The sequence below is a fragment of the Argentina anserina genome, chromosome 3 (assembly GCF_933775445.1).
Source record: "Argentina anserina chromosome 3, drPotAnse1.1, whole genome shotgun sequence".
In the NCBI taxonomy this organism is placed as follows: Eukaryota; Viridiplantae; Streptophyta; class Magnoliopsida; order Rosales; family Rosaceae; genus Argentina; species Argentina anserina.
In genome coordinates this window covers 24086967-24231145 of record NC_065874.1, presented here as the reverse complement: position 1 = coordinate 24231145, position 144179 = coordinate 24086967, and the positions used below count along the sequence as shown (strand labels likewise).

The following is a 144179-nucleotide window of genomic DNA, read 5'->3' as shown; positions in this document are numbered from 1 at the left end:
GCCAAAGGTGGGTCGTGACAACAAAGCCTTCACTCCAATGTGCCAGTTCTCATGTAGTGTCAGTTCACACTATTGATGTTGAAGATTGGAGGCATCCCTTTATCAACTATCTTGAGCACAACCAGCTACCTGAAGATTCGAAGCAAAGGTGGAGCATCAAGCGGCAAGCACCGCGCTTCCTATACTATAAAGAAACTTTATATCGGAGGTCATTTGACGGAGTACTTTTTCGATGCTTGGGAAAAGATGAAGCGGTCAAAGCCATGGAAGAGGTTCATTCCGGAGTGTGTGGAGCACATTAGTCAGGACCGAAGTTACATTTTCAAGTAAGATGACTAGGGTATTATTGGCCCGCCATAGTCAAGGATTGTATGGAGTATGCACAAAAATGTCAAGCTTGTGAGTTTCATACCAACTTCACTCCAATGTCTAGGGAATGGATGTAATCGGACCCATCACTCCGAAATCATCGGCTGTTCATATGTACATTCTCGCATCCACGGATTCCTTCTCAAAGTGGGCAGAGGCGATACCACTGAAAGAAATAAAGAAAGAAAATGTTGTGGATTTCATTACGGGAAGCATTATACAACGCTATGGTATACCACGGTGCATCATCACAGACAACGCCAAATATTTCTCGAATACCGCAACAGAAAAGTTGAGCAAGAAATTCCACTTCAAGCTTCACTTTTCTTCGATGTACAACGCCCCGGCAAATGGTTTAGCAGAAGCATTCAATAAAACGATTTGTAACATTCTGAAGAAAACTGTCAGCAAGAAGCAGAGGGATTGGCATGAGAAATTGGGCGAAGCTCTCTGGGCTTATAGAACGACGTATCGGACAACCACAAATGCTACACCTTATTCTCTCGTCTATGGTGTCGAAGCCGTGTTACCATTAGAGAAAGAAATCCCGTCATTGAGAATCGCTTTGCAAGAAGGTCTCACAAATGAAGAAAATGTCAAGTTGCGCCTGCAAGAGTTAGAAGCTTTGGACGAGAAGAGGCTTGATGCACAACAACACCTGGAATGTTATCAAGCTCGGATGTTACACGCCTTCAACAAAGGTGTTCGACCACAGTCATTTCAAGTTGATGATTTAGTTCTTGTTGTTCGAAGACCCATCATTATGACGCACAAGTCTGGCTCCAAATTCAAGTCAAAGTGAGATGGTCCTTACGTCATCAGAGAAGTATACACCAATGGAGCTTACAAAATTGTGGCGGAAGACGGTCTGAGGATCGGTCCCATTAACGGCAAGTTCTTGAAGAAGTACCATGCTTGAAAACCTCAAAAAATGCTCCAAGTCTCCACGAGCCTAAACTACATAAGACAAGAAAAAAAAAGAGAACAAAAGAAAACAAAAATGCTCCACGCCTGCATGAGCTTAAACTGCACAAGGTACAAAAAAACCCCTTGAACTACGTGATGACTTAATTCCTTCTGTAGAAGGATACGTAAGCAGCTTGAGAATAACAATCTTAAGTTCAGTCACATCAAAATAAAAATAAGGGTTTGTCTCCCAATCATAGAGCAAATACTTATTTCACTGCGTAAATCCACTACAAGACGGGAGTTGAGCTGCCATAGAATGAAGCTTTAAAAGCGAATTGCTCGGTAAGAGAGGGATATACGGTTAACGTGGTGCCATCATGTTGCTCATCTTCAACATCGTCGAGGATAGTGATTGTCCCATCCGTGAAACTCCTAAAAGCCACCATGGTGAATGTGATGCGTAAAGCCTAAAACACTTTTATCAAGTGTTGTCAAGTCTATGAATTGACATCAGTCAAGCGATTAGGTCGTTTACGTTCTTCAAACTCTTGAAAGCCGTCATGGTGAACGTGATGCGTAAAGCCTAAAACGCTTTTATTAAGTGCTGTCAAGTCTATGAAATGAGAGCAGTCAAGCGATTAGGTCTTTTAAGTTCTTGAAACTCTTGAAAGCCACTGTCGTGAATGTGATGCGTAAAGCCTAAAACGCTTTTATTAAGTGCTGTCAAGTCTATGAAATGAGAGCAGTCAAGCGATTAGGTCTTTTACGTTCTTGAAACTCTTGAAAGCCATTGTCGTGAATGTGATGCGTAAAGCCTAAAATGCTTTTATTGAGTGCTATCAAGTATCAAGTCTGTGAAATGAGAGCAGTCAAGCGATTAAGTCGTTTACGTTCTTCAAATCCGCCGGAAATCAACGCGTCTCGAAAGCAGTCAAATTTCTAGATCGACCGTGGCGCTTAAATTGTTGTCAAAATCCTAAAAAGGAAAAAAAAGGGTCAAAGCCAAAAAAAAAACATTAAAGCATACCCGAAAAAAAAAAAAGAAAAAAAAAGCTTTAGTGGTGATACCCCATACAACATGAAAATAAACTTAACTGTGGTGGGGGCTACATCAACTTGCTCCGTGGTGATGTAGATTAGAAGAGCTTTGGTGTTGATACCCCATACAACATCATGTTTGGACCAGATATCTCTGGATACAGCACCAAGAAAGTTCATGCAATTCTCCACTACAACGGAACAAATAACTTGATCAAGAAGGACGTATCTTTTGAGACTGACCAGCTCACTCATGTTTACACCTTTATCATCCGACCAGATGCTACCTATAGCATCCTTATCGACAATATCGAGAAGCAAACTGGTAGCCTACACAGTGATTGGGATCTTCTTCCGCCAAAGGAAATCTTAGATCCCAAAGCTAAGAAGCCTGAAGATTGGGATGATGAGGAAGATGGTGAATGGACAGCCCCAACCATTCCCAACCCTGAATACAAGGGTGAATGGAAGCCAAAGAAAATTAAGAACCCCACCTACAAGGGAAAGTAGAAGGCACCAATGATTGACAACCCGAAATTCACCGATGACCCTGACCTATATGTTTTCCCCAACTTGAAATACGTTGGAATTCAATTATGGTAGGTGAAATCGGGAACTCTGTTTGACAATATTGTGATCACTGATGAGCCAGTGCATGCCAAGCAGCTCGCTGAAAGCACATGGAAAAAAAAAAGATGCTGAGAAAACAGCATTTGAAGAGGTAGAGAAGAAAGAGGCAGAGGAATCAAAGGATGATCCAGCTGATTCTGATGTTGAGAATGAGGAAGATGAAACATAAGATTACAAGAGATTAAATAGATGTTTACGGGACTATGATCTAATGAACTAAACTAATATATATGAGACATTAGTCAAACATCTCAGAAGTATAAAGTAAGAAGGACATGCGTGCAGAATGCAAAAGCATGCTCAAGTAGACAAACATGCAACTGCATTAATGCAGGCAGAGAAAAAAAACCAACACTGCTAAGCAATCAATGCTAGAGATGAATTATTAATGATCATCAATAAATGCTCAAACCATGCCAAATCAACACCAAATCAAATAAATCGACGGGAAAGTCAGTAATTTCCCTTTCTGTTGAACTAAATCTCGGAAATCATAAGGAAAGATTACTATAAAATTTGCGGAGCCCCGGAAGCTAGCTCCACAAATTCTCCAAATCAAAGTGCATACTTCAAGCTACGCTTTCAGCACGTGACGACGACATGTCTGCAGCACGACTTGAAGTGGGGGCATTTGTAGACACAAGAAATTTAATGCAGTAAATCATCTTCATTAAATGATTAAATCGACCAAGAACCCGACAAAATTACACACATGGCCCAAAAGTCAACAAAGTCAGTATGGACCCGAATAAAATTCGCGTCAGCACATAAACGGATGATCGTAATCAAAGCTATGTGATTCCGACTTTAATTGGAAATTGAATGTCATTGACGATCGAAATGGTAATCGGATATTTGATTAAAGTAATAAATTTCTTTACGGTTATAATTAAATCAATTATTGGAATCTGTTTAATTTAGTTATTCTCATAACTAATTTTAAATTAATCAGAAAATACATATTGATTTAATTATACAACTAAAGAAATATTATTATTTTAGTGTCATTAAAATATTCTATAAAATAGAATATTCTTGACACTATAAATACCATTTTCAACATAAAGAGAGAGGGGGATTTTTTTTACATTTGAGAAGAAGAGAGAAAATCATTTGAGCAAGATCACTCTCGAGAAATCCCGAAATCTCTCAAGTCCACGAAGAATCGTCAAGCTACCAAATCGCTCGTTCTTCATCAAATCCAAATCCAAACTCAAATCCACGAAGAATCGTCAAGCCACTAAATCGATCGTTCTTCATGAAATCCAAATTCAAATCAAACTCAAATTCTCAAGATCAAGTGCACGTCACCCTTGAGCCAAGTTACATATATACGGAGATAGAATCAGAGGAGTTCACAAAGAATGTAACCCCGCGTTTGATTATAAATTACATTTTATTTGTACACGTGTCTGCACTGCTTGTTTGTTTTCAGATTCTCGTTTTACAATGCACATTGTTGGTGTAAGACTTTGCAAATTCAGCATTTGAAATCTTAAGTTTATGTATGAGAATTTAATTCTAGTTTGTTTAGAAAGTACTTGTTTTGCATTTTGGGTTTTCATTGATAAAGCTATAATTTGTTATTACATGTGAAGATGCACAAATTTGATTATTAACTAAATGCTTTGATATATAGCATATCAAAGCATTAGGTTCTGCTGAAGGAAATTGTCAGTGCACTAGATACTCACTGGGAAATATGTCGCTATTTGTTATAGGTAATACAAATTACGAGGGGTGTAGTTGATACTAGATAGTATATGCATATGTTTATTATGGTCAATCTTTATCAATGAAAATTCTTATCGAGTTCACTATTAGTACTGATGCAAATTTTCAGAATTTTCTTTTCTACTATTGATTTATGTTTTGTACCTAGGGAGGGCTATCTCCTTGGTCATTCTTTTTGAAATCATTGGCATATTGATTTTGCAAAAATGGTACGTGTATTTTGCCAAAAAAGACAGTGACTGGGGATTTACCACGTTAATTCCCCTGACTGTGCTCAATGATCGCACATATGGGTTTCTTGTGAACGATACATGTGTCATTGAAGCACGTGTTGCAATGCCCAAGGCTTTTACAACCTTAGCCAACGAAAATGGCAGTTTTGCATCTGTGCAGATCTTGGATGCAGAACTACAAGTGATTGCTTTGATAGCATAACATGGTTATTGCTTGCTATCTTTGCATGTCGTCTTGAATACTGATATGTTTTTGGTCTCGGTTTTATTAATAAATTGAGGGAACTAAGCATGTCTTTTTTAGATGGGAAAAAAGAAATCCACATCTCAAATAGATGGAAATGGAAAACTAAAGGCCACATGGTGAGGATTACCTAAGTGAAGAAATTTGTGAGGATATGGAGGATAATGAGCATGAGGAAGATGGTATGAGAAGACAAGAAATGGTGGTGCTAAGAAAGTGCTAAGAAATATGATTGCACAAAGTCTAATGGATGCATTGTAGTTGCAATTAACTCTCATATATTTTGTGTAATGGTTATGATGGATAAATTTATTGTGCAATATTCTGGATGAATTTTGTTTAATATGCAGAGTTTTAACATAAATCTTTTATTTGATCCAAACAATATAATCAAAATATTTGCAAACAATTATCCCAAAAACGGGAAAATCTCGTAGTCTATAATTTAGAGAAGGTGAATGATTAATTATGTTATTAACATTTTAAATATTTATTGACAATTTTGTAAGTATGCCTACTAAAAAAGCCATTTTTCTCACAACTTACCAAACGTAAAAAATTATTTTTCACTCCACAGTACTTTTAAAAACAGTTTACCAAACGTTGTAACTGTTTTTTCTCAGAGCAAATTCAAAAGTCATTTTACTTACGGCACAGCTATACCAAATTATGTCAGTAGTATAGTTGGCTTTAGTTTGTGCCGTTTGTCTAATGTGGCCTTAATTGTTATCCAGAAAACAATTATTCTCTTAACTGGGTTACCATGTAACGCGGAGATCAACTTGGGTTATCATTTTTATAACGAGTGAATTTGCTCCTGGTAGAATCATAAAGTTTCAAAACTAATTAAACAAAAATGTTTGAGCCTTGTCATTCCAAACTCAAAGATTTTTCTCCTTACAACCCATCCATAGAACTACCAACAAGAGAGAAAATTTGATCCCCAGAACAAGATAACCAATCCATTAAAGACATCTAAAGTGTTTTTTTTTTTGGACAAGTACATCTAAAGTGTTGAACCACATAGTTAAGTACATGATGTAACTCTGGAAAGAGTTTTGTCGATTAACTCTCTCATAATTCCTGCTAATATGCATAACCGTTTCATTTCATTCTCTTCATTGCATAAATAGCATCCATTAAGATTATACCTCAACGTAGCAAGAGTAACAAGTACAATAGAGGTACATCCATCATATACGAAGTTATGAACTCTCACTCTACCTGGCACATATGGGAACAATTTCTTGCGTTGGGTAACATCGGATTTGAAGATAAAATTGAAATGCATGACTAAAAATGTAGCCGCGCCGTGACGTGAATCCCCGAAATAGCCAGCGCCAGGGACAAGCCCAAAACTCCGCGTAAGCTGCCAAAAACCCCTACATCCACACACATTGACGCACACACTCACTGATTCCGAATTTGAGAGTGTTTCCAGTGTGGGCGTGTGTTTCTTTCAAACTGAGTATCTTTCTATCGTTTGACTTCTTTCTGTACACGCGCTACCACCGCCAAACAAATTCAGCTTCCCCACGCGCTCCAGGCCCGCGCGTCACCCACTTCTGAGCTTGTCGGTGCTTATGCTACTCTCTATATCGAGAAATTTAGAAAAATAACCACCTGTTGAGATCGAAATTGATAATAAACCACGGTTTAGCTCTTTGATTGGTGTAAAGACATAACTACCTAAAACACAAAATTCACATTTGACTAACGTTTTCGTTTGCAAACGTTTAATCCCTCAACTAAGAGTTTTGAACTTCTGATATGATGAATTTTCCACGAGGATGAATTTCACGAGGTGAAACATCATGAGGTTTGTTCTATGACATACATGTGTGGAAGTTTCATGTTATTTTTGCATCCCTTACGGGCATTACAACTTGATGATCATAAGTACTACATGCTCTCATCATTGATTATCTAGTGCTTATTACAACACCTCATATGCATGTTTTCTCCATATTCAAGCAAGAGACCAACCACGCCAAGAACACGTCATTCCAAATGACAATATCCTTTGAACCTATCCATTTTTATTAGCATAATCCTACCAAAGATGGCGAATTCTCTCCCCGAAGAGATGCAGGGTTTATACAAAGATGAAAGGTCCACGTGCTATGTGGCAATAATCAGGGCCGGCCCTGTGTCAAAAATACCTCATGGCGAAAAAAAATTGGAGGCCTCTAAGCTGCAATCATCTTATTTGTCTTTTTTAGCCCCAGATTTGAAACTATGGAATCGCGAGGTGCAAGTGCTGAATGTGCAGTAGAGACGGTATAGCCGTAATGAGGCCACTTATGCGGGAGGCATATCCGCACCTCTTCTGATACTCAGTTAATTTCGAGGACGAAATTTCTTTAAGGGGGTAGAGTGAGCCCTGCAAATTTCTCTTTTCTTTTCGGCATTGTTGTCATATTAATCGACATTTTTTAGAGATGTCAAATTTTTTATTTATCATTTTTGTGTTAAACTACTTGTCGTCACGAGCATGGAGGTATACTCGGAATATTTTTCCAATGCTCAGGTTAATTTTATATGTATTTACGAAGTTTATGATTACCTAAGTCGCATTTTCAGAAATTACACTTTTTATATTTTTAAATCTCAGCCCTTGATCTCTATCATTTGATCTCCGTCGTTGAATTTAAAGTAAAATGAGAGCCTAGGGTGGGCTCTCCCACACACAAACCTCTTTCTCATTTTCTTTTTCTTTTCCTTCTTTATTTTCTTTCTTCTTCTCTCTCCCTCACGCATCCCTCTCTATGTTCTCTCTGTTTGAAACAGAGAAACCTAGAGACTGTGACCTTTGACCGACCGCGCCGCCGCAATCCGGCCACGTCAGGGATTGCCACCACCACCATTATCTCTCATTCGACGAGCTATACATAACTCGGTCATTGCATGTGAGATTTGAGCCGATCTCTGTCCCTTCGAAATGGGAAGCCCTTATTTTTGGAGGCCCCAGACGCAGGTCTGTTTCGCCTTGCCCCAAGGCCGGCCCTGGCAATAATAGACCAAAAAACCTTTAATCGTGCTGAAGTCGACAATTTTGTTGTCTCCAGTTAGTGTCTAGCTATGAATTTATGGATTTTGACAGAGTGTACTAAAATTGAAATTTTTTATGGAGGGGATACATGTCAGGTTTGAGGTCGCGTTCGTCATTGGTTTTTAGTGACATTTCTATTCTTTCAGTTAATTAAGATTGTGCTTTGGGGAATCATGTCTTTACACTAGGCAAAGAGGTTAGATTTCAACAAAAATCTAAAGTGTAATTAATTATCAATTTCCATCTCAAAAAGTGATTATTTTTCTAAATTTCTCCTCCATATCTATCCTTCCTCATGTCTTTAATCATGTCCATTTATCTCTTTTCATGATTTTGACCATTTTCTTTTCCTTTTTTTTCTAGTTTGAATATTACTTGCTTCTGGAATCTGGACAAAGAACATGTTTTTTCTCTGACTTGTTCTAGACATCTATTATCATGATCAATAAGTTTTTTCATCTTTCGGAATAATCACTTCATGCATGCATCAAATAGAAGTTGTTAGTTTTGTTTTAAAGAGTAACAAAAAGAAAAAACAATTAAACATAATAGTCTACTTAAAGAAATTTTGATGTGTTGAGTTCATTACATAGCATGTAATTTAAAAAGAAATATTTTATTGTCATGAGAGAGAGATAGAGATTTGTAGCATCTTGAATCAGTTGCATGTTTCATGTTTGGACGAATTGAAATTTTCCTTGCAAATTTATTCTGGAAACAAAGACTCTACCCATAGCTTAAGAACCTAGTGACTCTCTTGTAATTAAAAAGAAATGATCCATGTTGTTGAGTACAAAACTTTACAATAATATGATGAAGTTGCATGCTAATGACTACATGCTCAGTGGCGGATCCAGGATGAAATGGCTACCAGGACTTCAAAAAAAGTCTATTAGATAAAGAAGAATGTAGTGTATTTTTGAGTCTATATGGTCTTACGGTATGATTTTTTGAGTTGATGAAATCTTATTAGCAGGTGACGATGTTTTTTAGTCAAGTGAAACTTCATTTTATTATCAAAGTACTGCAGCACCACAAGAACAATAATGTAACCTAAAACTAACAACCAAAACCAGATGCAAAACAACAAACAAGATAAACTTCCTTACATGCTCAAGTTCTAATAGATAAGACTAAGAAGGAGGACTGAACAAGAACAAGATAAAATGCTTTTAGGGGGAGTTGAACCTAGCACCCTGAATTAACATAATAAAGCCTAACCAATAAATACAAGTAGGTATGGTAGGTTAATTATGTTTTACAAATATCCCACCAAGGCTTAAGCCCTTGCAAGACTAGCCTAAATCCGCCGCTGATCGGGGCTCGATTTTATGCTAAATTTGAGACGAGATTTTGAATCAAATGAAGAAAATTTCCGGCTTTAAGCCTTCAATGGTGGCTGTATGAAATCATTAGGGAAAAAAAGAACATGAGGTCATTGGTATTACAATCCCCAAACTTTTTCTTTCTTCATTTTGAAAAGGAAGAGTCTATGATTCCACCTATCACCAAAAAATGTATGATTCCATCTGCTTTTCCTAAATCTAGGATCATATATGAGAGAGAAAATCTGGGTTTTTTTTTTCAACAAGTGAAAAATCTGGTTTTAAAACCCAGATATTAATCCGGGAGTTAAATATGCCTACCACTTTCTCTCTCCCAGAATTATAGATATTCTTTATTTCCATTGGATGATGGTTTCAAACTTTCAATTGGAGGAGATTCACAGAGATGATTATCAAAATAGAAAGAGAAGAAGGAGAAATCTGAAAACAAAAAATTAAAGGAATAAGAAAGAGAAAAGGAAGAAGAATGGGCAGATTTTTTTTAATGTTAACAGTTACATATCGAAGTAATGGACACGTAATCATAGCATTGGAGGAGATGATTGAGGCAGGGAAATTATGGCAAAAGTGATTTTGTCTACGTCGGTGCTCTGAATAAACTCCCATAAATTATAACTTTTTAGCTTTAAGATCACTTCACAACAGTTTGGCATAATTATGGGTGGGCATAAAAAACAGAAATCTCGATCCCGATCCTGTTCCGATCCCGTCCCGAAATTCATATGGATGGGACGGAGGTCTAAAAACGTTTGTCCTATCCCGATCCCGTCCCACGTTCCATCCCACTTCATAATAGTGGGATGGAACGTGAGACGAATAATTTATATCCCGCTTCGTCCCGTCCCATCCCATCTTTAATGAAAACTCAAAAATTCTATATATATTTGTATCAAAATGAAACTAATTTATGTTATTAATAATTCCAAAATTATATCAACTCAAATAATAATGGTAAATTATAATATTTTGAACATAATATGCATTTTTTGTGTTAAAATATCATTATTGAATGTTACTTTGTCATGAAAAAATAAAAATATAGGTTTTTATTTAACTTCATATGAAGGTGGGATTTGTCCCGTCCCGTCCCAACCGGGATTAATCTCGAGTGAGATGCATTTTTAAAAACCCTCGTCCCGTCCCGATCTTGTCCCGTCCCGTGCCCACCCCTAGACATAATCGTGGCCCCCATTATGTTGCAAAACATTGTACTATACATGCATTCTATTCATTCTCGGAAAAAACTTGCGTACAATCTCATATACGCGTGCGTCTAAATTCTATCTCATTTGTGTATTTGGAGAATATAAATAAATAATTTAAACTGTTCAAAAGTTTATTTTATCAATAAATATTATTCATGTAAAAAATCTATACAGATAAAAATTGTTTGTTTGGTCGATTGCATCAAACAAATGAACAATCATGATGAAAGATAATAGTCTCATAATTAGCCGTTAATCTGTTTGATGCAATTAATTGAGAAAACCATTTTTATTTGTATTAATTTTTTGCATAAATAATCTTTATTAATTTATTCAACTTTAAATTAGTTTAAATTATTTATTTATATTATGAAAAATACGTAAACGCGAGAGTGATGCAAGTTTTTTCGTTCATTCTCTTTATTATGGTTTTTAACGTCATGAATTAAAGGGAAAAAAACGTTACACAAATAGCGTTTGGCCGGTGGGAGCATGGCAAGCGCGTTAAAAACAAGGCGTGAGCAAGTGGGTTTATGGGAATTGAATACAAAATATGACCCACGTGAGTATGAAAGATAGACAGCTCATTGGAAAGCCACTCGTATGGGATTGTCACTCACTAATCAGTAATCACTACTATTGCTCTCTATGCTTACTTCATATGCTTGGTTCAAAAAATTATTTATTAGGGGTAGGCATAAAAAACAGAAATCATGATCCCGTCCCGAAATTATAGGGACGGGATGGGACGGGACGGAGGTCTAAAAACGTTCGTCCCGTCCCGTTTCATAATAGTGGGACGGGACGTGAGATGAATAATTTATATCCCGCTTCGTCCCGTCCCGTCCCACCTTTAATGAAAACTTAAAAATTCTTATATATTTGTACTAAAATGAAACTAATTTATGTTCTTAATAACTCCAAAATTATTTCAACTCAAATAATAATGCTAAATTATAGTATTTTGAACATAACATGCATTTTTTTTGTTAAAATTTCATTATTAAATGTTACTTTGTTAATGAAAAAGTAAAAATATAGGTTTTTATTTAACTTCATAGGGAGTTGGGATTTGTCCCGTCCCGTCCCGATCCTGTCCCGTCCCAATCGGGATTAATCACGAGTGAGATGCATTCTTAAAAACCCTCATCCCGTCCCGATTCAAAAGAGTGGGACGGGACGTGGGATGAGCCCCGTCCCGTCCCATCCCGTCCCGTGCCCACCCCTATTATTTATGAAAGCAACTCAGTGTCTACCAATCTACCATTATCAATCTGTATCTGAGTATTGACACTGATTAGTGATTAGGGAGCTTTAACAACTCCAAATTAATTTATTTTGATAGCGATTTATTAAAAAAAATAGTAATCTCTAATCTCTAAGTTAATTCCAATGAGTTGTGACTTAATTTAACACTGTACTAGAACATGCTATTATTTATAAAAATCCATTAAAAGTGGCAATCATTCATACATTAAACTTAGGCTTTAAATGTGTAAGTAGATTTATCGCGCACTCTTAGTATGCACACCTTTGTGCCCACTTTTTATTTTAATGTCACATGTTCTTATCTACTAATTATAGTTAATTATTTTATATTTTAACTTAGCAAATTTTTTCTTTTTTTTTTCTAATTAAATAATTAACTCAAAGGATTGAGGTGAAGTGTTGATGCCAAACCAAAATCTGCATATAGACGTGATCAATATGACCATGGCTTAAACAATAGATTACAATGATCATTAACATGTAAAAATTAATTATATATGGATAAACTAACCACTGTATATTAAACCCAATATACACAATTAAAATTCAGACCATGTAATTCGAAACACAAAAATTACACAAAAAAATCTGGTGCTTTGAGTTACATTGTGAATTTGATATTATTATTATTTTTTTATGAGTTAATTATTTAGTTAGAAAAAAAAATTAACAAAGGTAAGATATAAAACAATTAACTATGGTTAGTAGATAATAACATGTGGCTATAGGTGATGGGCATAAGGTAGACATATTAAAGGTGAGTGATAAATTTAATTTCTTAAAATGTCGACAATGACCTCATAGTGTTGTTGTATTCATTTTTGAAAATAACAAAATGCACGTCGCTCAAATTTAATAGAGAGAATAATAGCACTTTAAGACTTAATTTGATGTGCCTCACCGTAATTCGTGTACCGGTGGTACGACATCTAGTTTATAACAATAAGATTTTCATTTTCCCTACTACAATTTCATAAAACAACTATGTACATTCATAAGATTTTTGTAATCACTCTTCATGCAAAAGAAGATATCGATCAGGGTTCATAGCAAAATGGATTTTTTTTTTGTAGTTTTCTCCATTAAATACTATGAACACATAAGGAGTTGGTAACGTTGCATTAGTGGTAGTCAAGTTTACAGAAAATATAATCAAGAAAACATGAAAAAGTATGGAACGAGATTTAAAAGCTTCTCAATCTATTCCAAATTCCCCTAATGTATCATTAGCCAATTCATATCCCTACTGAGTATACTAGTATACTTTGAACGAATCTTACATTATTTATGGGACTGGTATGATGAATTCATATAAGCTATTGAATGAAAAAAGCGATAAACATGATATTTACGACGTGTGTTTAGACTTTAGAGCTTGAGAATAAAAAATGAAAAATAATATGTATTAAAAAAAAGATTAAAAACATTGCATGATTCCAGTTTGCCCATATGCAAATCCAGCTCTAGTCCTCTGTCAATCCAAGCTTCTAATTCCCTTATTGATCCAACACCATTTTAATTTTTTTTAAACTAATCCCAGATCCAAATCTTCTAAAAAAATTCACACAAAACCCCAATCCACTGTCCTCAAGCCTAACATACCACCCCAGCACCCTCCTCCTTGACCCAATCCAGCCGCTCGTAGCCCAAACGCGAGCTCAGCGTGTGGGCATGTGCACCCAGTCTCTCCCTCCCAATCCCATTTGCTACCCCTCCCTTTAAATACATTCTGACCCCTCTTTTTTCTCTTCCCATATTTTCTCTTCCCTCTCTCACTTCGAACCCCAAAACTCTCACCACCTCAAATCCGCCACTGCATTTCTCCACAGAATCGTAAACGGTGTCGTTTTGAGGAGAGAGAAGAGAAGAGAATGGTGTCCACGGCGGCGAGAGTAGATCTGGACGGGAAGCCGATAAAGCCGATGACGATATGCATGATCGGCGCCGGTGGCTTCATCGGGTCCCACCTCTGCGAGAAGCTGATGGCGGAGACGCCGCACAAGGTCCTAGCCTTGGACGTTTACAATGACAAGATCAAGCACCTGCTGGAGCCATCCGACGGTCATCCTTGGTCCGATCGCATCCAGTTCCACCGCCTCAACATCAAGCACGACTCCCGCCTTGAAGGCCTCATCAAGACCTCAGATCTGGTACCTCATTCTTCATCTTCTTCTATGTTTTACTTTGTGTTTTTTACTGCTTTGGAATTTTTACGGGCTAGGATTTGCTGCAGACTATCAATCTGGCCGCGATCTGTACTCCGGCGGACTACAACACGCGCCCGCTGGACACTATTTACAGCAACTTCATCGATGCCTTGCCTGTGGTGCGTTCGCTGCTCTACATTATTTCCGTTTGGAAAATTGAGATTTGATTGTGAAATTTGATTGAAGTTGATGTGAGATGTTGATTTGATTTTGGTGTGGATGATTTGGTTATAGGTGAAGTACTGTTCTGAAAACAACAAGAGGCTGATTCACTTTTCGACTTGTGAAGTGTATGGGAAGACCATTGGAAGCTTTCTTCCTAAAGATAGCCCCCTTCGTCAGGTAGCCTCTCCCTTTCTTTCTCTCACTTCGTTATGTAATTGCTTCATTTTTGGCATTGTGTAGGTTTGTTTAATGCAAACTGTTTGATTGCGAAATTCGGTTTCTTGAGATCCATTTATTGTGTCGTTGTGTAATGCTTAAGCAAATGCTGAAATCAGTAGATCTACAGTATTGGACGAACAAAACTACTTGCATATGCTGATATTTTTTATAGTAGTAGGAAAGCAGTTGAGAATATATTGATTTATTGAATGAACTGGTTCAACCTTTAAAAAGTTAGGAATAATAAATGACAGTAAACATCCCACTTTTGATGTCCCACATCAGAACTTCTTTAGGTTCATGTTTTGTTTTGTAAGATTAGGAAATTGTGAATTAATTTGATTCGGAAGTGAACCTTTTCATACTTGCTTTACGTCACACCCTGGAAACATAATAGCTTTAGGTGTCCTGTAGACTATTTATCCTTTTCTTTCTTTTGGCTTTCTTGTTTTCCGGTTTGAGGATGGCCATGTTATTGACATGCATGTGTATTGATATATTATCAGAGTGATATATCTTAAGCTTGCGATGGTCCATGCAATTGCATTACGAATGGATCACATAGACATGATTGAAAAAAGATAAAAGGTCAATTGAGGGATATAGGCTGTATACCAAAATGCATTGGTTCCACTTTTCTTGAGTTTTTATTTATTTATTGTCTTTCTTTTCATTTCCATAAATATATTGGATGGAATGCAATTTTTAACAATGAAAAATACAAGTGAGTATGTCTGTTACCAGAAGACTAACTTCCTCGTCATTTTTCACAGGATCCTGCATATTATGTGCTTAATGAAAATGATTCTCCTTGCATCTTTGGGTCTATCGAAAAGCAAAGATGGTCTTATGCCTGCGCAAAGCAATTGATTGAGAGGCTAATATATGGTCAGTTATCTTTTTGTTTGTCTGTTACCTTGCTGTTATGTAAGGTCTGATGCACTTTCTTCTTGTATACAGCTGAGGGAGCAGAAAATGGTCTTGAGTTTACCATTGTGAGACCCTTTAACTGGATTGGACCTAGGATGGATTTCATTCCCGGCATTGATGGCCCAAGTGAGGGTGTTCCAAGAGTTCTAGCATGCTTTAGTAATGTGTGTACCTATAACTTGGTACCTTAGTACTGCTCCTTTTCTATTTGGTATATTTATTGTGATCATTTCCTACTTTCTTCTGTTGCAGAATCTTCTTCGTCGCGAGCCACTCAAGCTGGTAGATGGTGGCGAATCCCAAAGAACATTCGTGTATATAAAGGATGCTATTGATGCTGTTATGTTGATGATTGTAAGTTTTGGAAACTTATCTTTTCTATCAATATTTGGCATGCAAAAGGCGTTGCTCATTAGTGTGTAACTTTTCTCCAGGAAAATCCTGCTAGGGCCAACAGTCACATATTCAATGTGGGCAACCCCAACAATGAAGTCACAGTTAGGCAGCTCGGTGAAATGATGACTGAGGTGATTATTTTACTTGTCAGATAATCAAGTTTAATTAGAAGTCCTGCATTTATCTTACTTGGTTTGATGATTGATGTCTTGCACATTGCAGGTTTATGCCAAGGTGAGTGGTGAGCCAAAACTTGAGCAACCAACTGTTGATGTCAGCTCAAGGGAATTTTATGGAGTGGGATATGATGATAGTGATAAGAGAATTCCAGACATGACCATCATCAACAGGCAGCTTGGTAATTATCTAGCATATTTCCTCCACCTTATTTTACTTTTAACTGATCTGACCAACAGCATTCTGACTTTCTGATTGCCCCGTCTACGACAGGCTGGAATCCAAAGACTTCATTATGGGACTTGCTTGAATCAACCCTCACGTATCAGCACAGGACGTATGCCGAGGCTATTAAGAAGGCCATTTCCCAACCAGCTTCCACAAACTAAATAAACTTGGGTTTTGACGCCAATCACGTATTCGTCCTTAGGTGTGCTGTTGTTTGGCAGGTGTTCAAATTCTTTTCTATGAAATCTTAATATGTAACCTTATGTTTGATTCGAATATATAGTACATTTTTTTTCGTCTCACGGATGTCGTTAGTTAATAGTTCGTGGTAGAGCTCAGCATTTTGTGCTTGGAATGTTTGCAGTATATCTAGATGTCCTTAGAAAACTATATCAAGTTACAGTAATTTGTCACCTGAGCTTTTGCAACGACATGCTGAGGATTATAGGCCACTATACAATTGAAGCTGGTTTTGTTCTTTTGGGGATGTGTTCGTCCTTCCTCCATTTGGGGCATATATTGTATTATTTTCGATAACCTTTCAGCTTATGATTTTCTTGGTTAATCATTATTATATTTATTATTTCAAGCATATATAGTTTTCTTTCGCCCTTATTCCCTGTATTTGTTCCACAAGGAAGAAGAGCACGGTGATATAGTTTTCATGTTGATTTTTGAGAATTCTTATACACGGCTGTGTAAATACATGGCAATCGTAGCCATTCGTATGTAATGTCAACCAGTATTCGCCGTTCACATACTAACTCGTATGGATTTTACTTATATATATACTATGGAATAGTAGTAGCTTAAACGAATGTGCAAGATGACAAGTACATTACAAAAACATACAAGTAGTTGGGTAAAATTAGGGTTGTTCTTCATCTGGCATGATGCTCGTATCTGAATCAGCGAGTAGGCAATTAATTTCGTATCTTACAATATAATCTGGCACTCCCCTGACACTATTGCAGTCTAATCTCTAAAGCAAAGAGAAGCCTGCAGCTGCTCTTCCAGATCTATTAGTTTAGCATTTTAGTTACATTTGACAAATATTAAAAAGACCACTGCTTATGCACACCCGGTGGGACTCGAACCCACAATCGCCTGATTAGAAGTCAGACGCCTTATCCATTAGGCCACGGGTGCTGGATGCCCTATTGCTTCCTGCAGTTGTTAATGACCATGATAAGCTTGTTTCCACTGCAACAATCTCTGAAGTCAGGTAAGGAGAAAATCGTCGTGGAAGAGAAATAGAGAATACATCATCCACTCTCCATGGAAAAGAATGAGGAGTAGGTAACAGATATCGAAAGATCCCAATGCTTTGTGCTCAACATTCACACAACATATTAGATGCATCTACCAAAGTTTACAAACTGGAGGGTAGAAGGCGCATTTGATCGTATTAGAAACTTGGAGCACACAATTTTAAGGTGTAACATTCGATATTTGTATCTAACAAAACATGCATATCAGTTCCTCTGTAGTTTTTTGTAACTAGCTAGCAAAGTTTGGGCTTAACCCTTGCCTTTATATCAAACCTAGAGGATTCTGCAATCAGGAACACCAATAACCATTCAACCCACATAGATAGGGCCAGAAAACCACAATATTGCCACCTCGATCCAAAGTTTATTACATATATCTTGTTTATGTTACGTTGTAGGTGAGAAATAAATAAATAAAACCATATGAAACAGATCTATCATTTTGGCATGGTTATGTTTGTTGTATTCATTATGACTTATCTCATCCTCATGAACTAAACATTATATCACCACCACTGTATTACTGATAAAGTAAAATATAAAATATTTCAGTCAATTACTTATTATGCGTGTTTTACCCTATTAGTATAGATTACGCCTTAATGTAATAGATATAAATTATTAATTCATCGGGATACTATGTATGTAATGTCTATATATAGACCTCATTATCAATCAATAAAGAGTTACATTATGTTACATTACATTGTTATTATTTTCATATTCACATTATCAATTAATAAAGAATTACATTATGTTACATTACATTGTTATTATTTTCATATTCATCATACTCGATCACGCTGATTAAGACTTATGACTGTGATAACCTAGCTGTAGATACCATGAGAATCATGATACTATACTTATACAGCTGATCAAGGGACGCGTATATATATGAAACATACCATTATTTTAGCTCTGGTAGGTTGTAATCTTCAGAGCCAATTTGCACCAACCGGTGATTTTCATGCCAAATTTTTTAGGTAATTATGTTCACATATATATGGCCACACGGGTCAAAATGGTAATTATGTTCTAAATTTTTGTTACTATCGGACACATGATTCACATATATATCTTTCCAATGGTTTTGTGATACTGTAATTATGATCTATCTTGTGCAATATACAATCTATAACCAATTTACCTCAACTGGTGCGGTTTATAGGATTGCACATTCCAAATCAGTACTTATAATATTTGACCTACACGGTAAAGAATGGTAGTTAGATTTGAATATATCATTAATTGAGACACTTTTTTTTTTGAAAAAAAAAACACTTGGTTTATAAAAAGAGCTTTACTCATTACATATATCTTCGAGATGCTAGTCAAGAGTTTATGAGCACACTCATAATGATACATATCATATGTCTATTCATTCTATATACTGAAGAAGCGAGTCTATGAGATATGTCATTTGACAAGTTTATATTGATAAAGGCACAAACATAAAGAATAAAGATAAAGATCATATTGGTAGAAATTGAGCTATTCACAGTCATACAATTTATAATAGATAGAAAATGATCGGCTAAAAGTTAAAAATAACAAATTGCACAAAACCTAGCACCACTAAGACCCACTAAGAGATGAATCCTAGGGTAATAATTCAGATCCAAATAGCCCAAAAAGACCAGCTCACTCAAGCCGAGAGACGTCCAGGTATGGCCCAAGCCAAGTCGCCATCTCTAACCACCATGGCTCCGCCATACTCTCGTCCTTGACCTACTCTGATTGCCGCATCCCGACCACACCACCACCCCGCTCGTGCCTATCACCAACCCAAGGGCTCCACTCTCCACTTCTTAGAGGTTTTCGGCCAAAATCGAAGCCATACCTGTACCATCCAAAAGCTTGAGCGATAGATCTCCTGGAATTCTTGATCACAATCATCAATCCCCGTCCGACAGCAAGCAGCATGACACCAACAAGGCCAAGTCCATGCGGGACGTCAAGGCCGCCACCGCCAGACGAAGCTTTCTCTATGTTTGCGGCCGCTTGGAGTATTCTAGGGTTTCTTTACCATTTAAAATTGAGACACATGATTCACAGTTGCTTTTTTCTGTGATGCTAGATATTTTTTTGAAAGATGTGTGAATCATGCACTTTGGAGATTTTTACTCTAATCTTAAAGTGAGTAATCTTCTATTTATGTCTGTTTGCCAAGACATTGTGCTATAGTAATGTTAGGTATTAAAGTGTTCAATTCGCTTCAGGTAGCGTAGAAGAAATTCACAACTTGGACGATTTACACTTTTATAGTGTCCAGAAAGTCAAAAACCAGAGAGAATATAAATCAAAATAAATCCAACCATAAAGAATGATGTCAGACACACCCCTTCCAAAATTAAACATAACCATAAGAATGATGCGCCTTCCCGGAGGGGTGTTGTTGTTTTTGTCCTTTGATAGCTGTAAAGGCCCACTCTTTGTTTATTTGACTCTGTTTGGACTTGGGATTCCTACTCTCTTCCAATTCATTCCTTCCCTTTTAACCCAACTCTTTACTTTTGGCTAAAGAAATCTCTCTTCTCCCCCCAAAATGGACCTGCTTTGGTAGACAACCACTCAACCCTGTTTGTATTCTACCCCCTCTTCTGCCATGCCTCCTGCTGGGAAGGTTTCTGAGTTCTTCAGAAAGGGCAATGACTGGTAATTTCTCATTCTCTAATTCCACTTTGTTTGATTGTAAGAGTGGTTCTTGTTTTGTATATGTTGCTGGTCTAGTTTACGTGGGGTTGTTGAAATTAGACTTTGGTTATAATTGGATTGATGATCTTTTACAGTTCAGTTCATTAATCCTGTTGGAATTAGGACTGATTGTTTGATGGGGTCATAAGAGATCATGTTGTTGATGTAGTCAGTGTTTTGTGTTTGTGTGAAGGTTTTGCAAAGCTGGATTGCCGAGTGATATTACCGTTGTGGTGGATGGTGTAAGCTTTCATCTTCATAAGGTATGCTCTTACAATTGAGATGATGGTTATTGAATTGTGGGATTGAATATGGATAGAAGTTGTTGACAATCTTAAAATTATTCACAGACCTCAAGGATGTGAGTTTGACTGGTTTATTGCTTCATGACAGTTTTTTTGCGGTCAACTCCTAGATTTTTCTTTCTTATGCTGGGAAGCAATTTCTTTAGACCTGGATTTTAGCTTTTCACCTTTGAATCTTGTCTTGTTAATATGTAGTAGTATGCAAAGTTGAAAATCTATTTGTCTTTATCTTTCTGGAAATCGAAGAATTGAATGTCATATGCGCTTGCTGATAGCATCATTTTGCTGGAAAAACTCCTATACTATGTTTTCAGCTACTTTGTTTTATCTTACTAGGGGACTTTTTTTTTTATTCTGAATTGCTGTTGTTGTCTTCTTCCATCCTTACGTATAGTTTCACTTATCACAATTTGTCGCTCTCCAGTTTCCACTCATATCAAAATGTGGGAAGATAGCACGTGTATATGAAGAGTCAGAAAGGAAACATGAGAAGATTTTCAGTACAGTTCTTGAGGATTTCCCTGGCGGCCCTGACGTGTTCCTGATCGCAGCTAAATTCTGCTATGGTATGCGGGTGGAATTGACTTCTAGAAACATAGTAATGGTGTACTGTGCAGCGGATTACCTTGAAATGATAGACGAGTTTGGAGACGAAAACTTACTCTCGAGGTCAGAGAGTTTTTTCTATAAGCATATACTTCACAACTGGAAAGATTGTATCTTGGCTCTTCAAAGTTCTGAGCCTGTGTTCCAAAGGGCAGAAAAGCTTCGCATAATAAACAGATGTGTAAATGCTTTATCAGTGATGGTTTGCACAGATCCTAGTTTATTTGGATGGCCGATGATGATGTATGGTAGCTTACAGAGTCCTGGTGGAAGCATCCTTTGGAATGGAATTAATACTGGAGCAAGGATCCGAAGCTCTGAGTCTGATTGGTGGTTTGAAGACATCTCATACCTCAGTGTGAGTTTGTTTGAGAGACTTATCAAGGCAATGGAAATGAAGGGTATAAGACCTGAAAACATCGTAGGCGCTGTAATGCACTATACCAGAAAATACCTACCTGGCCTAGGTAGATGGCTGGGTGGACAACATGGTATACCCAGGACAGTTACAAGTTTTAGTTTTGCACCTATTGCCCTTGATCAAAGGGTAGTTTTAGAAAGCATTGAAAAACTTCTTCCCCAGAAGAAGGGTAAATCATTTTGCCGGTTTTTGCTAGGACTTCTTCGTGTTGCATTAATATTGGGGGTCAGTCAAACCTGCAAGGACTCTCTGGAGAAGAGAATAGGGAGGCAACTGGAATTTGCAACTTTAGATGGTCTTCTGATCCCCACATATTCAGATGCTGAGACATTGTATGATACTGACACTGTTCAGCGGATAATCCAACATTTCATGTCATCAGAATTGAAAGTTACACCATTTTCTCCAGCATCAGTTGAACTGGAAATATCTCCATCATCCGAACCATTAAGGTTAGTTGCAAAGCAGATTGATAGCTACATTGCGGAGGTCGCATCAGATGTAACTCTAAAGCCTGGAAAGATACGCTCTCTTGCAGAGGCTCTTCCAGAATCTTCAAGAACTTTGCATGATGGGCTGTATAGGTCACTTGATATATACTTCAAGGTTTGATTTTACTTGACCTCATCTTTAGATAAAAACAGCTCTTTCCTTATTGAAATCTCTTTATTGCAACATAAATTGTATTAATCTTTTTTTCAGGCACATCCTTGGCTCTCAGATAAGGAGAAGGAAGAACTTTGCAACATCATTGACTTCCAGAAACTCTCTATTGATGCATATGCCCATGCATCCCAAAATGATAGGTTGCCGCTTAGAGTTGTTCTTCAAGTCCTGTTCTTCGAGCAGATGCATTTGAGAACTGCTCTAGCTGGTCATTTGAATGTCTTAGAAACTGAAAGTGCCCCTGCAGGTCCTGCTATTGCCCAAGGTGACATGGCTGGCCAGATTATACAGAGGGATGGGTGGGTGAATATGGTGCGTGAGAACCGGGTTTTAAAGGTGGATATGGACAAAATGAGATCTAGAGTTGGTGAGCTTGAACAAGAATTTAGTAAAATAAAGCAAGAGATGAAAAAGGTGACCAAATCACATAGTTCAATCAGTTCGCCTCATGTGGTTGCCAGGAGAATTGGTTGCAATCTTCTTTCGCGACCTTCAGATGCGAAACTAGATACCATTGGAAGTACTGGGCCCTCCCCAAGAGCATCAGTTGAGCAGGGGCGTTTTTCCTGCCATTCTAGACACAATAAAAGTTTCTCATTGTTCTGAGAGATAGTACAAAGAAATCGGAAGGCTGCCATTTGTGCTTGGTGTTCCGGTTGGTCCTGAGGAGATATTGGAGAAAGGAAGAAATTCCACAGTTAACATCACTGTCAAAACCTTTGGAACGTGTTGCGCGTCCTTCACATTTCTGTGAACCAACCGGAATGGTTTCAGCAGTGTCTGGAGGAGGACGGTACAACTTTTTTCATACTACAGAAGACTGTCTTTTTTATGGTTGGTTTTTGTTCAAGCATGGAGAGATCTTCTTTCCGGGTGGTGATTGGCAGTAAAAGGTTAAACTCACAAAAATGAGGTAAGAAGAGTACAGGTATACATGTATATATGTAACATAGAATGCTGCTAATCCGAACTCAGAATGTGATCTCCAGATCCCAGGGTTGATATTTGGTACATATCTATAAGTTATACACATAGTTTCCCATAGATTAAAGGAATTGTTGTTCTTGAGTTTTTGATCTTTAGTTTAACAGTGAGTTTATACATGTACATCTGCAAGAGTCGAGTTGTAACTTGTTAGTCTGGAATTAACAATGGAAAATATTAGTGGTATTGTTATGTTTGAAAATTGATTGGCTTGCATTTTAGTCATTTGAAATTTTTTGATTCTGTATCTGTAATCACGTTTTGCATTATAGTCCCAGATTCATGATATGATATCCAGCAACGCAGGCTTGGCTGTAAGGAATCAGACAAAGACGGATCTCTTTGGAAGAGAGAAATTTTTTATAAGGAATATTATGTCATTTGCAATAGATAATAAGCATGTATTAACAGTACCACTTTACAAGAACTCTCAAAATATGTTAATGGTGACAAAATATCATGGAGCCATTTTTACTATATTAAGATGCATGTCATTGCAATGCTGTGACCATTCTATGGAAACCCACAGTGCCAAACTCGAGTATGCCTCCTCTATTCAATGATGGATGTCTGAGTTTGATATATGATTTTGAAACTTTGAGTGGTGTTTGAGGCTAATATTTAGGACTTTAGGTTCTAGGCACAGACAGTAGAAGTTGGTCAATGTTTACCTACAGGCAATAAAGATTGCACCTTTTGTTTCGCTTTTGTTTATGGTTTCAAACTTTCAATGATTTGCCAGATTAAAGTGAAAGGCTTTGAGAAGCTCTTGTGCTTTCAAGATTAGTTCTGGCGGTAAAGAGTGCTCTTGGGTTGGAGATTCCGAGATTGTACGTGCTGTTACTGCTGTAGAAAATTAGACGATGAGTAGTATTACTAGTATATGGGGTTCAAAGCCAGAACTAATGAAAAATAGTGTACTGGTGGTTCCATTTACTAGACCTAAACACGAGTCTACATAGTTTTCAGACTTTCCTGGAGCTAGTTTTGACTTTTGAGTTCCTAGTTGGAGGATATGCTTATAATCTTGGAAGGAAACATGTCAATGAAGTTCACACTGTATTGGACTGCTTAATAGGTGGGTGAAGCTAAGTTTGAGTTTCCTTGGGGACGTAACTTTCTTTTAGTTCATTTGAGTACTTTGAAGGAAAACAAATAGGGAGTTTCTATTCGATCATACCTCCTCAAACAGTACTTAAACATATCTCTTTTTCTAATTTCGTTTTGATTTTTCAACGCATGTAAAATTACAAAAAAAAACATATAAAAGTGATAAAAAAACAAAACAAAAAACAAGAGAATTCTTAACCTGCATATTTTATAATTTTTCTTTTTTCATTAATCCTTTATTTATTTATTTCAAGTTAACCCTAATTCAGAATAATAAATTGAATAAGATGATTTAATTACTTTCATTTTTTATTGTTAAAAAATATAATAAATAACATTATTAATCTTCATGTATCAATTGAAAAGCTACATAGAATTTTTAATAAACAAATAATTTGAAGAAAATTTGTAAACATAAAATAAAAAAGTATGCGCATAATGCTTGTGATAGATCATCAATTTAGTCAATAATAGAATGGTTATAGACTTATAGTGATCCTTGAAACAGCATTATGTAATAAATCACTAATAAGTTGATTATTCTATAAATCTTAAGAAAAATAAAAACCTCTTGGGTGATAAATAAAATCTTAATCAAGGGAGAAAAAGAGCACAACACACTATCTACATTTGATAGCATCATGTGAGGTAGACTCCCTCTGATGTCTACGAAACCAATTTTCTTGATTAGTATCATAATCACGGAGTATATACAAATAACAAAATATACAACGTTTATAACATGCTTTTCAAAAGTAATTTATGGCTAATGATTAATCATCAATCTCGTCATACATCCTCAAGTCATACATATTATACATCGCCAAACTTAGATCTTAGGGAAGAAGATTTCATAACAACTCAAAATAAGAGTTTGCAATAAAAATCAGATTCTCGCGTGAAAATGACATTCATGCACTTAGACAGACATAACTTCTTATTCATAACAGGTATGAGTGAATCGTAAAATTTTTATGGAAAGTAAACATATGTGGCGTTCCAGTGACATAAAGCTCACAACCTAGGTCAATCAGGGCAGTTCACAAAGCCATGTCGAATTTGACTAACTTGCAAATTCCTGGACAAAACTGTCATACTTTGTTAAAGCGGTCATAACTCACTGAATGCAATAGATAAAAACAAATGGTTGGTGTCTTTGGAAGGAAGACACATAGAAATTTCCAATGGTACCAACTTCACCATTTTTCATGAAGTGAGCTATCGTGTAGGTTTCAAATTGACCTACGAAATCGAATAGATTCTGATTTTCCACATTCAATGTGTCTTTCACAATGGAATGAGGGATGAACCAATGACAGACTGATTTTGGTCCAAAACAAAGCCACATGCATTCTTTACGCTACTAGTGTCATTTGCAATACCAATGCGTATACCAGTGTGAGTGAGCTACTAGCGACGTTGGTGTGGAGAGGATTCGTGTTAGCAGTTTAGGTTGAAAATTTATACTGATAGACTTTGGAAACTCATATTGATAGATTTATGAAGCCAACTTGACCTCGACTTCAAATAAATTAACACCTGAGCAACTGACAACGCTTCTTTTGCAAGACAGTGAGTAACATTGTTGTCGTCCCATCTCACAAAAATTAAAACTACGAAAAAGAAAAGATTGAATAGAGACACTAACTTAAACGATCATATGTTCTTCAACACTTAAATCATCCACACTAGCTCTCATGTAAAGAATTGATGATGGAGAGGAGCATCTCCGTCAACTTCCAAGGAGGCCTTAGTTTTAGTTCATGATATGCCTTTTTAAACAAATATATAAAAATGAATCACTGATCCATTAACAACCGACGCTTTGGCCGAGTGGTTAAGGCGTGTGCCTGCTAAGTACATGGGGTTTCCCCGCGAGAGTTCGAATCTCTCAGGCGTCGACAATTCTTTTTTCCTTTTTCTCACTTGCCTTTCCCTCCACCAATCATTCCTCGCCACGTCAGCCCCATCTGTCTGCTAATAAAACCCTCCCTCCAACTCCTTCCCTCACCCTCAGTCAAACACTCCTCTGTTGCCCTCCTCCAATTCACCAACAATGTCACTTTCTTCCCCTCCACCTCATTTTCACCTCCCAAACGCCGTCGTTTCGCACCACTCCCCCGACGTCATCAAACTCCCCCTCCTCTCCCCCCAAAACCCTAAACCCTCCTCCGACCCCCCACCGACTCTCAAGCTCGTCTCCTCCCGCCGCCTCTCCCGCCTCCCTTGCCTGAGATCCGACTCCACCTCCCCCGTTCCTCCGCCGCATGTCGACCTCACCGAGCACAAAATCGGCGGCGGCGGCAGTGACGGGGGAGATTCCTCCGGCGGTGGAGGAGACGGCGGGAATGAGGAGGACGAGGAGGGGAAGGAGTTCGGGCCGTTGTTGAGGTTGGAGGAGGTGATGAAGGAGACTGAAGCTAAAGGAGTGGAGCTTCCTTTGGATATGATCGAGGCTGCCAAGACTACTGGCCTTCGTAAAGAGTTTCTGCTTCGCTATTTGGCTCTACAGGTCCAAAAGTTGTGCCTTGAATCTCATCAACTGTGTTAAGTTTTCGCTGCGATTATTATTGATTTGGTTGTTTTACAATTGCAGGGCTCAGCTTGGCCGCTGGGATGGTTGATGAAGTACTGCTCTATGCTACGGAATCGAATGCTGGCTGATCCTTCGTTTTTGTTCAAAGTTGGGACTGAGGTTTGTTTTCCTTATCCATTTGGCATTGTCGGTTGCATGTATGTTTCGCAATGTTGGTTGTGTGTGAGGTACATTAGGTGCTGATGAGATTTTTCAATGCTTGTAATAATGCAGATAGTTATAGATTCTTGTTGCGCCACGTTTGCGGAAGTTCAGAAGAGGGGGAAGGACTTCTGGAATGAGTTTGAGTTGTATGCAGCGGATCTTTTGGTTGGGATTGTTGTTGACATTGCGTTAGTTGGTATGTTGGCGCCCTATGCTCGAATTGGTAAACCGTCGATATCACATGGTTTATTTGGGCAGTTACAACAGGCTTGTGCGGCTCTTCCTAGTAGGTAAGTAGTGCAAGGAAGCATTTTTTTTAAGGACCAATATTTTGCATTGTTATAAAGGACTTTTGGCGGACCTCTTGGGAAACATGAACAATTGTTCATTGTGCCATCTTTTTTTATAATTGGATAGGTTTTCTTGTTGAATGGATCATGATCATCACTAGATGCATTAGGTCTATTTTTGGCTCTACGATTGTTATTTTAATTTTGTTTTTGAGGTCTTTGTGTGTTGTATATCGCAACCAAAACTAGAGTCTAACTGCTGCTGGTGCACCCTCATAGACTACAATGATAGTACAGATGCATTTCAACATGAAAAGGTGTACACTGACTCTTAGAATATAGGAGTATGTGCCCTTATTTCTCTAAAATGAAGGAATGGTTTGATATTGTTGTGTGATGAGGGCATCATAGTCAAACCTTTCAAGGTTTATGAGCGGAGACATGGAAAAAGTTAGCACTTAAATGTTCTCTTTCTTTATGGTTTGATTGATTGCTCTCAGTATATTTATTGGCAGCTTCAAGGAGTCTGATCCTTGAAGTCTCTAGGCTAAGTGTCCTTTCAAGTTTCTTCCCCTGTCTCTCAGTTTAGGAGCTTGAAGTTTTCCTTTATTTGAAATTTAGTAGTCTTAATGAGTCTATGCTAGTTAATGTCAGTTATATGCTCTCGTATAGATTAGTGTAAGTGCCGAATGGCTGAGATATGTTTTGGTGAATAAGTAATTAAGCATTTTCAGATATTGCTGACTTTTCCTGTGACCGGATTGTTGTGAAGCCTAGATAAAGGTGAGAATCCTATTATCTAAAATCAAGTGTGTGTTTAACAGCTAAATCTTAGAGTTTGTTGATCCTGGTTACTTAACAGTGAGTTTGCTGCATCCGGGTGTAGTCAACTAGTTATTGAAGAAGCTTAATTTCATTCCTCATATGCAGTGTCTTTGAAGCTGAAAGGCCAGGATGTAGATTCTCAATGAAGCAGAGGGTAGCCTCATTCTTCTACAAGGTACAACATCTTATTATTTATATACTTTGAGCATGATGAAATTTTTCACTCTTCCTATGATGCAGCACAGTAGCTGCTTAGGAACCTGGATCACAAGCTCTAAGAACTGTAGGTTAAGCACACACTGATTTTAGGATTCACTCCCAGGCTACACACCCTAGTCTAGGCTTCACACTCAAAAACACTATAATTTGGGAATCTCTCCCAGGTTTCTCACCTTAATCCTATCACAGGAAAATTCAGTAAACACTGATATTCTTATTCAACATAGCATATATCTCAGCCCATTGGCTTTTACAGTTATTTATACTAGGTTTTATAACTGACACTAACTAGCTTTTAAGACTCTTTAGGACTCTTGAAATTCAGAAACTGAAACATAAAAGACCTAATAAATAAAAACTTAATACTCCTAAACTGAACAGAAACAAAAAGACACAAGTAAACTCTTGAATTAACACTAAGCCTAAAAACTCTTTGGATCAGACTTCTTCTCAGCTTCTAATTGAAATCCTGAGATCAATTAATCAACCATAAAGAAAGGTAGTGATCAGCTGCTCTATTTTTTCATCTCTTCCATTCATAAACCTTGAAAGGGTTGGCATGATGTCCTCATCAGCCTAGCTTTATAAGTGTTCTTGCCTTAGGTTTCCAATTTCCAAGTTTGTGTGCCAGTTTCCTAAAACAATCCGTAGTTCTCTAGATCCCTAATCTTTCTTATATATTGTAATGTTTCCCTTTCTAATTGTTGTAACATGTGTATCCAGGGTGTGTTATATGGTTCAGTTGGCTTTGTATGTGGTATTATTGGACAAGGGATTGCTAATCTGATCATGAATGCCAAACGGTACGTACTTATAGTTTCTTACTTTTGTATTTATTTCCTAAGCTTCAGTCATTCTTGGTTGCTAGTTTGGTACCTACAGTTGAATGTGTTATTAAGTTTTCACACTTCAATGTGGAATATTTCTGTTCTATTCAATCGAGTAAGCTACATCTGTTCCAGGTTCATCAAAATTTTGTTTAGTTACTGCATTCGTATTTTTATTAGAAAAGATTAAACTGGAGGACCATATGTGAATGTGGGGGATGAAATTGACATGTGCATGAGTGCATCTTTTACCATAAACTTATTGTCGAATGCACATGATGTCTGCCAATATAAGGGCCTATGACCCTAATATTGACAATCTATAGTTCAAAGTATCCGAAAGTGTTGTTTTTATTTATTTTCCTTTTAACTGATTTTACTGAAGCCCGAGCTAAGGCATTATTATACCTTATGTCCCGTCCCCCTCCCCCCGGCCTCACTTTTATTATTCTTTTGTTAACAGGAGCATAAAGAAGTCAGAAGAGGACGTAGCTGTGCCTCCTCTTGTGAAAAGTGCTGTTCTTTGGGGTAGGTCCTTGTCTCGATTAGATTTTAACTTCTATAATCATCAACTCTTTCTGTAACTTCTGTATTCATTCAAGTTTTACTATCATTCTTGTGTAATGCAAGTGTCTGTCTGCTAGCTTTAATAACCACGGGATAGTCTAAACTCTAAAATAAATCATATGCATAGATAACTAAAATTGATTCCTTGTTCATACTGTAGTAATTCTGTGGTGAACTTATTGTTACCTCCATTTAACTCGATAGAAAAGGAGGAAACAGATTTCTTCATGAGTAATCATTGATTTATTGTTTACATGGTTCTTTAATTTCATAGTTGACAGAGGTTTTCATGGTAACGAATAATAGGAGCTTGGAAGAATTGATAGATGTGCTTTGTCTGAAATTCAAGTATAGGCTATATCTTATACTATGGAAAACGCCATATCATGCTTGTGGATTCAACTTTCTGTTTTTGCTCTTGAACAGAAGCATACAGTATATTGCTTCAAACACTTTCTGTTTCTATAAATTATATTAAAAAGATGTATATTGTTTGTAGTAAGAGTCTAAGACCAAGAAGTAACATTTACTTTGCGGTTTGAATTGTTTTTGTTTTGTGCCTGTGCACAAAAATTTATCATTTTCCGCTATACTTTATGTTGTAATATGTAATCATGTAAAAACTCCATTCATCTAGTTATAAAAGGTACTGTGATTGTATGATGGCAGTTAAATATGGGTTCATCCTGGTTCCTTTGTTTTCCCCTTTAATTATCCTCCATCATATTTGAACACCACTTGTGTTGCTCTCTTAATCAGGTGTATTTCTTGCTATCTCGTCCAACACTCGTTATCAGATTGTAAATGGGCTGGAAGGACTGGTTGAAGCATCGCCTATGGCAAAGCGTGTTCCGCCTATTGCAATGGCATTTACTATAGGTGTTCGATTTGCTAACAATATCTACGGTGGTATGCAATTTGTGGATTGGGCCAAGTTGAGTGGAGTGCAGTAGAAGTTACCAACCATAGATGTTTTCAGTTATCATATAGAAATGGACAGTAGAGATCTTCATACTTTGATGCACGGATTGTGGATTTCTCTGCAGAAATTTCTGTTTTCCCTTGGCAATTCTGGTAATTAATTTTGTTTTCGGCTAACCATGAACATCATGGGAACACAGATCCTCTCGAGTTTTCCTCATTCACGGATCACAAGTACTTACACTAGATGATAAGCATCCTACAATCTTACTCTACTGTCAATTACCCTGATCAATACTCAGTTTTGAATATTAGTATGTTCAACTTCGCGGGAGTATCAGACCTGGGACTCGGGAGGATGCTGCTTACTCAACCTCGGCCGGTTTTGTAACCGCCTTCGCTACCTCTCTTGGGGATGACAGTATTGTACACGAATATGTCTCATCAATAATCAATTTATCAGAGTATCAGACTAAGAAATTTGAGATCACTTGAAATATATGGTCAATTAGAAAATTGTGATAATTTTTAGGGTTATTGAAAAATTTAACCATTCTTGATTAATAAGAACTACCATCTTGAGTCTCCTCAATCTCTTATTCCTACAATCCCATTTCTCAGTTTAACATTTTTTTTTCCATTTTTTCTCATTATACTCGCTATAATACCCCTCTTGTATATCTATCATTATTAACCAACACAGGGCTTTTCTTTGGGCTGGTCCCTCTATTCATTCACCCAAAAAAAAACCAACACAGGTAGTTTGGCATGGATAATATATAAAGATAAAGATAAAGAAGTTTTACATACACACCTAATTTCTCTTAATACACACCCACTTCTTAATACATTACAAATCCAAAATTTCATGTCAATTCTTCTCTAAATGCACACCCCAAAGTAGCAAAATTACCCTTTATCTATATATCATAAAATATTTTATTATTTTGTATAATTATAATTTAACTAACATAGATTTTTTAATCTTTCACGTTTTCTGCTAGAAACATTTGACATCATATATGAACTTATTATTCAATAGTGAAGTCTTGTAACCCAACGTCTCAACTGAACTTATTATTCAATTCTCACGTGCAATACTTGTTCAATAAGGTTGAAAAAAAAAACCAAAATCTGATACAAAAAATAGCCAATTATTTTCAACTACTAAGGGCTCGTTCGGTAATGGTTTACGAAATAATATTTCAAATATTATTTTACAAAATGAAAACAAGAAGTTGTATTTTGGATTCTCAAGTTTGAGAACTTGTTTGGTGACTTCTTAGGAAACAGTTTCAATATGTTAAAAGGTAAAACAAGTTCAAAATTGAGGCTATTATCTTCTACTTCCCAACAGTTATTAGCCTTTCTTGTACACTCTCTCCTATATAACTATATGTGTCTACAAGATTGTGTATCAAGGCATGCACAATTGCACAAACATAAATCTGAATATGGTTTTCTACTTTTATATCCAAAACTAGCAGCCATTGTTCTATTTTAACAAAAAAAAAACCCACCTAATTCAGACCTCAATCTAGAAATCTCAAAGATCTATCTCATGAAAGCTAGTTTAGTTGGGAATATTGGCAGGAAGATAAAAATTTGGAGCTCTCTCTCTCTCTCTCTCTCTCTCTCTCAATTGCAGGTGTAGGGCTTTTGAATATCTTTCAATTGATAGGCAGGAGTTCACGAATCCAAGAAATTGAGAAAATTGAAAAGCAATAAGAGTAAGAGAAAGTTATAGGAAGACACTAGTGAAACAACTACATGAGAACTTTAGGGTTTTAATTGAGGAGAGAAGTAACATGAGTCTGTTGATTGAAATGGAGCTCGGTGAAGAGTATATTAAGTACGACCAGTTACATGTTTTTGGTCTTCGGTTGTATTCAGAAATTAATGGAAACATGAAAAGGTTGTTTTCAAAAATTACATAGTAGTTCCGAGTTGTATTGTGAAAACAATTCTCCTTATTTTTCCGGAATCCAGTACACCGAACGGTTATTACTATCGTTTCCAAATTCATAATATGAAAAACAGTATTGTGAAACAACACCTTAGCTAACAAACTCAAAAGTACATTTTTGACAATTATGAGGTATAGTAACAAAGACGTACGTCTAGGTCGAATAACCTAGACTAGTTTTATTTTTTCGTTTTCTCTTTATTATTTTCCAATATTAATATGTCTATTATGATCATTTAACATACTTAAATCAGATTTTGTAAAAAATAAAATAAAGGGGTGTGTATTAAGAGATATAGGGTGTGTATTTAAAACTTCTCATAAGGATATGTTTGGGGCTATGGGCATGGTAAAACTAAAACACTAGAATTGGTAAACACCAGATTGTTTTCATTAAAAAAAAAACTAGATCGTGTAAGCTTATCATCAACTCCTTGATTTAAAATTACATTCTTTTATTCAATGGTTAACAAGATCACTAATGGTAGTATCAATGTTTAAAATGGTGAAGACGTGAGGCGATGCGTTTTGTTGAATGGGCTTGCGTTTGTGGGTCTACATGGAGAGCGCCTGGCCACCCTCATACATTACTTAGTGTTTTTAGGCAGACTTGGTTGCTTAGCCATGTTAGATATGTTAAATGGTCTTCAAAGTACCATTTTAACTTCGGTCATAATCTGTTGGGATTGGTAATTATTTGAAGTACAACTGGAGAATACAGTTTATGATGGGATTCAGTTCCTATTTTTGTTTGCTGGGAAGTAGTGTTCTATTCAGGGGCGGATGCAGTCAAAGGGCTCTATGGGCTTGAGCCCATACAAAATTTTGGGGGAGAAAACACCAAGTATAGCCTCCTTATCCAGCACAGTCTAACCGTGCAGAAGAGGATGCTGAAGATTCAGATGAAGAAGGAGAAGGTGTTGCCGAAGAGTCTCTAGAAGCTGTTGGCATTGTAATCCATAAAATTGATTGGACCAAAATTGAGCCAAAGATCCCCTTTGATCTTAATTTTACCGCAATGCTGCAAAATAGTATACCAATGGTTATTCTCTCCTTTCTCGGTACGATGTTTTCAGTTGGAGTGATGGTATGCATGGTAAATTGTTGTACCGGGTGCACTGAGGCCATTTGGAAATGCTTGGGCAAATTGGAGAAAAATATTATTGTATGGGTCAAGGCGCGACTGGGAGCACCGGCTAATGGCGGTGTGGAGGGGAATGCGGCTAATGGTGGTGTAGGAGATATTGAGGCAAGGGGGGCGTTGAAATGGAAGTTTTCAATAATGGCGTGGCTGGTGGTGAGATGGAGATGAATGCAGATGAGTAAGGTGATGCAGGGCCAGTCCTGGTGTTGCTCATTGGTTCTCTAAAACTAGAGACTTGGTCCGGGGGGGGGGGTGGTTAGCTCTGGCTGCACCAGCCCATGACATGGCCCTTTGGTTGAGGGGAAGGGGAGTTCCAAATGTTTAGGGCCCTGGTGAGAGGAGCGATGACTAGAATGGATGGAGAATTGGAGATTAGTCTGTTTAATGCTGAAGTAAAAACTTAATGATGTAGTCATAATCTGATGTTTAGAATCGATATTTGAGCTTGGGTTTATATGAGAGAAGGAAATTGAAGTAAATAGTGGATGAGACCAAAAATTAGATTAACCAAAAACAAAAAGTTTATGATGTCGTTGTAGACTAGTTTCATGATGGATTACATTTAGAGATAATTTTTTACCGATTCAATCTTGGATTTAGGATGTAATGAAAATTTGAAGTACTATATGTGATTCGTTTATGTTTGTATGCTTGATTGGAAATTTGAACTGCCTTGCGCATATCACAGTTTAAGGGGAAAAAATGAAGGTGAATTCAAATTCATTGCAATATGCAAAATTAGCAAAACTGTAATTTAAATGTAGCTCCACTAGTTTTCTATTTTCTTTTTCCTAAAGATTTTGAATTTGTATAATTGGTTCGAGCTTCAACTCCAATGCTCGATGGTGACTGTTATGACTATGAATATTCGGCCATGAGGGTCTCGTAGGGTACGTTTTAGGTAGCTTATTGTTGCGTATAACGCTTTGATGATTATAAGTTTCAATTCACGAGGTTTGGTTTTATGTCCCCCTCAGTCTATATTTTGATTGAAAGTAATAAGGGCGTGAGGATGAGCCTCCTACTGGGTTCCAAACCTCAAAAAAAAAAAAATTGGTGTCCTCATATAAATTAGCCTAGACAGTTTTGAATTCCTAGATCCGCCACTGGTTCTATTATGCCACAATTGCGTGATCTTGACAGATTGAATGCTAGAAGATGATTTTGCCATAGAAGATACGAAGTGTAGTTTTTGTTTTGAGTTTGCTTTACAACAAGAGTATTAGTTTGTAATGAGGTTAGAATGCATAAACAAGAAATTCTTGAAGTGTAAATATAGTGTATGGCCATATTTAGGCTAGTCATCTAATGAATTGAACTTTACTTTGAAAAAAAACAACATTAATGTTTGTATTCTATGTCACCGATGTTTCAAAACAAAATAGTCATTATTAGAGTAATGATCTTTGCTAGTTGGTGCTTTGAGTACTTGTGTGTACGAATTTTTTATATTATTTTTTAAATTTATAATCAGATGTTTAGGTTTCACATCCTCATTTTATTCTTTAGTATCATTAATGAAATCTTTAGCACAGCCGCACTAGCCTTATATTAAAAAAAATTAATATTTATGGAAATATACATTTCTTATTCAAGTAAACAACTAATAATACCATCCCAGGTTGACCAAGTATGTACAAATCAAACTTTCTAGGTTGCCATTCTGGATTAGCATAGTGGTGTGCAGTATTGCATGCCCCTAGCCGGAGTGAACGATTGGTGCAAAAAATCATTAGTGGCAGATCTACATGTGTGGATTGTGGAGGTTTTACACATACCTTCACGAACATGACCACATGCGGAGTTACGATTTTCTACTGCTATGTAACGACTTGAACGAAAGTCACTTAATTTAAGAAAGGAAATTAAACGTTTGAAAAAAAACTGAAGAAATCAATAGAGAAAAAAAGAAAAGAAAAAGGACTGTGAAGAAAAGAAGAAGGAAGGTGTGGGTCCCTTACAGTAAATAGGTGGAAAAAGACATGAAAATGGTGGTTCGATTTTTCAATAGAGGGGGTAACAACTACGGTGAATAAAAGTCGTCTCCTCCCTCCATTACTGACCGACGCCTCTTTTTCTTTTCCCTAATTTCCGTCTCAGTCCACCACCCTCGTCTCTCTCTCTCTCTCTCTCTTTCATTTCTGGAGCTGATCAGCAGTGGTGGTGGTCTTAGATCCGGAAGGATCTGGTGTAGCCGAGGAGCGAGTCTCGCCGGGAGGGCACTGGATCTGAGCGGCCATGGCTTTGTCCGGCATGCGAGGCCTCTCTGTTTTCATCAGCGACATTCGCAATTGCCCCAACAAAGAGCAGGAGCGCCTTCGCGTCGATAAGGAGCTCGGCAATGTTCGCACTCGCTTCAAGAACGAAAAGGTACGCTCCGCTTCCCCCCACCACCGCCTTAGGGTTTTGCCTTTTCCTTTATTCTATTCGTGCTTCAATTTCGATCTTAATTCCTTCGTCGCTTTGAAATTTGGGGATTGTTTGGGTGTTAGGTTTTGGCTGCTCTGGGAATTTCAATTTAGTTGGAAGCCGAGAATCAAAGCTTAGTGATATCTGCATTGCATTGTGATTTTGCATTCCAGGACTAGTTGGAAATGTCGTAATGAGTCACTGAACTTAAGTGTCAGTTGGTTATTTTATTCGGTATCAGATCATACATGTAGTTTCCTGATCATTTGCACCGTGGCGGATCTTTTGATTTTTCGATTTGTTATCTGCCAAGTGCAACACATAGATTCTTGGTGTCACAGGCCCTTTTGGTTGGATAATGACTTTATAGGTGGGAGATGAATTACCAGGAGGCACTCACTTGAATTCCATTTAATCTGATGAAAGTAGAGCTGACATATAAATGCTTTGGTAGCTATATGACCATTTGAAATGTTGAACGTTCTTGTGAATGGCAAGGACATGAATACTTTTTATGCAGAGGTTTGGAGTACACAAAGATAGATGAAATTATATAGTATTTGGTTATGGCAATTCCAACCTTCCAGATTAAGATCTTTCTATTGAAAATCATTTTTCTGCTCGAATGAGAGGTGTTCATTCAATAATTGTTGCATATAGATTTTCGTATGCTGATTTTCTGACTCAATCTATAAGCACATTTTGGTTCTCATAATTTGAGTTCGAATTTTTGTTATTGATTACTGAATTAAGTGAATTAAATATATAGTGAACTTCATGGCAAGTGCATATGCTGAATGTCTAATTGATTTCAACATGTATTGGTTTTGTTTTTCTATAGTTCTGGTGATTACTTATTATGCAGTTTTTGCTCACCTGAGGGTTGCTGTTACTTAGGGGTTTTTTCCACTCTATACTGTATTTACACTTGAAGTTTGTCTGTCCTCATGATCTGTAAAAACTATTGAAGTGGTCATCTAACCTCTGTACTAGACATATTTAGTTTAATATCTTGCTTCTCATAAAATGTAATTTTAAAATTAACTATGTCCTTGTTTGCTCCCTCTGTCTCTCATGCATGTTGTGATATTATTAATAGTTATCGAGAATGAAGTCTAATAGTTTGTCTTCACTTCGCTTTTAGAAATGCCATGCATACCCTTTGGTTTTAAAAATATAAATATTTTTTGTAAGATAGTTTCTTATTGGTGGTTTATTTGGTTATACTTACCACATGTGATAATGTACTCACAGTTGATTTGCTAAACCAGAAGGGTTGAATGGTTACTCAAGTTTTCCTTAATTATTTCATCAGGGTTTGACTCCGTATGAGAAGAAGAAGTATGTCTGGAAAATGCTTTACATTTTTATGTTGGGATATGATGTGGATTTTGGTCACATGGAAGCTGTGTCGCTTATATCTGCACCTAAATATCCAGAGAAGCAGGTAATGTCTTCATTACACGATGATGCATACATTTACTTGTACTAATCTTTGTCCTTTTGGAAATTTCCTCTTTGGATGGAAAAAATGGTAGATTCTATTTTTGAATTTAAAATGTAAAATTATTTTTAATATGGTATTTAATCAGTAAAATATATGCCCACTATATAGTTCAGTTATATAACGCATGTAATGTTCATCTATGGTAGTAAGCTTTTCAAAAACTGTATGTTACTGTAGCTTCCGTGCTATTTATTGTTTAATTAACTTCAATATGGCTGCAGGTTGGATACATTGTGACATCATGTCTACTCAATGAAAACCACGATTTTCTGAGATTAGCGATAAATACTGTGCGGAATGATATTATTGGTCGTAATGAAACTTTTCAATGTTTGGCATTGACCATGGTATGACAATCTTTGTCTGTTTATTTCACATGTTCATTTTTAAATATGTGTGGCAGTACTGGACACTATAATATTAAGCCACTATCTGAGTTATCTCTATTAATTAAGTCAATTTGGCATATGAAACTGCCAAGTTGCTAATTACTTTTATTGTCCTTGATTTATCAAACAACTTTTTTTAGAAATTTCATAAACAAAGGGTAAAAACAAGAAAGAAAACAATATTTTGATAGTTTTCCTACGCATTAAATTATTTTTATCTTTAGGATTTCAAATTCTCCCTTTAACCAGGAAGATCACACCACGTTTTTAGGAGCAGTACAAGAGGAGTAACTAACTCCTACTCCTTGATGGAGCTTAACTTCTCATATTTCTATCTTTTAAAAAAACATTCTACACATCGTGTGAAGTAGGCAATGCTAGTGTTAATAATGAAAATAATATATTCGGTTTTAAATTATATATATATATATTATATTATATTCAATCTTACATCTGGATACTTGTTTTGTTCGATTAGTTTTTTTTTATTTCATAATCTGTCATGCCATGTTCTTATTAAGTTTTGTTGACTTCTGTATGATAATTGATTTGTATTTGTCTTTGTAGGTTGGGAATATTGGAGGCAGGGAATTTGCAGAGTCATTAGCATCTGATGTTCAAAAGTTGCTTGTAAGAGGCATTGTATCTTTAATGTTTCAGAAATTGATAGAAAACAATTTTTTTGACTGAAACTTTTTAATTTAGATTTCCAGCAGTTACAGACCTCTCGTGAGAAAAAAGGCTGCACTATGTCTTTTGCGCTTGTACAGGAAAAATCCTGATGTTGTCAATATAGATGGCTGGTATGTATGAGTGTTATTTTCTTCATGATAGTATATATCACAAACAATCTCATTTTGTGCTTGTTAAATTAATATCCTTTTGTATTCTTTTTAGGGCCGACCGCATGGCACAACTTCTAGATGAACGTGATCTTGGTGTTTTGACATCATCGATGAGCCTTCTTGTCGCGCTTGTATCAAATCACCATGATGCTTACTGGAGTTGTCTTCCAAAATGTGTTAAAATACTAGAACGGCTTGCTAGGAATCAGGATATTCCACAAGAGTACACCTACTATGGCATCCCATCACCCTGGCTCCAGGTTTGTAAGATGTCCTTTTCTGTTTCTTACTTGGCTTTAAATTGTAATTTCTTGATCTTGAGAAGTTAGTAATACAGTCTCTGTTCACATAACTTTGATGACACATGAAAATTAATAACTATGAGATTTCCACCCTTCAATTGATGACCTAAAAGTTGCAAGGGTGAAGTGGTGAATGGGACACATTCAGTAGTTTGGACGGTTGATGGATATAGAACAACCTCAATTTATGCTTACTGATATTTTGTTTGAACAGGTCAAGACAATGAGGGTTCTCCAGTATTTTCCTACCGTTGAAGACCCAAATACTAGAAGATCATTGTTTGAGGTTTCTCTCTTGTCAGAGACTTATTATCAGTGGTATTTTTACTATTTTAAAATATTACCTTCTGTTAAACTTTGTATTGCTGCTTTCAGGTCTTACAGCGTATATTAATGGGTACGGATGTTGTGAAAAACGTTAATAAGAACAATGCATCGCACGCCGTTCTTTTTGAAGCCCTTGCACTTGTAAGCACTTCACCATAGCTTTTACATGTCATTATCAAAGAAAATTTTGTTTCTTTTTGGAACCAAGGGTCTGCTATGTCAGAATGTTTTTGTGTCTAATCATTGCTCAATCTAGGTCATGCATCTTGATGCTGAGAAAGAGATGATGTCCCAATGTGTTGCACTGCTGGGAAAATTTATTGCTGTGCGAGAACCAAATATTCGATATCTGGGTTTGGTAAGTACTGAATTACTTTTGCTTTGCAGTAAAGCAACACTCTTAGTCCCGTTAACTTTTTCCTTAACCTCTTTTTTTTCTTTCTTTCATTTTTAATCACAACTCTTATGGAAGCATATTAAAACTATATCTAAGCTTGAAAGGATGCATATGTGGCTACATATTTAACCATTAAACGCATTCATTGGTGCAGGAAAATATGACCCGCATGCTAATGGTAACGGATGTGCAAGATATTATCAAGAGACATCAAGCTCAGATCATCACCTCATTGAAGGATCCAGATGTCAGGTTAAAACTCTTGTCTGGCAATATATGCTTACATCCTTGATTATTGTTATTTTGTGTCTACACAACTGTGCAAATTTTCCTGAGCTCGGGTTTTAGTTACAAACATCGTACCTAGCATTGCATATAAGATGCTTACATTTCTTGCAGTGTGCTCCGTCTGTAGTCTTTACTTAATTCACTTTGTTTATCTATCCCTTCCCCACTACAACAGGCTACTCAACTATCATCATCTGTCATTCCTCGAGAATTTTCACCTTTAATTCAATGGAAGATTTGTGCGCATAATAATTATCTGAGGAGAAGCTTATATGTTTTGATTCCGTTTTAAATGTTAGAAGTTATTTGTCTACTAAAATCAAATTATATTCTCAGTATCCGTAGGCGAGCTCTTGACCTGCTATATGGCATGTGTGACGTTTCAAATGCAAAAGACATAGTAGAAGAATTACTACAGGTATATCAAACGCTGGCTGTGTATTCCTTTGTTCTTTTGGCTATTTAATTTTGCTTTATATAGCACCTTGATTTGGTTTCTCTTGGAACCATACTGTCTTCATTTCAGTATCTCAGTACGGCAGACTTCACAATGCGTGAAGAATTGTCACTTAAGGCTGCCATTCTTGCAGAAAAATTTGCTCCTGATCTATCATGGTAAGCATGGTTTTCATTTTCATAATGTCGTATATATGAATTATCCTTGCAAGAAAGTGGTCGTGGAACCAGTATGCCAGAGTAGATATGAAGGCATGCATATGACTGTAGCTCATTAGACAAGTGTAGATATCAACAAAAGTAATTAACTTTTGTTTTAAAGAAATCATGTTTCTTGCAAGAAAATCTAACAATATTTCTGTGCAAGAGGATTTTGAACTTCTTCATGATGTTCTGAAATATGTGCTCATTCTAATATGGATTATTAGTCGGCAGTGCTACATAATAAACTCAGTGGTGGTAAAATATGCTGTTGTTGGTTGACATCCTATGGAGGATAAGGTATAACATATTATCAATCATGGATACTTGAGCTTTCAGTGAGATTGAAGTTAGTGGTCATTAGCAAAGCCTGGGTTTTATGGATATATTTGGCCAACAATCAAGAATAATTTACGTAAATGGTTTTTGGCAGTGTTCTTGTGGTAAAAAAATCTTGAGAGAATCATGTAGACATGAGACGTGACTTGTATTTTTTGTCTCGGAAGGAAACTTCGTGAAACTAGGGATCTAGGCTAGTGTTGTTTACATAGTTATCAAGAATTTGACGAGAAGGCTGATACAAGCTACGTTCTCCAAATTGCAGAGAATACACCCCTCTTTTATAGTTGCGTAATTAATGGAGTTTTTAATTGTGTAGATTTCTTTTGTCAGAAAAGAAGTTTAGGTTGCTCTTATTAAATTAAAAGACGTGTAGGTTCAGTGTAGTATTGGAGGATTTGTTGGTAATATTAAGATAGTGGGAAAGACAAATTAGAAGAGGGTAACTGGGTCAAGGACTCTTTGTAAGCGTTGCAGCTGTTGTTGTTGTTACACATTACTGAACAAGAGAAAGAGTTCTTAATGTATAGAGCTAGCAAGGATATAGTTTTAATTTATGAAGATTATAATTGGATACTGGAACATAAACAATGGAATTTCACTGCATACATAATTAGAGTGCACTGTCGTCCTCAAAATAATTAGAGTGCACTGTATCAAAATATTTCAGTCATACTTTCTAAATAACGAAAGAAGCAACTGCACATTTTTTCTATGGAAAAATAGGTAATCCAGAAATGCAATGGGTGCCATCCATCATTTGGGATTTTCTTAGAAAATTAGAAAATTACAATCTTTCCATCAATGCCAGCAGTAATCAATTAGTAAGAAACGGGTGAATAGAAAAATGGTCAAGACCCGACTGCTTAAGGCCCAATTGAATCTATTGTGTTATTAATTATTTTCATTCCGGAAAAATTAAAATATGTGGAGATCTGAAGATGTTGCTTTTGACTTGTGAATTAATCTAGTAATTTCTGTTTTCAGTTCATCTGGGACTTCCGTTTATTACTTGTGACTCTTGAAATAATATCCACCCCAAGTTCCCACATTATCAATCTTAAAGTATTTTTTTGGGTGCCTGTTGACAGGTATGTAGATGTGATTCTTCAATTGATTGATAAGGCAGGAGATTTTGTTAGTGATGATATATGGTTCCGTGTTGTGCAATTCGTTACGAATAATGAAGACTTACAGGTCAGAGTGCTTTAAGAATATTTGTTTGACAGATATGTTCATCTTGGTATTAGTGTTAACAAAATTTTATGCACTTGATCAGCCTTATGCTGCAGCAAAAGCCAGAGAGTATCTCGACAAACCTGCTATACATGAGACAATGGTTAAGGTGTGTATAAACTACAGTGGGACTTGACAACATTTTTTCTGTGTTTTGATCTGAAGGAGTGTATGTTCCCATCAGTTTGGGATTTGAATTATAGTTAGCTATTAGAGATTTTGTGTACCTTCATTTGCATATTTACCAAAATTTAAGCATAAAATTAAATTAATGTCTTGATTTATTTGAAATCGGTACGCATGCAACAGGTCAGTGCATATATCATTGGAGAATTTGGCCACCTTTTGGCCAGACGGCCTGGTTGTAGTCCAAAGGAGTTATTTGCTGTCATACATGAGAAGCTTCCTACTGTATCGTAAGGGCACTTAGACTTTGTCCTTCCTCTGATTCTAATAAGTGCACTTTTCTTTCCTTCATAGATCTTAGAGTATGTATGATATTTGCAGCACTTCGACAATACCTATACTTCTTTCGACATACGCTAAGATCTTTATGCACACTCAACCTCCAGACCAAGAATTACAGAATCAGATTTGGGCAATATTCTACAAGTATGATTCACTACTTAATCTTTACCGGTAATCAATCGGATTCTTTTTGTTTCAGATGTTTATAGATCACGATTGATGGTTGTATTCCAGGTATGAGAGTTGCATCGATGTCGAGATACAACAACGAGCTGCTGAATACCTTGCCTTAAGTAGGAGAGGTGAAGCTCTTGTTGATATATTGGCTGAAATGCCCAAGTTTCCTGAGCGGCAGGTAGGAGAGCTTATAGTTTCAGACTTCTGGTCTATGTACTTCCTTAAATTAATGTTTGTTTCTCTTTTGATGTGTAGTCTGCATTGATAAAAAAGGCTGAGGATGTTGAAATTGATACCGCAGAACAAAGTGCTATCAAATTGCGGGCCCAGCAGCAAACATCAAATGCTTTGGTTGTGACTGACCAACGTCCTGCTAATGGTATCCCGCCTGCCGACCACCAGCTTGGTCTGGTGAAGATACCCACCACAGGCAGTAACGTGGTTAGCGTTTTCCCCTTAATTTTAAGTTTTATTCTTTCACTTTTCTTTTTGGAAATTAAGGTTTCTTTTCCAAATTCCAAGATTGTTTAATTTGATTGACATTGTAATACAGGATCACAATCCGACCGATCAAGGATTGTCCCAAGAAAATGGCAGTTTGAGTAAAGTTGACCCTCAGACTCCTTCACCGGATCTCCTTGGTGACCTCTTGGGTCCCCTGGCTATCGAAGGTCCCCCTGGTCCTGCTGTTCAGTCGCATCAGAATGTAATCCCTGGATCTGTTGGTGATCCCACTTCAGCGGATGCTACAGCCATAGTGCCGGTTGGCGAAGAGCCAAATTCTGTTCAGGTACTTTTCTTTAGCTGGTGTTCTGAAACTTGGTGGCTGTTTGTTGCTTCTCAGTACTATGATGTAGGTGATATCTAATTAACTTTCAAATTGATCTTATAAATGGCGACCTACTTATAATTTTTTGTTTTTGAAGTAAATGTTTTTGTGTAGTTGAACAATTTTATTGTTAAATAAGAAACCATTTGTTTGCTGCAAATTTTTTTGTTTCCTCTAGCTATTGATCTTTATCAGTTCTACTGACTTTTATGCCTGAATTCATTTTAAGTTTTTTTTTCTTTGCTTGTAACAAGGTTATTTTTATTGACTGTCATACAATTTACTGTATTCTTGTTTCAGTGTTGAAAAGGAAACTTATCAGCTCTTCCTTTCTAATCACTGTGCTACTCATACGTCTAACTAGTATTTATATATTGCCTGCAGCCTATAGGAAATATAGCTGAAAGATTTCTTGCCTTGTGCTTGAAAGATAGTGGTGTTCTGTATGAAGATCCTAATATTCAGGTTTTCTCCGGAATTTTTATATCCATACTTTGTTGTATTTGGATTTTAGGCTCAAAGTTTCCTCTATTTTTTTTTCGACTTCACCTTATTATGTATATGCACGATTATGGGTTATGACTTATGAGTGTATCCACTTGTTCGTTTTCTAGATTGGAATTAAAGCAGAGTGGCGATTACATCAAGGGTGTCTAGTTCTTTTCTTGGGAAACAAAAATACTTCACCACTTGTATCAGTTCAGGCTGTAATATTGCCTCCCGCCCACTTCAACATGGAGCTTTCGCTAGTACCAGAGACTATTCCTCCTAGGGCACAGGTAAAGAGTTGTTACTGTAATTAATCTGTAGTTATCGATGAACCTGTAGTTGCTCTCTGTTTCCCTCTTTATTTAAGTTTCAGTTTGTTTCACTTTTGTTAATGATCTTTCCGTGTTTATTTTCTTTCCGGTTGTGTAGGTACAGTGCCCTCTTGAAATTGTGAATCTGCGGCCAAGTAGGGATGTAGCAGTTCTTGACTTCTCGTACAAGTTTGGTCACAATATGGTACTTGAGTCTACAATATGTGGTTTTACTGGTCAAAGTGAATCAGAAGTTCATTCACATTTGTATAATATTTACGTTGTTTTCATAGGTCAATGTCAAGCTTCGTCTCCCAGCTGTCTTGAATAAATTTCTTCAACCTATACCAGTGTCTGCTGAAGAGTTCTTTCGTCAGTGGAGATTACTCTCAGGGCCACCTTTGAAGCTTCAAGAAGTGGTGTGTATCAGGAATATCACATTTGTTTCTATTTTTTTTTTACCTAAATGAGAGATTTTTACAATTGACAAGTTGACGTTTGTAGGTTATATTGACAAGTGAGAGTTTAAGTGACATGTTTGCTTAGTCAATTCAATTAGTCATCTAATAATATAAATTTTGGATTCCTCTGTTCAGTGATTGAAATTTCCATTACTATCCAACTCTGGGTCAAAAGTGGTGGAATCATTTCATAATCTGCTTCAAATAGGATAACGACATTGATATTTTACTGCCAAATAGGAGTTGTATGCTATCCACATTAAGAAACAGTATTGTTTATTGTATTTGAAAACCTGGTTTAGATCAAATAGTTGTTACATTGGCTAGCTATTTCAATTTTCAATGTGATGATATGGTTCAGTAAACTGTGCAGGTTAGAGGTGTCAAACCACTGCCACTTGCAGAAATGGCAAGTCTAATAAACAGCTTCCGGATGATGGTTTGTCCAGGACTTGTAAGTTCCATTTTTATGTACTTTTTCCTTTAGAGCTGTATATATGATGGTCCCTAATACATTCTCTCTTTCAGGACCCTAATCCAAATAATCTTGTTGCAAGCACAACCTTTTACTCGGAAAGTACACGGGCAATGCTTTGCTTGGTAAGACGGTATTTATTTACCTTTAGGACCATCTTTAGATGGTTATCAAGTACTTCCATTATTAAAGCAAAGCTTCTACTTCTGTGTCTACTAAATACTGTTAGAATTGTCTAAAACTTTTGACTGGTATCATGTAAATGAGACTATGTCACTTTGTTGCTGGGGCATTTAATCAGAATCATTCAATCTATTTCTCTGCTTTACCAAGTTTTAGATCATTGGCCATGTCATATATAATCGCTTTCCAATTTAAAAAGATGCCGACGTATGTTAATATTGTCTAGAATATATAACTGAAGTACATAGGTGGAGAAGAACATCCCCATATTTAGCCAGTTTGTCCCCAGTTGCTTGGGTTGTTGCAAAATATTGGAGATAAATCATGATATTACCTTACACCTTGTTATGCTTTAGAAATACGAGAAAGTCACTGGTCTGAGCACATTTCTTCCATGCACAGGCTAGAATAGAAACAGATCCAGCAGACAGAACCCAGTTGCGTATGACGGTTGCTTCAGGGGATCCTTCGTTAACATTTGAGTATGTATTAACAAATTTAGTTGTCAACTTAAAATCTTATAACCGTGGAAGAGGCCACTGACCCTTGATAATGCAGGTTGAAGGAGTTCATCAAGGAACAAATAGTTAGTATTCCTGTAGCCCCTCGTGCACCTGGACCAGTGCCACCAGCACCTCCAGTAGTTCAACCGACCAGTCCAGCTGCAGCATTAACAGATCCTGGTGCTCTGCTTGCAGGTCTATTGTGAAAAGTCAAGATGATTTATGGGTGAGGAATTTGTTCATTATACACGTAAACCTGATTTATACAACCTTTGATGGGTCTCGCGCAAGTCAAAAATGTGGATATAAAAAATCCTGATGCATGGGCTGTCGGAATCAAGGACAAGCTAACTTGTGTGGACGGCTTGGTGTGGTGGATCTGCACGGGTTGATTGAGGTTTTCAGATTCTTTCTGTACAATTTGTGCCTATGTGAGATATTTCTCTCGGTTTTGGGGTGAGGGTTTTTCTTTTCTTTATTCTTACACATTTTTCCCTAACCAATTTCAGTGGGTTGGTTTCTGTTGTACGGTATTTGAAAAGAGAATGAAAGATATTGCATGAAGATCAAGTAGGCTAATTGTAATAGTTGTACTCGTCTGTTAATGAATAGTTTTTTTTTTCAATAAGAGAAATTGTGGAGTGAATGTTGTGAGTTTTACTGTTTTATCAGACTGGCCTTCACTATTATTATTTTATCAGACTGGCCTCCAATTATTGTTTTACATTTATAGAATGGAAAACTCACTTGTCCAGTCGGAGGTAACTGGTCTGCTAATGTGTTCTTGTGAACACAAATGTGGGACATCAACCTAGGGTCGATTTTGAAATCGAGCCCAATTGTGAGCCAATGCAATTGCCACTGATCTTTCCCATTTGTGGGTTAATTCCAATAATTTGTGTACATAAATTGGGATCATAAGCACAAGTGAATGCCGAGAGAAGTATAGTAAAAATTAATCCTTTTTTATTTTGTTAGAAGTATACATAATATTACACTTCCATGAATTCCATCTGCCTAATGTCCTAGAGATACACAGTACGGGTTTCTGTTAGAAAGAAACGTGGAGTGTGAGACTCAACAGTAAACCAACCTATGTTTTCTTTTTCCAAGCAGAGCAGATACTTCATCTTCACAAGCATTCGAGAAAAGCTTCTATGTTTTCCCTTAGTGATGGTTTCTCTGGTATCATCTTTAGTTTGTTGTTTATTCAGCCTCAAAAGGGCCAGCCTCTTGTTTTTGTAGGTTTAGGATGCAGTCGGGATCAAGAACAATGATAGTAGGAGCTAGTCCAAGGCTGGTAACGAAAAAATTACAACATGAATGGTTGGTTGATTGATGTATCTCTGTTATATTCTTTTGTGACTGGAATGGACCAAATCTTGGATGGAAAAAACAAACACCATGTAGATGCACTGCGAGAAGTTCCTCAACCATCAATGTGATTGTGAATAAAATGAACTCATAAGAAGCTGACAGACCTTCCAGTTATACACAATGAAATCAATCAGATAAGCACCACAAAAAAAAACCCGCTTATCACCTGAGGCTGTCAGACAATAGCACCCCAATTTTTGATGATCAGGCAGAAAGTTGCCCATTTTAATTACAGTAGAAAGCCCCCAAACCTCCTCCAAAACAAATCGAGGTGCGCATGTAACCGACTATAATTGGGAAGTCACAATTCAGCTTCCCAAACCTTTGCAAAACTTATGAGGCTAGAAATGAGTATTTGCCAGGAGGCAACAGCCAAACCATCTACTGAAATTTGCAATCTGATGTCACCTCCGACAAGACAGAATTAACAACCATTCATTGAATCCACCGTGATTTCCTGCAACTTCTTACCCCGACTCCCTCTCAACCTGACTGACATAGCTACTTCCACTCCCGGCACTGTCCACACTTCCAACTGTCATTCTGAGATGACTCGATCCAAGGGGAACAATGGTTATGTATTAATAGCCCACAGTTCTGGCAAGAAAGATCGGGAGCTGGTTCTGCATGTAAACATATCTGACATTGCATATTAACATATGTATCAGAAAATGCAGAATTGGGTCCATCTGTGAAAGCGGCCACATCATATTGCCCCGGGCCTACATGCTGTGAAGTTGAATATGGATTTTCCAGATTTCCTGGTGAATTCACAAATGTTTCAACTCCATCAAATAGGTCACCGTCATCAGGTGCCAGCAACTCATTAATTGTAAAGACAGTTTGCGGTTGCATCAAATCGTAGTTAAGATCTTCATACTCTCCCATCATCTCATCATTGACGCCGTTCATGGAAGCATCCCATTCCACATGAGGGAATGACGCAATCTCCATGGGTTCAGACACATAATTTGTTTCTTCATGCATATTTCTTTCAGCATGAGATATGTTGCTCTGGCCATATGTATCTAAGTCCTCTTCACGTTTAACCTGCCTTCTCACAGGTAATTTTCGTGGCCCTGGCCCAGCAGTATCCCATTCAGCATTGACTTCTGAAGTGTGATCTGTAACTAGCTCCACTCTTGAGAGAGCAAAAAGAAGAGGATCATCATCCTGAATGGCGACTTCCTCCACTGGAGTAGCAGGTTCAAAAACCTCAGAATCCAAATAGGTTGCAGAATCCGAGTCCTCGCCAATATTTTCTTGCTTTGAACGCCTAATGCGAATCTTCTTGCTCTCTTGCAAGGTCTTGTCCTTAGAATCAGTATAAGGACAATGAGGCGATTTTATCCTGCGACACTTGCAACACTTGAAGCCTACCACATCACAGATCTTTGAATCCTCAAGTTCAACAGCTTCAGCATGGAACCAATCTGGCACAAACACAAAATACTCCATCGTAAGAAGCAATAAATACACACGTTGATATGATATATATCAGAGAGAGAGAGAGAGAGAGAATTTTCTTGGAAGGCAACATGTATTTATGGAATCAAGCTTACTTTTGCAATATTCACAGCATATATATGTCAGAGCAGACATATATGGCCTATGACACAAGTGGCAAACAGGTTTTAACTTGTGCACATCTGAACGACCCCCAAGGAGTATGTTATTAGTCCTGAAATCAGTGCCAGTATCTGGAGTCTTCTTCTTCCATATAACTCCCCAAGAACAAATTGGGCGGCGCTTTTTTGTTACTATACCCGAGTCTGTAGTAGCTTGTTTAATCTCAGAACGAGGCTGCTGAATCTTGATAGAGGCTATTGGTTGGTTCTGATATTTAAGCCTGACTGTTAGTGGAGTATGATACTCTTTCCTTTGCACGGGCAAGGGAGTAGTTGGCAACTCCTTAATCTTTTGCTTTTGGGCAAGAGCTTTCATATGGTAGCACTGCCTGCAAGTGATCAAGAACTCAACTTCCTCATTCGTATATACTGTTGAACTTATGGTACAGCCCTCATGAAAATGACCTGACAAAAATGTGGCAACAGAATTGAATATCAAAGAAAAACATCATATTCATTCAGAAAGCTATAATCAAATGATCATGAAAGCTGTTTTAGGAACTCAAAGAAACACGGCCTTTAATAATAATTATTGATGAATGTCAAAGTACAAAAAGATCATGCTAATACCTTGACATGCACTGCATTTGACTGCATTCCTGAAGTTCACACCACAAAAATGATACTGAGTTACGACAGAGGAATATAGATTAAATTACAGAATGGATAATTGAATATATAAATGAATTGTGGGAAACACTTACTGCAATATAAGATCCAGCTGACAAAGAGAGCAGGTAGTCAGGTCCAGATTATCTCTCTTACACTCGAGATATAAAAATATGTCCCTGCAGGTTGCTTTCCGCTGCCTTCTCTGTAACTTGTGTACCAGATTAGGCTCCTGAGCTGATGTCATGGCCATAGGCACTTTAGCTACACTTTCTTCATATTCCTTAATCAAATATAAAGGGACGCGTGATTCAAGAAACCAGAACTTGTTAGTTCCATCCTGAGTCTGCTCTGTCTCAATGATATTTTTCATTACACGGTTAGGCAGATGCTTTTGACTACCAAATGCAACCCCATAGACAATGTTGTTCTTTAACATTTTTTTATCACATATACTTGCATTTCTGAAAGCAGAAGCTTCTGCCTCTGCAGCTTTCCCATCCAGGAGGTTCTGCTCAGGACGAACAAGATCACTCCACCTTATATGATAGTCCAAGTATCTAACCTGATGAAATGCAAATTTAAGTAAGGGTAACTGCATACTTGACTAGGTAACATTATATGCACTAAAAAGGGAAAATAACAAAAAGTGAGAAGGAAAATAAAAAAGGAACTTGGGTCTTTCTAGAAAATATAATGCACCTGAACTGCAAGCTGGGCTCCGTTCTTGCTCAATTCAACTGCAGCCCTCCATACAGACTGTCTGCTTCTTTTAGGAATATCAGGACCATCAACATAAGATACACCAAAAATTTTCCTTGATCCACCTGACAAAGCGCGCACAGTGATAAAACCATTAGCATACATCCCAAAACCTTTCCACATGAACTTTTTTACAAAACAGTTGAGGGAGGAAACCACTGCTAGTTTTTCAGGAGAGATTACCAGAAGAAAATTTACCTTGGCGAGCTGCTCTTTTAACCAATGATTTAGGCAATATTGCTCTTTGGAATATGATTTTTGACAGCTTTCCTCCTTGCCACCATACAAAGCTCTTGTCATTGCAATCATCATCTACAACATCTTGAACTGCACTTTGTTTCCTGCTCCGCCTACTTCCACGTCTTTGTGTTGTTCCAGCAGTGCATGTAGGACCTTGAATCGCAGATGATTCAACCAGCAAATCATCGACCAGTTTAATCCATTCCCCAGAAAGAGCAATATTTCGAATGTTTTCCTCAAGCTGCCGACGAGGGGGCACAAAACAAGTATGGATATATATTAGAACGAATTCAGCACAAATAAGTGATTAAGTAAATTCAATCAAATAGAGGGAGACAAGACTCATTTAGGAGAAAAATAGTATGGAGATGGCTGCCTTCTAGGCAGCTACCTGAATTCGAGTTCACAACATATTTCAGGCCACTGGTCAATTCATCTTTATGTTAAAAATAATTTCTTTCTTTGAAATACAAAGCCATCAGTATACAAAAGACACTTCAGTAAAATATATGGTTGTAGCAGTAGGTAGATCTTCTATATGGAAAGCAACTCAATACATGTAATTTTTGATTAACTTATTGGGTAAACCTGCTAATGTAAGTACAGGAATGCTAAAGACTTTAAAAAACTTATCTGATAGTCTCATAATAACCAGTCAAGTAGTGGAGGCTTTTTGACTAGAGCTTGGTCTGGCATAACCTCGGTATTAATACTCTGCTAAGAGTTATACACAGCTTTTATCTGTTGGAAATTTATTTTCTACAGCTGATATCCTAAAAGTCTCTCACCTCTTTTCCAAATGCTTTCACTGTTACGTTTATTTCCAGATACTTTTTCAACTTGATTTAAAACTGCTAAAACTACATTTCTTCCTAATTTTACATAGCAGACTTGATATATCTACAGTTCACATGGTCTTAGTGGCTACCCACCCTTAATGATTATTCAGCTATATATTTGTGATGAAAAGAAATCGCTGCAACTCCCATCACGTCAATAACAGACTTAGCAAATCAAGACTGCTTTAAAATTCTAATAGCATATAAAGTGTATACACCTCCCAATTTTAGAGGCTGATTCTACTTGTTCAATGATGACCAAATGTAGGGTCCAGACCAAAAACACAATCAGAGTAAACTTCAAAATTTACAGACATTTTATCACATAAATATAACAACTACTGTACCTTGAAGCAGTGAACTTTTACAACTTCAACTTAACAAAACTAGCTCTCAACAAACCAAATACTGGAGAAAAAATACTTACTTTGAGCAATAGGACTTTAATAAATTTGCAGGTTGATGCTTGATAAACTTGTTGGCGCAACTGTTTCCTATAATTTTCATTGAGAAAGGGGCCAGTTATTAGACCATGCAAACTCTCCTCCATGTATAAGATGTATGTTGTGATGCTTACAAGATTCCCTTCCCCACTCTTTATAGGGCGGAGGCTGGCAAGGATCTTCATAGCACCTTTAGTGACACTCAAACAAGCATGATTTAGCATGCATCCTCTCTTGCTCGCAACAGAAGCCTGACAAGAAAGACACCAACCACACCTCTCTCTCGGAACCTCCACAAGCTTCTTTTCAAAACTGGGCCAGAAGAAACGTGACGCTACTAGTGAGAAGGCTTTTGATTGCCATAGATTGTTCAATGATGCAACTTTCCGGGGATTGCCTGAAGCCTGGACATCTGGAACCCGAGCTTCTTCTGACGAGAGTTCAGCAAGTTTGGCAGCAGCAGATGCAGCAAAATCCCCATGCACATAGTAATTTATGTATGCATGGGGTTTAAAGAGAGAACCCTTGTATATGCAATCATCAAGTGAAGTGGAGTAGACATTCCCTATACATTTGCCTTCTTGATTTTGTGAAGCCACTGAAAAACGTATCCCATTTGCATGCACGTTGTTACCACTGTTGATAATCCCTGGTGTGCATGTACTTTTGTCTGTTGCAGTTGATCTGGTAACTGAGCTTCTGTTAGATGGATTAGCTTGCTGAGTACCAGAAACAATTGAAACAGCATATTCCATTTTATTTCTCTCATCGATCTCCATACTCCTATGCCGCTGCACCTGTGGTGTACTATCACTATGACATTCGAAAGATGCAACTGCTTTATCTAAATTGTCTCCATTTACATAAGCCTCACATTTTCCATCCCCGCCCATATCCGTAACTTTATTACAATCCTTGCCTGAAAAAGGAAGTGACTGGGCAGAAGAAAAGTCTTCATTTTCCTTAATGTCAGCAAAATTAGTCTTCAATTCAGCCAGCTCTGGAAGAGATAAGATGCTTTCTGGGATATTCCAAAATTCCAAAATTTCTTTGCACAAGCGCAAATAAAATGATGTATTTTGCCCAGACGAATAAAGAACTTTCAGAACTTTTGGAATGTCATACTGATTGTAATATCTAAGACATGGTTCTATGTTGATAGTTTCCTTCAGCCTGCAAGAATCATAACAGAAGATTATCTACCTGCAACCACTAGGGTAAATAAATTCAAAAGAATCCGATGCCGATTAAAGCAAAGAACAAGGTAAGAAACATACACAAGTAGGTGGTTGCAAGTACCCAAGAAGATGTGCTCATAGGAATCTATCCCAAATAATTGTGCTCCTTTAACTGATGTTCCAACTGTGATAGTGGGCCCGATTTTGTTAATAGCACACTCCGGACAAAACCAGGATCCTTCTGGTATCGACAGTTTCATCACACCTATACACCTTGTATGGTAGGCAGATGGGCATCCATCACAGCATAGCAAAGTTCCATCCATACCACAAAGCCGACAATCATCAGAGTTGCGATCCAAATCAACATCAGTAGCATCATGCTCCCCTTTAGCAACTTTGGAACTTAATGATTTCAAGTTACCAGATAATCTTACTTCATGGGATCCGGTAGAAATTTCCATTGCTTCTCTGTCCTTGCAGGCAGAAGTTTTGGAATATCTCGGATGGACCCTTCTTGGCCCATTTACAAGAGCACTGGCTGCTTCATCATCATAATCTATTCCAACTTCTGATTCTTCACGGATGTCTAATTCTGCTCTTATATCTCTACTGTCTAACACATCGTCACAAATTATTTGCAAAATCATTAACTTCCTATCAACTGATAATAAATAATACTCCTTGTCCAAAACCTCATCATAGAAGCCTTTCCACTCTGGTCCCTGAACATATCCCATTATTGTTAAATACTGTACCAAGTAAACTGGCCAGGTCAATGTATCGAGCAAGCTCCAATCTGTGCACCTGCAGATAAAATAAAATAAGGAAAGATACTATGGTGCATCACTATTATACAATTATTTTTTTGAAGTTGTAAAACTCAACACACTGAGCTAGATAGAGAGTTGCATGCGCAAGTACCTCAAACATTTTTGCGCTACCTCTGAGCCTTCGGATGAGATTGTTTCAAGATGACGCCTCAAGGCACGCAACAAAGCAACATGAATTGCATCAAACAATGTGTTTGGACCGCAATAATTTAGCGAACCCACAAAATCATCCAAACTAAACGGATTCAAGAACAGGCAGATGCTAAACGACCGCATAAAACCATACACCGAGAACAGACACGAAACGCACCGCTCAGGCACACCTATGGTTCCACTAGACGGGGGCAGCTCCGGCGGCGGCAGCAACAATGCTGGTGTCTCAACATCAGCCCCGCCAGCCTCCACATTCCTCCCACACTCACTCGAATCACTCGACAACTCACCATCTCCATCCTCCTCTCGAACCTCATCATTATCAATCACTACTCTACCGCTCCACTCACTCACCTCCGACGACTCCACCCTATCCACCACCACCACCACCTCCTTCTCCACATTCTCCTCCACCTTAACCTTTTTGACACTCACTTTCGCAACAAACTTATCCAATCTCTTCCTCCTACCACTCAAACCGGCATCGAAATCGCTCTCGGCCACAAGAATGCCTCGAATCTCGCGGCTCTCGAGGTCCTCGCAGTCTCCATCCTCATAGTGCACTCTATACAATCCTGAATCATAAAACACAACCTTCCCTAGATAAATCCCACTCGTTTCAAACTCCTTCAACACGTACCGCCCTAGCAACGCAATCGATCCCGTCTCCACCGCCTGCTTCTTCGCCTCCGCCCGCCGCTTCCTCGGCCGGCCCCGCTTCTTCGCCACCGGAGGATCCATTTCGCCAATCGGATCCCCGACTCCCAGCCCTAATTATCCCCACCGCTTAACCTAGACAGCGAGATTGCGAAAACGCATCACCTGAAATTTGAGAAGATCGAACAGCGGAAACAATTGAAGAACGAATCTTGATTTCGATTGAGCTGAAGAAATCGCTTAGAGTAAAAAAACAAAAACAATGAGATTCGGAAGCGAGGAAAATAGAAGAGAGAGAGAGAGAGAGAGAGAGAGAGAGATGTAGAGAGGGGTGTGTGTACCTTGTTTAGGGTTTAGAAATCGCCATTGCAGAGGTGTGAGGGGGTTAGAGAGATAGAGGGAGGTAGAGAGAGAAAAGCCCTAATGGGGACAAACGAGAGGAGAGGAGAGGAGAGGAGAGTTTAATTGAATTCGTGACTCGGTGACTCAGAGCCACTAATACCAACTCGGACACTTCATGCGTTATTTATTTTATATTGATTAAAAATATTTAATCACGATATTCCCTAGTTCTCTGCTTCGCATTCATCATGGGTGTGGGGGCACCAATCCATCCTTCTTTGTTTTAGCGGGAAAGATTGATTTTTTTGGTAATGGCTTCAAGCCTTCACCTTTTGTATACTTTCCTTTTTGTTTGAGTTAGTTCCATATATATGTTTTGGTTTTAGTTATGTAGCACGGACACGTGCAACACCACACGTATTGCGTGTCTGACACAGACACGGACACAATACGTCTCGGGTACGCTCAAATACGCCGGACACGCGTATGCTTGTTTGGATACATTTTGGACACGCGTATCATTGCTTGAATACGATCTGGACACGCACATGCAATAAATTCACAAAATTGCACATAGTGGAGATGTGAACTCTTTAGCCATTCCTATTGAATTGCTTTTGTGTATATTGATGCACATTTTAATAGATATAGCTATCCAAATAGTTTAAAATTTATATTAATAAAAAAAATTTCTTGAAAATTTATCAAAATCTATTTTTAGAAAGTTGGATTTTCTTCAAAAGTCAATGTTTTAGTAATTGGTTTGAATCTTTGTTTAATTTTTTTTAATTAAAAAACTATATAACTTAGATTTCAATTTTTAATACATATATATATATAAAATAATATTTAATTAACGTGTTCACCACGTGTTCGTGTAAAAAAAAATTCGAAATGTCATGTCTACGTATCGAATCGTGTCCAATATGTACACTCGTGTCCGTGTCCGTGCTACTTAGGGTTTTAGAGGGAAATATAATTTTTGTGGATGGGTCTCTTTCCCACCTAAATATCATTGGATCTAAATGACAGAACTGACGCGAATACAAACTAACACGACTACTAAGAGAAACTTCACATCGCCACCACTTACACTAGGACTCAACTAAATGGAGTAACATCACAAACCACGTGAACAATTTACGCAATCGGTGCTAAAGTGCAACCTTTCATATATACATGAAAGTTGTATATGAAAGTTGTGATCAACTAGGAAGCTCCACCAAATTGAAAGGGTATACACTATTGAGTTTACGATAATAAATTTAATTTTCTATATATGTAACACGCAATCAAATATTCGATTACTATTATTGAGACCAATGATATATTATCTATCATAGTAAGTAGCAAGGACTAAGAAAAGCCCGAAATTTTTTTGCTTACATAAGACATATAGAAATTTAACTTATATTTAAAATAGATTTACATTATTTGAGCTCATTGCCTCATTATAATCTTATTTGGGAAAACCTTAAACGTATTACCAAAAACGTATCACATTAATCATTTAGTTCTTGAACAATACAAAGTATGAAATTTCAAAATTTACCAAAATATTTTGGAAACCCTACAGTCCTACCTACTCCCAAGTTACCTCTTTGTTTTGCTTATTAACACAATTGCATTCTAGTGACGGTGAGGAATTTCAGTAGCCAATCCTTTTAAACACAGGAAATCATGGGAACCCAATCCGTGTGGTTGTCAATGGTCAGCTGATCCAACGGATTGTACAATAGACCAGTACAAGAGTGAGTATGCACCGAATCAAATCCCCCCATTACCACTGACGTAAAAAATACAAATTAGAACAAAAAGAAAAAAACAAAAAATTCATGCAGAGTTGACTCAGAGTTAACTCAGTGAAGGTCGGCCGTCGTCAAAATTCTGAAGGGCACACCGCATATCCATTTTTGTTATTTTCCAAACATAAGCAAGTGACGCAATATGAGCAAAATTGGCGGGAATAAACCTCCCTATAGTATCACTCCCCGCCATATTGTTTAACGTTTCAAATAAACAAATGCAAGTTACGTGTTAGTGTTACACATAATTTTTTGTTCAGAACAGGTAAACTAAATGCTACAACAAGTCTATTGTGAGTCGAATCATAACCTCCCACTTAATAAGAAGAGACTATGTTACTAGACCAAATGATATTACATACATTAATTTGTACTTAGTACTGGTTATTACCTATCTTTTGTAATTGCGTTCTCTCAAACTATTTCCATAATTATTTTTATTTTATTCAAGAAAGATGTTGAGTTTGAATGTAGAATCTCATCTAATGTTGTAGAAAGAGTGATATCACTTCATTCATATGGAATATGCTTGTAAACTGTTACGAAAGACATTTGTTCGTAACATTTGGTCTGCTCACATGACAGTAGTCAACTGCATCAAATATGCATAAAGGTTTTCGTAGGTTTCATCATTTCCCCTTAACCAAGATGGCTCGCAAGTCATAAACCCAATCCCTCCCTTGCATAAGGACGGCTTGGCCCTACTTTTTCTCAAATAGAGTTTGACTAGCTAGGGTCATGTAACAAATCATCGACTCGTTTAAGTTGAGCCACGTGCTTTAAGTCCGCTGAATTGAGCACTGATTTTTTTTTTCTTTCTTTTTTTAAATATGTTTTTTTACAACATATAATTTGTATTTTTAATGGATTTATTGAACTCCATCTTCTTGCACGTTAGTTTTATGAAATATTAACGATGCCTACAATAACAACTAATTTCATTTGTGTTATAAGTAGCACGGTCTCCCTCTTGTTTTCTATGCCTCCTTTTCTTTGGCTATATTGATGGCATGACATTAGCGACAACAATGGTTTTATTGAGGAAATTGCAGGCTAGATTCGAGCATCGAGGTGGTAGCATCCACCTCTCATCTCTCCATGTCTTGGTCATGGGGTTTACAGTGGAGGAGCTGTGTGATCGAGATATTGACCCTTCGTGGTGTGGTTGATGTCCTAGGCGGTGGAGACATGAATGCTTCATCTAAATACTTGTAATTGTTACTAATGTTTTATGAATTAACTAAATATGACAAAAAAGTAGAAAAAAATGAGCCTTTAATTGCATTATTAAAGAAATACTGAGATATACGAGCATCATGCCCCATTCTCTAAGTCTCTACATTTTTAGACAGTGAGTACAGACAAAACGAACAAAGGAAAAAGTCCTCTAAGAAGGGTTAGCTAGAAACCCACATTGTCCCCGACAATTTCGTGGTTGTGCGTGGCTGGAAAGCTTTAAATGCGACATATATTTCACATAACACCATTCTATGATTTAGATCGATGACAATCAAAATTTCAAGGGACACCACCGTTTAAAATCAGCCAAGGGTTGGGTGCTCGGTTGGAGAACGGGCAACAAATCTTAGGAGAGTTAGGCAACATGAGCATAGAAGTGCTAAGGCTGTAAGCCTCATTGTACCCTTAGAGTGATTAGTGTAGGAGCATTAAGTGAGTGGCTAGGCAGATTGGGCTTGGGTAAACTAAGGCTGTAAGCACTCTTTGTACCTCGTTGCACTCTTATTGATTGCTTAATGGACTTAAAGGTTGGGAGTAAACTCTCATAAACATTTGTATTTTATGTGTGTGTAGTTTGTATATTCATTGTCATTTACTTGATAGTTTCCGTTGTATAATAGATAATTTGAGTGAGAGAGTAGGCTGGCTAAGTAGGGATGCTCTACACCATCACAATAGGGGAAAATTTTGATATTAATTTTGGCCGGTATGACATTAACTATTTCCTATTGATGTGGAAAGTTTTTCATTGGGTGGTCATATGAAAGGGTGAACAAATTTAAATCTCATTCCAATTCTTTACTACACACCTCCATAGAGAGGCATACAAATGAAGCTGGATCCCGTTCAGTTTAACTATAAGTTTTGACTGTTTTTTAGTGAAGAAAAAAGAAGTATGACCCAACAATAATTAAATTTTTTTTTATTTCCCAAACGGTGTTTTTCTAGAATTGAAACATGGTTTTTCACCTTCGTGGCTTTGGTCAAGTATCATCTTTGAAAAAAAAATGGTTAGCTCCTTATCTGAACTGGTAAGTTGGAAATGGGGAGTTGATTCCAGTTAGGAATTCCTCTTGGATTCCATATGCTTCTTCCCCTCAGTTAATTCATACGTCCCAGTGGATTTAACTTAGAAAGTGAGCTCACTTTTAACCTGGTCTTCATCCTCGTGGAACCTTTCATTTATTTGCTCTAGTGCATCACCATTACAACCTAAGAAGCACGAACATGTGCAACATGTCACGTATCACATGTCAGATGTAGACATGGACACGAACAAGCTCGGACACGCGTGGATACGTGAGGACATGCATACTATCGTTTGAACACATTCTAGATACGAGCTTACATAAATGGACACACAATTAAGAGGATACGTGAGATTTTTCTGGTCATTGTGAATTGATTTCAACCGACTAACTCTGCGGGGAGCTCGAATCAGATCTCCACACCTTGAATTGCATCGAATATGCCATATCAATTCTTTTGGGCTCAATCTTTGAGATATGCTTCCAGCTTCGTCTCAATATAGAATTCCAACGAAATTGTTTATGAAGGCTGGGAAAATTGTTGATAACAAAGACAATGGTGATTGGGAATGTAATCCAAAATTGGGGTTATCATAGGAATCTGAATTGGTTGGTCTGTAATTGGTTTCTCACATGGGTTTGATGATTAATCAATTGTTAAAAAGAATTTGGCAACGGCTAGTTTTGTTTGTGTTGAAAGAGAAAGAGACCAAAGAAAGACGAGATAGTGAATGAGAAAGAAACTTGAGAAACAAAAGGAACAAGAGGTTGGGTTTTGTTTGTCATGCTAAAGACTATTTAATAAGGGGATTAAGGGCTGTGCTGCTGTACCCTTCAACATCATTAAGGCATATTCATCCAAATGATCCAATGGTAGAGAATGTGTCTCTCAAATTGGAATTAAAAATGGAACCTTAATGGAATGACTTATATATATATACACACACACATAAATAAATATATATATATATACAAATAAATATATTAAACAAAATATTTAATTAACGTGTCCATAACATGTATGTGTCCAACAAAAATTTCATTTGACGAGTCCATGTATCATATTGTGTCCAATATGGACACCCGTGTCCGTGTCCGTGCTTCTTAGATTCTTAGATCACAACTTAAAGCCATCATCTTGATCTCAATTATTTCACATTTGGCAATTGATAAGCTAGTTTGGCCGTTTACTTCTTCTGGTTCTTATTTCGTTCTTTCAGGTTATCACAAAGCCCATGAGATCAATTCTCACCATTCTCTTCCCTCCACTCAAGTTTCTTCTTCGACAATCATCCAACCTCGCTTTTGGAATAAGGTTTGGTCTCTTCGAAGTTTGACGAAGATCAAATACTTCTTTTGGAGGGCTTCCTCAAACTTTATAGCATCACGAGGTAATATGTTTCATCAGCAATTGGCAGTAAGCCCCTTATGTCCTCTGTGCCTGCAACTTTCGTTCAATCAAGCATATTTTATTAACTTGTTCTTGGGTTTGAAAGATGTGGTTTATCCATCTCTATCCTTTCGGATAACAGTTCACACCGTCACCTCCCTTCATGCTTGGTTTGGGGAATTAATCGTCCCCAATCAATTGTGGCAATCAACCCTCACTCATATCAACTTTATGCTTTGGCACATCTGGAAATATCATTCGTTCTGTGTTTTCAATAAGGCTTTGCCTAATCCTAGAGTGGTGGCCGCTTAAGCCTATGCAGCTTCATATGAATTTTTAGGAGTTCATCATCAATCGCTCCTCTCCCCTCCATCAGTTACTCATTTATCTCATCCTTTGCCTAAGCCCAAATGGTCTCCCCCGCCTCTGTCCCAGATCAAAATCAATACAAACATTGCTTGGAGATTTGGGAGAACAGGGGTGGCCTCTCCATTCGCCCTGCGGATCAAATGGGCCGATGGAGGCCCGAAAGCCTGATGGGATTAAAGCCCTGTCAACATAAAAGCATGTTATAGGCCTAACCCGGTGGGTAGAGGGTCGTGCTTGATTTAGGGGTGAAAAACCCGGCTTGTAAAAGCCCGCCAATTAGTATATAAGCATATTAATAGTATATCCATATATACATTTAAACTAATATATATAATTATATGTTAAATTAATATACAGTCATGACTCATGACTAGAATTATGATACATGACTTCTCTGTAACCACATTACTAAGAACAAAATTTATTTATATTACTAGATTTAATATTTATGTTGTTGATCTTCTTGCATAATTAGTGAGCAATGTTATTCACGTGATTGTTGACATTGATGTATTAGTTTCTTTGTATGATTGTGAACAAAAAAATTAATTAATTATATCTTTGTATATCACATGTGAAATTTGTTGTTTGATTATTATGATATTTTTTTAAATAAAGCCCAGTAAGCTCGGCCCAAAAAAGCCCACTAGGCCCAGCATGGAAAAACCCGCAAGGCCAGTCATACATGGGCGGGCTTGGATCTTAAGATAAGCCACAAAGCCCAGCCCGGTCCAAGTCCGCTAAGGATGGGCCAGGATAGACGATCTCTAGGGTGGCAACAGTAGCTCGTAATAGTTCCAAGAAGTTAGTTGTAGGGAGGTCTTGCTTCTGCAATTCGCTCTCTTCACTGGTTGCAGAAGCGATAGGGATCAGACCTGGGGTTTGTTTGGCCTTATCCTTAAATGCTCCCCACTTTATTTTGGAATCTGATTCCCTCCAACTAGTTAAGATGATCAAGAATCATTCCATTTCTTCAAGCTGGGCTGTGTTTCCCCTCTTGGATCATATTAGAGCTTTAACAATTGATATCGGCTCTTTTAACTGGTTGTGGACCAGTAGACAAGCTAACTGTGCAGTAGATCATCTGGCACGTTTAGCTTACAGGAAGGTGTACGTGCTTCACTGATGCTCTTCAATTCACGTTTTTCTTTTTTAAACTTTGTAACTTCTGATCGTTTAAACCCCTACTCTCCCTGTTTTGAGTAGTTTTGGGCAAGTTGGGTTGTTGTTTACTAGTTTCTTTTTATTTTTTTATTTTTTTTTTAAAAAATAAAGGGCTGGTGCGGTTGCCCTCAAGCTACCAGTTTTTTTTTCATAAAAGTCTACACTTGTTCAAAAAAAAAAACAATAAGAGAAATTTTAAATACACATCCCTAATCACTTAATACACATCCATATTATTTTATAATTCAAATTAGATTTTATATTTATATCAAATGACTAGAATGGTCATGTGTCAGAAAATTTATATATCAAAGATAGAAACTAATAAAGTATGAAAATAAAGGTTTTACAGAGTTTCTATATGCGTTACTTCTACTTCTATGGAAATTTAAATGGAAATTTTGATAAACAATTCATTTATTTTTGTACATAAAGAGAATCATAATGTCCAAGTTTAAAACGCCAAATTTAGTAATTTATGTTAAGAAATTAAATTTCTCCTTCTAGTAGATTTCAAGTTATTTTTTCATATGCATAAACCGGTTTTGCTTCATCTTTAGCAACAATTTGAGCTATGTCTTCTTCATCTTGTTTATTATTTATTGAATTAAATATGGACATCTATAAATGTCAATATGTATAATTATATACAAATCATATCAAATAATTTAGACTATGTAGCTAAATAAAAAGATATTTCATGGTTTTTGTGACAAAAGAACATTTTAGGTATCATGGGTTGTGTGTTTTTTTTTAGGATGGAAAATTTCATTCAAGGGTCAAGCAGCCCAAATACTCTACATATCCAACCGCTATCACATCACGGTAGATACGTATTTATGGTACGAGCTGCTACCACAATACGGTAGACATACATGGTACTCGAAACCAAAAGGACACATAGTAAGCACTCTAATCTAGCAATGAAGCATGAAGGCTTACATATCCATGATTAATACATGGGAAGCCAAAGACCCAATACATGCCAAAAGGAAAAAAACAAACCAAAAGAAAAACTAAAGTTCAAAACACAAAACCAAAAACAAAGCAAAGAAAGACAATACAAAAGAGAAAATGTATGCATTTTAAGGCCCGCGTTTGGATCGAACATACGTACAACTTCCGATATGCCTCATAGATCCCAAATTCTGGGAGAGACCCAAATAATGACTTGGGCCCATATCATGGCCCAAGCCCATATAACAAAGAAAGGTATCCATGGCCGCACTAACTCATCATCTGGATCTGGTCTACCTGCGTCAAGCACCGCCGCCAGTGCATGATCTCCAACCTCATTGAGGAGTCTCGCCAATTGATCCTGAACAAGATCGCTACGCTATTGAACCGTGGAAAGAAGAGTCCACCAAAGATTCCAGCCAAGTTGCATCTTTGCTGTCTCCCCATAGATCCGATGAGGTAGATCCCCAAAAGCCTTACCGTAGTCGGACTCTTCACCGTTCTTCGTGCCCAACCAATTCCAGTTTGCTTCTGTCCCATTGGACTCGGTTCGTTGAATCCGATAGTCACGCTTTGCCTGCCTCTATGATCAACATACCACAAATTTTTGAGCCATGCTCATCGTGGTCAAGCCCGGCCGGAGATGCTCATCCCCACACGCAGTTTCACAAATGTTGGCATAGGCTTATGTCTAGCCATATTCAACGCAACTATTAGCACACTTAGGCTCAAAAACAGCCCAACCCCGTAATACGGGCATGGAGTCAACTATGCTAGCTGTGCAACGAGCCGCCCCGCGGCTCAAACCAACTACGGACGCGCCCATACACACGTCTTAAAGGAAGCTCAAGAGAACACCTCAACTGGACCAAGTCCCACATTGGAAGATGAGTGAATCATCTAGCTAAACTCAAATATTAAAGGTCAAACCCTTGACGTCATAAGGTAAGCAATCTCGATCATTTACTGTTACTATGCCAAAATTTCTATTCACTTGACTTAGGCATCTGAGAGTTGAAGACCACGCCGTCGTGGTCTCCACTTTGACGAGTTATGCTACTTGTGACAGGAAAGAGAGCAATGAGCGCAACTTGATGAAGAAAAGAGTAATGGGGTGAACTACGACGCAGTAATTCACTACATTAACATTGGCGCCGTCTGTGGGAATCGCTACAAAAAAGTCTTGTCACTCACCACGTAGATTTTCAATGTTTATTGCCATCATCTCGCAGGGACATGCGGAGCGCATCAAAGGCCAAAAATCTTGTTTCGGCGTAGTTGGAAGTCAGCAAGTTCACAATCATAGATAAGTTTCTAAAACTAATTTAAAGTTTGATTGCTTCAGTTGCGGCGGAGTAAGGACAACGACATGATTAAATGAGTTGGCATTGATCGGTCACTTAAATTCTTGTGTTCTTATGTTGATTGGTCTGTGATGTTTCTTCATGGCGGTGATGCGCATTGACCTTGGCCTAATGGCCTCCATATATGAGAATATAAAAGCAACAAGAGACTAGTCAATCATAAGAGCATTGAGTGTTCCAGTGACCAGTCAATATATACATATGTTAATCATGCTTTGTGATTATACCGCCGCAACTAAGGCGTTGAAACTTTAAATTGGAGTTTGAGATGCTTATCTTTGATTGCGGAGAATGCTTGACGCTTGGAGCTCTTGATGCGGCTTAACGTGCAACCAAGAGATTAGCATAATGCTTCTTAATTATGCTGCTCTTCCCAAGCGGAGTTCCTGACCTTTGTTCATTCTAGCCGGCAACACTCGATAAGGCCGCGATAAGATTTTTGATACCAAGTGCGCGCCGCAAGTCTCCTCAAGATCTCTCACTTTTTTTAGCGCATTACCATCGTTACGCTTGGCTTTGTTGTTGCGTTATGCAGAACTCTACTGTGGAGGTCACCGCGGACGGCTATTGTGGAGGTCACCGTAGTAGACCGCAGAGGGTTACTGCGGAGGGCACCACAGATGTCACCGCGAAGGGCTACTGCGGAGGTCACCGGGGAGGGTTACTGCGGAGGCCACTATGGAGGTCCGTGGAGGGTTAGGCAGAGGCCTTGCGCCGCGGGAAGTTTTGCACCGTGGGAGGGTCGTGCGCTGCGGGAGATCATGCATCGCGGGAGGGTCATGCACACATGGGCGTTGGTGCCTTGACCTGCTACGCGCGCTTGTTTTTTTTTTTGCTCAGAACTGCGTAGCGGGGCTTTTGGTGCCAAACCAATGTTTGTGGTGCAATGTGGCGGTGTAGTAGAGAATCCGTGAGTGTGTTGTGGTGCAGTGGCGCTGAACTTGGGCGTTGGGTCATAGCCAAGTACATCGGCCTTGATGTTGGTGTAGTGGTGGTGTTTGATAGTTTTTCTTGGTGCTTTGCTAGCATTGCGGGGAGCTTGACAGGCCTTGGCGCAACAAGGTTAATTGATTCAAGCTCAGCTTGGTTTCATTGCGCCTCAGTGGAAGCTTTGTGGTGATGCACGGTCTTTTGTATTTTGCGGAGTGCATGTTGCCTTGGACTTTTATGCATGAAGAAACACCATAGACCAATCAACATAAGAGCACAAGCATTCAAGTGACCGATCAATGCCAACTCGTTTAATCATGTCGTGGTCCTTACTCCGCCGCAACCGAAGCAATCAAACTTTAAATTAGTTTTAGAAACTTATCTTTGATTGTGGACTTGCTGACTTCCAGCTACGTCGCAACAAGATTTTTGGTCTTTGATGCGCTCCGCAAGTCCCTGCGGGATGATGCCAATAAACGTTGAAAATCTACGTGGTGAGCGACAAGACTTTTTTGTAGCGATTCTCACATAAGACGCCAATGTTAATATTTGAGGAAGCAGATTGTGGTCATGGGTTGTGTATTTAGTAAAATAGTGGGCTTTTTATTAAAAAAATCCATTTTAATACATGAAATGAGAAAAATGTCAAGAAAGATTTCAAAATTAAGTCACAATTCTAAAACCATTATAGTGTTGCCACTAAACTTGATGATATTTACAATATACCACTTTCTTCACCTACCTCTAGCTCACGACGCCGATCTCGGCCTCTCAAATTTCCCGATTCAGCTACCCAAAAGGCAAGAGATCTCACGCTGTCGCTTCACTCTTCCCGATCAGTACTCCTTAGCAGAGACCGCGCTCTGTGGAACCTCTAAACCCTCCACATCCCAAGGTCCGAACTTAGTTATCAAGATAGACTCCGTTGCCATCGCCGTTGTATTCCCTGGGTTTCCTAACAGAGGTCGAGAAGAGCCATGACGTCGATGCATCGGCAAAGGCGACGTCGTTCAGATCATTTAGAAGGCGAAGTGGGAGGCGTCAATGGGAGCGAAGGTGGTGACGACACTGTGGAGACGAAAAGACGCCATTGTTGCTGCTACTGACGCAGCTCGCCGGAAAAAGAGATGTTGACATAGGTGCCTAGAGTAATTTTCTGGGTGCCCACCTCATCTATTGGGATTTTTTTAAAGAAAATTGTTGTCACATTGCCTATTACACTAACTTTTTGATGTAACTATTGTGACAGACAGTGTGACATGTAGTGTGGTTGGGGGTGTGATATCACATTAATGTCGATATTTAAGAAATTCAAGATCACATAACTGTAAACAAAAGTTCGTTATTTCTAGTCATTTTTCTTCTTATTCTTCTTATTCTTTTTCTTCATCCTGCCACAACAGTCACATAAAACAGTGTGATAGCGGTTGTGACAGTGGTTGTAACAACGGGTGTTACAGCGGGTGTGATAGTTAGTGTGACATGGGGTGTGACAGTTATTGTGACAGCGGGTATGACACCGGTTGTGATAGGTAGTGTGACAGGGTGTGTGCAGGAGGTGTGACAGCGGGTGTGACATGTAGTGTGATAGTAGTTAAAATTCAAATGAGATTGGTATGAGTATGTGCAAAATGAATAGAATAACAAGAATTAGGAAACCTTGAGCTTCACTTTCGCTGGAATTGCTTGGAGTAGCCACATCGACGGCGGCAACCCCTTGTGAGGGTTGCTGCGCCGTACACCTTGTACGGCGGTCGGTTCAGAGTGGGTAGGGTATCAAATGCAAAAGGGGAGAGATATCTTTCCAATAGTACCAACCACTCTTAAATCCATTGCTAGACAACAAAATTATGGCTGCAATTTGAAGAAGAAAAAAAAGTGTGAGAAATGACAAAACAATCTAGAAAATATTTTAAAAGTGATTTTTTAAAATAATTTTGGTCTAAGCTTGTTGACTATTTTTTAAGTTTCTACTGAACTGAGATGACATTTTTATAATTAGAAAATAAATAGTGACATTTTCTAATTTAAAATAGGAGATGGTACGTTTTTATAATTTGTGCTTAAAACTTCTCTAACAATAATTAATTTTTAATTATTTTCGGGATTATAAGAAGAGCCTTTATAAGAAGAGGGTTTTAGGCCAAGTTTGGCATAGCTATGCTGTGAGCATAACTACTTTTGAAGATGCTATGACATGAATCAATTTAGAAGTTTGGTAAGCTATTTTGAAATTTGCCGTGAAGCTTTGGCCTGTCAACTTCCTTAGAACAAGAATGAGGTATCTTCACCAACGAAAGCTTACAGCAGTGGTAAGCATTCGTCGCGATCGTCACAGAGGGAGTCCTGCAAGGCAACATGTAGGCATGTAAAATCACTCAATTCTTGTTCTTAACATGATACAACAATTTCGAATTAAATAACCACAGTCGAAAACCATAAGAATTCGCTAACAACCTGAATAAACCTCCATCTCCAATATCCCAGCATTTCACAGTTCCATCCCTTCCCTGGCTACAAATACATTCTCAAATCTCATTTATTTTTCTAAAACCACAAAAGGAACCACTAAATGAACAAAGATAGGTGAACAAAAAAAATCACCTGATAACTTTTTTAGCTCCAATTGAAGAGCTACAAGCAACAGCAGCAACTCCATGTGCCACACTATGCACCCTGCATAAACAAGTTTCATTCTTCTACTCTCCAAAATTAAATTAAACCATCAACTAAATTTGAAATGACACTAAATCAAATACCCTGCGGATGCTATGGTCCGATTCCAGTGAGTGTCCCAAATCCGCAACTCACAGTCTGCGAAACTGGAAGAGAAAAGCGAGCATGAAATTTAATTAGATAGGTGAAATTTTAGGAGCAGAGAATGATAATCATGAGGTATGAGATTGGATTAGAATGGTACCAGGTGTATAGGAAAGGTTGAGATGGGTGGAAACAGAGGTCCGTGACAGAAGCACGGTGGCCTCTCAGCACAATCACTGGGTCCGGTGGTGGCCGTTTTTCGTAGGGTTTGGCTGTTATGCGGATTATAAGGACAAAATTGGGATTTTGGAAATTTCATTAAAAGACTACAATAGCTATCTCTGTGTTTTTTTTCCCAAATTCAGCTTTGAAAAGCAACGCAGGGACTGCTTCTCCAATACTGCTGTTGGGAGAAGCGGAATGCCCAAAAACAAAAATTTGGTATCTCATCAAACACGATGTGATTTATCCATAATCACTTTTGACCCCAAAAGCAGGTGAGGAATCCCTGCCAAACTGGACCTTAGCCCTTTTAGAAAATAAAACGAGAAAAGGCAGAGTCCCCTTAGTTTTTGAAGGGAGCATTGAATGAGAGAGAGAGAGAGAGAGAGAGCCATGTCTTCAGGCGAAGGAGTCCCTTCTCCTTCAATTACAAAGCGTACCTTATCGTGCCGAACATGCTTCGACGCTCTCTGGTTTTGTTACTGTATGCTCTTTCCCACACTCTTGTTTTACATTTTTCATTCCCACTTCGATTCGATTACTTCAAAATCCCTATACTTTATCTTTTGCCATTCAATTCTTATGTTAAACTCATGGGCTTTTCTGGGTTTTACTCTGGATATAGGAGCATGACTTTGATTACTAGTTTCCAAAACTACCCAAAACATGGGCTGTGTTCTAATTTTCTGTTCTGTGATTCTCTTTTCTGTTTTGGTTGCTGTTCTTTCTTCGATTCGGTGATTGTAAATTTCATGTTATGGCAGCTCCGGTTCATCAGATGCAGCAGTATTATAGGCTAGGGACTCTTGATAACTGCGGCGGAAAATGGAGTGCTCTGGTGGATTGTTTAACTCTGAAGACAAAGCCGCAAGCTGAACAGCAGGTTTGTGTCTGAAGAAATTCTGTTTCATTCTGTTTTATTCTGATATTTGAAATTTCTATAGCTAATGGTTAGATTGCTTTATTGTGTTTTTGCATTTTGATGATTTATCAGACCGGTATTGCCTACGTGAGGTACCAAATAAAGTACTTAGGACTGTTGGTACTGTTGAATGGAACAAAACCTAATTTTATACTAATCAGTAGTTATAACTTATAACTCGCAGTTAATGAGTTTTTTTTTTCAATTTGTTTGCTGCATTCTGACAGAACAAATTACTTTTGTGGAAACCTCAAGATTATTTTAAGTTCTTGTATCCACAAGCCACATCACATCAGCTTTCTACTCTTGGACCTCATCCATTTAAGTCATTTCACAATGTGATGTTGAGTTTCTGACACTTCTTAACCTTCCTAGGCTGACCTGCAGTGTATATTTTGCTTTGTAACAAATCAGATTGGTGTTAACCATCACTTATTCAGAGAGTACAATCAATTTCAAGTTTCTTTATTAAGGCATTTGGATGCTAAATACATATTATTATTTCATCAACTTGTTGATATCCTGTATAAATTATGTCCTCATATAATTAGTTGGGTTTTCCTGCCTTGTAAGTAGAAGCTAATTGGTAGTTGTGTCGTATCCATCTGGGTAAGGATGTATGATGGGCAGAATAATAAAGCAGCTTGTTCTGATTCTATTTGGAGCAGCTTGTTCTGATTCTATTTGGAGCAGCTGATCAGTAATATTGAAGAATATATAAAGCCCGTAAATGTTAATACAGATAGTAGAGTGTCTATTAGAATTGCGAATGTGATCTGTCGACTACTTCGCACAAACATTTTAGATTCTCACTGTTAGTTGACACAGAGTATGCATTCTCTTGCAATACCAGAATCTGATCAAATTCTTTTGACTTATATGAACCTTTAGTTGCTGTATTGGCTTTGTAGGCCAGTCTAGACTGGAAGTAGTCCTTGTGATTGATGCATTCAGAGATCATGCAAGTGTGTCTTGTGTACATAGTTGCAATTTTAACCGGTGTTTGTGGTCCCCACATGTGAAATACAAAACCCTTGAGTTCCATTTCAAACTGCAAAAATTAATATTTATGTAGATAGAGAACTTGGACATCCCGAATGTGGTTGGCCCAGAATGCCAAAGTTTACCCGCAATAAGGGCATGCTTTCACTCTGCTCCTCCTGCTTTATTGACAAAGTTCATTTCCCCCTATCCATATAGGGCAGAGTGCACTTTTTGTGCCTTTCTGTATTGGATTGGTGCCTAGATTACTATCCATAGATCCAGTTGACTTTTCCCCCTTGTGTCATGGCAGATTCATGTATCATATGCAAGCGGAGATTGAGTTGCCCTAATTTCGTTTGATCTTCATAAGCCGTCTTGAGGTTCCATGTAGAGATGCTGCTTGCAGTAACTTATCCAATTTCAAGTTTTTTTAGATGTTTTCTTTTCTTTTGCGAGCTTGAATATTTTCGACTGCTTTGTCTGTATTTCAGTTTTGACAATCTGACAGCTATCTGCTATCTAATAAGGATATGGTTCTCTGAGTCTTTCTCTTGATGAATGCCACTCAGCAGCTTTTAATAAGCTGACTTTTCTGAATGCAGGAAATTTTGGAAACTCGTGAGAAAGCCAAGACTCACATATGGACTTTTCGAACCCCAGAAGAAGCATCAAATTTTTGGCAAAAACGATATGAAGTCCAGCTTTTTGATACAGAGAAAGGGGGTAAGCATAAACAAGAATCCCAGCTTTAATAGCCGAGCAAAAATAGTAAATGGAATAATGGAGATTTGATTTCCTATACATCTTTCCACTAGTCTGTGGCATGTGGTGAACCACTGAGTTTAGTTGAAAGAAGTCCTAGACTACTCCGAGGATGACTTCAAATTATTATGAAGTCAACAATTGAAGCACTTCCGGGTGTTGTTGACTCGAACCACTTCCGGAAATGAGATTTTCAGAACAAAAGTTCTTTGTTTGTTTGTTTTTTTTTTTTTTTGAAATGGGCTATCGGTTGCCCTCACGCCGTATCCATTAATGAAACCGCAGAATATAAGGGGGGACATTGAGCCTAAACCCATTACTGTAAGAACGTCTCGAAATAATATCAGACGTCGCTACATAACCTATTTATTCTAGCAAGCACCTTGTAGCAAGGTGTGCATCAATGACACAACCATTTGCTTTACAAATTTGGCGATATAACAGAAAGACAGTGCTCATGCAGAGCCATAAATTACCAAATAAGCTTTCCTACCATGTTGCCAATGGAAAATACCAGTGACACTAAGTTTCATCCTATAATTAGGAGGCAGTGACAATTTGACAAAACAAGGAACTCGCCACCCATGTAGAGTAGATCGGGTATAGAGAGTGCAGACACTAGGACAAAGCCCCCTTTGATTTATTGAACTCAACAACGTAAACCCTACTACCAACAAACAAAGTAGAAATAACATAAGCGCCCTAGTTGGGCTACCTTTATTGACCCAGGCACGGCCCAAGAAAATGAGACTAGCCTAAATCGAGGCCACAACCGAAGAAACAAGGAGACAATCTGCCACCAATGGAGCCGACCCTACTTGACTGCCGCCACAGCCTTTCGGTCGCCACCGCTGTCGCAGTGCAAAGATCGCCAGACCACCGGAGCCATCCAAACGTCCTCATTCGACAATGAACGACTATTCCGACCACACCATCGAATCACCAAATCAGATCGAAAAAAGACGATCCAGTTCCAAATCCGACATGGTGATTAGATCCCCTCCACGCCGCCACGAGATCGTCCATCTTACACCGTTTCTAGCGTCCCAGAGACATGCATCGCCACCGACTAGACCAGTGAGCATTAGATCCGATCCCAAAAGTCGCCACCATCTCCCTCTTCTTCACCACACCAAGCACTATAATCTCCCGACCCAACCCCAACGAAGGCAACAAAGCTTGTCCGACGACGGCAAAAGGGCTCGCCGCCGGACAGGGAAGAGAGAAAGCTTTTCGGACTCAGACGTGTGTAGGCGCGTACTATTTCAATACCACAAGCGTGATAGCTAGTTTTTTAAGTTCTTTGTTTAGTGAACATGAGATCGACAATGTACTGTTTTGGGTAATTTTTTGTTTTTGTTTCATAAATCACTTCGCATATAGATTGATAAGCTCCCACGTGGCTGTAGAAAAAAGAGCAAGTTAGTTGTACTTGTACCTAAAATAAAACGTGCCTTGTGACAAACACGAGGGAGAGGGTACTCGCCTTAATGTCTTGGTTTGGGAGAGGATTTTTGACGAATTGAAGTGTTTAAGGTTGTTTTGCTGTGATGGGGGAGTTAATCGGTGATGTGGGATGTGTTGAGACTTATTAATTCCACACATATGCACCATATCCCATCGGTTGAGAGTTGTTCACATTGCTCTCGACTGTCCTCAGTTTTCCCGACTGTTCTATGTAAATTAAATTATATGATATGAGTACAAAACGAAAGATCATATGCATAACAACTAATCATTAACTTAGTCAATGAGATTAACTTACCATCTTCATGAACGACGACACCATGATCCATTGTGCCTTAATCCGAAGTCACAAGGTGCTAGGCAAGGTCTTCTGTTAGTCACTACTCTCTGTTTTCTCAATGGACAAAAACTTACGCAAATAACTCGTAGTGATAACAGAGACGTTTACAATCTATATATAGAGAATCTTTAACCCTTAAGAGTCATTCCATTAAAGACATCTTATTTAGATTCCTGATTCAATACTGATTTGTAGTCTTGCTTTTAGACTTAAATTAGGATTCCTTACCATAATGATATAATACACGAAATCATTAGTAACTAGATTTGTTACTATCTTTGTTTCCATATAGAAATAGATTATGACATTAAACATGATAATCATATAATATGTGATATGTCCAAAATTGATCTAACAATCTCCCACTTTGACAATCACTTTCGGTTTATGAAAATCAAGTTCCTGTAATGTCAGAAACTATACTACCTACTGTAGTGCGCGCCAGAAACAATTGAATCAAAAATCCCATCACAACATGGTCACCTTGCAGTTACTTATGCAGAACAAGAAACGAGTTACACTTTAACAAAAATGCAGAGTTTCTTTGCTACAACATAAGCTTCTGCAAAATACATATGTCAAAAACCTCAGTATTGAGATATATATATAATGTGTATTAACAAGTATAGAATATATATATATATCAAGTCCTACTGTATGTTCTAAAACCAGAACTTCAAGCAATAAACTGGACACCAATGACTTTATAACTTGCTTGAACCATATCATCATGCTATACATGATTAAAGTCATCTGATATGCAAGTATATATACAATTGTAACTTATTTGTATAAGTTTTCAGAAACTAATGTAAAACTGCAGCATGCCATAACAATTCTGAAATACCTCAAGACTTTATTTAAAACAAAGAAAACTGTTATCACAAAGATAATTAAAACAAGAACTCAAAACTTGTAAATTTTAGTTTGCTCCTACTGGACTTAGCTCCCACTAACCTAAAGCATCTAAGTTAGGCAAAATGCCTATGCTCTCTATGTGTTTCTTGAACACTTTAACTGGTAATGCTTTTGTGAAAGGATCAGCTAGTTGTGAGTTTGTATCTATGCTTAGAACCACTAACTCACCCCTTTTAACCCTCTCTCTAACACTGTAATACTTTAAATCTATATACTTGGAATTACTAGATCTCTTATTGTTCTTGCAGAAGTACACAGCTGCCTCATTGTCACAAAAAACTTCCAATTCGTCTTCCACAATGTGATTGAGTGCTTGAGTCTGCTGTAAAAAATTTCTTATCCATACCCCTTCACACACTACTTCATATACTGCTATGTACTCAGCTTGCATGGTTGAGGTTGTGATCAATCACTGCTTCATGGTTTTCCAAGCAATAGCTCCTCCTGCTAGCATGTACACATATCCACAAGTGGACTTCTTTGAATCAGGGTAATTCCCTGCAAAATCAGAATCTGAAAATCCAATAACCTTCAAATCCTTGACTTGTCTGTAAACTAGCATGTGATTCTTTGTCTTCTGTAGATACCTCAACACATTTTTTCCTGCAACCCAGTGTTCATAACCTGGATTAGATTGAAACCTTGATAACATCCCAACTGCAAAAGCTAAGTCAGGTCTTGTGCAAACTTGAGCATACATGAGGCTTCCAACTAATCTTGCATAAGGCTTTGACTTCATGTTCTCCTTCTTAGTTTCAGTTTGTGGCTGTTGACCTTTTGTGAGCTTGTCACCTTTAGACATTGAAACTTCTCCTCCAGAGCATTGTTCCATACTAAATCTCTTCAGAACTTTAGAAATGTAATTTTCTTGGGACAATCCCAACAGTTTCTGTGCTCTATCTCTTTTAATCTCAATCCCTAGTACATATGATGCTTCACCTAGATCTTTCATGTCAAAATTCTTTGACAGAAAGCTTTTGGTATCTTTTAGCAGTTTTAGATTGCTGCTAGCCAAAAGTATATCATCAACATATAGTACTAATAAAATAAATTGATCTCCAACTGTTTTTAAATAAACACACTCATCAACTAGATTTTCAGTGAATCCAAAAGAGGAAATCACTGAATCAAATTTCTTGTACTATTACCTGGAAGCTTGCTTTAGTCCATAAATTGATTTCTTCAGCTTGCAGACCAAATTCTCATTCAATTTTTCTCCATTGACTCAATTTCAGATTTCATAGCTTATTGCCATTTCTCTGACTCAACACATTTTGTAGCTTGAACAAAATTTGTTGGATCATTGTCTTCTGCACAATCTTATACTACGTCTGCCTCAGTTAGATAACAATGTAAGGACAATCCCCCCCCAAATTTTACTTTTCTAGCTCTTTCGGATCTTCTAAGCATAGGATTTTGAGGAATAGCTGAAATTGGATTATTTTGAGGTTTTGTGGAGGTTGTGGAATTAGATTAGGTTCTGCTACAGGTGCCACTGCAGTAATGGGAGGATTCTGAACAACTATATTGTTTTCTGGATTGTCAATTTGCATTCCTTGATCAATTTCTTGATCATCTGCATCTTGATTTTCTCTAATGATGTCATCTGCTAATTCATTATCATTATCAAAAGGTAATGTATTTGCTAAATCCTCATCCATCACAAGTTCTTCAAAGTCTGAGGATAAATCCTCATAAATTGTATTGTGAATTTTCTCATTTATGAATTTTACTTGATGAGTTTCAAAAATTCTGGGTGAGTGTTTAGCAAAATATAGCTTGTAACCTTTAGATTTATCTGGATAACCTATGAAATAGCAGCTAACAGACTTTTCATCAAGGTTGCTCATTTTTTTATTATAAATCCGAGCTTCTGCTTGACAACCCCATACATGACAATAAAAAAGACTTGGTTTTCTACCACACCATAATTCAAAAGAAGTTTTCTCTATGGCTTTACTTGGTGTTGTGTTACAAATATAATTTGCAGTTTTTAAAGCCTCTCCCCATAAGAATTTTGGCAACCCAGTAGTACACATCATATACCTAACCATATTTAGAAAGGTTCTGTTCTTTCCCTCTGCAACACCATTTTATTGGGGATTATAGGGTGTTGTATATTGAGCTTTAATCCCATGCCCTTGCAGATATAAGGCAAAAGGACCCTTTTGTTGACCTTCTTATGTATATTTTCCATAAAATTCCCAACCTCTCTCTGATCTTACTGTTTTGATCTTTCTCTCTAGTTGATTCTCTACCTCAGCCTTATAGATTTGAAAGGCTTTAAGTGCCTGTGATTTTTCTAAGAGTAGAGAAACATAACCGTATCTAGAGAAATCATCAATGAATGTAATGAAATACACGTTTCCACAGATAGTTTGGTGTTTAAATGGACCACAGATATCAATGTGTATGAGTTCCAACAACTCTTTACTTCTTACTACAGTCTTTTTCCGTTTGTTTGTCATTTTACCCTTAAAACATTCAATACAATCATGAAGGTCTGAAAAGTCTAATTCGTTTAAAATGTTGTTCCTTACTAATAGTTTCAGTCTCTCTTTGGATACATGGCCTAATCTTCTATGCCATAAATATGCAGATTTTTCATTGTTCTTGGTTCTCTTAACACCAGTTAAGGTGCTAGTACTTTTAGTGTTATCTGTTTCAACAAAAGAAATATCTTGTTGAGATATTGAACAATTTAACTTTATATGATCATCCAATATCACACAAGAACCAATTTGCTCTTTATTTAAAAAAAATAAGAATTCCTTTATTTTCAATCAAAAAACTACATCCAGCTTTAACCAATTGAGAAACTGAAACTAAATTCATTCTCATGGAAGGTACATAATAAACGTTATTCAAAACTAGAAATTTTTCAGATCCTAAATCAAGCCTAAGACATCATGCAACTTTTACTGCCACCTTCGTCCCGTTTCCAACACGCAAGCTAACATTCTCACTTCTTGGAGTCCTGGTCTTTTTGAACCCCTGTAAGGAATTAGTTATGTGAATAGGTGACCCGGAATCAATCCACCAAGATTGTAGATTGATATTAACAAGATTAACTTCTAAAAAAAATTGTATTAGAAATAATCTTACCCTTTTTAGCTAGCCAAGTCTTATAGCCAGTACAATCCTTTTTCATGTGACCTACTTTCTTACAAAAGTAGCACTTGAATCTGAATGGTTTGTTATCCTTTGGCCCTGTGGTTGCTGATGTCTTAGAGATGATCTTGTTAGGCTTAAGCTTGTTCTGTGGATGTGACTTCTTTTTCTTAGGCTTTTCAAGCAGGTAAATAGTTGGGGTTTGTTTCTTAATCCTCTCCTCCTCATCAGAACATATGGCTATTCGTTCATCTAGAGTCCAGTTTTCATTTTGAGCATTATAGCTAGTCCTGAGATGGTCAAAACTGCTTGGGAGTGTGTCCAGTGCATGATGCACCAACAAGGTGTCTTGTACTCCCACCATCATCTCTTTAACCCTATTGCTGATATTAATCAACTTTAATAAATGCTCCCTGACTCCTCCAGTTCCTGAGTATTGCAGGCTATGATATTCCTTGTTTAGCCTAGCTATCTCAGCTTTCTCACTCTCCTTGAACTTAGCTGACACAGCCTCCAGAAAATCAGTAGCAAATTCCGGCTCAGCCACGCATCCTCTAGTGTTTTCTGTTTTGTCATACAATGCCAATCAAGACAAGCATAAAACAAAAAATACCATAAAACAACACAGTCATATACTTGTATGTAATTCAATCCATAACTTTAATCAACATTAAGCAATACTTTTGAGCAATTACTTAACATCCTGTAATTCTTTTCAATAAGCCACACAAGATAAAAACATGTTATCCAAAGAATCAAATCAACATCTTTAGACAAAAGATCTAATTCCAAGTATCTGAATTTAATTTCATCAAATATGCTTATTGTTGTCTGTATTCTAAAATCATATTTTAACCACTTCTTTGGAAGAATAAAATATGAATTTAAAAACACAGAACACAACTTTTCAGTTTGTTATCTTGAAAATTCCCTGCAGATATCAAAGAAGAATGCTTTGTGCAATATGTTCAATTATACCAACAGGAACTACAAACCAATTTTGATCTTATAACTTTGTTTTCTACCCAGATAATCTTTATAAGAAAACTAAGCTCTGTGCCTTGTAAACCTTTTACAATGTATAAAATTGGGAGATTTTAAACTTCTGCATACATTGTCCATCAATTACAGCACACACATAGAATGCAATCATTCAATTCATTCAATTCAACCATAGAGTATATATTTGCATAGAAAATTAAATTTCCCAGCCATACAGGAACCACACGTCAACCACAATCCAAGTCTCTAAGCTACTCTTATATGCACGCTGGGTGTGCTCTAGGGTTCTTATGTATATTCAGATACATATATATATATATATATATATATATATACTTCATATAATCTGCTTGAATTGAAATCGGAAAACCTTTAAGAAAAACCTGTTTTGCTTTTTCTCCAAATTTGCTGCAGTTTTTGAGCGGAAGCATAGAACAAATTTTTGAATCAACAGCAATTCCCTTTGGGTTATGAATTCAGTAAGAGACGTAAAAGTCTCAATCACTTCCGATCCAGTCGTCTTCCCAAATCTAGAAACTCAACGTTGTGAAAAACACAACAGCTAAAAATTTTCTGGGTTGTTGTTCTTGAGTTCGGATTTGGTTGAGACCGGATCCGCGTGTTTGCAACCGGTTCGACCCGTAAAGCAAAATTCCTCATTAGTAACACTCGCGATCCTCAGTGACGCTCACGATCCTCAGTGACGCTCACGATCCTCAGTGACGCTCGCGACCATCAAGTACATCTTTATTTTTTTTTTGTTGAAATCTAAAACCGATTTTTAGTTATGCAAAACTGAAAATTTTTGTGCTCATAATTGCTCTGATACCATATGTAAATTAAATTACATGATATGAGTTCAAAACCAAAGATCATATGCATAACAACTAATCGTTAACTTAGTGAATGAGATTAACTTACCATCTTCATGAACAACGACACCGTGATCCATTGTGCCTTAATCCGAAGTCAGAAGGTGCTAGGCAAGGTCTTCTGTTAGTCACTACTCTCTGCTTTCTCAATGGACAGAAACTTACGCAAATAACTCGTAGTGATAACAGGGACGTTTACCATCTATATATAGAGAATCTTTAACCCTTAAGAGTCTTTCCATTAAAAACATCTTATTTAGATTCCTGATTCAATACTGATTTGTAGTCTTGCTTCTAGACTTAAATTAGGATTCCTTACCATAATGATATAATACACGAAATCATTAGGAACTAGATTTGATACTATCTTTGTTTTCATGTAGAAATAGATTATGACATTAAACATGATAATCATATAATATGTGATATGTCCAAAATTAATCTAACATTCTAGTAAAATTTGTAGAAATGGCCATCAAATTTGTGCCTCGATGCCGAGTGTTGCTTAGGCCTCAAAAACATTTTGAGCGTTCGTCACTTTGGGATATTGTTAGATCAACTGAAGTACCACCATTTGGGGGCGTTTCCCATTGCTCGATACTATGGTTCGTGTTTCTTATACATTACAGTTTTCTTGCATTGTTATAGATTGGTTATTAAGCACAGTATGTTAGCTCCAGGCATAATTTAGCATTGTGATGAGAATAATCTGCTGTATTCTAATTTAGTCATGAAAATTCGGGGATATATAATTGAATGTGTAGTAAAAAGAAGAAAAAATGACAATTTTATACTAATTTAACCCTCTAATTGTCCATTTCAATGACAAAATTCAAAATATGACAATTTCAAAATAAGGTAAACTAACATTTGCCCAATTAGTACAAAAACTATAGTTTTAAGACTATTTTACTCTCATATATCTAAACACTCTTTTATAGAGAAAGTTGACACTTTGACGGAACATTGCCAGACTTCGATCACCCGTCTCCGGACTCCGGTCAACCGATCATTGACTCCGGCCACCAATTACCGGAAAATTTACCGACACCCAGTAACCCCTAATAATAAATTATTGACACCCAGTAACCCCTAATAACATATACTGACACCCAGTAATCCCCCAGTAACAAATTATTGACACCCAGTAACCTTTTAATAACAAATTACTGACACCTAATAAACCTCAAATAACAAATTACAGACACATAATAACCCCAATAATAAATTACTGACATTCAGTAAATATGTTACTGACCCCAGTAAAATGATTACTACCCCTGAATAAGCAACAATAACAAAACCATGAAAGGATTCAATTACATGAAATAAGCAACATGAGCAAAACCAGAGGTAGAGAGATGAATTCAAATCAACCAAATCATTGAGATTCTACACATATGCTAAAGAGTAACCATCAATATTTATAGGCATCTTGAAATGCATGAAAGGGGCACACCAAGCACTTGTGCCATTAGCTGTTGTGGGAGGTGAGGTTTGTTTGTATCTGGTGCATGGCTTAACTTTGAAATATAGTCGCAACTGCACATTGAAAAACCAGCACGATCGGGGAAAAATTCAACAACAAAAAAAAACATAATAAACCATTAAACCAGAGGCCCTAATGTTTGCTAATCCTAGCTTAATTCAGCTAGTAGGCTTCAAGTATGTGTCATCAACAAGTTGCAATGACACCACACTAACTAAGACCAAGAATTTTACTAGCTTGCAGAAGGAAATAAGCTTGATCAGATACACTTACTTTACACGAGAGAGAGATATATGAGATTGGGAAGAACCAATTACGACGGTGATGTATTGCAAGTTTGCAACTCGCTCATGCGCTCTCAGATCTGCAACAATTTCCATGAGTGTTGTCGACGTTCGCTGCTTAACCCATGATTTCGACTTACAACTCCGCCCAAGAAAGCTACTCCACTGCGCACGTCATCATCATCAAAATCCAACCATGTCGATTCCATTCACAACCATGTCGATATCCAACCCGATCTCCTCAGATATCCCGCTGCAGGGCTAGCCTAAGACCAAGGCAGGCAAGGCCTAAGACTTAAGCCCCATATTTTAGAAGGCCTCATATTTACATCCCACACACACACACACACACACACATTTAAAAAAAAATTGAGATAGACGAGAGAAGTCTGCGAAGTAGTAGCACACCCATGAGGCTAAGTCAGGATTTGACGTTTTTCAATTTGGGATTAGAAAGAAAAGCCCTAAAAGTTTTCTTAATGTTTCACTAATTTGGGAATGGAACATTGCTCTAAACTCTCAATCCAAATGGTAATATCTCTAACCTCTTCTTATAAAAAAGTACTTACGATCAACCATGTCACAAAAACGGTTGAATAGATTGGCCATTGTTTATTGAAAGAAAGTTTGTTTGATGTTCAAATATGATAATTTGATCAACTTTTCTGCATCTCAAAACACAAAGAAAGTGACATTCAACTGAACATGGAATTGTTTTAACATACATTTTGTATCAAGCTAGCTTTTTATATGTTGTTAATACTATTGCGTAGTCTACTTTATTCCTCATCCATGTAACATGTAATATATTTTTCTATGAAAGAAATGTGAAACTAAAGTGGTTTTTATTTTTTAATATAAGGCATCTTTTAATTTTTTCTCTTAGGCCTCCTTTGGTCATGGGACGGCACTGTCCCGTCGCCATCGCTCTTCGTCGTTTGATAGGAGCACTTTGTGCGACGTTCTTAACATGTTTTTACCTCCATTTGTACTTTGCTTAGCCCTTATTGTTGTATTATTGAGTAATTGAGTCATAGTAGGAGTCTTGGGCCGTATTGGATGCATTTTTGTGCTTAAACGAGTTGAAAATGCAAAATTGGTCTATAGTCCTAGTTTGAATAGGAATCCTTGTAGGACTAGGAATCCTAGTTGGATCAGGAGTCTTCATCTTTCTACGTTTTGGTCGCATTGACGATATTTTGAGAGTCCTTCTTGCACTAGGAATCCTTGTTAGACTAAGAAACGTATCATTTGGGAGAGTTCTACTTAAACTGAAACTCTTATTGCAAAACTTTCCTAAATGAACTTTACTGTTCTAGTAACTTACTTTCTAGTAAGTTTCCTTTTTGCAAAATAGAAACTTTCCTAATCTGGCTGAGCTCATCTATTACATGTGTCTTTTTAAGACAACAATTGTCTAGATTAAGACATAATTATCGAAATAAATTATCTCTTACTTATGATTTTATTTTCTTATTTTTAGATTTGGATTTAAGAGATAATTCAAGGAAAACAAGGAGGCCGTGTGCTACATGAAGAGATAACTCACAGATTGAGAGATTGAGTGAAACAAGGAGATGCCGTCCAAATCAAAGGAGAAGGAGTCCTATGCCAAGCCATTTATTCAAAAATTAAAGGAGATAATTCAAGAAATAACAAAGAGATCATGTCGTGTATAAGGGAGACTCACACGGCAACAAAGAGAGAAAAGATAGGAAGCTCATGTCGTGTGAAACTCTAGAGAGTTTGTAGGAGATGCCGTGCCATTCAAAGATGAATCAGCCTTGGATAAGAAGAATCCCGTCGTGTATACATGAGAGAAGGAAGGAGATAAGAGCTGAATTTACAAGGAAATAGGAGAACTATTCGATCCAATTATTCAAGCAAGATCTTAGCTGGGCAATCTCCATGATCCAGCCTATGCCATGCAGCCTCTCCTCCCCTCATTTCTCTATATAAGGCATGACATTCCTCTCAAATAATCATCACCTCTCATTCACAAAGCTAAGCCGAACCTCTGCCAAAATATATTCAGAAAATTCAAGCCACAAACTTCATCCATCACCACCATAACCGTGTTCATCCTTTACCTCCTCCATAATCGAATTCACCCTTGTCGAATCCTTCAAGGTTTCTAAAGTGTGATTCATCCATGGCTTGTATTTTTCTTTTTGGTTTTATGATTTTTGCGATTTCAATATATGAAATATTGGATGTATTTTTCGGTTTTATATATGTAGAACATATTTTGAGACTTGTTTGGTTTTATGTTTTGATTGTATAAACTCATGTTTGTGTTTGAATATGGTGTATAATGACTAGGGACAGTAGGGTTTTCGATTTGTTTTAGGTTTTATTTTGATTAATTCCTTGAACTTGTACATTTAAATAAATGCTTGAGGAAGTCACGACAATGGTTCTCCTAGGGTTGCGATTTCATTCACCAAAGTAGTCTTTAATCGAGTTATGCGCTTCGTGTCTCAATTATTGCTACTTATATAGGGTTGTGATAGTTCTAGGAGCATGCTTAAACATGATGAGTGACGCCGTGCTTGTTTACATGTCTCCAATTCGACTTAATGTGCTTATGTGCTTCTTTTTGTTTAACTAGTACGCTTCGTTATGTTGAACTCTTTTAGTATATGTTTAGGATTGAATGCTTCGTTGATTCTAAATAAATATGAAGTCTTAACGATTAGATGAACCGCTTCGGGCTCTAATTAGAATTGGAATTGAAATGAACTTATATTGATTCAAAAGTACTTGCTGCCTACTAGTTGTTTTATGTGTGTCATACATGTTTCATGAGTATATTTCGTGTTTTAGTTATGTGATGAGTGGTAGATCAATTGTATATAAGTAATTTATGATTTATTTTCCGTAGTAGTTTTATAATTAATCTCAAATCCCCCAATAACATGATAAGTTTTGAGGCCCTTTTGATTTTCTGGACTGAACAATCCCTGCTTATTCTATACTAACGATGATGTTTTATAAGGTTTATTATAGACGTTCTAAATAACGATCTATCATCGTCAAAACCCTAGCTTCGTCCTCCAAGCTACCGACGTCGGTGCCATCCAAGGCTTCTGTTTAGCTTACTTGACATCGTCGCCGACTGGGGACGGAGATAGAGAGATCCGGGAGAGAGAGAGAGAGGATCGAAGATGATAATGGATGTGTGAGGGAGATAAGAGGCAGTTAAAAATAAAAAAGGAGTAATTTTGTCTTTTTCTTAAAATCATTTAAACTGGCACATGAAATTGAAATGAGTAAGATTTCTAGAGTTTTTGTTGAAATGGTCAATTCCCCTAAAAAGAAATTTATATTCAACTAAACAGCTTGTACAATTAGAATGGTAAACATATTTTGCGAGGAAACCTAGTTCTGGTGTTAACGTGTAAGGATTATCTTCGTGTAGCCCAAGTCATCATCACTCTCGTGAGATGATCAAGAATGTTAATCCAAATCTTCGGGCTCACGCCACCTGCGAAAGTGACCATAATGCCCTTTTTCGAGAGACAATATGACTATACAATATGTATGTGAGTTGGAAAATGAGTGGCACAAATCGGCTGGTAGTCTTATATAAGGAGCATAGCTTACCCCATATCTATTCATTCCCCATTCGTTTCATTTAGGCAAGTTGAGAAATTTCATTATTTCAGGAGTGGGTTTTTGAGTGAGAGATTAGATCGAGAATCTGTTGGGAGTAAAAAGGTAAGACATGAGAGGAAGGAAGATTAATTCATTACTCGACTGCCTCAAATGAGGTTGGCTCTTACAATATAAAGGCTTTAGCAAGAAGACATGCAACTAGCTGGGCAAGTGCTAATACAAAACAGTTGTAGCAGATATGCAAATCGATTATAGAACTATTGATGGGTGTACATGGTAAATAGCTGGGTGTAGCGTTGGGTGTATCCAACATCCCCCCCCCCCCCCCCCCCCCTGGAGAAGGAAGTTTTCCTCAGGTTCCAAAGGTAGGATATTTAGCCACCACATCCTTGGCATCCATCCAGGTAGCATCCTCTTCCGGCAGGTCACGCCATTGAACAAGCCAAGTGGTGATTACACGACCACGATGAGTTCTGCTGCCCATGTCCATAACACGAAATGGTTCCAAAAAAATTGTCCCATCATCATCAAACTGAGGCAGAGTAGAGGACACAGAAACTGCTTACCAATCCATTGCTTGAGAAGAGAAACATGAAAAACAGGGTGAAGCCGAGAGCGTGCATGCATGTCCCACTTATAGGCGACGTCTCCAACCCGCTGCGGCATAAGGTCGTAGCTTGTAGTTTGAAGAAAGCACTCCAAAATGAGATAGGAAGATCAGGTCTCTGTCACTCACAATGCAGCGAGGCATGCCATGCAGCCGGAAATATATTCTACATGAAAGAGGTCGACAATGGAGTTGGCAGTAAATGGATGTGTCATCGGAATGAAATGTGAGTACTTAGTAAGGCGGTGGTTAGTGATTCTGGAAGCTAATATTTCCAGGAGGGAGTTGATGGGTGGAGGTAAGGGGTGGAGAAAGTGGAGGTGGCTTGAGTGCTGGATGGGGAGGAGGAGCTAAAATCTGTCGGAAAAGGATTCGTAAGGCCCATGGACTCCCAAACTTTATTTGCCTGAGACAAATCAGAGGAGGGGCAGGAGTGAACTGACTGAAAGTGAGGGAAGGGCTGGAAAGTGAAGGGGAGGAGCGTTGCAGAAACTGATTGAACATAGATGCCATTTGAGTGGTAAGGGTGGTGTGGAGGCTGCCTGAGAGTCAATAAAATTTTGTTACATATGAGCCATGGTAGCTCGGATCTTGCGGGTTTGATGGTGAAGGCTTTCAAGTGTAGTGGGTGTGGTTGCAGGAGGGGTGTCAGTGGAGGAAAAAGAACATGAGGAAGGTGGTTAGGTGGTGGAGTGAGGCGGAAGTGGTGGGTCGACAGTCACACCACTCATGGGTAGTGATGACGTCAAGTTCTGTAGGCCCCGCATCAGAGAAGGCTCTTGATAGTTGATACCAATGTTGGGAGTAAAAGGGTAAGAGAAGAGAGGAATGAAGATTAATTCATCACTTGACTGCCTCAAATGAGGTTGGCTCTTACAATATACAGACTTTAGCAAGAAGACAAGCAACTTGCTAGACAAGTGCTAATTAGGGATGTCAGTAGGCTCGAGCTGTTCGTGTTCGACTCGCTTCTATCTTATTCGGCTTGAGCTTGTCAAGTTAAATAAGCCGAGTTTGAGCTCAATATTAAGCCCGACTTTGAAAATGAGCCGAGTTTGAACAACAAGTATTCAACTTGTTCGACTTGTTTAAATTGAGCTTATTAAAACCTCGGCTCGTTTATTAATTAAGTTTGACTTATTTACTTTTATAGTACATAAAAAGTATAATTTTTATATGAGAAATAATATTAAAAATGGAAGTTCCTCTTAAGGCTCGTGGCTCCTTGGTGGATGCTATAATGTTCAAGGCCTCTGAGAAGGAATGGGAGTATGGAGCCAGCTGCAAGATTTTGCGATTGAGGGTCGAGATTGATCTTTATGTTATTGATGATGGTGATTATGGTATGCCTAGCTGTTACGGGAGCCAAATCTGGGGGGGGGGGATCAAGCTTCTCGTAGCCTTGTATTCTTATGTGTCAGATTAGTGGGACCTGCACATAACACAAGTCAAAGTCAAAGGGCTAGCGGTGCGCCAACCTTTGACCCTCCGAACCTTAAATTAGTATCCAGTACGGAATAAATTTGAGAGCTAAGGATTTAGGAATACATTACCTCTCTTAGGTGGTTTAGGCAGCTTATTTATAGGTGCATTGAGAAATGTGTCTGGCTCTTCTTTCGATGTGGGAATGCACGCAAGTACATTGCATCTGTCATTTAGACGAACCACCGTGTGTGACGTTAATGGCGATACCCAAGCAAGCAGAGGGGCTACCGGACCGGTTTGCCTGCCTGTTAGTCCTTCCAGGTCTCCGGCCACTGGTCTGGCGACCAGAGTAGGAGGAGATTAAGCCGGAGATCACCTCATTCAGAGGGTGGTGTTAACACTAGCCTTGTGCCGGGAATTGAGAAACTTTGAGTGGACTAGAGCCGATTCCGTCAACATTTTGTTCGGAAGCAACTCTCATGCCTTGTTCGTATCTTCACCATGGGGGCTGCGTTGTTTAGTGGCTTCTAAAGAGTTCGTTTTTCAGTGGCTTCGAAAGAGTTCGTAACAAAGACAATCTGGTATTGACATAGATAAGGATATTTCTGTCAGTTCGTGTATTCTAATCCTTGTTTCTAGTTGTGTGCAATTGAATACCCCAACATAGAATGCAAATACAAATGTCCAACTGCGATCTTGATTGAGTGAATGAACTAAATATGGGGAAAAGAATTAGAACCAGGAGTAATAATACCATTTCATATATTCAAGTGAATAATTCACTCAGTATCTTTACAAAATGTATCCCCACAATTACAAAGCTATACCCTTTTTGAAGAGCCCCCTTTACTCACCTTCCGTCGATTCTTATTCTTATACATGACAAACAAACAAATATACCACCATCCAGTTCAAACACCCAAAACGCCTTTGTTTGCCACTCCCAGTCATCCCAATTCACAGGAAGACAAATTAAAGGAATATCGAAGGTTTATTAATAAAGGATTGATGTAGTGTGAGGTAGTTCCACCACCACCACTGTTGGTTAACATGGCAGTGAAATGACCTAGCAGTGATAAAGATTTGTCAAGGTGATGATTTCCCTTATACCTTTGATGAAGTTTTGGATTGTGCTATCTGCAATCAAGGTGCGCTCTGCCATGAGTGTGAACTCAATCCTGATAAAAAATAAGCCCTTCTTGTTTTTTTCATATGCACGACGTTTTCCCATTCTTTCTCGCATCTCCTTTAACTTGGCTGAAAGTGCAACACACTACGGTCACCTGCTTGTGCAGGAGTTTCAGACAATTCCCGGCAACAGTTCTCCAGGAGGGAAACTGCACCAGCCAAGTCACCAATTCTCAGTAGGTACTCTGCCTTAGCCATTGCTTCAGCTGTATGAAGCCTGTAGCATGGCCCGTCAATTTGCCCATCAACTGCTGGACTTTTAATTTTGATTTTCTTACGTAAAAGGGTTTTTGTAAAGACATCTAACTGCAACCAGTGACATCTCATTACTGGACACATCAACTGGAATATTTCATCGTCACAAAAAATTAAAACTCCCTGTTCTTCAGCATACAGGTCTCCAACACCAATAGATCCCAATCTGGCATCAGCCATTAAGCTGGTTCCATGACTACCAGTTATTATTGAACTCAATTGCATCAATAGATCCCATTCTTCCATTTGCCATCAAGCTGGTGCTATAAATCCCAGCTTTTATTGAACTCAATTGCAAACTTGGGTGAACAGTCAATTCTGACATTCAGCTGTTGCACCACTACACTCAGAACTTCAGAAGGCCCCCCAATGCACTGTGCAATATCCTGAAACACACTTTCAGCTCCTATGAGAGAAAATATTCCCTTGGAAATCTCAGAGATTGGATGCATCGAGGCAGCATCATAATCTGCACCAAATTCGAATGTGTGAACTGGAATATGCAAGCCTGCTGCATTATTTCGACTGATAGAGATATGGAGAAGTGAATGGTAATGTGCGGGGACGTCTTCCACTGGGACTACCAACAGTATATGTAGCCTGCCGATCAGATAATAGTATGATACTGCAAACGAGATTCTTTGAATGCGGTCTACTAAAACCTTTAGACCTTTCCTAAGACCCTAGGCAGTTTGTCCCACCATTGAAACAAGAGAATTTGGAGCCTGCAGTGCTTGCTGGCGTCCAGTATTAATCATATGACAGAAGGGGAGAAAGTTGGCGGGCTGTGGAGGAGAAGGCAATAACAGAAAGCTGATCAGAGGGGCCAAGATTCTGCCCACAAGCCCCATGGCACGTTTTAGCAACGCCAGCTTTGTTTCTGCCATGCAGCCACTAACATTGAGCACTGAATGATGTCTACTGGAGTTCGAGAAGTTTGAGATACTGGGTTTCTGCTGGCATTCTGCCTTGTTGTATGAGGAGTCTTGAGAATTGAGATGAATTAAAACGCTGAAGTTATCATGAGGGCTTGGTCTTTCAACAGATGGAACTTCAGGATATGTCTTGACCTGTATGAGGATCAAACAAACTCCTATAGTAAGCATCTCTAATAAAGATCTTTAATCAATGTTTTCCCCAAAATCATGAAATAGAGCATATGAGAGTCAGAAAGACAATGCATTTATCAGAGACTTCATGTCCCACACCTCCCATGGAGTTGATAGTAGTGTGTGGAATTCCATCTGAACACTCAATGCTACTTCTAGAGTCAAAAACATTATGTGAAGGATCATGGTTAATGCTCTACCATCCTATCTTAATCTTTTCAACAGAAAAATCATCCAAAACCCTATGTGCCCAGTGTGTGAGTTGTACCCTGGGTCATTTAAGATATCTTTCTACAATGCCTCAGACCTGAACTACAAAGTTGATCTACAAACAATTGGACACTTTCTACAAATGGTTTGGAGTAATCATTTCTATTGCAGGTAAAAATAAACAGCTTCAAGCAGATTACCCTACCATGGTTTGCTATCTTTGTTGGGAAATGTCGAAAGCTCATTGTTCCTTTGTCTATTAGGGCACTCCTATCAACCCATCATCAATTGCTTCAACTGCTAGTAGGGTTGCATCTGAGTTTATCATCTGCTCACGAAACAAAAATCATGTTAGACAGTCCTTGCAGTCCACTCAGGTATGTTCCATCTTTATCTTTTCCATCTCTCTCTCTAACCACCACCACAATGTCGGGCTGGTCCCTTAATGAAGTTTCTTTCATTACCAAAAAAAAAAAAACCACCACCACAATGTAAACCAGCCTACGCGCCGCAATACTCATAAATTACAACCTATCCCCCCAGCTGTTATTCAACCCCAACATCTAAATTCCATCAGTTTTATTCCTCAAAGTCAAATCCATCAGAACCCATTCCTACACCACATCCCATAATTGCCCCCAGTCATGCTCCTCAGTAACATACCAACCTTCCCACTCAGAATACATCCCCCCACCAGTTTTAGGTATTTGACACCTCCATCAAAAAGACACATAAAGGTAAATTTTGATGCAACTTGGGTAATTGATACTTACCTTGTAGGAAGTGGCATTGTTGAAGGAATTGTCAAACTGGTTCGGCACTGGAAGTGGAAGCTCGCACAGGCATTGAAGCTTGCAAACTTGCTGAGAAGCTCACCCCATTTCTACTCGTCATTGAATCTGACTCAAAGTGCTTAATTGATGCTAGACATGAGGAGGTATATGGAATTGAATGTGCTTTGGAGTCTTCTTGGTTAGACATTACTTACTGGGCACCGTCCATGGCTTTTCGCCCAAGTGTCTTTTTGGGTTTGAAATGTGACCTGCAGGGCAACATTACCATTTAATGCTTTCAGCATTGCTACGGGAAGTAGAAAGAAGGGCTACAACATAAGATTTAAAAGATACCAGGAAGCCATTGGCTTGCTCTATTACTTCTTTAAATGGCAACAATTCATTAAATGAACTTACTATGCATCTCACCAATATCCACATCACTATTGCCTCATTAAGTCTGTTATTGGGACCTCAGTTTAGGCAGAATCACTGAAGCTGTGACATTCCAAGAATGCCAAATTTTGCAAAATTTTTAAAATTACAGCGAGGACTTTTTTAAAGCAGCAGTTCCGAGTACTCTCTTCAAGCTCACTGCTTTAAAAACTCTATATCTCTAACAAAAAAAAATTCATGTCAGATACCCATATCTATTAATCTGAACAGCAGAGGACCAATGCCAACTACTATTTCCAAGCTCAGAGCTATAGAAAGTTTATAACAACAAAAAATGCCAGAATTGATCTGTAACAACAATGAAGTCATAGTAAAAACTAAGATAAGAAATAGGGGTTTGTCCGCTATTTACATTCTAGAAAGGAGGTTCTCTTGAGGCATTTGGGATAAATTTGTCAATCTCCAGATTCACTTTTTCATATGAGGAATAGGATGGCCAATGATCATCACAGTATGAAGTACTTAGGAAGTAAAACTTTTTTCAGCGTAGATGATAACCATCATATCAGAAAAGGAGGTTGATATTATGGTATTTTTGAAATTTATAACAATCGAATCAATGCTAATGGTTTCTGTAGCATTTTTTTTAATCATTCTGCTTTCTCATTCAATCACTCCTCTTCAGGATTAGATTACACTGAAAGCCATACAAGGATACATTTATATTGTACGAAGGAGAATTATTAGGACATAATCAAATTCACGAGTCATAAAGCAGCAAGATCTTATCATAGCACAACACAACAGAGAGAAGCGAAACTGTAACAACTAACAAGCAATGTTGCATACAAATCTTACCACCAATATGTAATGCAGCATCAGGGGGCTACGGATACGCAACTTGATCTCCATTTTCAACTTGCCAATTATGATATCACATCTTTAATATCCACCTTTCCTCTATACACACCCAGCAGTTGAGGTATTTGGTTGACAAATTTTGTCACAAACATCTCCAAGAAATACTCCTCCCCATAATTTAACACATTCATACCCCTTGGGATTATTCTCTTCTCTAAACTGTAAGGAAATACTTCAGGGTATTTGGCAATCATTACTGAATTCCATCCCATCTCGTTCACGAAAAAATCCATCACTTGAGTTAGTTTCTTCTCCGACACAAGCATACTCCGAGGGCACTTCCTGAAGGCAGAGAGAAAATCATCCTCAGACCAACCCCATTTCATCATACAAAACTTGGCGACTGCGATTTAAAGCCTTCTGAGACCACAACGCCTTCATTGCCCACAAGCTAGTTGTGTTTTTCGTATTGAAGCCCATTTTTTTTCGCCTCAATCACAATTTTAGTAAAACTTCTTCTCAGACAAATATTCGGCAAAACACTAGTGTTGATGTTTGCCAAGAAAACCCGTGAGCCAGTCTTCAAAACAGAAATAACAGACTCGTGAGGCAGCGTGCTTGTTAGGAATATATAAGTGGGTTTAATCTGATTCTCCAAGCTTCGTCGTAACAGGTCTGGCTGTGAAGCCACAGCTTTGGCAAGGTCCTCCGATGAAATCCCGATAGAGGTGAAATACTCGAGCTTGGGGAGAATGGTTTCTGAGAATCCATGCAAGACGAGAACTTGCGGGCGTGAGCTAACAACTTGTGAAATCTGGGTTTCAGAGAATCCATGGTTTCTGAGACCGACCAAAACAAAGCGTGCTCTTTCTGGGGAATGTAGCTTGACCCGCTTGGATGCTAAGATTGCACATTTGGGTGATAACCCACATGAATTGATCAAGAAATTCACTGTGGAATTCTCTTCTCGGGAGGTAGTGACGTGTGTGCAGAGAAACTTATGATTTTGGAGAGAGAAACACAAGGGTGTTGGGTATCCCACAACAAAGCTTCTACTACTTTTGGAAGCAAACGTGAAAGAAAATGTTCAAGAACCGAACCTGAGGATCTTCTTCAGGCTGTGGAGCGCTACCATAGTCAGTCTCTGGAACTACTAAAACCTGGCAGGTCGAGGAGGCGCTTGCATTAGTGTTGCTGCTTTTAAATCTCTTCCAGCTATTTTTTTTTCAATATTATTATTTCTCTGTGGATATTATCTTCTAGACATTTTTGTTCTCCAGGTGGTACAGGAACAACATCCAAATTAGAACTATCGATCTGATGTGATGTTCAATTGTACCCGATTTCTAGCATCAAGGAAGCCTTTTTAGGTTATTCCAACCCTTGGTTTCGGCAAGTCAGATAGAAGTCGTTATTGAGCAAATGTGAAGGAGTAGTATGGCGCAAAATGATCAAATTGTAACCACAAGTTGGACTAAATTTGCAGGGAACAACTGGTGTGAAGGAGACGAAACTGAGTCTACGGCATTGAAGGAATTGATCGATCTGGTGGAAATGGATCTATTTGAAAGTGAGTTTGTGAGAGGCACTTGAAGAGTAATTTCATATAATGTTATCGAAATGGATCATATGCTAGAACATATATGTAGTTTTTTGACAATGTGACAGACACCAATATATAGAGGGGTCTACGATTGCATCTGATACCTGATCAATTATTTTCAGAGGGAGTCTACAGTGGTTTTGCAAAGTTTATACACACTTTCAGGAGTTTCAGGTGCAAACGGAGCAGAAACTATGTATATGTCCTGGTACCCAAAAAAGAATGCAAACAGTCTGTCACTTAAGATCTCATAGACTACAGTAGCTGAAGCTTGTTATTTTATGCGAGCTAGATTTTGTAGCCTGAGACTTCAAAGTCGTTCACTCCCACACACCATGAAGACTAGGCAGTTGGAACCAAATTCCAGCCACAATACCTGTTCGTTTTAATTTGGTAATTTCTGAAAATGGGCTGAGCACCTAAATTGGAGATGAATCCTTTGAGAGAACAAGTACCCACAATTTCTCGATGAAACCCAACTAATAATTATTGGGCCTACTGATGTCAGAAGAAGCTGAACTATCATTGTGCTTCCTGTGTGGATTAGAAAAAATGAAAAATGAACCCAACTGAGTTAGAAATGCTATCTGTCAAAGCTTGGAGTCTGGTTTCAATAAGCGTTTCAAGCTCTATTAATGGTCAAATCTATTGGTGTCTGTCATTTGGTATGCTCGATTAAAATGAAAAACCACTAGGTTGATATTCTGGAGACAATGATCGTCAGCTGCTATAAGGTACATAAGGTTCAAGAATTGGATTCTTAGCGTCATGAGTGGAAGAGAAAATATATATCCAACATGCATCCTAATTGTTCATAGTAAATATGCGTGCTAAAACCAGAACACAGGTGATCAAATTATTCTCTGCATCAAAAAATAGTTCTTACTTTTCATCAATGGGTTGACCACTGAATCATTGGGTAAAGCCGTAAAGGATTAGCCATGCCCATGAAACCAGGCTCATCAAAATTCTAGTTTTTCTTTTCTTTAATTTGTGCATGCTTCCAATCACAAGGTAAAACCAGTAATGTGACAATTTTGATCTCTCAGCTAAATCAGGGAGCATGGGAAATGAGTCCATAATTTAATCATGCATCTTGGTATACTTTACTGGGTTCAAGTACATCTCAGCATGACAGCATCATATTTAGACCAGCGCACTTAACCATGAATCATGGCACAAATCAGTGTATACATGCATCATTTTCTTGTATACTAACTGTTTTTGTTCTCAGACAAGAAATCTATACATAAACATATATACAAGCCAGTGGGAAAGAAAAGGAGGTAACCTCAGACTATAATATGGAGGCACAAGTATCTGCTTTACGTAGCAATCAAGCAAATGCAGAATCGGCTGATAATATATGGTCAAGATAGAAGAGCAAGAAAATGCAATTAAAAGATTGAAAAGTGGTGCCATTAGAGAGTCAAGCTCAAGATATTAGTAGATTGTGGTCACATCAGTAACAATTGCTGAGGATAAAGCATTTTAGGACCTAATCTGCCACAACTTTTCAAGTAAAGAAAAAGCATGCACTACTCTATTAGAGGTAGGTGAAATGGAAGAATAAAGAAAAAAAGTTGCATGAACTATAGCTATATCAAAACAATTTCCGAAAGGAAGCACGCAATGGTCTTTGATATTTAGGCTCACACACAAAGATGAGAGGAAGTGAATAGTACATATTGCATATATAACAATTTCCAGGACATAGTACATGGCTAAACTATATAGTCTCTTATGACAAATTAACTATAGTGCAATCTAGCACCGACAATAAGCTGAAGGCAGAAGAAGCAAAGACCAGTAGGTCGCAAATTACTTAGGACCCTCGTACAAATTCCTCTAGAGCATGCATGTACAAGGTATGATGTAATTTGCATCACCATAAGTACATTTTTTAGACTATTTTGTCATCACCTATTGAAACACACCCATACATAGAGAATTTAAAGTTGATGAGAAAGAACAAAATGTCGGAACATGTCGAAATCCCGTCAAAAGTTGTCGATCGTCGAAATAAATTACTGACTTCTAATAAGTCGGTAACACCAACTAATATCAAGTTCCGATTGTCGAACTACAACTTTCAAGCACCGAATAACCTCTAGTACAATATAAAACTCCCCCCCCCCCAATAATATAATTGTTGCCCATAACCTCCAGTAATACCAAACTTTGGTTGCTAGATCTCAACTCTCAAAAATAAATTACAGACGCTTGGTAATTCTAATACCATACTCGGTAAGGCGGGAGGCGAAATCTCGGTGGGCGACTGCTCCTTCCGATCATGGTCGGTCACACCTTGGATTTAGGTGCTACTGGTCACCGGTGGGTTGCCCATATCAGATAGTGGAGTCGGTCTATGGGCTTGGGCCAAAGGTATCTCGTGTGTGAGATCTTGGTGGTTGATGTTTGCATATTTGGTGTTTTGAATGTCGAATAGGCTCCTTGAGGGTGCTCCTACAAGATGGCTCTGGAGGCTTAATCAACAATTGTAAAAAAAAAAATCACGTTTTACCTAACATGTCATGTTACTGGGTCTGATGTTTGTTTTGCCTCTATAGTCATTTGGCTTAGAAATTTCCTTTGGTTAAGGTTCTTAGCTTTTAGTTTCATAGTTCACTTTCTTTTGTGGCTCGTGAGGTGTTTTGTGTTCAAGTTGGTTTTCTTACAACTTTCCCTCTCTATCTAGAGTGACGTTTTCACTTTTGAAATAAAAATTCTCAAAGTTAAAACACATTATACAAACTAACAGATGACAAGTGCTTCAAATATAAAGTATAAAGTTTTTTATTTATGAATAGATGTATATACTTTACTAATAAGTAATAAGTTGATTATTCAACAAGATTGGTTTGTTTAGTAGCAAAACCATTCACGGGAACCCATCTTTCTCTGAGTTAGAAAAAACCCTAACTATGCAAGCCTCCACCTCCCTATTGTCAGCACTCTTCGTGCTAACCTTAGTGTGACTATCTTATGGCCGTCAATCATGTATATCAAAAGGGTTTCGTACGTCCCCTCTCTTCATTTATTTACTATTAGTAGATCATTCACCTTCATGGTTGCTGGTCTGCAAGTGATACTATTTTGAGTTGCCGTGCTTCAAAACGGTGTGATGATTAGGGTGAGTTGCTCATCCCTTCTTTTGCTCCATACTCTTATGTTACTTGATTTTACCCAAGGTGAATTCACAATGCTACCATGAGAAAAATATCCTGGTTTGTTCGATGGTGGTGGTGGTGGTGAGATCAGATTGAACAATACCACCACACGTCTTAACAACAATATATGTTTGAGGCAGTATTCAGATCTTCTCAGGCATGATGGAGATCGATTCATACGAAGCAGAGAAGTCACAATCGATTCAAGTTTACTTCACCGGCTGGCGATGGGCAATGCTTGGTTGCGGCTAGGGTTGACGGCTGCCAAGCTACAATTCTTGCCTAGAGTTTAACAAGATAGGTTTTGAGCTTTGGCTTTGGAAGTTCGGTCTAAACTCAATATTATTTTCATTTAGTTTAGTCTATTGCCTATTGTTATGCTTGTATTAGTAATAGAATAGACAATTTTTTTTTCAATTTGAGCTTATTACAAAAAAAAACAGTTCTTTACTGCATGCTAGCCTTGAGTTTCGACTCATTACTTCTTATTTGATACTTTGACACAATAGAAGAGTATATACTAGTTATTCAGGTCACATAAATATCTATAAAACCTATTCATTTCTCATAAAAAAAATGTAATAAGTTGATTAATCGCAGTTCTTAGTATTATCAGAACCTCCGGCCTCACAAATCTGATATTTACTTCTCAGGAAGAAATTGTGCATCTTGAAATTCTAGAGTAAATGGTTCAAAAAGAAAAGAAAAACAATTATCACATTTATCACCTGTCAAACCAATCAGGCAATCATCATATAATTGTTCCATTTTGTTCTCGAAATATCAATCATCATCGATCATATATACCAAATCAAAAATATCATCACATCACACAAGCATTAATGGTGATCGATGACGAGCCAACCTACCAGATGACATGCATCAAGATTCTTCCACAACCACAAGCAAATTTGTTTCTCAAATCTGATTGTATCAACCAACTGTTAGTATGTAGTTCTCGCTGAAAAATATGGGGCACCAGAATATTGAACTATTATAAAAGATGAAAATACTAAATTTAAAAAAAACCTCAACTCTAATAGTTCATCTATTCTATTGTATAAAATTAAATACAAATGTGTATAATTAAATGAAAATTAAATTGAATCTCATAATACCATAATTATTGCCAAGACCAGAAAATGAGTGATAAATCATTCCTTTTTTTGGAGTTATTTTTAGGATAGAGAGTGAATTTTTTTTGTAAGAAATAAGGTTTATAGATTGTTTTCAAAATTATACAAATTTTAAAAATTCTAAAAATCTAGAGATTTTGTTTTTCTCTTTTCCCACAATCTCTATTATAGAATACGGTTTAGAAGAGTTGTTGGAGCTAAAAATTAATGTTTTTCCACTATAATAGAAATTATTTAAGTTTTAGAGGAGTTGTTTGAGATTATTTAAGTACACATGCTGACACAAATAGATATACAAATACATCATACGTCTATACTTTATACCTACATGCAAGATATCTAACGACCAACTTGAGGATCGATTTGTAATGCTCGTCTTAGAACATCTCCAACAGTTCCTATAAAATTCAAATAATCTCTATTATAGAGGAAAAATACTGATTTTTAGCTCCAACAGATAATGTAAACCATCCTCTATAATAGAGAAAGTGGGTGTAATAACCCTAGTTTTTCGAACAATATTTGGTTTGATTTGGAATCTATCAAGTTGAGAAATTTAATTAGAATGAATGTGATTGTTTGCAACGTTACGAAACTAAAAAAAACGGAAACGTTCTCGGAACGTTTAATTCGAAAAACGTGATGTTACCGCAACGTATATATCGACTTTTATTCCGTTGCTCGGTTGCGAAAACTTTCTTCACGAAAGTTGTAGAGCTCGTCGATTCGAGTTCGTGAGTATGTGACGCGTTCGAATTGGACGTCATATGTAAAAGTTATTAACGACGGAAGTTAGTTTCCGATTTTAGAGGGGGGTATAAAAGGAAACTTTGTGAAGTAGGGTTTCCATTTTCAGAAACCCACTTCCTTCATCCACCCGCGCCTCCTTTCTCTCCCTCTCACCCGATTCTCCCTCTCCCCTCTCGGCTTCACCACCGATCTCCCATCTCAGGGAGACGTGGTCCTCACCGCCGGCCTAGGAGGCGCCACACCACCCCCGCAGGCAACCTCAAGGAGGACGCACCCTCTCGCGCCGCGCAGGAGCTCCACCAACATCTCCAAGTTGCTGTGTTTCCTCCGCCGTGTCAAAGCCAAACTCCGGTGATTTCCAAGCTTGATTGAGGTGAGGGTTAGCATGATTAGGTTGTTGTGATGCTTGATTGTCAATTTGTGGTTGTTTGGTTGCGATTTGGAAGAGATTGGACGAGGAGGGTTTTGGAGGAGATGCTGCCGCCTTAGGCGGCGCGTGTGAACGCATGGTGGTGCCTAGGCACGGTGTGATGCCGTGGGAAGGAAGAGGGGAGGAAGGAGAAGAGAATGGGCTCGGCGGTGGCGTGATATGCGCCGTGATTGGTGTCGGCGCGTGAGCGCCATGCGCGGCCTGCCCAAGGTGGCGCGTGCACCCCACGCGCCACCACGTGCGGCGGCGTGAACAGTGTTTCCGAAAAAGGGTAATTTTGTAATTTACTTTTACGTACGGTAAATGTAAAAAGGTTATTTACGTATGGTAAATGTAAATTTTATTTACGTACAGTAAATGTAAATTACTTTTAGTAAAGGTAAAAAGTAATTTTGGAAGGGTAATTCGGTAATTATTATTTACTGAGACAGTATGTACATTTGAATAGTATTTATACGTACAGAAATACGTAAATAGTATGTACTCGTACACATATACGTATTAGATGTGTATTTATACATTAATACATAAATAGTAAATACGTGAATAGTAAAACAGTGAATATTACTCAGTGAACAGTAAATTCGTAAAACCGAAAATTGCTGAACAGTAATCGATTATGAGGAGGCCGCTCCACAGGAAGAACAGGTTGAGCTGCTGCTGCGGTTAGAGATGATGGTCGAGTGTTGAAGCTGATCAAGGATATCAGTGCACTGTCAGCGCCGACCTTTCATGGAGGACTAGATCATATGGTAGCTGACCATTGGATCGAGGGTATGGAGACATATTTTGAGATGATAGAGTGCACAGAGATTGAGAAGAGAAAGATAGCTACATTCTTTCTAAAAGGTGATGCTCTAGACTGGTGGAAGAGCATGAGACAGACAGTGGATGTGTCTACATTCACGTGGGGAGGTTTCACTACCATTTTCCGAGAGAAGTACTTTCCAGCCTCAGTACAGGAGAACCTAGAGCTTGAGTTTCTGGCTCTGGTACATGGAGACATGACCGTTAGAGAGTATGATGCACGTTTTACATAGCTGTACCGGTATGTCAAGCCTATGGGTGCGACCTCTTTAGCTCAGAAGTATCTACGAGGGCTGAAACAAGAGTACATGACCATGATATCAGTGCTTTGTCTGACTACAAGGGAGTTGATATTTGAAAGTGCCATGAGCTTGGAACAAGCAAATAATACTTGAGCAGGAGATGTGGGGAGTAGGGATGCAAAGGGAAAAGGCAAGGCAATCTATTCAGGCAACGAGCACTCAGGGCCGACGGGTAGGTCATGGAAGAGGCCAAGATCCCACTATCAGGTTCCGGCAAGGGCGACACCCCTAGCTATCAGGGCAGCACCAGTCAGACCATTGGCAGCGGTGAGGTGTTATGGCTGCAACGAGATGAGACATTACGCCTCAGCATGTCCGAAACCGAAAAGAGCAGGCTGCCACCGGTGCGGCCAAGTGGGACACATAGCTCGAGATTGTACCCGACCTCTTCAGGGTAGACAGGAACGGCCGCAGAGACAGCTACCAACGGGCCAAGCTAGAGTGTTCGCAGTGGGTCAGCGAGACACAAGGGTGGAAGGTACATTTTCACTTTTTGACTACCTTGCTAGAGTATTGTTTGATACGGGAGCATCACATTCATTTATTGCTAGTTCGGTAGTAGAGATGCTAGGATTGATTCCTACACCTCTTGGGAACGCTTTATGTGTCACTTCACCTCTTGGGGTGTCCCTTGAGTTAGAGACAATCTGCAAGACTTGTCCGATTGTGATTGGGAGTAGAGAATTCTCTGCTTCGTTGATTGTGATTCCGGACCACACCTATGATGTGATCTTGGTGATCGATTGGTTGAGACCGCAGCATGCGGTGATTGATTGTTTTGACATGGTGGTGTCATTTCGTATACCTGGGGAGCCATTGTTTCGTTATCGTTGCCTCAAGTCAGATAACGCCATGAGGTCAGGAATTTTGGCACATGTGGAGTCAGTGGATGAGAAAGTGACTATTGCAGACATTGTGGTAGTATCTGAGTTTAGTGAGGTGTTCCAATAGATACCGGGGCTACCTCCTCGAAAAGTGGTAGATTTCTGCATTGATGTAGTACCTGGTACGACACCTGTGTCAAAGGCACCCTATAGAATGGGGCAGAATGAACTTAAGGAGTTAAAGGTGCAGATCGATGAGCTATTAGACCAAGGGTTCATTAGACCTAGTGTTTCACCGTGGGGAGCACCGGTTTTGTTCGTGAAGAAGAAAGATGGTTCTCTACGGTTATGTGTGGACTACAGAGAACTGAACAAGGTGACCATCAAGAATAGGTACCCCTTACCTAGGATTGATGACTTGTTCGATCAGCTCAAAGGTGCTACGGTGTTCTCTAAGATTGATTTGAGATCCGGTTATCATCAGCTCAGGGTGAAGGAAGAAGATATATCGAAGACAACCTTCAGGACACGGTATGGACATTATGTGTTTGTTGTCATGCCATTTGGTCTAACAAATGCTCCAGCTGTCTTCATGAGTTTGATGAACCAAGTCTTTAGCCCGTACTTGGATAAGTTTGTTGTGGTGTTTGTGGATGACATTCTGATATACTCCAAGACACAAGAAGAACATGTGGTGCATCTGAGAACAGTGTTGCAGACCTTGAAGGAGGCGAGACTGTATGCCAAGCTAGAGAAGTGTGAGTTCTGGAAAGAAGAGGTCAAATTCCTTGGTCATGTTGTCTCAAAAGATGGAGTACTAGTGGACCCGTCAAAGGTACAAGTAGTAAATGATTGGAGTCGTCCAAAGAACCCTACTGAGATTCGTAGTTTCCTCGGTTTGGCAGGTTTCTAGTATTGCATCTTCATTGACCAAGTTGACCAAGAAATACACTCCGTTCGTGTGGACGGATGCATGTGAGGAAGCATTCAACAAACTAAAGACCAGTCTGACCACAGCTCCAGTGTTGACGATTCCTTCAAGTGGTGGTGGTTATGTCATTTACAGTGATGCTTCACTCCAAGGTTTGGGTTGTGTGTTGATGCAGCATGGAGGAGTTGTTGCTTATGGCTCGAGACAGTTGAAGATTCATGAAAATAATTACCCTACACACGACCTAGAGCTTGCGGCAGTTGTGTTTGCCCTGAAGATTTGGAGACATTACTTGTATGGTGAGAAGTTTCAACTCTTTTCAGATCATAAGAGTTTGAAGTACTTGTTCTCACAGAAGGAGCTGAATATGAGGCAGAGGAGATGGATGGAACTCCTCAAGGACTATGACTTCACATTTGAGTACCACCCGGGGAAGGCAAATGTGGTGGCCGATGCATTGAGCAGGAAACCGAGAGGTGTGGTGGCTTCACTTATGGTCCAGGAATGGTTCATGCTCGAAACTGCATCGGAGTTTGATCTGGTACCATCGGGAGGAGAACCAAGGGTCTTTCTTGGTAGTGTCATGGTGCAACCCACATTGATCACGAGGATCATTCAGGGTCAGGCGCGGGATAGACTCTTACAAGCTAAGTTAGCAGATCTTGTAGTTGATACTCTTGATGAGTGCCCTTCTGAGTGGAGAGTTGGACCCGATGGAGGGTTGAGGTTTGGGACAAGATTGTGTGTCCCAGATTGTGATGATCTTCGGGAGGAGGTCCTTCGTACGGCACATCGATCGCGTTATACCGTTCATCCAGGGAACACCAAGATGTACAAGGACCTATGCAGGCAATTCTGGTGGAACGGTACGAAGAAAGATGTAGCGGAGTTTGTATCGAAGTGCCTTACATGTTAGCAAGTAAAAGTAGAACACCAACGACCAGCTGGCATGTTGAAACCGTTGACTATTCCTCTTTTGAAGTGAGAACAGATATCTATGGATTTTGTGACTGGATTGCCTAGATCGAAGAAGGGTCACGATGCTATATGGGTGATAGTCGATCGGTTGTTGAAGTCGGCTCATTTTCTTCCTGTGTCGATGAAGTACTCAGTGGACGTGCTTGGGAAACTATATGTGGATGAGGTGGTGAGACTTCATGGTGCTACAGTTTCTATTGTTTCGGATTGAGATGCACGTTTCACTTCGAAATTCTGGGGTGGTTTGCAGAAGGCGATGGGTACTACCTTAGATATGAGTACAGCTTTTCACCCTCAGACGGATGGACAGACGGAGAGGGTGAATCTGGTGATGGAAGACATGTTGAGAGCATGTGTGCTGGATTTCAAGGGTAGCTGGGAAGATCATTTGAGATTGATTGAGTTTGCCTATAACAACAGCTACCATTCTAGCATTGGCATGGCACCTTATGAAGCTCTTTATGGTACACCGTGTCGTTCACCGATCTGTTGGGCCGAAGTTGGTGATGAGGCACTGATGGGTCCAGAGGTGGTTCAGGAAACCACAGAGAAGATCTCGATCATTCGGGATAGAATTCGGACCGCTCAGAGAAGATAGAAGAGCTATGCGGACTTGAAGAGGAGACATGTGGAATTTGATATCGGCGATCATGTTTTCTTGAAGGTTTCACCTATGAGGGGTGTGGTGAGATTTGGCAAGAAAGGAAAGTTGGCTCCGAGGTACGTTGGGCCCTTTGAGATACTTGAGAAGGTGGGCGAACTAGCGTATCGACTAGCCTTGCCTACTGGCATGTCGGGCGTTCACAACGTCTTCCACATTTCAATGCTGAGGAAGTATATACCAGATGAGCCACATGTGATCGATCATAGCACCATTGAAGTGAAGGAAAATGCCACTTTTGTCGTTGAGCCGGTTCGTATTCTGGATAAATCCACAAAGAAGCTTCGGAGGAAAGAAGTTGAGCTAGTCAAGGTATTGTGGAGTCACCATGATGAGGGTGATGCATCTTGGGAGCTAGAGTCGGACATGGTGACCAGATATCCACAGTTGTTTGTTGAGTGAGTTTGAATTTCAGGACGAAATTCCTTTAAGGGGGGTAGATTGTAATAACCCTAGTTTTTCGAACAATATTTGGTTTGATTTGGAATCTATCAAGTTGAGAAATTTAATTAGAATGAATGTGATTGTTTGCGACGTTACGAAACTAAAAAAAACGGAAACGTTCTCAGAGCGTTTAATTTGAAAAACGTGACGTTACCGCAACGTATATATCGACTTTTATTCCGTTGCTCGGTTGCGAAAACTTTCTTCACGAGAGTTGTAGAGCTCGTCGATACGAGTTCGTGAGTATGTGACGCGTTCGAATCGGACATCGTACGTAAAGGTTATTAACGACGGAAGTTAGTTTCCGATTTTAGAGGGGGGTATAAAAGGAAACTTTGTGAAGTAGGGTTTCCATTTTCAGAAACCCACTTCCTTCATCCACCCCGCGCCTCATTTCTCTCCCTCTCACCCGATTCTCCCTCTCCCCTCTCGGCTTCACCACCGATCTCCCATCTCAGGGAGACGTGGTCCTCACCGCCGGCCTAGGAGGCACCGCACCACCCCCGCAGGCAACCCCAAGGAGGACGCACCCTCTCGCGCCGCACCGGAGCTCCACCAACATCTCCAAGTTGCTGCATTTCCTCCGCCGTGTCAAAGCCCAACTCCGGTGGTCTCCAAGCTTGATTGAGGTGAGGGTTAGCATGATTAGGTTGTTGTGATGCTTGATTGTCAATTTGTGGTTGTTTGGTTGCGATTTGGAAGAGATTGGACGAGGAGGGTTTTGGAGGAGATGCCGCCGTCTTAGGCGGTGTGTGTGAACGCATGGTGGTGCCTAGGCACGGTGTGATGCCGTGGGAAGGAAGAGGGGAGGAAGGAGAAGAGAATGGGCTCGGCGGTGGCGTGATACGCGCCGTGATTGGTGTCGGCGCGTGAGCGCCACGCGTGGCCTGCCGGAGGTTTTACGTACGGTAAATGTAAAAAGGTGATTTACGTACGGTAAATGTAAATTTTATTTACGTACGGTAAATGTAAATGTAAATTACTTTTAGTAAAGGTAAAAAGTAATTTTGGAAGGGTAATTCGGTAATTATTATTTACTGAGATATTATGTACATTTGAATAGTATTTATACGTACAGAAATACGTAAACAGTATGTACTCGTACAGAGATACATATTGGATGTGTATTTATACATTAATACATAAATAGTAAATACGTGAATAGTAAAACAGTGAATATTACTCAGTGAACAGTAAAGTGAATAGTAAACAGTGAATAGTACTCAGTGACCAGTAAATTCGTAAAACCGATTATTACTGTTACGGCGTTTAAAGGTTTACGAAACGTTTCTAAATTCTTTTCTTATCTTTTCAAGGTGATCGATAAATCAAGAAAATGAATTATCTTCGGAAATTGTGGAATTACGCTCGAGTCGATAAGGTGAGTAAAATCTCACATATTTACGAATATACCCTTGTGGTGAATTCAAGATTTTTGCAAGAGTTTTAAGTATTGAGATACGACATGTATATGATATAGTGGAATATATATATTCGTATAAATGGTAAATAAGTAGGGGTGGGCATAAAAAACGGAAATCCCGATCCCGTCCCGATCCCGTCCCGATCCCGTCCCGAAATTCATAGGGACGGGACGGGACGGAGGTCTAAAAACGTTTGTCCCGTCCCGATCCCGTCCCGCTTCATAATAGTGGGATGGGACGTGGGACGAATAATTTCTATCCCGCTTCGTCCCGTCCCGTCCTACCTTTAATGAAAACTTAAAAATTCTTATATATTTATATCAAAATAAAACTAATTTATGTTCTTAATAACTCTAAAATTATATCAACTCAAATAATAATGGTAAATTATAATATTTTGAACATAATATGTATTGTTTTTTGTTAAAATTTCATTATTTAACTTCATAGGAAAGTGGGATTTGTCTCGTCCCGTCCCGATCCCGTCCCGTCCCAACCGGGATTAATCCCGAGTGGGATACATTCTTAAAAACCTTCGTCCCGTCCCGATCCCGTCCCGATTCAAAAGAGTGGGACGGGACGTGGGATGAGCCCCGTCCCGTCCCATCCCGTCCCGTGCCCACCCCTATAAATAAGTACTTATATATATAATTTGCTATATTATATACTGTTATAAATTCATTGGAATTGGTCATTTCGATGACGAGAATTATATGACGAGCATGTGAATTAATTTGTACAATATGAGGTGTGATCATCGTACGTGACTTTAATATGTGTTTGTTAAACGTTTTGTCTTCGGACGTGTTTATGAATTATGACACGTATATGATATAGTGGATTATATATATATTGTATAAATGGTAAATAAGTACATATATATATAGTTTGCTATATAATGTACTGTTATGATTTTATCGTGATGATGTCATTTCGATGACAAGATTTTATCGAACATGTGATTTTGATTTGTACAATATGATGTGAGATTATTGTACGTGAATTTTAACATGGAGATTGTTAAAATGTTGATTTGTCTTCGGACTTGATTTTTGTACAATATGATGTGAGATTATTGTACATGTTTGGCAAGTCGGAACCTAGCCTTTAGCCGGGCGAAAGGTACGATACAGTTAGAGCTCTAGTCTGTCTGCCGAAATACTGCATGTGAGGTAACAGGTGGTTATCGGCTCATGAGTACTCAGATTGTTTTGGATGTTGGGTAGCGGGTGGTTACCCAATATCAGCGGTGTACTACGTGAGGGGTAACGGATGTGTACCAGCGTTCATTAGTACCCGTATTATAAATGTTTTTGGGTAATCAGAAGGGTTGCCCGATTTCTCATGAGCACTTTCATTTCATATATTTTTGGGACAATCAAATGGGCCGTCCATTGACTCATGAGGGCATTTATATTTGTTGATTTGTGATTTTTCGTATATATATTGATATGCGAAATATATTTTCATTTTACTCATACGAACTATAAGCTTACCGGGTTTGTGTTTACAATCCCGGTGCACCAATTCGATGGTGTAGGGGATAATTCCGCAGGTGTTGATTAGTGGAGATTGAGTGACGACTCCGGAGACTCGAAGTCGTTCGTATCCTACTTGTGGTGAGGTTTCTAGCGTGGATTTGTGTGTGAGAATTGGTGTGGATTTATTTGTGAGTTTTGTGAGAGATTGTGAGGATTATTACATTTCCAACTTATGTAATTTTGAATTATAAATTTGGGTTGTAATAATTGGTTTTCTGAGTTGTATTGAGAACTCAGTAATGATCCGCTGTGCATTTTAAATGATTTCGATTTCATTGAAATTGTTTAGTGTTTAACGACTTTGAAATTTTGAGTTTTTAAGCTTGAAATTTTAGGGTCGTTAGTGTGGGAATAGAAATAAACAAAATCTTTAAATTTGTAGAAAAGTGTGGCTATTTCCACCCTGTCATCTCATTTGTTCACCCAACAATGTCTTCACACCATACAGATTTATTTTTTATTTCAAATTTGTTTTGTTCACCCAATTACAATACCTAAAATAGTTTTTTTTTTCAATAATACTTTGTTCACCTTATATTATTTTCTTACCACTTTTATTTCAGATTTGTTTTTATCTAAGAAAATATCATGCAATTTCTACAACAATACAACAAAGAGTAATCACTAGTTCATTCTTCTTTCGATGAAGGTTTAACACCATTTATCTAAAATAAAAGAAAATAAATAATAATAATAACTCGAATTTATACATATAAACCAGTATCTCATCTTCAAGCTCCAAGTAGTTGTCTTCAAACTCCGTTAATGTTTGCAAAACATGAGGAGGGTGGAAGATTTTATTTATTTTTTATAATAATTATTTTTAGATAAGAACGGTAGAGTCTTGAATAGAGATGTAGAAATCTAATCTAATTTTTAAGTGCATATGCAAAAGATAGTGTAAAAGAAGAAATCATAATTGTTACCAATTTATCGTCCTTTAGTGTAATTTTGTATCAAAGTATTATATTATTTCAATAATTCAATAGTTTTTAGGATGAGCAATACGATAGTAGGGTGGCAATAGCCACACCCTTTGCAGAATTTACAAAATTAGTATAATTTTGAAAATAATCTTGATCTAAACTTTATTTCTTACAAAAAAATTCACTTTCTATCGTAAAAAATAACCCAAAATGAATGATTTATCTCTCTTTCTCTCGTTTTGGTATAAATGATGGTCTTACGAGATTTAATTTGATTTGCATTTAATTTTATACAATAGAATAAAGGAGATGTTGAAGTTGAGGCTTTTTTTTATAGAAATTTAGTGTTCTCATCCTCTATAATAGAGAATTTTAAGAGAAGCTGTTTGAGATGCTTAGACAGATTACAACTAAAAGTCCGCTGGACAGTTAATTAGTCATATTTCATGGCAAATTGATTAATTAACATGTAGAATATATGATGTCAGTTTAAAATTTGACAAAGCATTCATGTTCCTTCTAATCAATTTCTTTTAGGGGGTTGGCATGTCCAGGAATTGTCAACCGACACATGAGCACGAGATTGGAAATTTTCAACCATTAATATAAATATTATCAAGCACTTCTTTTTCAATTTTTGAAAGAGGATTGAAACTTGGAACTGGTCTAACAAGAAGATTAGACTATTGCGTTAGTTATGAGAGACATGAAACCGAAACCCGTGAAGATATAAATAAAATTCATTATTATCATCATAAACAAGGGGCCGGATCAGAATACGCATTTGAAACCAGCTTCTGATGGTTGAAGCTTGAGGATTGATAAATCACACTGCTCCGGATTAATTTGCAACCCATCATGGATATGAGAAGAAAAATACGAACTCCAGATCGAGTTTAAACGGCTCCAATTACATAGCGCCATTGAGAAAATAAATATTAGCTCGAAATATAGCTATCGCTTACCTGCCAAAATCGAATCATCTACCAATTTGACTACTGATTGAAGAAATTATGTGTCTCTGCAGTAAGCTAGTATTAGCAGATTTCAAGTAAATCACAACTGCACTTCTCATGGCAATGAGTAACTTTTATAATTTATGACATAGTTGTCCTTATATATTGATTTTGTCTTCTAGAACTAACTCCTTAATTACCACAAAGTGATGTCTAACATGCATGATAGCATCCTGCTAGTGTTGCAGTTTTAATTGATCTGTGATTTCATGCATATTTACATCTTACATATGCGTGTTGTATATAGTATTATCTTTCGATCTGTTTTAGTACGCATAGACTTAAGACATACGGAAATGTCCGTACTTGGCGGGTATAAGTCCAATATCAATCAAGTATATATATATATATATATATATATATATATATATATATATATATATATATATATATATATATATACCCTCTTAGTCTGTTTTTGAAATGAGCTACGATTTGTTATTAATAAGATAAAATAAGTACATCAAGGGTTCAATATACTCTCTTAATTAATAACCAATTCGACGAACAAAATGAGTTGATTAATTATGACGTTAAAGAAAACGCCCTACACTGCTAAGGATTATAAATTATATTTCTGATTTAGGTGAACTATCACCATTAGTTAAAACCCTATTCGGCCTCTTTCTCTAGCGCCACGCGCTAGAACCAAGAAGTCGGAAAACATCTTCAATCTGCCATAGCCAAATCTCAATCCTCTCGCCCTCGTATCTCAGTCTCCTACTCATCTCGTTGAGGCAACTTGTGTGGGTTTGGTTGCGAAATGAAGGAGTGTACTCATCGACCAACACCATTTCTTAGTTGGTCGATTACTTGGACATCGTGTGGAGTCTGTTGGCTTCATGCGGGCGATCTTGATTTGTTTTTTTTTTTTTTGTGGTTCTTAGTTGGCCTTCTCAATGGAGCTCTACTTGATCCGGGCCCGTGGGGGGGGGCGGTTTGGAGCCAGTGTGGTGGTTCCATGGTGGCCAGTGTGGTGATTCCATGGTGGTGGGGAGGATCTGTTTCTCACACTATCGGCATGGTTCTCATGCAAGAGATGTCTACGGCTTGTTTTGGTGGCTCTCAATGGTTTGGTTTGGGAAGTCGGTGACGGTGGTGTTTTCTGGTTGGGTCTCGACGAGTTTATATCTTTTTCCGGGGCAGGAGAAGATCTTGATGGTGATGTTGGAGGAGTGAGACATCATTTAGGTAGTTTGAGGCCTTATGAGTTATGACAGCTTGAGGCGGGTAACTGCACCAATGAACTTCTTTGTTTTCTAGTTGGCCGTTTTGGGGCTGATCAGATTTGAATTTGACTGCAACTCTGGTGGAGTTATTGGTGACTCACTCCGGCAAATGCCAATTGACGGCGTCGATGCCGTGACCTCACTATTTTGTGTTTTTTCTTGGAATGGGTGTTGTGTTTGGCTCTCATCTTATTGGGCCAGACTGTTGGGCTTCTGCTCAGGAGGGAATTACTGGACCCTGATGGGACGATGTTTAAAGTGCAGAATGTGGAGATTCATCCTACCGAGAAGATGGTAGAGGTGGAGCAACCTATCTCTGCCGAGCTTTATTAGTCTTTTTGAATATGAGAGAAAGTCTAAGTTAGTGTGGTTGGTACCTTTTAATCTTTCTTTTACATTGGTTTATGCTTATTATTTAAATGCTTTAAATAGTGCTGAAAATGTAGGTGAGTCGTGGCTATATTGGCTAGTTTTTTCTAGACTTTAAGGTCAAAAGATAGCTCTTTCTATCGGCTTCTAAGAGTGTGTGATATCTTGATTCTGCTTACTGAATATAATTGGCTAACTTTTTTATTCAAAAACAATTATGACGTTAAACTGAGAATATGGTTTTTTTAGGTGAATGAATAACTTTATTAGGCATCAAGCCAATAACTTTCAAGTATTCCTAAGTCAGGAAGGAGCAAGCTCTCATACAACGTACAAGAACGTACTCATTATTCCTACAACTACTAATAAATCAAAAGTTTAAACAAAGCAAAAACTAATCCGAAAGAAACTGAAAAAAAAACTAAAGAAAGTAATAACCTACATGCATGAGATAGGGCTCGAAAGTTGGACATCATGCCTGCAACCCAAGCTGTACCTTTTAGGCCAAGAAAACGAGTGAAATCATACCTCACACATGTAGGGTCTTTCCTTACATCCAAGGGATTACTCCTGCACACTAACAACACAAATCAGAAACGCACAAAACAAAAGGAAATGGCCATGGACCTAAGCCCGAATACATCAAGGACAAGACCAGATGAAACGAGCCCAAGGTCCACACCCTCCCCCTTCCCCTTTCTACCTTTAGATTTGCACCACCGGCACACCACTGCCGATCCAATCACTTTGGCGGTTTTGCACGAGTCTCTGCCATGAATCACTAGAAAATCAAACTTAGGGAGCGTTGCCTCCTAATGCGTCTCAACAAACACTGACACTGGCCTTGAGGAGGTTATTGCCTGTAAGAGTTGGACTTGGCGGTGCAGCCAAACTCGAGTCGATTTGTATAGTTAGACTTGGTTTTCCACCAAACCCAAAAACGTGTTCCCCGAGCTCTACGACCGTTGCCGACGCTGGTTCAAAGGACATACCCTCTTTCTTTGCTTGAACACCACGACAAGCGTCATTGCTAGGAACCCACGAACACCGCTCCACCAAACGGGAAATTGCACCGCCTACACGAAACCCCAGCTTTCGAATAGAAGCTCCGAAAGGGACGGAGCTTTTGCGAATACGGTTCCTTAAATTGATGCTTTGTAGGTAAATTTTTTTTACCGCAGTTTGAAATAACTATTTCACAAACAACAAACAATAAGCCACATCCAGTTTACTGGGTAGTTGGTACACCCCAATTTCATTTGTATTTTAGTCCAAACCACCTATGGAAAACTTCTAAAGCACATGACTGAAAGTATGTATAACATGTAGTGCCTGCCTCTAATTCACCATGATCAATATGACAAAAATAAAAGGTTGAAGCGTCTTCATCACTACGAGGAGTTGGTCATCAAAATCATCTCGTTTTAAGAATAGTTTTCAAATATATTTTAATTAAAAGACATACATCTGCAGCTAGCTAGCCAATTAGGGTTTCTTTGTTTGAGTCAGAAATACAAATGGTAGATACAGTACAAAGTTTTGTGACTAATGAGGTATGTTGTTAATATTATATGGACTTCAGTTGGAATAAGGACATCTGCTAAAACCTGTGCACAAAAGGAAAGGTCATACATGCATGTGGTTTTATATAATTACAGTTGGATCGGAATAGAAGCTTCACCAGTAGCTCTGAATAGTCCATATAAATACAGTTCGATCAACATGCAGAGATCTACTTTTTTTAACTAGGAATTTTGTATATACCAGAAAGATTACAGAACTATATATGTCATTCATAATTCATCTACAGATTTTCCCCTAAAAATTTTCTACTTACGTGTTTGATTGCTTGTGTGTGTTTCAGTCACTTCAGTGTTCTTTAATGTTCAACAAATCGATCTTTGTCCGTTCTATTTTCTCGATCAGGTACAGATACTATGCTTTACTATTCAGTTTGTTAAGAATTGATAGTTTCTGCAGGTTCTCTCACCAAGAACACACACTGCTAGTTGAGAGTAGTAGCAGATCGAGAGAAGATAATGAAGCTGCTACCAGACATGCAAGACTGGCATATAATTGAAAGGGGTAGGTCCCGAAAGCCACACTTTCATGGGGAGGGTAGGTCACAGTGTTTATCTGTTTGGCACATACGTACTATCTTCTCTTGATTAGCTTCACCTTCCCAAAAAGGGTTTGGAAAATTCAGTCAGAGTAATAACCAGAATGATCAGCATATAGGGTTAAATCTAGTACCACTTGCTTAACCACAATTAAATTATCAGTGTACTAGCAATTAAAAATCCTATTAAGGAATGTCAAATGTGAGGCTGCTCTTAGGTAGTATCATTTTCATAAGATTGGTACCACTTAACATAGGTAGTAATGTAAAGTCGAGAAAGAGATTGATGTCAATAAGTAGCCACGAGCTAATGAACTTTTTTTTTTTAAACTAAGTTTTCACTAATAGATGTATGCCAGAATGGCACGATACACAATTAATCCCTAAAATGAGGTCATTCATGTACCATTACACTTAACGAAATTCAGTTCACGTGTTGAGGAGCCTTGCATAACTGTGTGTCTCTTAACATAAAAATTCCTTTGCGTGCACAGAAATTTCTAATTTAAATTCCCTAAATTGCGTATCCAGAAGCTCTCGGTCAAAGATACGAGCTTATAGTTTACAGGCAAGAAACCTATGACAAAAATCTTAGTTGTGTCGTTCCTCCTAGAGTAGCCTGGATGCAAATATGAAATCTTAAGAAGGATGAACACTAGAGCTCGAACCATCTAAGGGTGCAAACCCGTGAATATGTGGACTACGTACCACAATCCAGGCCAAAATTCCAGGTATTGGCGAAGGTTATAAGGTCTCTCCGATGAAAATAATATAGCTAGTTTTTCATGAATTGAGCTCAGGACCTTGTAGTATCTTGGTAGGCATATTATATTACTAATTGGTTCAATGGCACTAAGTTACAAGGAGTCAAAGATACATAACAAAAACAAAATGTTACATTCTTTTTTTAATTAAAATGTATTTGTATATGCAGTGAGCAGTGGCTGGCGGAACTTGAATAAAAAAAACTCCTGAGGGGCCAACAAAATATACAACTTTTTTTTTGGGGGTTGAAACCTAATCAAACTCTTCTCTTTCCCTATAATCAATCAAACATACTAATGATTCAATAAGAAGCGTGTGTGAGATATACTGTATAGAAATTATAATTCTAATAAGAAAAGAACTAATTATCATTTATTGATAGGATTAAAATAACATAATAGGTAATAAAAAAATAAATATTCAAGGAGACTAATATATACCATAATTTTGAACTTAATACCAATTAATACTTAATTAAAACATAAATGTTATATTAATTTGAAATCAACGAGGGGCCATGACCCCTTTGGCCTCTTCTAAATTCCGCTACTGGCAGTGAGAAAACTGATTTCCCTTTGTACTAACTTTAAGTAAATATCAACATTCTGACGAAATCACGAACGAAATGAATTGAAAAACAATACAAGAGTTTTGACAAAATGACAGACATGACACCCTTGCAATTAATTTGCTCTCTTGGTACTGCTTTCATATGATTTAACAACCTGTACCAGTTCTGAAATTCATGTCATTAATGCTTCACATGATTAGTGCAATGATCCTTTGGATCATTAGCAAGTTCCACATTCCAATGTGTGCTTAATCAGGTAATCTTGTTTTATTTTTATTTTTACAGCATGGAAGTGATTTTCTATTACTTCGAATAGCTGTCGCAAATCGTCTTACCTGTAAGAATATAATTTTCACATGCATGGGATTAATTTAATGGTAATAATTCTATGTAGTTCTTGATTTTATTGTTGAAGTTAATTTGTGAAGTATATATATTATATGGTTGGCTCCTCAAGTAGTAATATCTCACATAAAAAAGCAATTGTCAAACATCTATAGCAAGCAGCAACATGGCAACATCGATCATTCAATCGAGTGCATGAGATCAAAAAAACTTTGCAATATAATTAAATTCAGGAAGTCTTCTTATTAATTTGCAACTTATGTTGTGGCTTGTGTTATGTTAATACCAGTTGCAACCTCATCAATTAATGACACTCTAAATCTCCATATCAGTAAGTATATGTTCTCGAAAGAAGTTTTCCATAAGTACCACATAAGAACAACTCCAATAACTCCTCTTAAAATTCTCTATTATAGAGGATAAAAAACACAAAATCTCTATAAAAATTGTCACAACTCCAACATCTATTTTTTTTTATTGTATAAAATTGAATGTAAATGTGTATAATCAAATGAAAATAAATTTAATCTCATAATGTCATAATTTATACCAAGACCAGAAAAAGAAGGATAAATCATTTCTTTCTTTTTTTGGTTATTTTTAGGATAAATAGTGAATTTGTTTTGATAAGTAATAAAGTTTATAATTGTTTTGAAAATTATAGAAATTTTGAAAATTTTACAAATCTAGAAATTTTATTTCTCTCTTCTTATTTTATCTATTTAGATGACGGTTTAGAGAAACCGTTAGAGCTAAAAATTAATATTTTTCCTTTATAATATATATTATTTAGATTTTAAAAGAACTGTTTGAGATGCTCTAACCAACTAAACTAAAGATACATCAAATGAAGCTTGAGCATAGCCGCACAAGACTTTTATTTAAATATATAAACGTGCCACTCTTAGGTATTGCCGGCCTAAAGACTGCCACATTGCGTATTAAGGTTTAAGAAAACACCTTATCGAGTGCCATTATAAGCGGAGTGATTGAATGCAGCAACAAACAAAGAGATACCAAAACCATCTACCCATCAACATGATTTATAAAAACTTAGGTGTAATTTCAGTGTTAAATTGAGTTTAAGGGTAGACCTATCAGGTCAATTTTATCGTATTCAAGTTGAATTAAGTAGTTCCTTTGACATAAAATGCCAAAATTACGTTTGACATCAATTTCTCATTTCAAACTTTCACTGTATCACTTTAATTTTTGACCTTCCGGACATTGATCTATTCATTATTGATGGTAATCTAGCTCAATAATTGTAGACATGATTTGCTCGCTATATACTATTTACAGTTGTTTATTAGTGTCTCTAGTTATTTAGGTCATTTCCAACCGGAAATGCTAAAATAGTCTCAGGATACAATTTTAGTTTTGAAAAATTAAACTATTCATAGATGAGATTATAGTTCTAAATTATATTTTAAAATTTGAGGTTTGTTTCTGGATGAAAATTGTGTATTATTGAATGATATGGGGACCTATATATATAAACATTACATAACCACAATCCCGTAGGATTCGGAGTCCTAATCTATTACGGAGATGCTAATTTATCTCCTAACAGGAAACCTATTAGGCTAAGACACACACAAAGGTATAATAGTAATTCTCCCGGAACACTCCCCCTTGTGTTGCATGCCTAGGTTGCATGGTGCACGCATCGTTGTCTCGGTAAAAACCTTGTCAAGCAAAATAAAAACCTCTTGGGTAAAAACAAAAGCTTGATCGAAAGGGAAAAGAGCACAACATACTGCCTACATTTGATAGCAACAATATGAGGTAGACTCCCCTGAAGTCTACGAAATAACTCCCCTTGATTAGTGTCATAATCATGGAGTACAAAGAACAACGTATACAACGTTCATTACATGCTTCTCAAACGTAGTCTTGAACTAATGATTAATTATTAATCTAGTCACACATCCTTAGATCATACATGTTATACTTAGCCAAACTTAGATCTTAGGAAACAAGATTGCATAACTCAAAACAAGAGTTTGCAATGAAAATCAGATTCTCGGGTAGAATGACTTTCACTCACTTAAACGGCCATAACTTCTTCGTCAAAATAGGTATCAGTGAACCGTAAAATGTTCTGGAAAGTAGACACCCGTGGATTTCCAATGACATGAAGTTCACAACCTAATTCGATCGGAGCAGTTCACAGTGCTCTGTCGAGGTTGAATGACTTGAAAATTTTTGGACAGAACTATCATACTTTGCTAAAATGGTCATAACTCGCTCAATATGATAGCTATGAAAAAATGGTTAGTGTCCCTGCAAAGTAGACACATAGACCTTTCCAACGGTACTGATTTCACTATATTTCATTGAGCGAGCTGTCCTATAAGTCTCGTTGAAGTTGACTTACAAAACTGGACAGAATCTGATTTGTCACATTCAATGTGTCTTTCACAAAGGAATAGGGAAATGGACCAATGAAGGACTGATTTTCATCCGATACGGAACCATACGCATTCTTTACGCTATCAGTGTCGACTGCTACACCAAGGCGTACGTTGATATTGCTGGAGCTGCTAACGGCGTTGGTGTGGATAGGATTTGTGTTGGTTCCCTAAGTGTAGAACTAAACCCATGTCAAGGGAGCAATGCAAATCCAATGACGATGCATAGGCGCATAGTTAATCACGTCATAATGAAAGAAATAGTGTCCCAACAACACTTACAAATATGAATCTATAGCTCATTGAATCTCTTCTTCATCTTTACTTAGACGGAATAGAGAATCAAGAATTAGCTTTCATATGAACACATATGAGTATGAGTTCTTGCAACCGATTGTACTACGTCCTCTTGAACGTCGCAATCTGATTACATAAGCTCTCTGTGGTCTGGAGGCATTTAAAGTCCCTCGAGCACTTCTCATATCTGCGTTAAGATCCCTTTACAGATATGCAATGACTACTATCATATGCTGCAAATCAGTTTTCATGGACACTACTATTGATTAAGTAGTGGAAAGCAATTATGTCCATAACAAGAGAATATAACTCATCGTAGTCAATACTAGGATAATGAGACATTTTTTTCGCAATAAGTTTTGCAAATATTGCATGACTTCATATTTCTCATTATACTTACGAACAACGACCAACATAACAAGTCTAGTTCAGCATGTATTGATTCTTTCCACTTCGGTCAAGTTGCTCATCGTTGATACTTTACAACGGAATAAGAGCATAAGCGAATACATCATCAATCATGGGAGATCAATCCATTAAACACACGCGCGCTGTAACGATCAATTGAGAGATTTCTATTCTTCTCTAACATCAACAAAAGGAGTCTGTAGCGTCCCACAGAAACTTAGTTGATACACATGTTTAGAGAATATCTCTTGATGATGGGCGAAATACTTGTGACTACGCACCTCAAATTTTTTTGGTTTTGATTCCAGAGAATAATGGTCTTCCCCTCATCTAGGTAGGAGCCAAGACCGAAGCTATGACCCTTACTAGTTCATCTTTGCGTTTTCCACCCTTGTTTTGTGGTGCAATACCACGGGCGCCGACAACACCACAGCGTACGATGGTGCCAACGCCGGCTTCCTTCCCACTATCAGGGATGGTGCCAACGGCGCTACGACCAGGTCATATGAAATTCTCCCATACCGGCACATCACAACATTTATGTGCGATCTCGTCACTTTTGCAATATCAGTAAAGTCATTGAGCATCGAATCTTTGACTTTCTGGAGGTTGATAATGCATTGCACTTATTGCTTACTCAAAACAGTGCAAGATCTTAATGAGACATAGTGCCACACCACGTCAATTTCTTCCATTAAAACCGGAATGTGAGCATTCCATATCTCCCCCTAACGACGGGAAGTATGTCTCATCAAAGTGATCGTCTGCTCATATCGCAGGATAAAGATCAACAATTGTAGATTGAAAATAGCGGACAAGTGTTGGTGATTCATAAATCATAACCAACCAGAATACTTAATCGTTTCAAGTAGACCCATTGAGATAACTACAATAGAGGCACATAAACAACTTTAGCCAAATATACGTTTAATGAAAAGAACGTTGGGATCGTATCCAGTAACCATCTGGTACGCACTAAATGCTTGGCAAGTTGTGGGTCTAAAACAAATAAGTGTCGCTACATGCAACATCATTACATATCCCCATGCAAAAATCGGCAGGTTAGTACCCATAACCAAGTCCGAGCTCTACTGGATCGTGCAATGAATGAATATGAGGAATAATATGTTCAACGACGATCCCAGTAGATATGCAAAACAAAATCATCAAAGTCGTGGAGGTGAACCCTCCAACGGTATCCAATTAAATAGATTTTGAGAGGATGGGAAGGGTGGTGAGTTTTTAGTATGATAATCATAGCTAAAAACTTAGCAAATGCAACGTTCATTGTGGAAAGTAAAGCGACGTGTGACCAACGCGTCGATGCTCTTAACCTATACAATAAAAATACCAAATAATGTCCACATTCGGTTGGATATGGTCCACTAATGTCACTTTAAATACTTTGTAAGAATGAAATGTTCTCGGTTAGAGCCTTAGCAAATAAGGACTTCCTTGAAATCTAGCAAGATAGCAAGCTTTGCAAGATGAGCGGTGGGCATCAGAGATTCTTATGGAGGCATTAGAAAACACGGGAGGCATCACAAGCTCCTGTAAAGGAGGGTATGCCTCCACCGACAGCCTGAATGCCATGGAGCCGCCGAAAGCGGTAGGCTCGGCCTCACCGTGTGGAGCACGGGTGAGGTGATCCTCCAATAGCTTCGCGAACATGAAAAATAGATGATCATGTGAATTTCAAAGAACTCGAATCATCATATCTCGTTCAAAATGACCAAAAAATGATCATGTCAAAACCGAAGACACAGCAAAACCGAACCCATGATTCAAAGAATCTTGAGTTACATAAAGCTACTGCTGCAGGCAAGCAAAGCTATGTCCACAGGCTAACAAAGCTATTGTCTAAGCTTGAAAAAGCTACTGTCAATGAAATCTGACAGATTTATTCCTCTCCATTCTTAACACAAATATCAAGATGAAAATTCATCATTGGCATGTAGGGCGTTTTGAAACTTAGCAAGGCACGAAGATATACAACACAATCTCCGCACGAGATCCATAAAATAACTACCTACGTTGTAGGACAGTGTGGGTGGTTACGCAATTAGCAAGACACTCGATTTCACGGCCGGACATGCTCAAAATAAAATTAAGAGAGTCAACGACGCGGTGAACTTCTCTAGACAATACGTCGTATGATATTATAAGAGGGGGGATTGAAACAAATGGAAATCCCATCAAATGTATCACATGGCAATAGAACTACATTCTTCAACTTAGAAGTTGAAAAAACATGGTATTGGAGCAGTTGAATACCAAACAATTTGGGTGGTAAAAACCATCCAATTGGTGTGAGTGGTCACCAGTAATAATAAAATCGTTTGAGCTATGAAACGATTTGGATAAAATCAGAAAATTAACGAAAAAACCATGTCAAAAGAACTCAAAACCAGGTGAAAGTTGGACTGAGAAAACGTGGCAGTAAAAACTGTTGGAAATATGCCGGAAAAATGACGAGAAACGACGAAAAGATCGTCGGAAAACTTGCCGGAAACCGGCGGCACCGATTTCCGGAAAACCAACCGGCGGCAAGGAGGCCGGGGTTGCTGTCCGACAGGGGACGCCGGCAGGAACCGGATGGTGGCGCCGGAAAAGTCGGCAAGTTGCCGGAAGGCGGCCAATACGCCAGAAAACATTTCGGAAACGCCAGAACAGTAACCGAAAAAACGACGTCAATTTTGACGTTCCGAGATCCGTTTTCCAAATTTTAAGTTTCAAATTCAAAATGTAGTGCTATTGGGGTCCCATGTAACCCAAAAGCGGCCAATTTAAAAACCACGTGAGTTGCAAACATTGACCATTCATGCTAAGTCAAGGCAAATAAAATTCTCACGAGATCATCTTGTAAACAAGGAATACGAGAAATTTTATTGAATATGCCAATATTTAATACAACACAAACAAGCTTCCAATTTCAATAGACGACTTAAGCTAAAGTCGAGCAAGAAACATGACAATGCCAACCTCATACTTGAAAAATAGTAAGCAGAAAACATAGTCAAAATAACTTGACTAATCAAAAGTCTGTAGCAACAAAAATCTTGCATATCAGATCAGGCGCAAAAAATTTGCTTACTTGAGAATGGAAGAATGTTACGTTTCCATCTCCAAAATTCCCTCAAGAAATAGATACACGTGCCAAAAATTGCATGTGTTTCGATGTGGAGCATGTTGTAAGGTCAACTTTGGTGATACAACGTCATAGACGTTTATTGAATCACTTTAAGTGTGTCCCACAGAATGTGTTATTTTTGGGATCTTTTGTTAGCAAATAGTGCTGCTTCAGAGTAATGGATTTCAACTCAAATAAATGAGTACGTAGACCTTGGGATTATCGTTTATAGACATGAGTTTAAGAAAACACAAACATTCAACTAACAGTCGCGATGGCGACGTATCCATAAGAAATGAGGGTTGTATAGGTTTCGAATAATCGAAACTATTCAAGTATGTAACAAGAATTAGAAGGGTTGTGATGTATATGGTCACAAAATAATCGATGCATATCGGCGATTCTCATGATCGCACCCAAAACAGTGGTGTACTCAGACAACCACACGAAATCGATTTCTTCTCTTTAAATAATAGCGTGACTCCCCCAGGACCGTCACACAAAAAACGTCGACTAAGAGGGGAATCATATCCCTCTTTGGTCTCATCGGCGTTATAAGAAAGGCCGGAAAAATAGACATGAAGAAGGCTAATAACGCCCGATAATTTATATATATGTGTTCAAAAGAAAAACATACTTGTTTATCTACTAAAAATACCTGTAATACAGGTGCTTGTAATACAGGTGCTCGTGGAGTACTTGAAGGTCTGTCTTCCTGTGTGGCATTTAAGCTATTTAAAGATCTACCATGAGGCAAGCTAGATGAGGAGGCATCCCCACTCCCAGCTATGTCAACAATATGCTCATTGTTGTTAATAGTTTCTGGTCGAGATTGCTCCATTAACAAAGGGATCGTATTAGTCTGACTTTCAAGTTGTAACTTCAATGAGCCAACGTCCATCAAGAGAGGTAGATAACTGAACAAACCAGATTGAAGCTGAAGTAGCCGATTGAATTTGATGAGTGAATTTTCGGGTTCTAGACCTAGGAACGCAGGGTTAGAATTACGAGCTGATAACGTGTTTCATGATGAAAATTGTGTATTATTGATTTATATGGGGGCCTATATATATAGGCATTACATAACCACAATCTCGTAGGATTCGGAGTCATAATCTATTACGGAGATGCTAATCTATCTCCTAACATGAAACCTATTAGGCTAAGACACACACAAGGGTATATAGTAATTCTCCCGGAACAAGGTTATTATTTTATGTTGAAGTATTACAATTTTGTATTAGATTCTTCTTTCAAGTAAATAAGTTGTTTTCAAAATGCGGGGGAAATGCGACTTTCCGATAAAATAAGAGTTTTTTTTTTCTAAAAATTCAAGGGCTAGACCTATCTTCGTTAAGTCAAATGACTCATTTCGACATATTTTTGACCTCCCGACGAGTCGCTGACTCTCCCTCATTCTTGTTAATACATATACCTCTCATTATATTTGTGTTATTTCGAATGTAAAACACTAAATTATTTAAGACTTTGAGTTACTTAAACTAAAATTTTGTTATTATGTTTATTTTTTTGTATAATTTATATATATATAATTTTTATTTCGACGTCTTCAAAATGTACCCGCTTCCTAAAAATATTGGAAAAAAAAACGCTTCCGCGTACATGTACCTAATTCCGTGCAGCCTAGACTGCAAGGCCTTAATCATGTTGTTTTTCGATAAAATCGCTGTACAACTTAGTATTTGAGAAATTGTTCTGTGCTACCGTAGCACCACGTGGAAAAACACAGTAGTCTACCATTCCAATCACAATTTGGCATGCAAGATTTAATCAGAAAAATTATATTTTAGTTATTTTGTTAAAGACTATTTTAGGTTTCTTTCTAAAACCATAAACCCTAAACTCTAAACTCTAAACCCTAAACCCTATACCCTATACCCTAAATCCTATACTCTAAACCCTAAACCCTAAATCATCAATACCCATGAATGTTATTTCACAAATAATAAAAATGTGTTAGATTATAATTTTGGTGTAATAAATCCACGTATCGAAATATAATAGGTAAGAAGTACTACTAAGCATTGTCACGTGGTATTACGGTAGCATATAAAAATTTCTCATACTATTTCCATTGATTTAGGCACAATGTGGATTTTACAATCATTCCATAGATGAACGTGATAAATTATGGTAAATTTAAATTTAATTAACACATTTCTGATAGTGGAATATTGAATGATAATGTTGAAGGAAACACACCATTAGTGTGCATTCGTTAAAGTAAATAACGAAATGAGTTAATGACGTTTATGGTCAATAGACGTAACAGATCAATCACCATTATGTAGCATTATTACCATTGTAATTACCATTTATTTCTATTGTAATTCTGACTCCTATATAAAGGGGAGTATCAATGAAATGAGTAGACCATTCTATTTTCCCTACAACACGTTATCAGCAATTTTGCTTAACATGCGCATTTTTAGCCAAAAGAAAAAAAAACAGCAAAAAAATTGTTTTCCTGCCGGACACCCAGATAATTGATCTGGGCACTGTCCTCCGATTTGCCTTGATTAGGCTGCCTTTTCTAGCGACCCCAACATTCTCTGGTGACCCCAGCCTTCTCTGCTGTCAGCTTCATTCACTGCAGATCACCGGCGCGGCTTCATTTCAACTGGATTGGTTCCGCCGTGAGACCTGATCGTGATCGACCCCACTAGTCCTTGTCGGCGACCCGATTTGATGATGTAGCCTAGATCTCCGGCTTTCGTGCGCATACCACCGTCGCCAACGCTGCATCAAGGGCGAGATCCAACGACGCATCTCGACGACGGTGCTTGATAGCTTTCCAACCCATAATCGGAGGCCCAACATGGCGTCTCAAGACCCCAGCGTCTCTTTCTTCCGGCCGGTGCTATGATCTACAGTTGCAGGTCACCCCAATCCGTCGGGATCGAAGATCCACAACGGTGCAAGCATGCGCCACGCGACCTGCAGCCCAGCTCCGGCAGACAACCCCTGGCAACCCCCCCCCCCCCCCCGATGATGCAGCACCACGAGCTGGACCCGACCCGATCTAGTTCCGATCTGCAAAAGAGGTTACCTAATTTAACTTTCACTGATTTTATATATGATTAACGTAATTAATCATACGTTTTTTTCTTCATTTTGATGATAATTAATTGCACGATGAATATGATCAAATCAGGAGAGTTACTTCGCGACGTAGATTCGTGGAAAGAAGAGGATTTTACCTTTAGTAATTCAAATTTTCCCTCTGACGGTAAAAAGTCAAATGTAATTATTTTATTACTTTATCGATCAGTGAATCATATTTACTATCACTATTATTGATCTACAATTTAGCAATTTTAGTGTGTAAATGGCAAATCGGAAATCCATTTTACATTCATTATATAAGTTAAATTAAAATCAAATGCAATTTCATTGCATATGATTAAAGTGACTAATCATGTAAATATTGTTGTTTTTTGCATCTAATTTATTCATAACCATGTGACGAGCAACATGGAATCATGAGATCAAGAATCGCTTGAATATGCAGTTTATTTGACAAACTAACAAGTAAGATCTAAATTAGTATTGTCGGTTTTATTGCATTTCATTCATATAAATGAAATTATATATGTTACATGAATAAAGTAGTCTCTGAATATCATGACATGTTATATGCTATGCATATTTAAATTTATTTTTAAATTTGATTGTTTAGCATGTAATTGCATCGTAATGTTATGATTTACGTTTTACGCATTATATTCTTGGAAATTCTTTAAATTGTATATCTTTACTGTGATAAAACAACTTCATAAAGCTCCAAAGTGGTCATAATGTATCTTGGTATGTTTAATTTTCGTGTAAGTCTATTTAGAATTTTAGACTGCAAAACTAATAAGTCGCGTACCCTATCTACAGTTGGTTAAACCAACACAACATATATTGGACTCTAAAGAATTTGAGTACCAACCTTCCCCACAAGCCAACCAAGGCTCAACCATGATAAAATTATGCAAACATGTTTTCATGCACATCGCTTGGAAGCATAATTAAAATCTTAAATGATAAATAAATGTCTCTCATAACAAAGAAATTTTCCCAGAATGAAATATGGATAATAAAGAAGTAATAACCCTAAAGAAAATGACAAATATTATGAACATGTAGGTTCATACAAACAGATCAATGGCAATTGATAACAATGTACCATTTGAAAAATGCATAGGGGATATGATATGAGCAAATGAATGTCCTCTTATAAAAAGAGTATAGAATAATGAGAGTACGAAAAATTAAAATCGTATATTCAATATCAAACTACAAGGAGAAAGCTCCTCAATTTTAAGACCGACACAAATCTATGTCAATTCAAAATGTTTCAGATTTTGATTACAGTCTGCCACTTTTTCTAAGATATAATTGTAAAGGCTATTATATATGCCTTAAAATTCATTAAATTTCGGTATTGAAATACTTTTGGATTGGATAAGACCTTGATGCAATCGTTGACATACAACCAAGGTGATGAATTTTCTCAATGAATTGAGAATATTCGAATTTTAATATACATGATTCGATTTTTAATATTTTGACTTTGCGAAGTACCGCATAAAGTAAATCAACTTCAAAAAATATTAGTATGGCATGAATACCTGAATGCAAAGAAATGCATCATTTGATTCCCAAAAGCAGTACTACTGAAAAATAATAGTACTATATACGTGGTTAAAACTAATAATATTAATAAGGATCAGTAATTTCTAATCCTTTGGGATTCACAAAGTACATAACTTATGAGATGAGCATATCATTTTGCGATTCTATCAAAATACTCTAAAGAAATTGAGTTTATATTCAATTTTTATGTCCCAACTATCTCCATTGGCACTTTATGTAACAAGAGCCAACAAGAGACAATCTCACCGTTAGATATTTATAAATGTTTTTATATCAACCACTTTTTCATGTGAAATGAATAAGTTAGATTACAGTTGACTTCTTTTGCATTATTTCTAACTGGGGGTGTAACCGAGTATTAGAGAAGTGTACAAGTCCATTTAGCAAGTATATAAGAAATTGTTTAATGAATCCAACAACGTCAAAAGAAATTGACCTTCAGGATTTGACATATTTGAGCTTTGATACGATTTACTGGGATACCTAGGTCGTGATATGTGTGTCTATATATTATAGGAGATACATCAGGACACTAATATTTTGAAAAAATAGAAGTAAGAACAATATAAACAAAGAACTGTGAAAATCTTTACAATATAATTTTATGGGGAAATTGAAGATGTGATTTAATTCCCATATTTTGTCGCTCCTATAAGACGGAACCGTTAAATGTTTGATGCACAAGTATATGCACTAACACCATATTATACTTCTTATATCCATTGTGATTAGGTATGTAAAGCTAATCATTCAAATCTTATCGATCTCTTAAAGAAATTTGGATTGAGATCATCCTATGCAAAGGACATATATTCTCACTGTGTTCAAAGATTGAATCCAACGAAAATTATGTAAATTAGTTCAACCAACTTGCGGACACTTTAAATACTTTATGGTGTTGGTTGAGGTGTCGACACGCTGATCGCGTGTCATCACACCATACACTACTGAAACTAATGTTACTTAAGCTAGTTACAAATCCACTTGGTCTCACAGAAAATGAGTAAAGTACTAGTCTTGATATTGGTAAATGGTAATGCACACCAATCTTTCCGTTTAGGGTAATGTAATTTTTGCATATACAACTTATTACTCACTAGTTCTTAGCTATCACCTTAATCATTGTCAAAGGAATTACAATCCATAACATCGAAGGATCAAAATACTTAAGCTCACTAGGATTGACACAGATCTACAATCCTTGAGCTCCACTAGATTAACTACGTGCCAAATTGCGACGCCACATTGCATAATGGTGAAGCCAATTAATGTGAATAAATGTTCTTATTGGAGACGAGCATCTAGATAGTCCGCTATATTGTAACATTGACAAGCGATCTCTTTTTCCACTAGATATATGGAATATCACTTTGATGAGATAGTCTTCCCGTCGTTAGGGAGAGATAAGAACAAAAAATGTTCAAGTGGAACGACATGAATTGTCATGGTTTGTCCCCACTATGTCTCATCTTGATCTCCACTATTGCACAAAGTGATGAGATCACAGATATTAGCTGCAAATATGCTTGCAATGTTCAATGTCCTAAGAAGAGGACGTGGCACTACCCAAAAGGAATTGTGCATTGCGTTGCCACCATAGACGGTGGCATGTTGACACCATAAGGTGGCATAAATTGTGTCATTGGCCATGGCTCTCTAAGGAAGAGAGGGAGACCAGCTTATGTTCGATATATACTCGATTAAAAGAAGAAAGCGAGTTTGGCACAATTAGATCCATTGATCCATAATTTTAAATTCGCCTCATGAGAATTTCTGGATTTTGGTTATTACTGGGAGATGCCTCAGATAATAGAATAAATCCTTGAATATATAGAGATCTCTACAAATACAAACCACATGAGAATGTAGGATATTAAGTCTTCATATCAAACCATACTTCGTTGAGAAATAGCAACGTAGTACTTTTGGCTCAATGGAAAGAAGCGATCCAGCATGAACTAAAGTTCACTAACAAAGAGATAGGTATTTGGGCAGGTGAAGCCGACACCACAAATGTAAACCCTATCATATATCTTTGTTAGGATGCGTATGAGAATTAAGAGTATAGACTCACCTTATGGCGCAAGGTCTCTCACTAACGCACTGGAATCGACTACGAGGAGATATTCTTTTGTAATGGACCACAAAGAGATATTCTCGTGATGGATGTCATTGCACTCTAGTACCTTATCTGTTTGGTAGTTTCCGAAAAACTGACAAATGCAGCTTATGGTAAAATAAGGTATCTCTATTGGGATCGAAATTAAGAGATATACATGAAAGTCATAGAACAGACTTTATCCATCCAAGAAATGGTTCTAGATCACGTAACGTTACAAAAGGAATTGAAAACGTTCATGAAGGAAAATACTTGATTATGAATAGGGATCAGATGTATTATGTCATTGCGTATTCAATATGGATTTGCAGAGTCTTTTGATGAACTAAAAAGATGTCGCCATTACAAATCCTAAGTCGAGAATGAAAAAGATCATTGGGAAGACACAGTCTCAAAATGGATCTTGAGGATTGTAATATTGATGATTAAACCATTAATCAGTTTTTAAGCACTTAAAAGGTTAAAAGTGAGGCTTCAATAGCTCCCATGATTAGTCGAAATCTTTAAAGATAGATTCGTTTTCGTCTAATTAAAAGATGACGAATAAGTGTTGGGAAATGAGATTCCCTATACAAGTGCAAAGACGCAACATTGCACTTAACACAATATGCAAAGACTTGAACTCTCATTCATTGTATAGCTTTGCGCCCACGCAACAACAATACCTAAAAATTTAGGCTTATTTAGTCCCTATACAGAAAAGAGAACACGACATGGTAAGGATGAACACTATCTACGTTGTCGTCAGATATGCTTAAAGTAAATATGCAAAAGTTATCAAAGCTCTCACGATTAATATAAAGATCAGGGGGAGGTGTAGACATCAGGGGGAGTCTAGCACATTTAATCTCAAATGTCATAGGTGCGTTGTGCTCTTTTCCCCTTCGACCAAGGTTTTATTTTCTCTCATTGAGTTTTGTTACTTGGCAAGGTTTTTAATGAGGCAACACTTTATGCACCATTATATCTTCCACTTGCATAAGGGGGAGTGTTGAAGGAAAATCATCATTAGTGTGTCTTCGTTAAAGTAAATAACGGAATGAGTTAATGACATTTATGGTCAACTGACATAACAAATCAATCACCATTATATAACATTATTACCATTGTAATTACTATTTATTTCTATTGTAATTCTAACCCCTATATAAAAGGGAGTATCAATGAAATGAGTAGACCATTTAATTTTTCATACAACAAATAAATCAAATTTAGGAGAGATTAGTCCGTTATATCTCAATTTTCTGGTTCAACTTTACTTAGTTTGTCATGGTAAATGACCGTAAATCTTTTCTACAAAAAAATCGACCGTAAATCTAGTATTTGTAATTTAGATACGAGCTGTAATTCGTCAACTGGCGCCAAATTTGGTAAATAATCGACATTCTCTATCAAGAATATTCATAGTTATAGATTCTAAAATGATGGAACTAAAACAGAGTGGTCAAGAGCTACGTACCTTCCGCCCCACGACACAGCAATAAGTTATGTTTCCTTTGAAACCAAAAACCTACTTTGGCATGAGCGGCCATTAAAGTAAGAACAAACCAGTGGTACCATTTACAACTAGCAACCGAATCCAGAATGGTCTAATTTCCAGAATATGCTTGGCATATGATTTCTATGAGAAAAAGTAAACTTGGGTCACAAGAAAGGTTTCGTTATAGATCACAATCAGTGCTCAATTCACTGCAAGCGTCGATCTGCTTTATTTTCCAAAAGAAAGACAAAGATGAAAGAGAAAAAACTAGGTAAGGAACACACCTGGGCTTGATATTAATTAACCTTGAGCAGAAGCATGCATGGAAGAAGATGATTATGGTTATATGTAACAGTAAAAGGGTTTGTAAAGTTGCATTGCTTTGACTCTTCATTCTTGTTTGGTTGGGTATTGCGTGCTCTATATTTAAGACATCGCTTGGTATCTAAATTTCACGGACTCATCGGTTTGGGAGGGTTCATACTTCATACAATTTAGCCATTTTCATAGTAATGATAATAATCATCATTCTTCCTAGAAAAGATATTTTCATGGCTAGTGATTAAAACTGGAATCAAACCGGAAAATAGTAGCAAAGTGAGTACAACCACTAGATTTATAAATGTAGCATAGATTAGATTCGAACCTCCCAAATGAGTAAGATTATAACTACTTTCATACCTAACAAATTTATGCCGACTCCCATGTAGTGTTCACTTTTTGGGGTTATGCTTTGTTAAGTGGTGATCATAAATTATTCAATAATAGCGTAGCACCACATGACAATGCCTAATAGTATATTATTACAATCACAGTTTGACATGCAAGATTTAATTAAAAATATAATATTTAAGTTATTTTGAGTTTTTTTTTTCTAAAACCATACACCCTACACTCTAATACCCTAAATCCTAAACCCTAAAACCCTAAACATAAACCCTAAATTCTAGTTCAAAATTATCAATATCCATGAAGGTCATTTCACAAATAATAAAAATATGTTAAATTATAATTTTGGTATAATAAATTCATGTGCTCGAAATATAACAAATAAGGAGAACCACTAGGCATTGTCACTTAATACTATGGTAACATATAAAACTTTCTTGTGATACAATGGCCTTAGAGTCATATTTTCCATGTTGACCCGAGATTCTTCACACACTGCCTCACGCTAGCTAGTACAAAAAGAAATTGCTAGAATAGGAAATTTCATCGATGGTGTTATTTAATGGGGCCTAGTAAGTGAATTATATATATATATATATGGGGACTATTAAGTGAATTTGTCAGGCCAAATGGTTTAAATTTAAAATATTTGAATTTAAATCATTACTTGTTGGGATTTATATATAATTTATAATACATTTTAATCATGTAATGTATACATTCAATCATGAGAGATTAGATGGAGAAAAACATAAGAAAGAATGCATCCTCACGCGCTCAACTTCGCCAAAGTTCTTCCCCTTCCCTATCCAGCGGCGAGCCTCTTTGTCATCGTCGGACAAGCCTTGGTTGCTTCTGTTGAGTGATGAGTGTTTGGATCGATCTTTTTGATGTTAGGTATGTGTTAGAGGATCTTGCATCGAGGAAAAAGAGGACCGTGGCGGCTTTTAGGGATCGGCTTGCCTCTCTCTGGGGTGGTTGGCGGCATGGAATATTGGTGTGGTGTACTAAAAAACCGTATGTGGGGGACGGACTCTTGGTGGTGCGGGATAGATCAGAGGTTACGTTCTGGATCTGGATTTGCTTTCTCTGATCTGTTCTGGGGAAAGACTAGAATTTTCAGAGTCGTCTCTCATGACACTATGATGAGGGATTGTTGGTGGCGGGTGATCAAGATCAGAGGGATGGCACCGGCGACAATCTGGCGGTGGTTAAAGCTGGCCGGATTTTTTTGGCAGCCTACGGTTTTCGGAATCCTGGGGGTGAGGCCTTGATCTAGGTTGGACCAATTCTTTTGGGCTTGGCCTGGGTCAATAAAAGTAGCCCATTTCAGGCATTTATGCTTTTACTGCTTTGTTATTTTATGTTATTAGGATTTAAGTTTTTGTTTTCAATAAGAAGATGTGAGCATTTTCCTGGTGTGTGCACTTTTAGTGTCTTGTTTGCTCTAGGTAGGCAATGAGTTCCTTGTTTCGTCAAATTGTTGTTGTTGCCTAGTGATAAGGTGAACCTAAGTGTCGTCGGATCGTTCTTGCGACGACAACATGGTGGGAAAGCTAGTTTAGTAGACATTAGGATATGTACTTGCGTTACATGTCAACTGATGATTTTTCCATTATGTTATCGTATTGTTAAAGCAAATAGAGTTGTCGTTAGAACACTCTTTGCTAGTTGGTGCATATTTGAATATATGGTTGTGTAGAGATTTCTATAGTTTTTCAGGTCTTTATAATCATGTGTTCAGGCTCAATGTCCCTCCCCCCATGTATTCATCTCATTAACTGAGGCTTAAGGGCAGCCACACCAAGACCCTTATTAAAAAAAATGAATACATTAAGTTCAAATAAAGTTAAAATAGAGATAACTGATGTCGACATTTTTCTAGATTAACTAACTAAAATGACTTTTTAAAGTTATTTTTGTTAAATTTTAATTGAACTACAATTAACATTGCTAAACATGCTCTTATACGAGTGGCACAGTTTTCTCTCTATAAACTTCCTTTAACACTGCTCTTGGGATATTCAGTTTGCCTACCAAATGAGACTCGTTTAGGGCATCTTCTTGTTTTTTATTTTTACCAAAAAAACCTTACGACATATTCCTTTTATGTCAATTGATGTAGCTTATGTCTCCATGTAGGCGCGAGGTTGGCCTCTAAACATTAAGACGACCGAGTGGGCTTGAGTGACTTGCGGTTGCTTGAGAAGGAACTTGTTACTCCCCGGTTCCATTTGGTAGGCAAACTGAATATCCCAAGAGCAGTGGTCTTCGACTCCTAGCTTCTGTTGTGTAGTACGCTCGATGCGGCGTATAACCATGCTAGCGGCGGACCAGGCTCGCGGTAAACGGTTCAAAATTATGTTTAATAATGAGCGAGAGTTGTAGTGTGTAAAATTATGTTTTACTTTGTATGGATTTGGACTGAAATCAAATAATTATCGACAACGTTATCGAATGCGGCAACAACTAGGCTGGTATGGAATACCATAGGAACAATTCTACATGTTGACATAGCTGTCATGAACCGGGGTATTGCTAGGGTTTGCCTTACCCTACTTCTGCATGATCTAGTGTGGCTAAAAAATATTTCTTAGTGTTTTTCCATCCAATGTGATTAAGGTTGAGTACCAATACGGGCGGTTGCTAGGTCATTATCGTGGGTGCTCAAAGATCGATCATGGCGAACTTCTTTGTCTTTGATAGAAGGAAGAGACTGAATCCCTGACAACTACAACTCGACCCCCCTTCCACCAATGGTTAAATTTCTAGGAAAAATCGACATCAAACACCTTCAACTCTCCCTTTGATGCCATGCCTGCTCTTTTTGAAAAAGAGAAGACTCATATTCATATGAGGGAGGAATCAGAGTTTCCTTCTCCAGTCAAGATCACCAATGTTTGAAGGAACATGGAGAATGACAGCCTGGATTATGGAAAGTGTTCAAAGCACTGTTTGGAGATGGTTCCATTTGAACACTAACCTGAAGATCTAAGGTTCGTTGTTTAGAAAGACAAGTCCCTTGGTACCGGTAAGAAGTCACTGAAGAAGAGAGGTATGTAAATAAGAACATAAAAATACTTAGCCCTCCCTTGCCTTTTTCTCTTGCGGTGGGTTTTTTATTTGAGAAACCGCCTCCAGAATCGGTGAACCTGCCCTTTGTTGTTTGGAAAGATCCCTTGTGGCCATTGCCTATCGTTGGTCGTCCTTTTCTAGTTATATTTTCAGTTTTTCCCCTTTGTTCTTATTCTTTGCTCTCATTTATTTATTTTTATTTTCCAAATCTGGTCCCCCTTAGATTGATCCTTCCTACACAACCATGGTAATAATCCTGATTTTTGTTTATATTTCTTGTAATTTCTCAGGAATTATTAAAATGGTGATTTGAGTAAATTTACATTCTACGTTTTCTTGTTAGTAGACCTTGCTAAACCGAAGTGATTCGGAATTAAAAAGCTGAAAAACGTTAAGCTTTCATGGCTCATAAGTTGACTTTTAATCCGTCGCTCATCTCTGAAAACTTTCTTTACGAGAATCGTAGAACTCGTCAATACTAGTTCGTTGACATATGACACGCATAAATTAGATGTCGTATGTGAAAGTTGTTAGCAGCAGAAGTTTAGTTTCCAATTTTGGAAGGAGTATACAAGGGCATTTTTGGAAACTCTAAAATCAAAAATCAAAAATTTTGAAACAGATCGTGCGACCCCAACCCCGACCTCCTTTTCTGCGTTGACTTCTCCTCCGCCGATCTCTCGCTTCTGGCTGAAGTGGCCTTCACCGTCGGTCTCGCTGGAACCACACGACATGCTACTTCAGTTCTGTGGAGGTGGCACACCACCCATTGTCGCCTAGAAGCCACATTGACGCTCTAAAAATTCTGCAGATTCTGTCACCATTGCAAGCTTTGTCGCGATGAGTTTTGGGATCGAGGCCATCTGCAATCGACCGCCTTCACTCTTTAGGTCACGTTTACACAAGCTTTGGAGGTTATTTGGGGCCACAACGCACAACAATAGTTGTTGCATCGATGAAATTTGCAGCTGCGTCCCCGGTAACCTTCTGACGGTTCTAATGGTCCTTGAAGGTATAAACACTCTTTCCCTTCATTCGATTTGCAAATTAGAAGTGTTTGAGGCAGTGAGTGGATGAAATTTGATGTTAATGGTGATTTGATGTGGGGTGATTGGCAGGCAACTCATGGCTTCTGCAACACCATTTTCGTTGTTTGAATTTTCAGTGAGTTGTGAGGTCTGATTGGTGTTTGTGCCCTGAAGCTGTGTAGTTTTCTTATTATGCACTGTTTTGTCATTGTGAGACTTGGAAAAGTAGTTTTAAGTAGAGTTTATTGCCATTCCGAAAGGTTGGGTGATTTGGGAGGAAATTCCAATAACAAGACACTTTGACATGAAATTGTTTGTTGTTAAGGGTGTTGACACTGATTAAGTGAGGGCGTTAGTTAGTGAGTTTCGAATTAAGTTAAATTACTTTTAGTCTCTATTGTTACTAAGTGAAGATTATGTCACTTAGGTGATGGTTGGGTCATGTGAAGGTGCGTCTCTTTGGTGTTGTGGAATACTCAAAGGGAGAGATAAAGTGAGTAAAAATCTCACTACGTCAATGTTACTTTTGGCGGTGACTTTTTAAATGCATAACCATTTTATATATTTAAGTAAAATATTTTCTTTGAAAATTGAGTAACTCGTGTTAGTATATATAAATAGTGATCTATATATGTGCATTTAATGGTAAATGTAATACACACATATATACGTCATTATATTATATCATTCTATTGTTATTTTATTTAATTTTGGAATATATTGAGGTTGTTGTGGATTATTTTGTGGAGGATGAGACCGAAAAGAAAGAAAATATACCTTCTGGTAAACTAGATTATTTGTTATGAATTGTTGTGGTGTTGGGCCAGAAGTGAAGAAAATGTACATTCCGGTAGAGTGTTGTTTTATTTGTGAATTTCTATTGATTTTGCCAAAGTGGCGTATGGTGAGTTTATATTTGTTTTGTTAAAGTGACATAATGTGAGTTTCTATTTGCTTGACCAAAGTGACGATAGGCAGTGTCAGAACCACACATTGGCCGGGTGTGGGGATGATTAGCTAGAGCTGTAATATTTTTGCCAATCTGTTTTCAGGGGCGACGTGAAGGTTGATGTAACATCGGGAATATAGTTTTGTGAGTGTGTGGTTATTCTTTTCAGCTTGTTGTCGTTGGGTCAAGGGTCCATGAGGGATTAGAACCAATTATTGTGGTTTATATTTTGGGTCTTGAAGATGTGGTGAACTGATGATGATTTTTTTTTGTGAATTGTGAATTGTTTGATTTACTTATACATGCTGTAAAGCTTACCGAGTTTGTATTTACAATCCCGGTACACCAATTGATGATGTAGGGGATAGACCTGCAGGTGGTGATTAGTAGGCTTGAGGAGTTTTGTTGGAGGATTGTCAAGTAGTTTTCCATTTGGATTTGAGTGAATTTTACATTACCCAATTTATGTTACTATTTTGTATATATTGATGATGTATTATTCACGATGACTGAGTAATATTTTGAAGTTATTTTAGAGTTAATCACAACCTTGAAATTCGGAATTGTGTAGTTAATTTTCGGGTTGTGACAACCATGAACTAAACCTTGCAAGCTCCATCAATCTCCCATCCCTAGATTGACGTTGGCTCTGAGTGGATTGGTGTTGTCCTATTTGCTTAACTGTCTCAGTTCCAAAAAAAAAACTGGCTTGGTTTTAGGATTCATTTGGATAAGGGTTCTCAGATTTGAATCCGAACATGTTTACCCTCTGTAAGTAGTGGTAGTGCTGCTATGTTTCTCCTCCATTAGCTGTGTTGTATATTTGTGGGTAAGGATAGTAATTTCTTAGTTGTTGTATAAGAACTTATTTCCAGTATGTGATTGATTTTTCCAGTATATGATTGGCTTCTTGTGATTAACTGTTATCTTGTAACTTATCTACTTTACTAAATTAGCCAACGTGATTTTTAACTAATTAGAAGGAGAGGTAAGTCTCGAGGAAGCCGCGACAAGAAATCGAAGAGCGCAGACCAGCAACAAGTCCATGCCCTACCTCGGGCACTTTTGGTCTAAAGGAGAAAGCAAAGCTAAGCTTTATGGATGCTAGAGGCAATGGGGTTGGAGAAGGAGGAGTTGAAGAACAAAAATACACTTACAATTTGATCAAGTAGCAATGTGGGGAGAACACTGACCGTAACGCCGGTAACAAACGGTTATCTTCTTGAAGAATTTGATCAAGTTCACATAAAATCACTTCGAATGACGTCACTTATAATTTTGAAAACAACATCAAACTTTGGCGAAAATTATTCGGTACACGGCCCGTGAATATACACGGGTCATGTGAACCGTTGGATTTAACAGGTGGACAACAATGTAGATCGATGGGGGCTGATGCGCTTGAGCCTCCTTAGTGAGGCAAGTCGAGGTTAGCAGAGCCATTCTCGCAAACCAACCACCCCAGTAATCGTTGGGAAAAAAACCACCAAGTAGTTAGGTTTTCTGGTTCTATGGTTTTTTTCTTAGTGGGTCGAGTTAAAATCGTTATTCCTTTCGTTCTTAATTCTGGCAGCATGGATGGGTGGGCAGCAGAGAGCTTCATATGTCTCAACTCTCAACCATGATATCGACGAATTTGTAGGCAGAGCAACTGGAGGGTGAGGTTGAATTCGTAGAGCAATTATGACGGTGAATGGCAGCGGCGGGACAATGAGGAAGAGTGGCAATGATTACGCAAAGAGAGTTGAGGGATTTAGTTGGGTTTCGGTCAGTGATTTAGGGATAGAGACTTGAGGATGGAAGAAATTTGGTCTTTTGAAACGACGAAGGAAGAGAAGGAGATAGAGGCCATGAGCTCATGATTATGTTAACCATGGTGCAGATTTACAGATAAAAGCAGAAAGAGGGAAGAAGATGAGATGATTTTTCTCTTTTCTTTTTCCTTTATGTAATTTTTTGACAAAAAAGAGCCCCAAACCCCAGTAGCACTAATAGCGCGTGCACACCAACCAAACCCGTGTATCCACACACCCCGTGTATGGAATAAGCTCTCAAACTTTGGACTCTCACTTGAGTTTCAAAGCATGGTTTACAAGCACTTGAGCTACTCTATTAGCCTCAATATATCAGACAAGCTAAATTCAACATTCTAGCGGGTAATATCTTTATTTTCTATGAAAGAGAACCAAAGTTGGACGAAACAACATCTTGCTACATCACAGTCTTGAGTTGACATGAGACAGTTTCTTTCAAAATTTACTCTATTGGACCCCGAGGATGGAAGGAACTAGGGGTGGGCATAAAAAACGGAAATCCCGATCCCGTCCCGATCCATCCCGAAATTCATAGGAACGGGACGAGACGGAGGTCTAAAAACATCTGTTCCGTCCCGATCCTATCCCGTTTCATAATAGTGGGATGTGACGTGAGACGAATAATTTCTATCCCGCTTCGTCCCTCCGTCCCACCTTTAATGAAAACTTAAAAATTCTTATATATTTGTATCAAAATGAAACTAATTTATGTTCTTAATAACTCCAAAATTATATCAACTCAAATAATAATTATAAATTATAATATTTTGAATATAATATACATTTTTTGTTAAAATTTCATTATTGAATGTTACTTTGTTAAGGAAAAAGTAAAAATATAGGTTTATATTTAACTTCATAGGAAGGTGGGATTTGTCCCGTCTCGTCCCGATCCCGTCCCGTCCCAACCAGGATTAATCCCGAGTGAGATGCATTCTTAAAACCCTCCGTCCCGTCCGATCTCGTCCCGATTCAAAAAAGTGGGATGAGATGTGAGATGAGCCCCGTCCCGTCCCGTCCCATCCCCTCTCGTGCCCACCCTTAGAAGGAACACAACAAGTGTTCTTGTCAATTTGAAGAGACATGCAAAATTTAAGACAATACCAAGAAATTCAGAAAAAAAGAAGTTATTGACTATTCCTAAAATTCATATATTTCGAAGATTATAGCAAGAGACAATTTTCGCCTCTTCATTTTTGAATGTTCACAAGAAAAATTGATAATTAATGAAGAAACTGTGGTGTAAAAACTCAATTTAGTAGGAAAATTATAGCTAATTACAATAATAGATTTTCACAAAACAGGGAAATTTTAATTATTCCACAAAGTGACGGTTCTGTCCTTTTTGACTTAGTGAGAGCTTTCTGTAGGCTCTGTAATATTCAGCAAGCAAAAGAAAAATTTGACATTGGGCAATAATCACTCCCTTTAGAACTAGAGAGGAAAAATATGGAGTATTTCTCTTCACTGCCAAAGGAGATCTTCATAAAAGAAAGAGGGAGTAATTAGAAGACTGGAAAAGAAGCAAAAGAGAGGAAATGCATTAAATACAAAATCAATATACAATCCCAACTAGGGTCAAAACTGACTATATAATTCCCCCCTCTAACTCTCTCACTCTCTCACTCCTTCACAACCCCCCACCTCCCCCTCTCTCTATCTCTGCCTCTCCCTCCTGTTCTCTTCTCTGCTTCATTTTGGCAACAAAGGAGCAGAGAAAGTATTGGTTGACACAGATCTTCTGAGACAGGGTTGCCTTAGAAGAAGGGGAGAAAGTGTTTGGTTCCTTCACTTCATTTCCTAGTTAGTACAAAAGAGAAGGAAGTGAGTGACTATCAGGCAATCTATATCTGCATAGTCATTTCCTGTTTTGGGTGTTCTTTTCTTGATACCAAGCAATTGCTGTGCCTATTTGCCCAGTTTTCCAACCCACCCAACTCATTTACCTCCCATCATTTGATCACATTGCGTGAGGGAGATCTGGTGCTTCCAGTTCCAATTACCCTTTGTTCATCTTTCCCTCTAGGGACAGAAGGAGAGAGCTGGTACAATGGCCGACGGTACCAGAGTTCTGATACCGGAGTCATTCCAGGGCGGGAGCAGCTTCGACATTGCTGGCCAAATTGGGCTGATTTGGGAGCTTATCAAAGCGCCATTGATAGTTCCCCTGCTCAGAGTTGGGGTCTATATCTCACTAGCTATGGCTCTCATGCTCTTTATGGAGAGAGTCTACATGGGTGTGGTCATTGTTCTTGTCAAGATGTTCTGGAAAAAGCCAGAGCAGCGCTACAACTATGAGCCCATTCAGGAGGATTTGGAATTGGGCAGTTCCAATTTCCCAGTTGTGCTTGTTCAAATCCCTATGTTCAATGAAAGAGAGGTAAGTAATGATAATGAGCAATGCCTAGTTGTTAATTACCATCATTACATTTACACAATTTCTGGGTCCGTTTTGGAGATAAAAAGCCTAAATTCATGGTTCTGTGTTTTTTCCAGGTCTACAAGATCTCCATTGGAGCTGCATGTGGGCTGTCGTGGCCGTCCGATCGTCTCGTGATCCAAGTCCTTGACGATTCAACAGACCCTACAATCAAGGTTCGTATATACTGACCCATCAATCCATCATCATCTTCAATTTTTCACCAAAACTAGTAATGAGATTGCATTAGTTACCCGACATGGGTCGTTTAGTGCATTAGTTGCCCACCCTCAATGTGTATGGTAGAAAAAAATAAACACACAAAACAGAGCAGACCCTTCAATAATTGAGTCAAATTTCCAACATGGGTCTTGTTCTTAATCGAATTTATGAAAATGGGTTGGTGACTAAAACTTGATTGGAAATTTGGAATTGCAGAAAATGGTGGAGGCAGAGTGTCAGAGGTGGGCGAGCAAAGGCATTAACATTGTGTACCAAATCCGAGAAACCAGAGGGGGATACAAAGCAGGGGCATTGAAAGAAGGCCTGAAACGAAGCTACGTCAAGCACTGCGAGTACGTTGCTATAATGGACGCCGATTTCAGACCTGAACCTGACTATCTCAGGCGAGCCATCCCTTTCTTGGTCCACAACCCCGAAATCGCTTTGGTTCAAGCTCGTTGGAGATTCGGTAAATTTCTTAAATTAATTAACTAATTACTCGCCATTTACTCCCTTAACTAATCCCTACTAATCTTATTTTAAAAGCCCTTTAATCACGCCCTTAAATTTTTTTCCCAGAAAGTGTCGGTGGTCTTGGGTTTTTATTTTGAGGGTAAGAAAGGAAAGTCATTAGGTTTTCGTCGGCGGGGAGTTTGGGTTAGTTGTGTTGCATGGGGGATGGGGTCTCTGTTGTAGAAGACTAGAAGCCCTTCAATCACGGGGTGGCCCCGCCGTTGCAGGCCACCTGATCATGACACTTGTTTGTCTACTTCGCCCTACATCAAGGCACCCACGTCTTGAAAATTAAATTGTTTACTAGGTTGATTTAGTGCCATTAATCAAGGTGTTTGATGTTCCCATTACGTCTGAGATCCTAAACCAGATATAGAAATAATCGAAAGCACAGGCATTCCGTTTTGGAAATGTTGGCTGGTGAAGTTGTGACATTGTGTTCTGTTTAGACTTTACACGATCACGATACTTTGAATTTAATACCGCAACATGTCACGTTAAATATCTAGGATGTAAGCAAGTGGTGCGTTGCCTCAGTATGCGGAACTGCCGGAAACGGTGCTAGAAATGCGCAGTGGGGTGTGTCATTTTGCGGCGAGTGACATTGGGTTAGATTTACTACCAACACCCGGTTTGTCCGGATCAGACGGTCAAATCTTTTTGAGCAAGGTCTGCCGGAACAGGGTCAATTCTCCCTAAAATCTGGCGGGGCTATGTTGGTAATTGTACCCTAATCTGATATTTTGTGCAGTGGCCACGTGCTGGTAATAGTGTTGCTACTACTTGTTGGTGTACTGTAAGCCTTGTGGTGGACCTCATTCGATTGGTTACCGACACTTGGGTTTGTCGTGCTCGTGTAGCGTGGCTGGCTCTGATTTGTGGTCACGTGACCACGCGACCACCTTCCCCGCCTACTTTTTAATTCTTTTGTGTTTTTCTTTTCTATTATTGATGGGGGCCGCAATTTTCCATATTTATTACTAATTAATTTTATCGTCTAATTTATTAGATTTTATAGAATTTTTATTTGTTTTTATTTTTGATGGGAATTATGGTAATGACATTGGCATTTGGTTATGCAGTAAACGCGGATGAATGCTTGCTGACAAGAATGCAAGAGATGTCATTAGATTACCATTTCACAGTTGAACAAGAAGTTGGGTCAGCTACACATGCCTTCTTTGGCTTCAATGGTGAGCTACTTTTCTCATTCATGTTTGGTTTGTTTTTAATTTGACACCCCCATGACCAAGTTTGGTTCTTTCATTTTCTGATTCTGGTTGACATGTGGACAATCTTGTTTAGTATCCTTTGATGGGGACTAATTGGCCTAGTTGGTATGTGAGAGTGACTTTAATATAATTCTGACTGAGGTTGACGAACGAAGACTTGATCTTCAACAACTCTTGAGGTGCAGGGAGATGTTAGAGTATCATAATCGTCATTAATTTGTTATCATCAGCATCAGCAGAGTCATGTTGTGGTTTGATAAGGATTGTTTTTTAACAAGGATTGGTTGATTGCTAGGTTCCATCCTATAATCTAGCCGTTGCCAAAGGTGGTTTTTAAACAAGGAAATATGATCTAGTCAAACTCAAGGATCAATTCACAATGATTTTTCTAGTTTTACTGTATCATGGTTTTTGTCCTGATTTTAGTGGATCCTTGACCAATTCATGACTTAATTTTTAATTTAAGTATGCATTTTCATTGTCAAGTTGCTTTTCCCCTGGTAAATAAGTTTTTATCACATAATTTCATATTGCAAATAGTTCTACTAGTATCTTATAAAGTATTTTCTTACATAGATGAAAACTTATAAAACATGAAATGGATACTATTCATTCAATTTTCCTGTAACAAGTGTAACATTAGTATTTGTACTTTTGTATTTGACATACTGATATATTGTAGGAACTGCTGGAGTTTGGAGAATTGCTGCTATTAATGAGGCCGGTGGGTGGAAAGATCGTACTACAGTTGAGGATATGGACCTTGCTGTACGAGCTGGTCTCCGAGGCTGGAAATTTTTGTACCTTGGTGACCTTCAGGTAAATCCTTAAAATCAATATGACCTTTTATGCTTTATGGGCATTAATTTAACATTTTACTATCTAGGTTAATCAATTGGCACTAATCTTCTTGAAGTCATATAGCGTACTCAAAATCTGATCTATTGTCTTCGACAGGTGAAAAGTGAACTTCCCAGTACCTTCAATGCCTTCCGTTTCCAGCAACACCGATGGTCTTGTGGTCCAGCTAATCTCTTTAGGAAAATGGTGTGGGAAATAGCAATGAACAAGGTGAGTTTGATGTGATGACAGAATCATCACACAATTTATGAATCCCAGATATATTCTAACGTCACTTTTTTTCTACTGCTGCAGAAAGTTACATTGTGGAAGAAATTCTATGTCATCTACAGCTTCTTCTTTGTAAGGAAGGTCATAGCCCACATGGTGACTTTCTTCTTTTACTGTGTGGTGATTCCTGTGACCATTTTGGTTCCTGAAGTTCATGTTCCAATTTGGGGAGCAGTTTATATTCCTTCCATCATTACCATCCTCAACTCAGTTGGAACTCCAAGGTAATGTAGACTCTAGATTTGGTTTCTTCTTTATTGCATTTTCATTCACATTTTTTCTTTGTGTGCTTATGAAACAATCTTCTTCAATTTGCAGGTCAATTCACCTTTTGTTTTACTGGATCCTTTTTGAGAATGTGATGTCCTTGCACCGGACCAAGGCAACTTTAATCGGCCTATTCGAAGCCGGGAGAGCCAACGAATGGGTTGTCACTGAGAAACTTGGAGATACTGTCAAGAAAGCAGCAGACGCTGCCAAGAACAAACCAGCCCCCAAATTCTTCAAGAAACCAAAGTTCAAGTTTGGCAACAGGTAAAATTTTATCAACACTTGAAATTCCTTCTGCTGCAGAATTGCTGTCATTCTTAATTTACTTTGTCATGTGCATAGAAACTGGCAAGTATTTGTATTGACACCTCATCGATACTGGACCACCCAGAGCCTGTCTTTTTCTCCAGAACATGCATTAGAATTAAACCAACCACATGTAGTTTATGCTTATATTATTAGACAACATGACCTACTCCACAAGTAAGAATATATTTTTCTCTGTTTTTACCAGTTCATTATTGTTAATAAGAATCTTTGCATTGGTCAATACATAAATCTACGGCTAGCATATGACAGTAGAAGACTTTATAAACTCTATAATTATTTTAGGGTGAGAAATATTGAACAAACATGTGGGATTAGAAATTTGTTTAAACTGTTAGTGGTATGAATCCCAAGATATGGTTTTTAATTACTTCTTGCCTTGTCCTATATTGGTTTGGTTATTCTTTTCAACATTTCTATACTTACCCTCTACTCAGATTATGAAATTTTTTATTGATGTTGAATCTTTGATTGTCATCAACAGACTGCACATGTTGGAACTGGGATTTGGATTGTTTTTGTTCTTCTGTGGTTGCTACGATTATGTACATGGAAAGCACAACTATTTTGTGTACCTCTTCCTCCAAACCATCACATTCTTGATTTGTGGATTTGGCTACGTCGGGACCATCATTCCCAGCTCTTAGTGGCAGCAAAATTCGCAGTTAAACAATATAGATTTAAATTGACAGAATCCTCTTATTGTTTGTCACCATGCCATGCCTCTCTCTACAAGAAGATCATGTAAGCGGGGTTCTATGAACAAATGTTGGTTGCAACTATATTATTTCAGCGCATTAAAAGTTCATCTTGCCGGTGGAAAAAGTTCTTACTGCGCCTTCCTCAGCGAAATCTGATGCGATATTTCGAGTAAACATGGAAAATTTCATAGAGAAAGCAATGCTGTCATTATTCGAACTACACATTATACAGTTATATATTTCCAGGAAGATGCAGATGCCATTTTTTTCAAGGACAAGGAGATGGTAGTTATATTTTCTTCAAATAGATTGGTTGTAATTGTTAAGTTTTGTTCTTCTTTCTTGGATTGGCCAGTTTTAGTTTACTTTCTTTGGATTGTGGGTAATAAGCTCATGGATGAAATAGTTGAAAGTTGTAATCAAAAGTCTGGTATCATTTCACCTCATCCATTGCGTAGTTGTGACTCTAGATTGTATAAGATTGAAGTACAACACATATATACATAATAGAGAGCAAGTCATGCTTATCTTTTTTAGGCTGGAAATGCTGTTCTTTGGAGCTCTTCAACTTCTGAAACAATGATTACTATGCTGTCTATGCAGAACTCTAATCATAGTGAGAAAAAACAATTGATGATTCTTCACTTCGACAAGCACATTACCACGTTTCTTTGGTCAGAGATTTGTCGTTCTCCAGAACCCGCCCCCCCCCCCCCCCCCCAACACACTAGTGGGGGCTCTGACATAGCTAGAGAACAGGTCATTTTACTCAAGTAATATCCAAGAAAATTTTATACAGCTAGTATATGTTTGTTTTTGGATTCAATGATTCTTTAACATGCACAAAGTAGAAATCCACATAAATACAAGTATTTTCATCGTACTTCCGTTTTATAGTGACGTTTAAACAAACATTTTTATGAAAATAACAAGTTACGTGTATTTAGGCAAGTAGATCGTTTATTAAGTATGTAGAAAGTTGACGTCCGATTGCGATTTGCCTATATTTGTCATTCCTCCATACCCCGTCGATGAAAAGGAAGCCATGCCAGCTACAATCCCAACAAACAAAGGTTGATGAGTACACTCATTTGGTCATTTCTGTAATCATAGATCATAGATTCATAAAAGGTGGTGTTCTTGAACCATTATATATGCTAGGTTTAAAGTAACAAAGAATTCAGACAAGAATTGATCTGGCTAGGTGAGTGGAACCCTTTACCCTTTACCATTCACTTTTCATATGCCTTATCTCAATCATTAGTATCCTATGATATGCTCATTTGTACTTAATTACGAACTTACAACGGTGAGTGTGATTATGAAGAATAGAAAAAAGTAGCTGCTTACTTGCAGTTCAAGTGTCATTATCTGTCTTAATAACTTTTACTTTGAATGAATCAACGTGTCTCTGGGTGTGCAGAAGTGAGAGAGTGAGATTTGATCACCAAAATAACCTCAAGAAATGTAGCTGCAATTATAATGTGGCTTAAGATAATACACAAAGAGAAGAGAATGCTGATTGCAGCTTTTAGGGGGAAGGCAATGAGAGTTTATAATTGAAGCTTTAAAAGTTATCAATAATTGTCTACTT

The 144179-nt window shown here is 37.9% G+C and overlaps 7 protein-coding genes, 2 non-coding genes and 2 pseudogenes across 10 annotated transcripts; 8 read left to right on the top strand and 3 right to left on the bottom strand.

The window, feature by feature from the left end:
- The first annotated feature begins 2355 nt into the window (after positions 1–2355).
- Positions 2356–5380, top strand: LOC126787295 (calreticulin-like; annotated as a pseudogene).
- An 8424-nt stretch (positions 5381–13804) lies between these two features.
- On the top strand, positions 13805–16945 carry LOC126785942 (UDP-D-apiose/UDP-D-xylose synthase 2). Its single transcript, XM_050511622.1, has 9 exons — positions 13805–14179; positions 14263–14355; positions 14471–14578; positions 15394–15508; positions 15581–15714; positions 15803–15904; positions 15985–16077; positions 16169–16304; positions 16397–16945. Exons 1-9 carry the CDS (start codon positions 13901–13903, stop codon positions 16510–16512), a joined length of 1176 nt encoding a protein of 391 aa, XP_050367579.1. The 5' UTR covers positions 13805–13900; the 3' UTR covers positions 16513–16945.
- A 482-nt stretch (positions 16946–17427) lies between these two features.
- On the bottom strand, positions 17428–17500 carry TRNAR-UCU (transfer RNA arginine (anticodon UCU)). Its single transcript has one exon. It is a non-coding gene; the product is annotated as a tRNA-Arg (tRNA).
- A 2517-nt stretch (positions 17501–20017) lies between these two features.
- On the top strand, positions 20018–23621 carry LOC126786598 (BTB/POZ domain-containing protein At3g44820). The gene is made up of 4 exons (XM_050512455.1): positions 20018–20280; positions 20513–20582; positions 21049–22257; positions 22354–23621. The coding sequence occupies exons 1-4, from the start codon at positions 20231–20233 to the stop codon at positions 22921–22923; spliced, it is 1899 nt and encodes a 632-aa protein (XP_050368412.1). The 5' UTR covers positions 20018–20230; the 3' UTR covers positions 22924–23621.
- A 2609-nt stretch (positions 23622–26230) lies between these two features.
- TRNAS-GCU (transfer RNA serine (anticodon GCU)) lies at positions 26231–26312 on the top strand. Its single transcript has one exon. It is a non-coding gene; the product is annotated as a tRNA-Ser (tRNA).
- Positions 26313–26440: 128 nt separating this feature from the next.
- Positions 26441–30899, top strand: LOC126786545 (protein RETICULATA-RELATED 1, chloroplastic). The gene is made up of 7 exons (XM_050512391.1): positions 26441–26923; positions 27008–27106; positions 27221–27441; positions 28372–28441; positions 29209–29288; positions 29776–29840; positions 30639–30899. The coding sequence occupies exons 1-7, from the start codon at positions 26468–26470 to the stop codon at positions 30830–30832; spliced, it is 1185 nt and encodes a 394-aa protein (XP_050368348.1). The 5' UTR covers positions 26441–26467; the 3' UTR covers positions 30833–30899.
- A 5097-nt stretch (positions 30900–35996) lies between these two features.
- LOC126786578 (AP-2 complex subunit alpha-1-like) lies at positions 35997–47173 on the top strand. Its single transcript, XM_050512431.1, has 27 exons — positions 35997–36280; positions 37635–37766; positions 38048–38173; positions 38783–38845; positions 38921–39018; positions 39113–39320; positions 39577–39648; positions 39738–39830; positions 39946–40047; positions 40241–40338; positions 40711–40792; positions 40901–40989; positions 42462–42567; positions 42650–42715; positions 42916–43022; positions 43114–43218; positions 43309–43429; positions 43507–43692; positions 43805–44041; positions 44465–44545; positions 44695–44859; positions 44999–45085; positions 45174–45299; positions 45715–45795; positions 45870–45941; positions 46402–46481; positions 46558–47173. The coding sequence occupies exons 1-27, from the start codon at positions 36149–36151 to the stop codon at positions 46706–46708; spliced, it is 3066 nt and encodes a 1021-aa protein (XP_050368388.1). The 5' UTR covers positions 35997–36148; the 3' UTR covers positions 46709–47173.
- A 714-nt stretch (positions 47174–47887) lies between these two features.
- Positions 47888–55705, bottom strand: LOC126786342 (DDT domain-containing protein PTM-like). 2 transcript variants are annotated; one of them, XM_050512137.1, is made up of 10 exons: positions 55563–55705; positions 54503–55386; positions 53678–54385; positions 52385–53573; positions 51077–51359; positions 50819–50943; positions 50212–50681; positions 50078–50106; positions 49442–49912; positions 47888–49312 (listed from the first exon to the last, which is right to left on the bottom strand). In XM_050512137.1, the coding sequence occupies exons 2-10, from the start codon at positions 55303–55305 to the stop codon at positions 48381–48383; spliced, it is 5010 nt and encodes a 1669-aa protein (XP_050368094.1). In that variant the 5' UTR covers positions 55306–55386; positions 55563–55705; the 3' UTR covers positions 47888–48380. The 2 variants fall into 2 exon arrangements, with proteins under 2 accessions (XP_050368094.1, XP_050368093.1); XM_050512136.1 differs by having other exon boundaries at positions 54503–55448; positions 55563–55678.
- Positions 55706–69159: 13454 nt separating this feature from the next.
- Positions 69160–71585, top strand: LOC126788551 (uncharacterized protein C227.17c). Its single transcript, XM_050514551.1, has 3 exons — positions 69160–69275; positions 69556–69674; positions 71300–71585. The coding sequence occupies exons 1-3, from the start codon at positions 69185–69187 to the stop codon at positions 71447–71449; spliced, it is 360 nt and encodes a 119-aa protein (XP_050370508.1). The 5' UTR covers positions 69160–69184; the 3' UTR covers positions 71450–71585.
- Positions 71586–87407: 15822 nt separating this feature from the next.
- LOC126788423 (E3 ubiquitin-protein ligase WAV3-like) lies at positions 87408–90317 on the bottom strand (annotated as a pseudogene).
- A 47092-nt stretch (positions 90318–137409) lies between these two features.
- Positions 137410–143031, top strand: LOC126786099 (glucomannan 4-beta-mannosyltransferase 2). The gene is made up of 9 exons (XM_050511811.1): positions 137410–138150; positions 138267–138365; positions 138628–138880; positions 140007–140117; positions 140839–140975; positions 141114–141227; positions 141312–141511; positions 141606–141821; positions 142369–143031. Exons 1-9 carry the CDS (start codon positions 137821–137823, stop codon positions 142529–142531), a joined length of 1623 nt encoding a protein of 540 aa, XP_050367768.1. The 5' UTR covers positions 137410–137820; the 3' UTR covers positions 142532–143031.
- Positions 143032–144179: the final 1148 nt, after the last annotated feature.

Excerpts from the sequence above, each read along its gene's own strand:
- LOC126786598 (XM_050512455.1), top strand. The coding sequence starts at position 20,231 with ATGCCTCCTGCTGGGAAGGTTTCTGAGTTCTTCAGAAAGGGCAATGAC. Across the intron at positions 20,281-20,512 it reads TTCAGAAAGGGCAATGACTG|GTTTTGCAAAGCTGGATTGC; the intron begins GTAATTTCTCAT and ends GTTTGTGTGAAG. Across the intron at positions 20,583-21,048 it reads TAAGCTTTCATCTTCATAAG|TTTCCACTCATATCAAAATG; the intron begins GTATGCTCTTAC and ends GTCGCTCTCCAG.
- LOC126786342 (XM_050512137.1), bottom strand. The coding sequence starts at position 55,305 with ATGGATCCTCCGGTGGCGAAGAAGCGGGGCCGGCCGAGGAAGCGGCGG. Across the intron at positions 53,574-53,677 it reads ACTTGCAACCACCTACTTGT|GCTGAAGGAAACTATCAACA; the intron begins GTATGTTTCTTA and ends TGATTCTTGCAG. Across the intron at positions 50,944-51,076 it reads TAAAAGAGCAGCTCGCCAAG|GTGGATCAAGGAAAATTTTT; the intron begins GTAAATTTTCTT and ends GCGCTTTGTCAG.
- LOC126786545 (XM_050512391.1), top strand. The coding sequence starts at position 26,468 with ATGTCACTTTCTTCCCCTCCACCTCATTTTCACCTCCCAAACGCCGTC. Across the intron at positions 26,924-27,007 it reads TTCGCTATTTGGCTCTACAG|GGCTCAGCTTGGCCGCTGGG; the intron begins GTCCAAAAGTTG and ends TTACAATTGCAG. Across the intron at positions 28,442-29,208 it reads TAGCCTCATTCTTCTACAAG|GGTGTGTTATATGGTTCAGT; the intron begins GTACAACATCTT and ends ATGTGTATCCAG.
- LOC126786099 (XM_050511811.1), top strand. The coding sequence starts at position 137,821 with ATGGCCGACGGTACCAGAGTTCTGATACCGGAGTCATTCCAGGGCGGG. Across the intron at positions 141,228-141,311 it reads GGGAAATAGCAATGAACAAG|AAAGTTACATTGTGGAAGAA; the intron begins GTGAGTTTGATG and ends CTACTGCTGCAG. Across the intron at positions 141,512-141,605 it reads AACTCAGTTGGAACTCCAAG|GTCAATTCACCTTTTGTTTT; the intron begins GTAATGTAGACT and ends TTCAATTTGCAG.
- LOC126786578 (XM_050512431.1), top strand. The coding sequence starts at position 36,149 with ATGGCTTTGTCCGGCATGCGAGGCCTCTCTGTTTTCATCAGCGACATT. Across the intron at positions 39,831-39,945 it reads TTTTTGAAGCCCTTGCACTT|GTCATGCATCTTGATGCTGA; the intron begins GTAAGCACTTCA and ends TGCTCAATCTAG. Across the intron at positions 43,023-43,113 it reads GAGAAGCTTCCTACTGTATC|CACTTCGACAATACCTATAC; the intron begins GTAAGGGCACTT and ends TGATATTTGCAG.
- LOC126788551 (XM_050514551.1), top strand. The coding sequence starts at position 69,185 with ATGTCTTCAGGCGAAGGAGTCCCTTCTCCTTCAATTACAAAGCGTACC. Across the intron at positions 69,276-69,555 it reads CGCTCTCTGGTTTTGTTACT|CTCCGGTTCATCAGATGCAG; the intron begins GTATGCTCTTTC and ends ATGTTATGGCAG. Across the intron at positions 69,675-71,299 it reads AGCCGCAAGCTGAACAGCAG|GAAATTTTGGAAACTCGTGA; the intron begins GTTTGTGTCTGA and ends TTCTGAATGCAG.
- LOC126785942 (XM_050511622.1), top strand. The coding sequence starts at position 13,901 with ATGGTGTCCACGGCGGCGAGAGTAGATCTGGACGGGAAGCCGATAAAG. Across the intron at positions 15,509-15,580 it reads GATTGAGAGGCTAATATATG|CTGAGGGAGCAGAAAATGGT; the intron begins GTCAGTTATCTT and ends TCTTGTATACAG. Across the intron at positions 15,715-15,802 it reads TTCTAGCATGCTTTAGTAAT|AATCTTCTTCGTCGCGAGCC; the intron begins GTGTGTACCTAT and ends CTTCTGTTGCAG.